General features: G+C 34.5%; 1 protein-coding gene across 2 annotated transcripts; it reads left to right on the top strand.

Moving 5' to 3' along the window:
- The first annotated feature begins 26,330 nt into the window (after positions 1–26,330).
- On the top strand, positions 26,331–127,388 carry IBTK (inhibitor of Bruton tyrosine kinase). Of its 2 annotated transcripts, none has more exons than XM_077162326.1 (30): positions 26,331–26,563; positions 33,851–33,956; positions 34,187–34,555; positions 37,562–37,658; positions 38,932–39,056; positions 44,112–44,222; positions 45,810–45,980; positions 47,330–47,447; positions 47,532–47,712; positions 49,640–49,763; positions 51,462–51,639; positions 54,444–54,618; positions 55,817–56,419; positions 57,261–57,347; positions 59,118–59,200; positions 59,290–59,327; positions 62,475–62,571; positions 67,371–67,472; positions 70,571–70,688; positions 74,023–74,083; positions 74,635–74,756; positions 93,171–93,283; positions 96,425–96,570; positions 101,475–101,638; positions 103,804–103,896; positions 104,479–104,622; positions 113,990–114,139; positions 124,607–124,678; positions 125,097–125,229; positions 126,079–127,388. In XM_077162326.1, the coding sequence occupies exons 3-30, from the start codon at positions 34,235–34,237 to the stop codon at positions 126,208–126,210; spliced, it is 4,059 nt and encodes a 1,352-aa protein (XP_077018441.1). In that variant the 5' UTR covers positions 26,331–26,563; positions 33,851–33,956; positions 34,187–34,234; the 3' UTR covers positions 126,211–127,388. The 2 variants fall into 2 exon arrangements, with proteins under 2 accessions (XP_077018441.1, XP_077018440.1); XM_077162325.1 differs by having other exon boundaries at positions 54,441–54,618.
- The last annotated feature ends 1,640 nt before the right edge of the window (positions 127,389–129,028 follow it).

The raw sequence follows: 129,028 nt of genomic DNA, 5'->3' as shown, positions 1-129,028 counted from the left end.
CACGTTTATCTCCAAATACACTGCTCATGCTGCTTTTTTCCTCTTCATTCATTCATTAATTTAAGCTTTCATTTTTACACTATTTTAATTATTCATGTTCATCTATTCATTCATCAATTAAAACTCTATTGAGAACTTAAGGTGTTTCTTAATGGAGGTGCTATTGGCATTTTGGATGAGATGATTCTTTGAGATGATTATTTGTGCAGGACTATCCAGCACATTGCAAGACATTTATTATTCCTGGACCTCATCCACAAAGCAGTCCCTAATGACTGTGCCACCCAAAATCCCCCCTCTCTCTTTTATTTCCAAATATACCAGAAGAAACCTGGGTAAGATCCACTGCCAGTGGAATCAGGATGAATAAAGACAAAGTCCTGGACCTCAAGAAGTGGCTAGACTCATGGGGAAAACAACTAAATTATAGTACAGTTTAACACATGCTATGATAGAAAGAAATATAAACTAGTGACTCCCAGGGATAATCAGGAAAACTTCACAGAGGAGAAAAATGCTTGAGCCAACTGTGCTGGTTTGAAAGGATTTATGTACCCTAGATAAGCCATGTTTTAATCCTAATCAATCTTACAGAACAACGGTTTCTTCTGATCCCCATTCAGTACTACAGGTTGGACGCTTAATTAGGTTATTGCCACGGAGCTGTGACTCAATCAGTTGTGGGTATTAAACTTGATTAGATGGAGACATGTCTTCACCCATTCTACCTGGGTCTTGATTTAGTTTACTGGACTCCTTTAAAAGAAGAAGTATTTTAGAGAAAGCTTCAGAACGCTGCAGAAACATGACAGCCCACCAGCCAGTGACCTTTGAAGATGAAGAAGGAAAATGCCTCCTGGGGAACTTCATACACAAGAGGGCTGGAGAGAAAGCCGGCAGACACTACCATGTTCACCATGTGCCCTTCCACCTGAGTGAGAAACGCTGAACGTCATAGGCCTTCTTGAACCAAGGTATCTTTCCCTGAATGCCTTAGAGTGGACATTTCTATCGACTTGTTTTAATTTGGACAATTTCACAGACTTAGAACTATAAATTTTACAACTTATTAAATTCCCTTTTTTAAAAGCCATTCCATTTCTGGTATATTGCATTTCAGTAGCTAGCAAGCTACAGCACCAACCCCCTAAGAACAAGTAAGAATTAAATAGAAGAAGAAAATTTCTAGGCATATGAAGAGGTGCAAAGCCATGCGAGAGGACTGAAAAATGCTTGGGAAAAGCTAGCAAATCTATCAAGGATGGTACATATAGATGTGGAGTTCGGAAGATGATGACTGATAAGACAAGAGTTGTGCTCAGCTAAAATAGCTGAATTTCCAAAAGATCAGTCTGACAAGGATTCTGGAATATTGATTAGAAGAAATGACTAAGAGCAAAGAAAACTATTTTGAGGATGTGGTATTAATTTGGAAGGAAATTTTAGGATACTGAAATGGAAATTAAGGGTTGCCAATGACCTCCATGCAAAAACAATCAGTTAACACACCTTTATTTGAACAAGTTGGTATTACACATTTCAGTGGGAGATAACACTCACCACAGGGAACTGAAGGGTTTCTCAATAAGAAGGTGTTGGAAGGAACCTATTTATAGTATTGCAGCTTTGGTTGGGTAATTTTGGGGAGAGCCCAAGGAAACAGGGATTTGATTCTATAAAAAAAGTGAGGGCAATTCTATGATTGAGCATCTTAGTAAATCTTATCCATAGGGAGGGAAGACTACAGTGAGGACTGGTAAGGAAGTAGTAGTCACTGCAATTAGCTGGGAGAGGGCAATGTTATATGTTAATATAACAATGTCAATATTTTGAGGATTGCTTGTTTTTGTCTCAGTTTATTATGGTCTCAAAGGACCTTATCTGATGTTGGTGTTTTTTGTGAGATTGTTTATATCCAACAAGAGAACAATAAGGCCTATCTGTGAGTATCAGCTGTCAGCCTGTAATAACACTGAAGTTTAGCTGTGTGCATCAGACCAATTCTCAGATGTCAAGGGGCTGGTCCCCTCCCCCTCCTTTTTTTCTTTCTCAGGATGGAAATTAGAGAATAAATTCCCAAAAGGTCAAGGAGTAAATGGAACTAGGTGACTGGTTAAACAAAAATCATGAAGAAAGATGAAGTGCAAAGGCTAATCCCCAAGATTCTAGCTTGAGAGAATGGGTGGATGGTGGGGTTATTCACCAACACATGGTGTCCAGATAAGGATAAGATTCAGGGCAACATGTAGATACATAAATTTGTGTTGCCTATAGTATGTTGAAGTGGAATGTTGCTAATTTGTCTGGTGCTAAGAAGAAAGATCTGGGCTAAAGACAAAATTAGAAAATATTAAGCATATATGTGATAGTATTTAAAGATACAGGAATGGATAAATCATTCAGATAGAATGTTAGAATAAAAATAAAGGACCAAGGACAGAACTTAAGCATAGGTTAGAAGAAAGAATAGCCTCAAATAAGGTTGTGGTAAGCATAACAGGAGAGATAAGAGGAAAATCAGTTTGCTGTGGTTTGAAGAGTAGATTGAACATGAACAAGAGAAGACATTGTATGAATACTTAAAGCGCTTGGCTGTGAGGTGAGATAAAAATGCCTTAGTGATTAAGTGGCATTGGGTTGAGTGAGTTTAGTTCATTTGTATGAAGAAAGAGACTTGAACAAATTAATAAACTGAGAAAAAGTAGCAGAAGGTAAAGAGTGACAGGGGTGGGGTGGGTAATTAATGTAACAAGAATCCATGGAAGTTGGAGACCGTAAATTTGCACCAGTGCAGTTCACATAGTTGTCTGATTTGTTCTAATAACACCTATCAGCCAAAATAAAGGAAAGCAGAGGACTATATAATGACTGCCATAGTTTGTAAGTCAGAGTTCTCTAGGGAAAGAGAACCAACAGAAGATAACTGTAATTATGAGATTTTATAAAAGCATCTCACATAACTGTTAGGAAGCACGAGTCCAAATCCCATAGAGCAGGCCATGAGCTGAGAGTTCCAGTGAAGGTCTACCGTGGATCCCCAGGAAAGGCTGACTGGCTGAGGTGGAGAGATTCTCTCTTCTGACTTCTCCTTTAAAGGCTTCAGTTGATTGCATTAAATGTCACTGATTGCAGAAGACACTCTCCTTTGTTGATGATAGATGTAATCTGCCATAGATGCAATCGACATGCTGATGATTTAATAAACTTAACCATAAGACATAGTATCTATGTCCCTCTTTCCAGTAGTTATCTGTTTGGGGATGTGATTCTAGGGAAATTGATTCCATCTCCAACTTGAATGTGGAGCATGTGACTGAATTTAAGCTTACTATTTTACCTCATTTCCATGCTATAGTGATTGGCTCAATGGTGGGCATATAACCTGGGACTTAAGCCATAAATACTGAAGCACATTTTTTCTCTTCTCTGCTGGGTATGAATGAGGAAGGATTTGCTGGCAGTCTTTTGGGGGCTATGAGGACCTGGCCTGATATGAAGCCAAGCCTGAGAAATTCAGAGTGGAAAAACAAAATGAAACTTGGTCTTGCTTACATCATCTGGGCTGTTAGATCAAGCCTTATTGTGAGCTAGTTTTACCTTTAGACTTTTCAGTCACTGAGCCAATGGATACCCTTTATAATTTACACAAAGTGTAAATTAATCTTTCTGTTGCTGCTAACCTATCTCTAACAGAGTAAAGGAGGCTGACTTTAGGTTGAAAAAGGGTTATGGTTGGAGGTGGGCATGTGTAACAAGGAAGAGATGGAATTAAATGTCTTGGAAAATGGCTAATGGCAATGAGACTTGGACTCAATAGATAAGAAATTACCTTACCTACTTCCACTAATATTTTCCTATTCTCTATTTTACCTTCTAAGTGCCAAAATCTGCACTTTCCATATTGACTAATATAACTAAATTCATATAAAAAGTAATTTATTTATAAGTATGAGCCTATGACAAATTTTGTGAGATACAAAATTTAGGTTCTTGCTTCTAATACTTTACTATGTAATTCAAGAGTTAAAATACACATACACACCATTCACCTGTTCACTTATTAAATTCTTAAAAGCAACACAAGTCAAAATTTGAGGAAGAGCTCAAGTGAATTTTACAGATGGCAAGTGCAATGGGATTGAGTGGGGGAAGTCCATCTGTGCTATTCAGCTAATGTAGGGTGATTAGAAAAGATTTCCCAGGGTGCTCTTTCTTAGTTAATTTGTTAGCATCAGAGAGGGCAGCAGGCTTACTCCTTGCTTCTGATGTGGGAGAGCAGGATCTTTTTATCAGCTCTGTGACCTTGAACAAGTCACTCATACTCTTTGAGCTTCATTTAAAAACAAAATTGACAATAATTTAAGTTTCTACTTCTTTCTTAATGTAGAGAATCAAAATCATTGTGGGAAAAAGAGTAAGAACTGAACCACCACCAACACAGAAAAAATCATAATGGGAAACAGTGGATGTTAAAAGTAACTCCCATATAGCTTTCCCAATGTGACTGTGTGATTGTGAAAACCTTGTGTCTGATGCTCCTTTTATCTACCATGTCAACAGACGAGTAGAACATACGGAATAAAAATAAGGAATGGGGGAACAAATGTTAAAATAAATTTAGTTTGAAATGCTAGTGATAAATGAAAGTGAGGGGTAAGGGGTATGGTATGTATAATCTTTTTTTTTTTCTGTTATCATTTTATTTCTTTTTCTGTTGTCTTTTTATTTCTTTTTATGAATTGATGCAAATATTCTAAGAAATGATGACTATGCAACTATGTGATGATACTGAGAATTACTGATTATATATGTAGAACGGAATGATATGTTAATGTTTTTGTTTGTTCTTAATTTTTTAAAATTAATTTAAATTTTAAAAAAGAAAACAAATATGATCTGGGACAACTGGATTTCCAACTGGGTTTGTGCAAAAGTATTGAAATTAGACCCCTGCCTCACACCATTCACAAAAATTAATACAAAATGGAACATAGATCTAAATGTACGAGCTAGGAATATCCAGCTCTTAGAATAAAACAGAAAAGTTAACCTCTGTGACCTTAGATTAGGCAATAGTTTCCTAGCTATGATTCCAAAAAACACAAACAATAAAAGAAAAAATAAATTGGACTTCATCAAAATCAAAGAAGCTTGTGCATCAAAGGATACCATCTAGAAAGAAAAAAAGACAATTCACAAAATGAGAGAAACTATTTGCAAATCATATATCTGGTAAAAGACTTGATCCAGAATATATAAAGAATTCTTACAACTCAACAATTTAAAAGACAAATAGCTCAATTTAAAATAGGAAAAATATTTGAATAATTTAAAATACTTTTAAGATAGAAGATAGACAAATGACAATAAATACCTGAAAAGATAGATATCAGAGAAATTCAAATAAAAACCACAATGAGATGCTACTTCATCCCCACTAGATAGCTAAAATAATATAAATAATAAAAAAGAGACAATAACAAGTGTTGACAAAGATGTGAAGAAGTTGAAACTCTAATATATTCCTGATGGGAATATAAAATGGTGGTAAAATTTTGGAAAACAGATGCTTAAAATGATAAACATCAAGTTTCTATATGACCCAACAACACCACTCCTAGGTGTATGCCAAAGAGAATTGAAAATACATGCCCACCAAAACTTTTACATGAATGATCATAGCAGCATTATTCATAATAGCCAGAATGTGGAAACACCCTAATGTCTATCACTTGAATGGATAAGTATACTAGATTCATAAAGTGGAATATTATTCAGCATAAGAAATAATGAAATATTGATTCATGCTCAACATGGATGAACTTTGAAAACACTATGTTGTGAAAGAAGCCTGTCATGAAAGACCACGTTTTATGATTCCATATATGAATGAAACGTCCACAACTGGCAAATCCATAGAGACAGACTGTAGATTAGTGGCTGCCAAGGGCTAGGGGGAGTGGCAAATGCCTACTAATGGGCCCAGTTTCCTTTTAGAATAATGAAAATGTTTTAGAATTAGTTTGTGGTGATGGTTGCACAACCCTGTGAATATACTCAAAACCACTGAAACATAGACTTTTAATGGGTGCATTTTATGGATTGTGACATATATCTCAATAAAGCTGTAAAGCAAAACAAAAACAAAAACAAACAAACAAAAAAGTAACTCCCAAAACAAAACAAAACAAGCAAACAAAAAACAAAAAAAATAAATAAAAGTAACTCCCAAACTGAGAAATGCCAAAAAAAAAAGTGGGGGAGTAGTAATTAACGATGGCTATTGTCATACCTAGGTCCACCCCCTGCTTGTGTTTATGTTTTTGTTTTTGATCAATAATCTAATATCTAAAGGTGGGAATTTTAGTAGGCATAGGCAGAACAATGATAAAGCTAGGAAGAAGAAACTGTTGCAAGTCACAGCATGTGTACCTCTCATGATTCCCTCGACCATTTCCATTCAGGTGCAGCCCCATTAGGTGATTATGTAAAATATTAGAATAGTGCTTCTTCAGTCACCCTTTACTTACAAACATAAGACTGAGATCAAGAAAACTATGTATAATAAAATTGTACATTTCTGTTTTGGACCAAAGAAAAATTCTATTCAAATGAAATTCTTCATTGTTCTGTTTTTGTAAGTTTTACACCAATTTGAAAAAAATTTGGAGTTACTTCAGAGCTGACACAGAGACATTTGGAAAGGCAGAAAGAAAATGCCCCAGGGGAAGCTGTTTAAAACCAGAAGCCAAATGACCAGCAGATGCCAGCCACAGGCCTTCCCAGACCAGCTTTTCTTGAGTCAAAGTGTCTTTCTCTGGATCCCTCAGTATGGACATTTTTATGGCCTTAGAACTGTAAACTTGTGACTTCTTAAATTCCATTTACAAAAGCCAGCCCATTTATGGTACATTACATTCTTGCAATTTTAACAAACTAAAACCCAAGGGGAATACATTGATTGAACAAAAGCCTGTCTCAAAAGATTGATTCCACTTATATCACATTCTCAAAATGACAAAAGTATGGAGATGAAGAACAGATTAGTGGATTCCAGGAGTTAGGGATGGGAGGAGGTAGGTGTGACTATAAAGGGGTAGCATAAGGGAGAGTTTTGTGGTGATGGATTAGATTCATATCTTGATTATGGTGGAAGTTACATAAATCTATACAAGTGATAAAACTGCATAGAACTATGCACACAGACACACAAAAAAAGAGTGCATGTAAAACAGACTAAATCTGAATAAGGTCTATGGATTTTACCAATAACAATTTCCTTGTTTTGAAGTTGTACTATAGTTAGGTAAGATGTAACTATTGGGGAAAATGGGTGAAGGATACATGGGATTTCCCTGAACTATACTCCAGTGTGCAAGGACATACCCACAACCTGCCATCTCCTATGCACTGACCTCATTGCCACCTACTCCATACCCTGATACCCACGATCCACGTGCTGCACCCAAATCCTACCTTCCTACCAGCACCCATGCTTCCTCTCTGCCTCTCCATCTGCCCCTCCAACATGCTTTACCTCTGTGACCCCATGCTGTACCCTGCTCCTGTACTCCAAAGTCTGACTGAGCTGCACCACATAGCCTCAGCTCCCACACCACACCTCCACAATTCTGTGACCTGTACCCCATGCTCACAAGTACCAGCATAGCCAACTTGTGCTGCAACACATCACTACACTGTTGTGCCCAGCCCTGCACCCTGCACTCTGCTCCATGTCCATCCCACAAACACAGAGTTTTAGGCTACTGAAGGAAATTGACTTCCAAAGTAAATCTATCAAGATACTTACATGCCTCAAAGACAACAGAAGATCACTAAGCACATCATGATGCAGACAGATACAGCCCAGCCTAATGATCAAATTAAAACACCAGAGGAGACACAGGCTTTGGAAAAACTAATCAAAGAGGTTCACATAAGTCTATTAAATAAGATGAATGGATGGATAATAACATAAAAGAGATCAAGAAGACACTAGAAGAGCATAAAGAGGATTTTGAGAGAATAAATAGAAAAAATGTTAGTTCCTTTTTATTGTTGAGTTATGAATGGATCATAGCTTTTTAAACTTATTCACCCTTAAAAGACATTGGGTTGTTTCTAGTTTGGGGCTATTACAAATTAAGTAGCTATGAATATTCATGAATAGGTATTCTGTCTAGCTTTTTTTTTTCACTCTGGTTAGCTTTTTTTAAAAATAAATTTTTAAAATTTATTTATTTATTTATTTGCATGGGCAGGCACTGGGAATTGAACCTGGGTCTCCAGCATGGCAGTCTGGTTAGCTTTTAAATGAGTGTTTTCCTCAGGTGAGTATGCTTGGCTGAGTATAGGCCGTAGCTCAAGTCCAAACCTCCTAATGGAATTTTAACATCCTTAGCTCCTTTACATTACTTTCAGTACAATTTTTAATACATATGAAGTAGACAGAAGAGTATGATGAGCACCCATGTGCCATCACCAGGATTCAACATTATCATCATTTTGCCATGCTTTCATCTCTATCTTCACTCATTCTCCCCACCAGCAGTTGGCTATTTTGAAACAATCCCAGACAGAATAATTTTACCTGTAAATATTCCAGAAGTACCTCTAAAAATTAAGAACTCTGTTTTTTTTTTTAACATAATTAAAATACCCATATTCCATTGACATAGGGTGGATTCCTTCAGAAGCAGATACTGAAACAAAGACTTGATTGCAAATAGTCTATTTAGGGTGGGGTAAGGGTGGGGAGAAATACCAGTAGGGAAATGGGGAAGTAAGACAGAAAAGGAAAGGTCTTTTGTAGGGGGCTGGGGTCCAGGAGAGCATTAATTCCTCAGCACTTGCAGGCAGTCACATAAGCAGGCAAAGAGGACTTCAGCAGGTAAAGAAAGCCCTCAAGCAAAGAAATGCAGATGGTGAATTCTGGCTAGCTTGCATTAAAGTGATAAGAGTGAGGGACTATGTGAAACCAGGGTACTGACAGCATCTGCTACACAGACCTAAAAAAAGTAACCAGTCCAGGTTAAATTTTCCTCTTATGTCTCATAAAGCTTTATTTTTATTTTTTATTGGAGAAATTGTAGGTTTACAGAATAACCGTGTATAAAATATAGAATTCCCAATTATCACCCTATAATTACCACATTGCATTGGTGTGGTACAATTGATGAAAGCACATTTTTATAATTGTAATATTAACTATAGTCCATGGTTTAACTTAGGGTTCACTGTGTAGTGTATTTCCAAAGATTTTTAAAATTTTTAAAATTCTATTATGACATATTCAATTTAACATTTCCCTTTTAACCACATTCAAATATTGTTTTAGTTTGCTAGCTGTCAGAATGCAGTATACCAGAAACAGAATGGTTTTTCAAAAGCAGAATTTAAGAAGTTGATAGTTTACAGTTCTAAGGCCAAGAAAATATCCTCATTAAAGCAAGTCTATAGAAATGTCCCATCAAAGGCAGCCAGGGAAAAATACCTCGGTTCAAGAAGGCCAATGAAGTTCAGTGTCTTTCTCTCTCAAATGAGAAGGCACATGGTGAACACAGTCAGGGTTTCTCTCTCAGCTGGGAAAGGCACATTGTAAACATGGCATCATCTGCTAGTTTTTGCTCCTGACTTCCTGTTTCTTGAAGCTCCCCTGGAAGCACTTCCCTTCTTCATCTCCAAAGGTCGTTGGCTAGTGGACTCTGCTTTGTGTTGTTACAGCATTTTTTGCTCTCCCTGAATCTCTCATTCTCCAAAATGTTTCCTCTTTTATAGGACTTCAGAAACTAATCAAGACCCACCCAAATGGGTGGAAATACACCTCTACCTAATCCAGTTTAACAATCACTCTTGATTAAATCACATCTCTGGGGAGATGATCTAATTATACTTTCAAGCATACAATACTGAATAGGGATTAGAAGAAACGGCTACCTTTACAAAATGGGATTAGGATTAAAACATGCCTTTTCTAGGGTCTTCATTTCAAACCAGCACAGATATATACTTCAGTGCAGTTAATTATGTTCACAATGTTGTGCTACCATCCCCACCATCCATTACCAAAACATTCCCATCATTCCAAATAAGAACCCTGCACATTTTAAGCTTAATTTCCCATTCCCTATCTCTACCCTATCCCCTGATAACCTATATTCTAGATTCGAACTCTATAAATTTGCTTATTCAAATTATTTCAAATCAGTGAGGTCATACAATATTTGTCCTTTCATGCCTAGCTTACTTCATTCAACAGGATGTCTTCAAGGATCATCCATTTTATTGCATTTATCAGGACTTCATTACTTTTTACAGCTGAATAATATTCCATTGTATGAAATACACATTTTGTTTATTTATTCTTTGACTGATGGACACTAGAGGTGCTTCCAACTTTTGGCAATTGTGACTAATGTTGCTATGAATATTGGTGTGCAAATAACAGCTCTCAATTCTTCTGGGTATTCTTTTTTGGTATTGTTGGGTCATATGATAGTTCTGTACTTAGTTTTCTGAGGTATTGCCAAACTGTCTTCCACAGCGGCTGCACCATTTTACATTGCAATCAGCAATTAATGGCTGTTCCTATTTCTCTGCATCCTCTCCAACACTTGCTATTTTCTGTTTTTTAAATAGCAGCCATTCAAATCAATGTGAATTTGTGTCTCATTGTAGTTTTGATTTGCATTTCCCTGATACTTAATGATGTTGAGCACCTTTTCATGTGTTTTTTGGCCATTTATGTATCTTCTTTGGAGAGATGTTTACTCAAGTCTTTTGCCCACTTCAAAATTGGGCTGTTTATATTTCTGTTGTTAAGTTGAAGGATGTACTTAATATTCTTTATATGATGTTTATCTGGAAATGCCTTAATTTCCCCCTCATTTTTGAAGGAAAGCCTCACTGGATATAAAATTCTTCACTAGTAATTGTTTTCTGTCAGCACTTTAAGTATTTCAATCCATCAGCTTCTTGCTTCCATGTTTTTTGATGAGAATTTGGCACTCAATCTATTTGGGACTCCCTTGTATGTAACACATTGCTTTTCTTTTACAGCTTTCAGAATTTTTTCCTTGTCCTCTGCATTTGATAGTGTAATCAATATATGACAGGGTATGTTCTTGCTCAGATTTATTCTGTTTGGTTTTCTCTGAGCTTCTTGGATGTGCACATTCATATCTTTTGCTGAGTTTGGGATGCTCTCTGTCATTATTTCTTTGGCTATTCCTTCTGCCCTTTCTCTCTTTCTTCTCCTTCTGAGAATCCCATAATGTGTATTTTGGTGTGACAGTGTCCCATAGCTGCTTTAGGCTATTTTCACTTTTAATATTTCTTTTTTCTTTCTGCTCTTCAGCCTGACTCAGTTCAAGTGTGTTGTCTTCAGGTTCACTGATTCTTTCTTCTGCCAGCTCCAATCTGCCCTTGAAATCCTCCTGGGCATTTTTCATTTCAGTCACTGTGGTCTTCTACTTGGTTCCTTTTAAAATCTCTATTTTTTATGAAAGGGAGACGTAGGGGGTACAGTATGTACGGATTTTTTTGTTTTCTTTTTATTTCTTTTTCTGAATTGATGCAAATGTTCTAAGAAATGATCATGATGATGAATATACAACTATGTGATGATACTATGAGTTATTGATTATATAACAAGAATGGAATGATCATATGGTAAGAATGTTTGTGTTTATATGTGCTTATGCTTCATAAATAAATAAAAAAAAAGAAACCAACCCTCACATTTATGGCCAACTGATTTGACAAGGTGGCAAAGACTATTCAAGGGGGAAAGAATAGTCTCCTTAGCAAATAGTGCTGGGAAAACTGGATCTCCATTTTCAAAACAAAACAAAGCAAAACAAGGGCTCCTGCTTCATACCATACATAAAATAAACTCAAAATGGATCAAAGACTTAAATATAAGAGACAGAGCTGTCAAACTCCCAGAAGAAAATGTAGGAAAGCATCTTCAGGACCTTGTGTTAGGTAATGGTTTCTTAAAATCCATGGAACTACACTATACAAAAAGTGTTCAAACAATGGACTATAGTTAATAGCACATTTATAAAAATGTGCTTTCATAATTGTAACAAATATTCCTCACTAATACAAGGTGTTAATAATAGGGTGGTAAATAAGAATTTGCCTTTTATTCATGATTGTTCTGTAAACCCACAACTTCTCTAATAAAGAAAAAATATATAAAAAAAAACAAAACAAAAAATATTTCTATTTTTAAAATTTCCTTTTAAAAAATTCTATTTTTTTAACTTAGACTCTCATATTGTTCATTCATTGTTTTTCTGATATCCTTTAGTTCTTTGTTTTTCCTTCATATACTTGAGCATTTTTAAGATCATTTTTTAAAAAGGCTTTGTACTATAAGTACACATTCTAATCTTATTTGTTAGTGTTTTCTGGATTTTTATCCTTTTCGTTTGGATAAGGCCTTCATTTCCTGTTTCTGTGTTTGTCTTGTACTCTTTTGTTGCACACCATAATATTTTAATATTTTAAAATGTTAGTTCTGGAATTTATTCCCTGAGAGACCTGTTTTTTGGTTTTGTAATCAGCTAGTGATAAGACATATTTTCTTGAGCATCAGCTGTCCTATCAGGAAGGTCTGTTTAAGGAAAATGCAGTATGTAGGGTTTACATTGTCTTTTTGAGCCTGTGTCTTGTCCTGGACTCTTGGAGTTCTCCTGTTTACAAAAGTTTGGTTGTTCCCTCTGTTTCCCAGGAGATAGAACTCCCTCTCCCTGGTGTTTGAAGTGGGTGAGTCTTTGACCCAGATTGTCCAGTTCTATAGTAATTTATACTCCTTTCTTTGTCTCAAGTTGCTTTTTACCAGGAGGGCAAATTCTTGGAGGAAGTGTACCCTAAAGAGGACTTTACCAAGTCAGTCTTTCCCAGCCAAAACAGGACCAGGATTCATGAAGTGGCACACATGAGCTCCAAAGTGCTTGGGAAAGGGGGTCAGGAGGGTCACCAAGCATGTCTTCCATGGCTCTCCAAAAAAGTTTCTTGGCACGCTCAGCTGATGAAGCCCTTCAACTAACTGTCCCCCAAAGTGTTAAGGAAGCATAATGTCTTTACATCTCTTCTGTTGTGGCCTTTTTCCAGGTGGGTTGAAAAAACAGCCACAACTGCCTTTGTTCAGTGTGGGTTAAAACAATGGTTACCCTTAGAGTAAGGACCCCAGTGATTTAAAGGCTGTGATCAGTGATCAGCCATGCCCACCTGTGGTCTCAGGGAAGAGGATTTTTATGTCCTTGCCATTAGCAAGTTAGCCAAGGTATGGACCCCACGGCAGCCTGCCATGAGAGTGGGGGATGGGCACTGGTAGCCACCTTGTGGAGAAAGCAATTTACTGTTCTTTACCATAATTTATCAACCTCTTCCTCTTGCTCTTCCTTGGATCCTGTATGGAGTCTTCTGGCCTCTGGAGTTTAAAAATTGTTGTTTCAGACATTTTCTGTCTATTTCATAGTTGGTCTGATAGAAGGGCTGCACTTGGAACTCACTACTCTGCCATTTTACCACAATCCCTTTTCAATATAATGTTTCTTTTTTTTTTTGACAGTTTGCCTTAAAATCAAATAAGGCCCATTCATTGATGAATTTTGCTGCCAACTACTATATATCCACCAAGATTATTCAATTAAAATTTTAATTCATTTGCTTTATCATATATCTACCTATCTATATACCTTTTTATCTATCTTACATTTTTTTGCTGCATTTCATACTAAATCACGTTATCTCTGATCATGTCAGTATGAAAATCACTGCTAAAGTTCAAATTGTTTACAGTTTTTTCTTTTGAGATAAATTTACATACAGATTGTAAGTGTTCATTTGTTGAGTTTTGACAAATGCATACTACTGTGTAACCTACACCCCCATTAAGATATAGAATATTGTCCACCACCCAGATAATTTTGTCATAGACTTCCTTGGTTAATACCATTCCTTCAGTGGCAACTGTTGTTCTGTTTTTTCCTACCATTGATTAATTTTGCTTGTTCTAGAACTTCACACACATTGCATCATGCAGTATGTATTCTTTTGTATCTTTCACTTAGCTGTTTATTTGGGATTCAGCTGTGGTGCTGTGTGTATTAGTGGTTAATTCCTTTTCATTGCTGAGTAGAATTTTATTGTATGAATATGCCACAATGTATTTATCCATTTTTTCACTATTTATCCATTTTTTCACTAACACCCAAATGTCTCCAGGTTGGAGTTATTATGAATATAGCTATAATAAATATTAATGTACACATTTTTTTCATAGACGTATGTTTTTATTTCTCTTGAGTAAATACCTAGAAGTGGTATACGTGGTGAAAATTTTTAAAAATGCTAGAACATTTTACAAAGTTGTTGTATAATTTCTGACCAATCAAGAGTAAAAGACTATATGAAAGTTTCTGCTGTTTTACATCCTTGCTGCCATTCTGCTGGGTATGTAATACTATCTCAATATGGTTTTATTTTGCTTTGTTCAGGGATGAATGTTTTCGAACACTTATTCAGTGCTTATTGGTCACTTGTATACTGTCTTTGTGAAGTATTTGTTCAAATCTTTTGCCTATTTTTAAACTGTTTTTTTCTTTGTATTGCTGAGTTATAGGAGTTTTGTTTCATGTACATTTTACAAATGTTCTCTTCCAATCTGTATCTTAACTATGAATTTTTTAATGATATATTTCGATGAGCAGAAGTTTTTAATTTTGATGAAGTCTAACATCAAATTTTTTCTGATTATTGCTTTCAAGCTTTTGAAGAGAATCAAGTGATAGAATAAGTGTGGGTTAATTCCTCAGCTGTTTAATTTAATCTATTTTCAATCCTTATGGCTGTACCACACATCTTGATTACAGTAGCTTTATGGTAAGTCTTGAAGTCAGATAGTGTAAGTTTTCCATCTTTCTCCTTCTTTATTCATGATTGCTTTAGATATTCTAGGCGTCTGCATTACCATTCACCTTTTATAATCAGTTTGTCATTGCCTCCAGGAAAATCTTGGTGGGATTATGAATGAGATTGTGTAATAGACTTACCAATTAACCAATTGACTCAACAGTATCAAATCTTCCAATTGATGACCATGATATCTCTCCATTTATTTAGATCTTTAAAAATGTTTCTTTAACAATGTTTAGCAGCATTTTGCATAAAGATCTTGTACACCTTTTGTTAAATTTATTTCCTAAGCATTTTAAATTTCTTAATGCTATTAATGACTTTTAAATTTAATTTTCTATTTTTGCTTCTAGTATATAAAAATACAATTGATTTTTTAAAACTTTAAAAATTGCATAGTATAACATATATACACAGCAAATAAATAAAAGAGCAATAGTTTTCAAAGCACTCTTCAACAAGTAGTTACAGGACAGATCCCAGAATTGGTCATGGGCTACATACCATCATCTCAGATTTTTCCTTCTAGCTGCTCCAGAATATAGGAGGCTAGAAGGCTTTTTTTTTTTTTTTATCATTACAATCAACTTTTTTCTTCCTTTTTTGTGAAAAATAACATATACACAAAAAAGTAATGAGTTTCAAAGCACAGCACTGCAATTAGTTGTAGAACATATTTCAGAGTTTGAAATGGGTTACAATTCCACAATTTTAGGTTTTTACTTCTAGCTGCTCTAAGATACTGGAGACTAAAAGAGATATCAATTTAATGATTCAGCAATTATATTCATTTGTTAAATCCTATCTTCTCTGTATAACTCCACCATCACCTTTGATCTTTCTATGGCCATTTTAATTTTTTCATGTTGGAAGGGTCTGTCACTAACATGAGGTAGGGAGATGGAACTATATGATGTTCTGGAGAAGCTGGGCCCTCTAGGTTTCAGGATTTATCTGGTCTGGGGAACCATCTGCGGGTTGTAGGTTGCTGAAAAGTTATACTAGCATACGGAACCCTTGTGGAATTTTATATATTGCCCTAGGTGTTCTTTAGGATTGGTTGGAGTGATCCTGGTTGGGGGTTGGCAGGTTATGATAGGTAGCAAGGTCTAACTGAAGCTTGCATAAAAGCAACCTCCAGAGTAGCCTCGCAACTCTATTTGAACTGTCTCTGCCACTGATACTTTGTTATTTACACTTCTCTTTCCCCCTTTTGGTCAGGATGGAATTGTTGATCCAATGGTGCCAGGGTCAGATTCATCCTAGGGAGACTTTCACCCCTGGATGTCATGTCCCATGTAGGGGGAAGGGCAATGATTTCACTTGCGGAGTTGGGTTAGAGAGACTGAGAGCCCATCTGAGCAAGAAGAGGTCCTCTAGAAGTAACTCTTAGGCATACCCATAGGTACTCTAAGTGTCTCTGCTACCTACCTAAGCTTCACAAGAGTAAAGCCTCATGATCGAGGGCATGGCCTATTGATTTGGGTGCTCCTAAAGATTGACACAGTAGCAGGGGATTTCTTGATGGTAAAGCTTTAATAGTTCCATGTTTTTTCTCCCATTCCTCAAGGGACTTTGCCAATATTTTTTGATTATCTGCTTAATTTACTCTAGGATGTAGTCAAGCATTACTTTAGGCATACAGGATTACAGGCCCTCACTCTTATTCTGGGCTCCCTATGTTTCAGTTGTTCAAGTGAGCTATACAGATAGATTGAGTGAGATCATGTGCTACAGAAAATTTTGGTTCCAGACCAAATAAAACTTTCTTCCTTTAGTCTCAAAGAGTATGGGTTCTAAAATATAGACATTGTCTTCCTTAACCCTGTGTTCTGAATTACTTTAACCCCAACCTGATTGGCTTCATTCTTATCTCTAAATATCAGGATATATATACAACAGCCTCTCGAAATCCAGAAACATTAATTACCACTTTAGACAAAATGTGCCTGCTCTAGAAGCTTACAATCTAGGCCCCTGTTGTAAGCATTTTCTAAAGGAGACCATACCATCGTTGTTGTTTCTGGCTTATTTTGCCTCACCAAATGTCCCATATGTTCATTCGCATCATTGCTTGTCTCATAACTTCGTTCCTTTTTTGTAGCAGCACAATATTCGTTCATAAGTATACACCATCGTTCACCAAGCTACTTCTCAGTCAGTGCATCCTTCAGCCACCTGCATTCATCAGGGATCATGTATAGTGCCCAAAGTTCACAGTCCATCAACACTCTCAAGTTTAGATAATTTCTTTGTTCCCAAGAGAAAGAAACCCAATAAACACACCCTTACCAAACAGGAGCTCTAAACCTCCTCTTAACTCTTGTCCCTCACCCCATTATTTACCTCTGCTGTTGCTGTGGTAGTGCTGATGTTTTCCTTTTAAATATAGCCCACAGCATGCAACAGCAGCTTTCCCCCTGCACTCTGGACTTAAGCACTCTTTGTACATGAATCATACCTTTGAAGTAGTTCTTGCAAGAACTAATTTCTATTTCTGGTGTTAATCAGTGGGACATGTAGGTCTATACAACCCCTTCCAATCTTGTTCATCTACAATATGGCAATATTACTTACAGACCCACTAGGAACCACCTTTACTTCTATCTATTCCCTTACATTGAAATTCAACCTCCCTAGCTAACCATTCACCCATCTCTAGCTTCTATGAATCTCTAAGTACCCTATGTTCTGTATTATAAGCCTCTGATTTTACCTTTTCCATGGTCATAAAAGTGGAATCATCCAGTATCTATCCTTTTGTGTCTGGCTTATTTCACTCAGCATTATGTCCTCAAGGCTCATCCATCTTGTCATGTGCTTCAGGATGTCATTTCATTTTACTGCTGCATAATATCCCATCGTATGTATATACCACATTTTGTTAATCCATTCATCTGTTGATGGACATTTGGTTTGTTTCCATCTTTTAGCTATTGTGAATAATGGTGCTCTGAATATTGGTGTGCAAATGTTTGTCACTGCTTCCAGCTCTTCTGGGTATATACCAAGTAGTGTTATTGCTGAGTCATATGGCAATTCTATATTTAGTTTCATAAGAAACTGCCAAGCAGTCTTCCATAGTGTCTGCACCATGGTCCACACCCACCAGCAGTGCAAAAGGGTCCGAATTTCTCCACATTCTCTCCAATATTTATAGTTTCCTGTTTGTTTAATAGCAGTCATTCTTATAGGTGTGAGGTGGTATCCTATTGTAGTCCTGATCTACATTTCCCTTATAGCCAATGGAAATGAACATCTCTTCATGTGTTTTTGAGCCATAGGCAGAAAAATGCCTATTCATATCTTTAACCCATTTTGTAATTGGGTTGTTTGTTCTTTTGTTGTTGAGTTGATTTCTTTGTGTATACAGGACATCAAACATTTGTCTGATATGTGATTTCCAAATATTTTCTCCCATTGAGTTGGCTGCCTCTTTACCTTTTTTGACAAAGTCTTTTGAGATGAAGAAGCATTTGATTTTGAGTAGTTCCCATTTATCTGCCTCTGTTTTTTTTTTTTTTTTTTTTTTTGGATTCCAGAGTTTGGCTTTATTTTGCAGTACAGAAGTCGTTTGGAGCCATTTTGAGACAGATATCATTGAAGTAGAGGCTTTGTCAAATCAATAATGCATTGAGGTTGGTCCACTGAAGAAGCCACTCCTGGGATAGAAGATACTTCTCATTTTGCCTGCTTTTGATAGTTTTTTTCCCCTTTTCTGTCATCAGTTTCATTAGACTAAAACACCACAAGAAACCATTTGTCCATCCAAATGACTCTCAAATCTGGAGTTTGGTTGGAATTTTATGCCCAAATAAACCAAACTTGTGGCTTAGTGTCAAAGGTTCTTATGTGTAAAGTTCTAAAAGTAATCTTTAGTCTCCAATTGAACTTTATACTTAAGATTTTTTTTAATTTTAACATTTTTTACATAATAAATATAAATTTTAATCACTAAATTCTTCTTCATCACTGATATATGTGCTTTTCTTTATCCTTGTGTGTCCAATCATCTGATGTTGAGGGTCCCTTGAACCGGGCTTCCATCTTTTCTGTTCTTCAATTTTGGCTTGCTGGAAAGCTCCCATTTATCTGCTTTTTCTTTTGTTGCTGTGCTTTGGGTGTAAAGTTTAGGAAGCTACCTCCTATTACTAGGCTTGAAGATGTTTCCCTACATTTTCTTCTGGAAGCTTTATGGTGTTAGATCCACTTTGAGTTAATTTTTGTTATGGGGTGTAAGATAGGGGTCCTCTTTCATTCTTTTGGCTATTGCTATCCAGTTCTTCCATGCCCAATTATTGAAAAGACTATTTTGTCCCAGTTCAGAGGATTTGGGGGTCTTGTCAAAAATCAGTTGACCATAGATTTGGTGGTCTATTTCTGCACTCTCAATTCAATTTACAATCAATTTTTGTACAGTAATCATTACCTTGAGACTTAAAGAAATTCAGATCTAGATGTTTTGCAGAATCTTTAGGATTTTCTATATAAGCAATCATGTTTTCCGTAAATGGAGATAGTTTTACTTCTTACTTTCTGATCTTTTTTGCCTTTTTCTTTTCTTTTTTCCATACTATAACGGCTAAAATCTAAGCTTGAATAGAAATGATATGAATTGATTTTTTTGCTTGTACCTGATCTTAGGGGAAAAGCATCAGTCCTTCACCTTTAGTTACGATGTTAGCAGTAGATATCCTATGGGTGATCATTATCAGAATGAAGACATACTTTTTAAATCCTAGTTATCTCAGCATTTTCATCATGGATGGGTGTTTAATTTTTTCAAATGTTTTTTTGGCATCTATTGAAATAACAATTTTTTTTTCTTTTATTGTTTAATATGGTGAATTACATTCATTTTCAAATGTTGAAACAAGTTTGTATTACTGGGGTAACTGTGCCTGGTTATGATTATCATTGTTATATATTGCTGGATTATCACTGTTATATAGAGCTGAATTCAATAATGACTGCTGCATCTATGATCATGAAAGATTTTGGTCTCTAATTTTCTTTTCCTGCAATGCTTTTGTCAGATTTTGGTATTGGGACTATGCTAAACTCATACAATGAGGTTCTCTTGTCCTCTATTTTCTGAAATATTTGTGTAACATTGCCACCTCCCTCCTCCATTATTTGATAGAATTCACAAATGAAACCAAGTGGGCCAGGAATTTTTTGTGTGTATGTGTGTGGTAAGTTTTTGATAACGAATTTCATTTCTTTAATAAGTTTTTGATAATGAATAGGGTTATTCAGATTTTATCTTGTGTCAATTTTTGTAACTTGTATCATTGAAGGAATTTGTGGATTTAACCCTAGATGTTGAATTTTTTTAACTTAATGTTTTACAATATTCTCTTATTTTTCTTTTTAATGTCTGTCAGATCTACAGTGATAGCCACTGCCAAAGAAAAAACTGTACTGGAAAATGTTAAACAAATAAGAATGCCTTTAGTCAGGGATTGCTACAGTAAGGGAGAGAGATTAGAACTCAATTCCCTCAAAATAAAGGACCACAAGCTTTTTAGGGCTGGGAGTGGGTTGGAGGAAAAGCACTGGAAGATAATAAGGGGGGGTTGATCATTGGGGTGGGTGAGGGATTTACTGAGACTGCTTAGTTCAGAATATTTTTGAGGTAATTAGGCCACCTAGAATCTGTAAAGGATGCGAGAAAGGAGGAGACAGATAAGGAATTATCTATTTGGGAGTCTCTCAGGTATCTGGGTAGTGTAAGAGCTGTAATGATAGAGAAAAGGGGTGGGGAGGTTGTCTGTGAGAGTGGTAGAGTAATTAGGGTCTGAAGTTGTCTTTCTTCCTTTTTTTTTTTTAACTTTTTTATTGTATAGTATAACATATATATAAAGCAAAGAAATAAAAAAACAATAGTTATCACAGCACTCTTCAACACTATGAACTCTTATTTCAACATTTTTTTTCTTGTGAAATATAACATATATACAAAAAAGCAATAAATTTCAAAGTACCTCGTAACAAGTAGTTATAGAACAAATTTCAGAGTTGGGTATGGGTTACAATTCCATAATTTTAGGTTTTTACTTCTAGCTGCTCTAAGGTCCTAGAGATTAAAAGAAATATCGGTATAATGATTCAGCAATCATAGTCATTTAAAAGTTAGGAAAGTTAGGAAAGAAGTCAATCCTAACTTCTCTGATATAACTTTTCCTACTCCTTTGATCTTTCTCCCAATCTTTAGTGGTATTTGGGTTATGCCCATTTTAACTTTGTTCCTGTTGGAAAGGGTTACTGGGCTTATTTTTAAGGAAAAGCAAAACACTAGCAGAGGGCTGTCCCTCTCCCTCACTCGCCTTAACATGACCAGGTAACCCAGTCACTCCTGTTCTCTACCTTCGCTGTTCTCCCAGCCTCCAGGCCAATCTTGGCTCAGGGGGCACAGGCTGGCTCAGGAGCCTCTTTTTTGGGAAAACATGTTATAGTTGAATAATACCTAGAAGTGTTCAGAACCACTGACCCCAGAAAGGTCTTGGGAGACAGCTGACAGTTAAGTCTCTGGGTGTCAGCCGGGCTTGCACTTGAGATCAGAGTACTCCTTGCACTTCCCTCACAATTGACAGGGGCCAGCTGCTGAAACAATAGAGGCCTTGTGTGAGCCCAACCTCACCTCCTGCTCTTGAGATTCAGCTGAAATGACTGAGTGGCACTTACTTTTCCCTCTTGGCATGAGTGAAGTAGCTTCTTCAGAGTCGCCCAATTAAAGGAAAGAGAAAAGTTCTTGCTTTGAGATGCCGCCTGGGGAAAGGGGTAAATTCAAAAAAACAAACAAATACAAAAAGCTACCCTGAGCTACTTACTTAAGATTTTTGCAGAAAGCAACCATATTTTAATGGTTTCTATCCTGATCGTGGAGGTGGTATGATTTAAGGGTTAAGAGCATGGACTCTTGGAACACATTTTTTGACCACCTACTTTCTTTTGCTGAAGATACATACCCTCTTAGCAAGGGAAATTGCGTGAGAGGGATTTAATAAGGAAGACTTTCTTAACAGAGGGAGGGGAGAGTGTTGCTAGTTGCAGCATGACTGAGGAAAGCTCTAGAACTGCCTTTGCTAAGGATATCTAAGGTAATTGCCATCTGTGTGAGAGGTTTCTGCCCTGTGTGAAGATAGGTCTAGTGATGACAGAGCCTCCTACTATCCTTTTCAAGGATAGATTCCCATGATTATGGCCTCTGCTTTCTGTAGTTGAATGTTTTGGGGGAGGTATATTGTTTTTGAGGCTGTCTTCCTTCTTTTTACTGCAGTACCTCAGCTGCAAGATTAGTTTCAAGGTAGTTAGGTTGAGGTGGTGGGGATGTAAGGGTATGGGAGGAGTAAGACTGGTAGTATGATCAAGAGAAAGAAAAACAGTCACCACCCTCTAATTCCTGATATTGGTAACTATTGTTTTTGTTGGTGTTCTAGTTTGCTAGCTGCCAGAATACAATATACCACAAACGGAATGGTTTTTAAAAGGGGAATTAAATAAGTTGCTAGTTTACAGTTCTAAAGCCCAGAATATGTCCCAATTACAAGTCTATAGAAATGTCCAATCAACGGCATCCGGGGAAAGATACCTTGGTTCAAGAAGGCTGATGAAGTTCAGAGTTTCTCTCTCAAGTGAGAAGGCACATGGCAAACACAGTCACAGTTTCTCTCTTGGCTGAAAGGGCAAACAGCAAGCAAGGCAACATTGCTAGCTATCTCTCTTGGCTTCCTGTTTCATGGAGCTCCCTGGGAGGCTTTTTCCTTTTTCATCCCCAAAGTTTGCTGGCTAATGGGTTCTCTGCTTCTCGTGGCTCTGTCATTCTTCTCTGGCTCTCTCTGAATCTCCTTCATTCTCCAAAATGTTTCCTCTTTTAAAGGACTTCAGAAACTAATCAAGACCCACCTGAATGGGTGGAGACATGTTGTTATGTAATCCACTTTAACAACCACTCTCGATTAAATCACATCTCCAGGGAGATGATCTGATTACAGCCTCAAATGTACAGCATTGAATAGGGATTAGGAGAAATGGCTGCCTTTACAAAATGGGATTAGGATTAAAATACGGTTTTCTGGGGTACATAATTTCAAACCAGCACAATTGGGAACATTTTGTTTTGTACATCTTGTTTGCAGAGGCATTGCAGCAGGTTGTTTCGGTTTGCTAAGACTGCTAGAATGCAATATACCAAAAATTGGTTGGCTTTTATAGTGGTGTTCTATTAGTTTTGCAAATTTACACTTCTAAAGCTATGAAAATGTCCAAATTAAGGCATCAAGAGGAAGGCTGCTGGCATTGGGGTTTCTCTGTCACATGGGAAGGCAGATGGCCAGCATCTATTGGTCCTTCACTACTGGGTTTTGTTGCTTTCAGGTCCTGGTTCCAATGGCCTCCTCCCTATGTTTCAGTGGGTTCTCTCTTAGCATTTCTGGGGCATTTCTCTCTAAGCTCTCTCTCTCTCTCACTGTTTCTTTCTCTGAATTCTCTGAGTTCTGTCTTTTATCCTCAGAAAGGAGTCCAGTAAAGGATTAAAACACAACTTGAATTGGGTGAGTTACATTTCAATTGTAACAATCTAATCATAAGGTCCCACCCATAATAGGTCTGCCCTCACAGGAATAGATGAAAAGAAACTGAACTTTTCTGGGGTACATAGCTTCAAATCAGCACATAGGTGAACTATGTACCCCAACAACATGTGTTCTTAATCTTAATCCACTTCCCTGTGGGGGGTCAATCCCTTATAAACAGTATCTTTGAATATATTAGGATGAGTCAGGGTGTGGATTCATTTGTGAAGAGGACCTTTCAAAGTTCTATTCAGGTGTGATCAACTTAATAAAGGTAGACCTGTTACTGGACAAAGGCAGTGGATTCTTTTGTCCCATGTGCTCAAATGACCAATTCCTGAGACACCAGGGTTTCAAAGAGAGAAAAAGTTTATTACTAGGTGCATAGCAGGAGATCAGATGGCCTATTGGCCCAAAAATCTGTCTCTCTCAATTGCAGTAATTCTGACAGTTTCATAGTATTAAAAGATGGGCAGGTTTTAACATAATGAGTAGAATGGCCCAGACGATGTGATTAAAGGTGATTCAATTATTGAGCATGCACAGATTGATTACATGCTTAGTCACAGGGCATATGTAAGAAAATGGTGGCCTTAGTATGATGATGGCCATGATTTTTAGTATTATAATGAGGTATAGGTGGCTTATAGATTTAAAAATTTAAGATTTTAAATGGGCACATGTCAGGTGGGCCCATTTTGGTTAGATCCACTTAAGATAAATTTGGACTTGGAGTGGGTTAGTTCTGAACTGACCCAGGACCCTTCAATAATAATTAGGGGCTGTCTTAGTGGTCAAATGCCTCTAAATTGAAAAACTGGATAAATGGGTATAAGTGAAGATTAGTCACAAGGGTTTTACAATCACAAGGGCACAAGATAAAGGCTATATAGTCATTATCACAGATCAAGGCAGCTGGATTACAGATTACAACTCAAAGATTTCAGGTATTTCCCTCTGTCTACTCTACTACACCAGAAAGCAAAAAGGAACATCTACACAAGAATTCAGTAATCATAACCATCCCTTAAATCCGAATTTCTGAGCTACAGATTTTAATCCAGATCACAATAGTGAAAAAGGAGAGGAGATCGCTGTGTGACTGGAAATTAGATATACAAGCCTAAGGATTTCCAGCAGCCAGTCCCAGAACAGATTACTAGGAGAAAGCAATCCTTGCTGATATTTTGATTTTGAACTTCTGGCCTCAAAACTGAGTCAATAAATCCCTGTTGTTTAAGCCAATTTATTGTGTGGTTTATGTCAGAGCATCCTGGCAAATTAGGACAGGCAATGACAGTACAGAGTAAAAGGCTATGGACTGTATTTTCAAGAATGTCTGTATAGTAAATAAACTTGGTAAATAGTGAAGAAAGAGCAGTGGGCCAGTTTGTTTACTGTCCAGTATAATAAAGATAATTTCTCTCTCAGGAGCAAAGGTCAAGTAGGTTTGTTTGCAGCCCATTATAAAAGATTAAGGTTCTCCAAACTTGGGGTTCCTTAGTTGAGATGCCAATCCACAGTATTTACATCTACCAGGGCCACACTGTGTTATTAAGAAGGCCTTGGGGCCCAAAAGGAACCTACTTAAATTAGTTCATGACGCCATGAGTAATAAAGTTCTTGTAAACCAGGAATCTCATTTTGTTGCCAGCATCCATGAAACTGTGGCTGGCAGGCTAACTCGTTAGCTTTGCAAGCAGGGTACACTTTCAGTCTCTTAAAGCTCTTCTTACTTTTTTTTTCTTGCTAACTTAAGTAAGAAATTTATTAATTTTGTTGATCTTTCCAAAGAACCAACTCTCAGCTTTGCTAACTTTGTCTCTTATTGTGGCTATAGTTGTCAGTTGAATTATATCTACATACATTATAAATCCAGGCAGAAGTTATATTGCATGGGGAAGAGGAAGTAGCAGGAGACCTGGGTTTTAGTTAGTCCCTCCCCTTCACTACCAGACTCACTTACCTTTCCACAAGGGAGACTACAGAAAAAAAGGGAGTAAAGCTGAATGTGCCCTCAGAAGACATCCAGTCCAACTCCTTTATTTTATGACTAAGTAACTTGTCCAACTGACAATGTGGCAGAGCTGTACAGCCAACTCCTGACTTCTAGTGTTGTTTGTTCTGAGTCACACTACTCCTCCTTGAACAAACATTTTCATGTATTAGGCATTGAGTATATTTCCTATTCGGTACCCTAGTATTGATTATTGTCTACTTTCTTTCCATCCCACTTTTTTTTTTTCTGACTATTTTAAAAATGGCCCTAAAAGGTAGGGGCTTAGGGGTTGGGGCTGTGGAAGCCTGGCATCCAGCACCTACTGGCATGACCACAATCAGTAGCTGGTCTCATGGTGACGATATAAGGAAGACAGTATTATGTTCCTTATCCCGGATAATCCGGGTGTATAAGCGAGTCAGCAAGGGGCAAGGCTGAGGTTCCGGAGGAGGAGGCTTTTGTTTTTCCAGTGACCCCACCACCAGGGTAAAGGGAGGAAACTCTTTTCTATGCATGATGCCTACGTAGTCGATTTCTGCTGTGGTGACTTGGCGCCCAGGGCATCCGGCCAAAGTCTTCCTCTGAATTCTCCACTCCAGGCTTTTCCTCCGTCCAACAGAGAGATATTTCTACCTGGATTGACCTCAAAATGGTCCTTCCCACCGCTTCTGAGGGCCTATAACCCCCAGTTACGGTCTTTCCCCGCCCCTGGCTGCGCTGGCAACCCCAAGGCCGGCAGGGTCAAGCTTTTAGGGTACTGCCACGCGAGGCCTCCGGGAAGACATCCAGCCAATCCACATGAAGTATACACGAGCCCCAGCCAATCAAAGTCCGTCTTATTCCTGCCTACCGCCCGCTCTGGCCCTCTTTCCCTGCCTCTCTTCTCGGGGCTTGTTAATCGGCGGCAGTAGTTGCAGCGGCCGTCGGAGCTCAACCGACCTTGGGGACGGGCACTCCTGGCGCCTTTTGGTCTCTTTTGCTGCGGTCACTGAGAATGAGTCCCTGCGCGGCTGTGTGCCGACTCGGCGGAGATCACTGGCGCAGTTTCATCTAGCGACTGGTGAGAGAGAGGTCGGCGCGGCCCGACTGTGCGAACCAGGCTGAGGGGACTAAGCTCCTTCAGCCCGGGGGCGACGGGAGAGAATTCACTTTCTCTAGGGTGTGGGTGACGGCGGACGCCGGTGGCGCGGTGGACTGCGGGAAAGGGACGCAGCGGCGCCGAGCCTGCCGGGCTTGGCGCGGGCGGCGCAGGGCTGGCCAAGTGATCCTCCCTTAGTTAATGAATGGCCTGTTCTGAAGATGTGCTACGTTGCACGCTTGCGGGACACGCCCTCCAAGGATGTTGCGTTCCTAGTGTCTTAGTTGTCAGGTGTCACTTGCCGTTTGAGCCTTGGACTTGAAGGCATTTTTGGAGCTACCGGTGTACCGTATCCAGCCCCCCCCAACCCCTTTCTTGGGGTCACAAAGTTTTAGTCCGTTCTAGGAACTCTGTGTTTGAAAGCAGGTCATGAACTCTAAGCTAAATATGAATTAACTGTGTGAAAAGGGACAGGTCCTTTTGTTGGAGGTGGGGAATGCGGAGGGAGTAGAGACCTTTTGTTCTTGTATCAAGCAGAACTGTCAGATTAAAAAAGTTTTAGTTAAACTTTGAAATTGGTAACCGAAGCCATCCTTGATTCCTGTTTTCCAATGTAGTTCATGAAACCGGACGGATATTTTCCAGAAGCAGAGATTGATGTACCATTCTTTCTTATGTCCCTTGGGAGGGCGTTTGATATTAGAAATTTGTCAGAAATACAGAAAGAATGTGACTTTATGAATGGTAGTGTTTCTGTGCCCATAATTTGGTTGGTGCAAATTCGCGTGCTTACCTTGCCCCTTCTTGAGGATCATTCCACTCCTTTTTCTATTTTGAAATCCTTGATTTTCATTTGTCTTAGAAATAGATTTAAAAAGTTAGGGCAGAAAGGATTGTTTTCTAAAGAGAATTATTATAGATATTTGAAGAAATTTGTCAAGCCAGTTTACTTCAAGAAATAAAAAAAAGAACATACGGTTGTGTTCCATTATTGAAAAAAATTTATTTTCAACTTGTATTAAGAGCTTTCAGTATGTTAAATTAGATATAAGGAACTTAATTATATTTTTAACCCTCATTATTCTTTTGGGCCATACCATAAAGTTCAGTAGACCTTAAATGAATGTACCTGTTTTACTTTCCTAGCAAATACCATTAAATGGGTCTGGTTAAACAATGGAAATTCATTTGCTTATGGTTTTGAGGCTAAATCAAGACATCGTCAGGCTGTGGTCTACATAAAGGAACTTAATATTACTTTGTTAATTATTATAAATGATACAGAAGTTTAGTTTGCTTTCATAAATGGGTCAATAATTCTTTGTCACATGCAGAATCTGCTTGTATCCTAAGAGTTGGCACTTTTGCTATTGTAAAACAGGATACTTGACTGATAAAGTATTGAGACAAAGTTTCTGTCTCCTGTACCCAGAGAGTATCTGAGAACCATTAGAAAAAATATAATATTGATAGAGCTATTTATTAATTTCCTAATGTTGTAGATGCTTGTAGTTTAAAATTATGTAGACTGTTTTTAGGGCTTGTACAGAGAAATTAAAAAATTTTGATTATGAGTTGCTGTAATTGGTAGCATGTCTTAATTTAATATAGATACACATTTATAAGGAATTTTGATGTAAAGAGCTTTTTTTTTAAAAAACTACATATATTTTATGAGAAATATGAAGAATTATGACATTTTTCCCATCTCAAGGAGCTTAAATTTGTAAGCAAGGTACATACTTACAAGGCAGATCATGATTGCCAGTATTTTGCAGGTGAAGAAACTGAGGATCAGGGTGATTAAAGTTGACTAAGGTTTAAGATAGTGTGAACCCATCTTGTGACTACAAATATGGGTAAGATTTTCTATTACATTATTCTACTTCTCATTGAAGAGTTCCTGACATTATATTGAGATAGCAGTTTGGATTCAGAAGAATAGAATCTAGAGTACTTTATGTTGGTGTGATTTTGGATAGGCTACTTAAATTTTCACATCATTTTCCTTGTAAAATGAAGGTAATCATATTTATAGGGACAATAATGAATCTGAAATAAGGATGAAATTAGTTAATTTTTGCAAGGCATTATGCTTATCTATATCAAAGTTCCATTGATGGTAGATATTTTGTTTTTAAGGCTTAGAGAAATGATAGCCTTCTAAAGATCTGGGTGAAAAGCTTCCAAATAGGAAGAACTATAATAAAAGCGTTTTTTTTGACCTTTATACCAGTATGTCCCTTTTCATCCTTTTCTTAACATTTTTTGGATTCTTATCATAATAAATGAATTTTCTCATTTAATTTTCAGAACAACTCAGGAGACAAACAAGTGATACCCCTTTTTTACAAATGAGAGAATTGAAGCTTAGTGAAATTAAGTGTTGGGTCAGGGTCACTTAGCTGGTTAGTGGTCTAGCTAGGTTACTAGCTCAGGTGTTCTCTGAGTTCAGAGCCTGAACTTTATATATCTCCAGGCTTAACTGGAATCTTTTTCCTGAGGTCACTAGGCTATTATTACCTCATGTGATGCAGATATTTTGGTCGTGGATGTATCAGGGAATAGCATGATGATATGAGCATTGAGGAATATAAGTGAGCTCTTAACCAAGGATAAGTAGGATTTTGAGCCATTGTTGTGGGCTTAGATTAAATTGGCTAAAATGTGGCAAAACAGTAACACTTCATATTCATCATGTGTAAAACATAATTTTTCACTTTTTAATCTTTATTTATTTGTGCCTTAATTGGGTTTTTTTTTTGTTTTTATGATTTCTGAAGTAGTCACCTCTTACTCTTCTTCCTGGATACACTGTCAGCTAAATCAGAAACCTGGGAGTTATCAACAACTCTTTGAATACAAGATCCTAAAATATTTCTGAGTTGCCCATTTTCCTTATTTCTAGAGAAAGGCACTTGAGGCTGTCCATAATCTCATCCACCCTTGTCTGTATATTAGGTGTCACTCCTGTCTGTTATCTGAATTACTTGGCCTTTTATTTTTTTGACCTGGGCAGGCACCGGGAATTGAACCCGGGTCCTCTGGCATGGCAGATAAGCATTCTTGCCTGCTGAGCCACCGTGGCCTGCCATACTTAGATTTTTTAGAACGGACCATTATGTTTACTGTTTCCTCTGCTGGAATGCCCTCCCACTCTAAATTTATCAGCTAAACACATGCTTATCTTTTAAATCCTCATTTATACATCTCTAGGAATCTTCCCTGTACCCCTTTCGTCCACCCCCCATTCCTGTATGTTACATGTTTTATCTTGACCGTAGGTTATAATCTTGATAGATTGTCATTAATGCTTTAACGAAATCAATCTCCTCTACCAAACTGTGACGTTTTGATAAGTAGCGACTTTGCTGTAGCTTCTCAATAAATTCTGTTGAATCAATACAGTTGTTAAGCTAGCTATGCATTTGCCCAAGTATTATCCATGAACCTGTATTTTATCTAAATTATTTGAGCCTTACTTATTTTTGTAATCCTAGTGCCTTGTGACCTACTGTGGATGCATCCGAAAGGCAGTGTAGCATAGCAGAAATATCAGGGACTTTACAGATATACAGATCTGTTATTTGAATTTTATCTCTTACTTGTGGTGTGATTTGGGTGCGTTACTTTTCTGTGATGTAAAATATCCGGCAGATAATAATTAGGTGCTTAATAAATATTTATTTCCTTTGCTTTCTTCCCCTTCAGTACGTATTTGTTGAATGCATGGTTGAGATTTACAGTAGGTATTGGAAATATCAGTCTGAAATTTAGAGATGTGTGGGCTCTAAATATCTCTAGGAGATAGATTTGGAGATTATAAGCATGTAGATTAGAGTTAAAAGCATGAAAAGGATTGAAATTACCCAGAGAGAGTATGCAGTAGAGAGGAAAAGAGGACCAAGGATAGAACATTGAGAGAAGCTCGACATTTGAAAGTCTGGAAAGGGATAGTACCCTAAGAAGTGGTGGTGGGGAGAGCACACGATACTTCAGTTAACTCCCTATCTGTTTTAAAGAGAGTAGAGTGTTAAGACTCAAAAAGGGGGAAGTCAGAAACATAAAAACTGACCATATTCACAAGAATTTGGCAATTTGGAGGTCACTCATAACCTTAGTGAGTGTGGTTTCACTGGAAAAAAGGCATAGAAATCAGGTACCAGTGACACTGAAGCTTAAACATGAACTTTGGAATTAAAATTCGGTCTCTTTTTGTTACTGAAGAAATAGTGGTAATAAAGGCTATTCTTCATTGAATGCATATTCAGTATCAGGCTCCATGCTAAGTAGTTTACATGTGTTATCTTATTTATCATTACAGTAACCTTGTGAGATTGGTGGCATTTTATTTTAAGGTAAAGAAATGAGGTCTTGGAGAGATTATGTAATTTTTAGAGTTATATTATATAATGGGTAACAGCTGGCATTGTTGTATTTGAATCCAAATATGTTGGATTCTTAAGAAACCGTAGCTCTGAATCCCTTCCATATTTATGGTCATAGTACTCTGTATGTATATGTATTCTCTATGTATGATAGTAAGGTATGACTTTGATTTTTAACATACTCTTTTTTCTTTAAATATTTATATTTTGTATAATAAATTAAGTAACTTTCTTCTGTTGTATCGTAATTCTTTCAGGTAGAGTTGAAGTGATTCACCAATAAGTTGTCCCTTTCAGGTATTATGCATACACTGGAAATACAAAGATGGCATGATTTTAGAGCCTCAAGATAATGAAATTGCATGTGATTTTTTTGTCATATATTGTATTTTCCCATTCTAACATTTTTAAACTACTTGAGGATTTGGTACCTTTTTCTCTGTATCAGCTATTGAACAAACACTTGTTTGTTTTTGTTTTCTGGTTCAAATCAACACTTTAAGGCAGAATGATTTTTTTAAGGACTATGTCACCTTACACAATGTAGACTAGTAGAAACAGACCTGAAGATAGAAAGGAATTATCTTGTTTTATGCTGTTTTTTTCCCAGGCGGAGGGATCAGAATAATTAAGAACAGAAAACTAGCTAGATTTTGGACTTCTCTTAGTGTAGTTTGAAGTAGAACTAGAAAGTTCAGATTTGAAATGTTTCGTATCTATGTCTGATGTACAGAACTTTTCCTCTCTAAATATAATAAACTTATGTATGTCTCTCTAAATAATCTTCCTGAGAAGTAGAGTTTCTTTTTATGCCACATTCAAAGTATATATTTTAAAAAGAAATAAGAATGAAAAAGTATTTTGGGAAATTTAAGTAGCTTGATATGTTGGAGAAGATAATTTACATAGTGTTTCTACTACAGTACAGTTGGTACTTCTGTACTAGTGAATAGATTGACTAATTTAAAATCCAGACAAAAATACAGAAAGGAGAAGATATATAAATCTGAGATAATAAAATGCACAGAAAAGTGCTAGTGTAAATATAAATAATTTGTAAATGTAAATAAGTGCTAGTGTAGATATAAAATTACTTGATTAGTTCTCTAACAGGAAGTAAAGAAACTGAAGAATAGAGGTTTATCAAATAGTTGACAAATACTTCATTTCTCCAGATCTGATTGGGACAAATCAGACAGGCAGGATATTGGGAGAAAATGGAAGCTAGAGGCTCATATGTGGTAAAAGGTAGATGAGTTTTCTACATTTCTTCTGACCTCTCTAATCAGTACATTAGCATTTATTTTTTTAGAAGTTTACTTACTTTTGAGTAGGTATTACATAGACATGGCATAGCTTTCAAAAGGGTTTTATAGTAAAAATAAATCTACCTTCCAATCTTGTCTCCAAGTACTGGTGCCATTCTCTAGAACTATCACTGTCAACCATATTCTTATGTATTCTTTTTGATATCTTCCATGAATATTCAAGTACTAAAAATGTATATACATATATATTTCGCTCACGAATAGTATGACTATGTATCTCATTAAAAAAAACATTTTACAATATATCTTGTGGATTATTTCTTTTCAGATACTATTTAGCTTTTTCATTTCTTTTTGATGAATAAAATTCCATTGCATTAACAGCATAATTTCTTTAGCTATTTAGATTATTTCTAGGCTTTGCTTTTCAAACAGTGATGCAATGAATATTTTTGTTTTTGTAATTTCACACATGGATAGCTATAGAATAAATTCCTAGGAGTAATATTGTTTGGATTAGAAGACACATGCAATTTATATTTTGATTCATTTTACTAAATGCTCTCCATAGAGATTATATTATTTGCAATTCTTGCCAGCAATGGATGAGAGTTCCTCTTCTCCATAACCTTATCAGTGCATAATAACATCAAACTTTTTAGATCTTTGCCATTCTAATAGATAAAAAAAATGGTATCATTATAGCTTTAATTTGCATTTTTGAGTGAGGTGATCCTTTTTTCTTTTTAAAAATCCATCTGAATTTCTTTTTTTTTTAAATATGGTCATAGTCTTTGACTTTTTTCTATTGGTCTCTTGTTGATTTGTAAAGACAGTATATGTTAAAGAAGGCTTTCCTCTTCACTTTTTTTCATGTAGTATTAAACTGTATCGGATTTATTAATCTTTTATTTATAACTCTTGGATTTCAGGTCATAATTAGACAGCCCTTTTCTACTTTGTAATTATGAAAAAGAATCCCTATATTTGCATCCAGTAGTTTTATAGTTTTTTTTTTCCATGTTTGTCTTTGGGCTATCCGAAATTTATATTGGTGTATTGTATAAAGTAATTGTCTAAAGTTACTTCTTTTCCAGATAGCTACCCAGGTGTTTTAACACCTCTTTTAAAATTATCTCCTTCTGTTGGGAAAAACTTTCCAGGCAAAAAACACAAGGCTAGTATAGTTGGCTATTGTTTTTGTTGTGATGATGATGATGATGATGATGATGATAATGATGATGATGATGTTGTTGATGATATGGCTGTCCTTTTAAGGGATGGAGGTGGGGATGGGATTCTTATCAAGATAGTAGATTTAAGTGTGTTCATAGCTTTTGGGGACATATCTAGTAGAGTGTGAAAATACGGGAGAAGCAGACATGAAGGTTCTGGAAGAAAAGAAGTAGACTCCAGAGTATTGACACAGAAATCTACCTTAAATATGAAACTGGAAAAAAAGGAGATGAGGAGGACTGTTAAACTAATTTAGAAGAAAAATAGAAATTAAGGGCATTTAAATATGGATGTAGTGGTATTGTAAAGGGCTTGAGGAGGCTGAGAGAGTTTTATATTCACTTTCTCTTTTCTTTCCATTTTCTGTTATCTTATAGGGCATCCTTGCAATTATGGATATTTAAAAGGATCACACAGTGTGGAGGGGGAGAACCCCTCTTCACTCCCCCTTGGTGCTTGACTCCAGGAATAATCTATAAACTGGTAAACTGTGTAAAATTTTTTTTTTAATAAAGAATATGCATTTGATATAAATTTTATAGAGCTATTTATACTTTTTGATCCAAGTGCCAACATAAATTGTACAGATACATAGTTTTATACTATTGCCATGAGGATTTAAATTTTAATCCTGAGATGGCCATTTATTCTCTGTAATTCATTCTGAATACATCCTTGTGTTCTGGCTGTTTTTTTTTTTTTTTTTTAATTAGTCTTAACTGATCATTCTGAAGAAATAAGCAGTATAAAAAAAAATTAGGATGAATTCTTCTATCCCTGACTGCACATTAAAGTGTCGATCCCTGCAGCATGCTTTGGATGTTCTTTCTGTGATAACAAAGGGGAGTGAAAGCCAGATTAAGGCCTTTCTCTCTAGTCATTGTTACAATGCTGCAATTATCAAGGACGCCTTTGGCAGGAATGCCCTCCACCTTGTTTCTTCCTGTGGAAAGAAAGGAGTGTTAGATTGGCTTATTGAGAAAGGTGTGGATCCATCTGTGAAAGACAAGGAGTCAGGATGGACAGCGTTGCACAGAAGCATTTTTTATGGACATATTGATTGTGCTTGGTCTCTCTTGAAGGTAAGTATCATTTAAAACTGTATTTGGTCAGGCATATATTTATCTTTTTTATTTTACCCCACTTATTTTCCAAAAGAGATAGGAGTTTGTTCTTGTCACTTACTTGATATCTTTTATTATTGTAACTCACCCTTGAATTAAAATCCCTTTTTAATTTAAAGTTTCCTTTTTATTTAAACTTTTTTATGATGTAAATTTTTAAACATTATCAAAGTTGACAGTATAAAATAAATATAATAAACTATTGGCCAACTTTGTGTTATGTGTACCCCCAGTGACTTTTCTCATCCCACCTTATTTTGAAGCAAATTCCAGACATTTTTTTCCTTACTTTTAAATATCTATATGATTAACTACTTTAAAAGGGTAATTATTAATCAAAACTAAGGGGCTGTGTATTTGACTTATATGCTCATTTCTTGTTTGGTAGGATAAAATATTTTTCTTAAAAAAATTATAATTAGAATCAGCTTAGTATCTTTGAAATTTCCCATGTAGTAAATTAGATCTAGGACTTTGGTACTGAATATCCAAATAATGAAGAAGTGTTTAGTTATACCCCAAAGTAGTTTCATTAATGATTGCAAATTAAAATCTCACCACCAAAAAAAAAAAAAAAATCTCACCACCGGAAGTCATGAGTTTTAAATTAATTATCTTCTTTTATAGGTATTTTGTTATGGTTTGTGGAGGACCCAAAGAACAAAGCACTTGTAATCAAATTAGGGAGCTGACTTTCCGTGTCTTTATCTCTTTTTAACTTAAAAAAAAATTATTTCCATAATGGTCATTCTGTGGTAACATATACCAACAAACAGCCTTTATGTTATGGCAGCTAAACTGCCTAGGTCTGCTGTTTACTAGTCATCTTGGATGAGTTTGAATCTCAGTATCATCTATAAAATAAAGATAATAATAGTACCTTCCTCATTTCTCCCCCAGGGTTTGTCAGTAAAGATAAAGCTTTTCTCAAGCTTTATTTTTCCCAGGGAAATTTTCTGCATGCAGTTCTTTATCTTAGGCTCTGCTTTGGGTAAAGACAGTCAAAGAAACAAAAATAGTCTTCTATATATCCTTACAGACATCTCTAGTGGTGTTACCAGTGCTTTGTAATGGAATAGCTAAAAGTCCTCATTTTAGTTGTAGAACATTAAAATTAGATGCTCACGTTTATAGTCCTGGTATATACTTTGATGCTATATTAGAGTTTTTAAGATGAGCATATTAGAAAGTGTCATAGCCTGCCATTATCTTGGGAGCTCTGAAGGTAGAAAATGTTCCTGGTTCTTTTTGTAGTTGGGGATGCTTAGGATTTATTATACTTAAATTTTTTGAAAGTAATAGGTAAGTTATACTTTTAAACTTAATAAGATCTTAGATGGTTACTAACTTTAACTTGTGTATTTTTGTGAATTGACTTGACAGTGCCTTTCAAAACCAGACATTATAGCCATTTAGACCACAATATAGTTAGAATTGGTTTTAGTTTATTAGTAATACATTATTATAAGATAAGAGAAGATTTAATTTCCCAGGTAACCCAAGACAGAGTATTCCAACATGCCAGCATTAAGGGTTTAAAATATTTCATGGTTTATCTTGGCCCTTGATCACCGAGGTAAACTGTATTTGAATAGACAGTGATCATACACACTATTTAAAATAGAGAAAAGTCCAAATAACTGTTGCAAATTTTTATGAAACAGACAGCAAACACTGAAAGTTATACATCTTGTATTTACACCCCCCTCCCCACGATATTTTAAAACAGAAAGTGTGTGATAGGGCTGGGAATGTTAAATGCCTTAAATAGGTGTGTTTTAGTTTAAGTTGCCAGAATGTACTATACCAGAAACTGAACAGCTTTAAAAAGGTTTTAGTTTTTAAGAAGGGAATTTACTAAGTTGCAAGTTTACAGTTCTAAGGTGATGAAAATGTCTAGACTAAAGCATCCAGAGGCAAAGATCCCTTATCTCCATTGAAAGGGCTAATGAAATTTGGGGTTTCTCTCTCAGCTGGGAATACACATGACTTTCTCTTCTCATTTCATAAGGCTTCCCTGCATCTCTGAAGGTCTCTGGCTGTATAGGCTCTTTCCACACTTCAGTTTTTCTGAAATGGTTCCCTTTTAAAGGGCTCCAATAAGCCACCCCACCTTGAAATGGTGGAGACACATCTCCATGAAAACTACCTAATCAAAAAGTTACCTCCCACAATTGGGTGGGTCATATCTCCATGGGTACAATAGAAAAGATATCCCATCAAGCAATATTGAATGAGGATTAAAGAACATGGCTTTTCTGGGGCAACCACAGTTTCAAACTGGCACAAAGTAGAACATAAAATGCTTCATTTCTTGTTTGGGTTTGAATTATGGAGATATAAGACTGCAGTAAATTCCTCTTAAACACACTTATACATAGATTCCAGATTTTTGTGATTTATAAGAGGTTGCAGTTAATGCCATAAAAAAGATTTACAGTGGAAAGATAGGAAAATATATATCACACAAATAGAAATAAAACAGTTGCCTTAATAGATATAATAGAATTCACAGCAAAAGAAAATGGGTTATAGATGATCATATATTTATAGAGTAAATGTGTGTATCTTTTGTTCTGCCATTACCTTGAAATCCTGACAGCCCTTACTTATAAAGACATGGGATATGGCCCTTGGAAATACAGTAAGCACAAACACACACCCACATGGAGTTTGCCTTACCAAACAGGGCTTGCCTTACCTTGAAAAGCTTTCACATCTAGTTCATTTTTATTTTAAATATTACTTTATTTGTCTTATCATTGCTCATTTTCCCAGGAATTGAATGTTTGATTTCTCTTAGTTGTTTGTGTGTGTCAGAGAAAATGTTAGAATGTGAGAGACAATTCTTATTAAATGTTTTTTCTTTTTACTTTTTATTTATATTCTTGATTATCTGATGTTTTGATATATAAGAATAATAAATTATTGACTATAGGTAAATTGATTTTATTTATTTTTAAGCATGGTGTTAGTCTGTACATTCAAGATAAAGAAGGCTTGTCAGCTTTGGATCTTGTAATGAAGGATAGACCAACTCATGTAGTATTCAAGAACTCTGGTAAGAAAATTCCACAAATATATTCTATTAAGGGGCAGCTTTTAAAATTGTAATGAAATTTTATTCATATAAAAATAATAAGATTTATTTGTGCATGGATATCCACAAAGACCTACTTTGGTATTTGTTGATTACTATTTTTGATTTGATGTTCCGAATACATTGCTTTATTTTGTATTTTTCATTTCCAATCCATACTTATGTCTATAAGAATAAAAATGTAACCTAATGGGATGGAAGTTTGAATTGTAACTGCATAAAGTATCCACAAGGTCACATCAGCATTTGAGATACAGGAAAAAAGGAATGGAAGTAATTCTTCAACCCGCACATTCTAATTTCATTTATCTTTCCAGTTCTGTGAACTTTGGAATTAGAAATTGGGGGTAAAGGAAAAGAGGTTAAAATGGGTCATTTGCATTTAATTAGTTGAGCAAGCTAAGTAAGGACACAATCTGCTTTTTTATTTCTGCTTTGGATACTACAGTGCAGGTAACAGTTATAATTCCATTCTCAAACTCTGTCAGCCTTCCAAATTAATGAAGATTTATGTCATAAACTTAGCAGTGATTAAATTTTATCCCAGTTAAAGGGATACTAGTCACTAGTTTATTTTGCATCATGAAGAACAAACTATTAAGGGAAACAAGGCTGGTTCAGTGGTAGAATTCTTGCCTGCCATGTGGGAGACCTGGGTTCAATTCCTGGCCTGTGCACCTACTCTTCCCTCAAAAAAAAAAAAAAGATTCAACAAATGGTGCTGCAATAATGGGATACTCACATGGAAAAACAATGAGATGTTGAGATGTTACCTCCACCACACAGCACACACAAAAAAGCAAACTATTGGAAGCTAATATTTCTGTAGAAACAGTAAATAATGTGTCATTTACAGTAATTTAGGATCTTTATACATGTGGATTAATAAAGTTTTATATTAAAAAAACCATATTGTTGTTGAAACTAAATAGATGTGTTTTATTTATTAAATTGCTAATGAAACAAAAGAACAAATGCTGATGGCTTATATTGAGAAAGGCCTGTGCTATGATTTGGATTTTTTGATTTCTAGCCTTAGAATTTTATAATATCATATTAATAGTTTTATAATTTAAGAGAGTCTTGGCAGCATCTTTCTAAATATGGTAGTTAAATTAGTTCTTATGAAGAGCCATGTTTTAGCTAAACTGATAGTGGGGTATATCTATAATTGAATCAAACATACAGTTGTTTTAAAATATAAAAGGAGTATAAGTGTTAATTTTCATTTTAGATCCTACAGATGTCTACACTTGGGGAGATAATACAAATTTCACCCTGGGTCATGGAAGCCAGAATAGCAAACATCATCCAGAAATGGTGGATCTATTCTCCAGGAGTGGAGTTTATATCAAGCAGGTATTTTGAAATACAATCTGAGTACTTTTAACCCTTAAAAAATTTTTTACATTTGATAGCTCAGCTTTTCATTTGGATTATATTACCTTTGTTGAAGGCATGATAACAGGTTTTTTTTAAGAAATCAATCAACAGAATTTTACTAATTCTTTTTTAGATTTTGATAATCATAATCATATGTAGATTGTAAAATACCTTACAAGTATGAGATGTTAGTGCAAACAATGTTAAAAATGGATAGGCACCATACAGATATTCATTTAATTTTAAGAAGGTAGAGCTTCTGTTAATTTTCTAGCATTTGTTTCTATTTAACAAAAATTTGGATTCTTGAAGTACTTTTGTAAGTGAATTTGTTATTGAAGGTCAGTGTCATCAGTTTTATGTAAGTGAACCTGAATTTTTAAATATAACCATTTGTAAAATTTTAATGTAATTGTAAAGGATTGGCTTTTGGTCCTATAACCTTATGCTGAATGATATCCTCTACTTTCATGAATTCAACCACTGTTGACAATTCTCTTTTTCTTTAATACTGTATATGTGAGTATATGTGTCTATGTATAATTTATACCTCTAGTCTGTTTTCCTCTTGAACTTCATGTACCCTGGACGTTCTTTTAAGTTATTTAAACTTAACATGTCTGAAGTGTTGTTTTTGCCGCTTCTAAACTTTCTCTATGCAGTGTTTAAAGCTATAAATTTCAGTTTCTGTATCCTCATTATTATATCTCTGAACATGAACATGCCTCATGAACCCAGGTGTCATGCTTTTTTAAGTTCTTATCTTTTTCTTGGACAATGACAACAATATCCTAATTTGATTCCATGGCTCTGGCCTTTCCAACCCCTGTTATTCTCCAGAATTATTGTCTTGAAAAAGAAAGCTCATTATGTCTTTCCCTGTTAGTTCCCTTTTGGATAAAATCCAGACTTATAGCTTGGAATGTGAGGTCTTTTTATTCTTCCTAAACTAACTTTTTAGGTCCTGTTTTGCTACAGTTTCCCATTTGTATTCTTTCTGCATTTTGGACTTGATAAATCTTAGCTTGTATTTTGAGATTGACTCCTCAAACAGTCTTTAGGGATAGTTTGACCATGTATCCCTGGTTTGCCTATGATAGCTCTGGTTTATGGTTTTATTCCTGGTGTAATTGTTAATATCATCCCCTTTTATTATCAAAAGTGAAATAAATAATACAGAGTAAATGGCTACCCTGTTTAGTGTTCCATATAAGACTGTTCATGCTGAAAATCATGAGCTGCCTAATAGATCACAACCACCAATTAAAAAATATGAAATAAAAAAATGAAATAGAAGAGCTAAACTCTAAAATATTAAATTTAGAGGGTTAGAAACAGAAGCCCATATGGAATTAAAGTGTGATCAGAGAATTAGGCAGTAGAATGATGTCATGAAAAGCTAGGATTTTAGATGGTTCATCTGCATAGAACTGGAAGGAATTTAGGATAATGAAAGAACTTGGGATGGATAGGAATCACAGGCCTGGTGTCCAAATCTTTAGTAAAAAAAATAAGTAAAAAAAAAAAAATCTTTGTAAAATGTGAGGAAGATAAAAAGGTGAGCAGTGAAAGCAGGGGTGCTAAATGTGTGTGCTGCTCCCATCCCACTAGTCCACATCCTTTGGCAGATATTGCTAATCAATCACAGCATTATAGTGTTTGTTTGTCTTTTTTGTAGTTGTGTGGCCGGGGTAACATTTAATTCTTTTTCCATGTGAATATTCCTTTATTGCAGCACCATTTGTTGAATTTTTTGTTTGTTTGCTTTTGTTTGTTTGTTTGTTTTGGAAAATGCATGGACCAGGAATCGAACCCTGGTCACTCGCATGGCAGGTGAGAATTCTACCACTGACTACTCTTGCATCCCTGTTTTTTTTTTTTTTTCTCTTCTCCCCTGTTTCTTTTTTAACTGAGCTTGAACAGGTCCTCAGAATATTCTCAAACCAGCATTCCATCCATCAGTAAATGTTGGTTAGAGTTGGGATGCTAGAAAGATACCTGTTTTTTCTTTCCTGTGTTAATACATGGTATAAGAGCTTTTAAGGAGTGGGGATTTTTATGCAAAAATGAGGGACTAATGATAACATTAGGAAATCACAAAGCTATTTGCACCTTCTGATCCTAAGATATACGTGTCATAGAAGAATTGAGCAAATTCCACATGACAAGGTCGTGGGTAAAACAGTACGTTCAGTGAGAAATCCACATCTCTATTAAGGCAAGGAAGTGGGAATATTTTTTGAAGGATATAAGGAATTTTATTTATCATGGAATGCGGGCTGAAGTGGGCACTGTAGAAAAATTTGAGGAGGAAAGCAGTTGTAAAGTTTGGTGAGGGAAGAGAACGCAAGTATGGGAATATTTCCTGAATGTGAATTATATATAAATCCTCATTAATCATTGGAAAAAGGGCTGATTCTGTAGTATATTACCAAATGAGTGAACTATCCTAGATATAGATTATAAATATTTGCATCATATATTCCAGAGAATTAAGATGAAAAGCCATGATCAGTTGTCTCATTTTAAAATTCAGAGGTTTTTAAAGTTGGAGGACTAGTGCCTAAACTGTCTGGTATCATTGATTATTTAGTTGTAGAAGTCAGAAACTGTAGAATGTTATTCTAACATTGAATATAAAATTGAACAAAATGTGCTATTTTTGGTTTCTTCAAATGGTTTCTTCAAAATAAATTCTAACTTTAAAATACAATTTTTGGTTTTGTTTTTAGACTTTCTTTTCAGGTATTTGTGGTAAAGCTAATTGAGATAATGACCTTTTGCATTGCTAATTTGATAGGCACATTGTGTTTACAGAACTCTAAGTGGTTTGAGGATATGTATAAATATTTAGAGTTTGGAATTTAGCTTATAATTTTGTTTTCCGAATGACCTTGTCATCCTGGAAAATGATTCTAGATTTATTTCTTATTTATCTGTTTATGTCCTGATTTTGAAATATTTATAGTTGATATCAACAATAGAAGTACAAATTTTAGAAATAAGAAAAAAAGATTTTCTAAATAGTATTAAGGTAAAGTAAGTGTACTGAATATTAGATGCATTGAAAATAGCAAAGTGTGGCCTGAGAGTTAATTATGTAAGTACATGCATATTTAAAACTACCACTGATCTCCTGTTAGGCCTTTTGCTGATTCAGTTTAACCTTCTTATTACTGTTGTTATATATGATAAGAGTATATCAATGCCTAGGAATGGGGATGTAGTGGGGAGGGGATTGGGGAAAAGGAAATGAGGAAGAGAAAAAACATGAAAATAAACATTATGTTCTTTAAAGCCATGTACTACTATTAAGGGTATAACAGACAAAAACAGAGATATTAAAAAAAAATACCATCCATCTCTCTCCCTTTTCCTAGGTGAAATTATTGTTTTAAAAAAATAATCTTAAGGTATTTTCACTATTTTCTTTAATAACCCATATCATCATTTGATAATCTCTGTGTTTTATGTTGTTTTCTGCTCAATCCTTGCTGTTGGGGATTTACCAAAATTGGAAAACACCTCAACTGCTGTCTGGCTAGCTGCAAATTCCTGCTGCAGAGCTTGGGCAAAGGCCCTACCTTCTATCTCATGGCTCCTATCACAGTGATCTGGGCAGAAAATTGGCCTCAGGGGTGTTGGTACTGCCTTCTGTGTCCTTGTGGCCGAGCTCAAGAGTGGCTGGCTAAGAGTGATGCCTCGATAAATCTCAGAAGGATTTGAACAGTGAATAAAAAAGTGTTTACAAAGTCCGCTTGGGGGAATGGTGAGAAAGGGGGAAAATTCAACTTCCCCAAGTGGAGAATTCTTGATATTCTCACAAGAATATCAAATATCAGCCAAAGCAATAGGCTGAGCCCCCAATTTTGGGGTTTGTTCATATGAAACTTAACCCTGCAAAGGATAGGTCAAGCCTACTTAAAATTAGGCCTAAGAGTGACTCCCAAGAGAACTTCTTTTTTTGCTCAGATGTGGCCTCTCTCTCTCAGCCAACATGACAGACAATTCACTGCCCTTCCCCTCTCTATGTGGGACATGACTCCTAGGGGTGTGGACCTTCCTGGCAACGTGGGACAGAAATCCTAGAATGAGCTGGGACTCAGCACCAAGGGATTGAGAAAACCTTCTTGACCAAAAGGGGAAAGAGTGAAATTAGACAAAATAAAGTGTCAATGGCTGAGAGATTTCAAACAGAGTCAAGAGGTTATCCTGAAGATTATTCTTACACATTAGCTAGGTAACACTTTTTTAGTTAAGGTGTAACAGAGAGGCTGGAGAGAGCTGCCTGAAAATGTAGAGCTGTGTTCCAGTAGCCATCTTTGTTGAAGATAATTGTATAATGATACAGCTTTCACAGTGTGATTGTGTGATTGTGAGAACCTTTGTCTGATGCTTCTTTTATCTACCTTATGGACAGATGAGTAAAACATGGATTAAAAATAAATAAATAATAGGGAAACAAATGTTAAAATACATTTAGTAGATTGAATTGCTAGTGATCAATGAAAGGGGAGGGGTAAAGGATATGGTATGTATGAATTTTTTTTCTGTTTTCTTTTTATTTCTTTTTCTGAATTGATGCAAATGTTCTAAGAAATGATCAATGATGAATATACAAGTATGTGATGAAAAAGAATGTTTATATTGTATGTTGATTGGTTTTATTAATAAATTAAAAATAAAAAAGTGTGACTGGCTGGTCAGAAGTCTGGCTACAATTTTTTATATAACCATTGCACCTATAGTTGAAGACTTAAAAAGTCTACATTTTCCTTTGTTTATTCTCTTCTGTGGGCAACATGTGCTTAATTCCTTCTTTGTTCTTTTTCCATGTGTCAGTGTTTTTAGAAATAACTTAAAAATATAGCATTTTTTTTTACTATGGAAAATGTGAAACATATATAAAGTAGAGAGAATAGTATAATGAACTCCCAGGTACCCATCATTTAGCATAAACAATTAGCAGTATTCTATTCCTGTTTTATAAAATTTAGAGAAGTTTAATAGTGTTTTCTTGTTTTTCCTTAGGTGGTGCTATGTAAATTTCACTCAGTGTTTCTGTCTCAAAAAGGGCAGGTTTATACCTGTGGTCATGGTCCTGGAGGACGTTTAGGCCATGGAGATGAACAGACATGCTTGGTAATTGAAATGTCATTACACAATTTTGATAACTTCAGTAAAGTTTGGTAAATTGGAAGCTTCAGTTTAAAATATAAAAAAAATTTACTAACTATAAGGTGACAATGACACATGAATTGATACCAGTTTTTTTATTAAAAATTTTTTTTTATTAGAGAAGTTGTGGAGTCATAGAACAATCATGCATAAAATACAGGATTCCTATACACCTCCCCACCACCAACAGTTGCATTGGTGAGGAAGATAATCAATTTTTTTTTTCTTTATAAAATTGATTACTTTAATGGCGTGTCATGTTCAAGTTCAGGATTTTGATGCAGTGAGAAATTCTAAAGACTCAAAGAGAAATAATTTTGTACGTATAGGAAGTGTTGAGTTAGGAGGGTATGTAAATAATTAAAAAAATGTTTCCCAAGTTGAAATAAAAAAGCAGACTAATTATAAACCCTTTTCCTGAAGCAATACAAAGCTTTGTTTTTAATGTCTCCTTAAAGGAATTGTGGTCTAAATATTGAGCCACTGTTTTCATTATTCAATCACAAAATCGATTCCTGTGCTACTGAAATTTAGGGCTAATTGGAAAAAACTGGAAAATTGGTTTACTAGATTATTTCTAAAGGTAATTCTTTTTTTTTTTGTGTTGAGAAATCTGATATCTTTATCATCTATTAAAAGCTTCTTTAAAGAAGAGGAAGATATATAGTGATAATAGCTTCCATTTTTTGATAATTTATTATTTTTCAGGCATTGTTAGTGCTCTTTATGCATTACCTTGAATTAAACTTCACAATAGCCCTGTGAGGTATAAGCATTATTTTCTTCATTTTATGTACAATGACAGTAACAATCAAGAAACAGCCAATAAACAATCATTTATTGATTGTTTACTCTGTGCCACAGACTGTCATAAGTGCTTTGTGCTTACCAACTTATTTAGTCCTTACACCAACCCTGTGAAGTCTATTATAGTCTAAAAAATTATTTTTATTTTGTTTTGCAGATGAGGAAAATGAAGTACAGAGAGGTTAAGAAATTTGATTGAGATCAAATAGCTAGTAAGAGACAGAACTAAGATTTGTACCCAGAATGGTTGATTCCAAAGGAATATAAATGTTTGATTATTCAGTGAAGGGATACATAAGATTCCTATATATTTTTCTTTTTAAATACACCATTTAATACTTTGAAGAACTCCATTTTACCTAGGTTAATGCTTAGTGTACAGTAAGGGCTCAAAAATCACTTGTTGAATTGAATTATTTTATTGAAATGTCTTGTTGGGGTTGTATATTTTGGTCATAAACCAGTACCCATATCCTTTTTTTTTTTTTGGGTATGGGCGGACACCGAGAATCGAACCCATGTCTCCCTGTGGCAGGCGAAATTTCCACCCGCTGAGCTACCGTGGCCTACCCCACCGTCCATATCCTTTTAAACTTATCTCCCCCCTTGCTGAAATGTGTAGTTTACCTATGTTAGATACAGCTCCATGTCATGCATGTCGTTTTAGATGTAATATTATCAGATTTTATTTACATTGAATACAAATGGTTGATATATTATACTAAAGTTCATTTTTTCTTGTAGATCCCCAGGCTTGTGGAAGGACTAAGTGGTCATAATTGTTCCCAAGTGGCAGCTGCTAAGGATCATACTGTTGTATTAACTGAAGATGGATGTGTTTATACTTTTGGTCTAAATATTTTTCGTCAGTTAGGAATTATTCCTCCACCTTCCAGTTGTAATGTACCCAGACAGGTAAATTGCTGTTTTAAATAATAAGGTGATTATTTGCTGTAAAGCCTATCTGAACAAAAAGACCTAAGGTATTGGCAGATTAACTCATTCTGCTTATTCTTCTTGAATGGTACATATTTCTTTGTCATATAGGAAGACATTAACCATGATGCACATTTGTTTGGAATAAGAGAGAAAGCACTTGGGAAATTAGGTATTAAAATGCCCTAGATTTCACTTTAAGTGTTTATAAGCAGAGGAGGATCCAGCTTTTTGTGTTTGAAACTTAAACAATTTTGGGGGCTCTTTTTTAAGGAAAATAATCTGAGATTATGAATACAAAATGTACCCATGCACAAGAGGCACCCATAAGCCTAAGTTTTATTGGCTTCATGGTAAATCATGGCCTATCTGCACAAGTCACCCCTGGCAAGTTAATGCAGTCCTCTTTATAAAATCACCACCAGATGGCGCTCATTCCCAAACTTCAGGGACATAATATACAGAACTGGGACTTGTTCTCTAAATCTTACTAGGCTCATAAAATTTTGCATTTATGATGCTAAATTCTTTATTGCTTTAATTCCCTGGATTTGTGTATTAAAAAGTATTTGAATTCAATGCTTTTCCATATTGGGTGATGAATGAATCAATAGAAATTACCCCCAAATAATTTGAGGTCATCTCAAATCTGTGGTACTTTGTTTTGGATCCGTTTTCTTCAGTTACTTGGAATTTGTGGGCATTTATCTGTTTTGTAGACGTCTTCAGGAATAGCCAATAGATTTTACTCCCATTTTAAAATTCTCAATGTGTGGCTACCTTGGTGCTTTGGGCTGATGTTGATCTGTCCAGTGGTTCTCAGCTGGGGGTGATTTGACAATTTCTGGAGGCAGTTTGGTTTTCACAGCTAGAGGGTTGCTACTTAGAACAGCTGAGTAGTGGCCAGGATGGTGCCAGATATCCTGTGATGCACAGCAAAGAATCATCTGGCCTAAAGTGTCAGTAGTGCTAAGATTGAGAGACCCTAGACAAATCAAATTTAAAACTGCATTGCTTTCTCATAAGAATGAGAATACGTGTTTTGTACATTGCTTATTAGGAAAAAATAGCCAGAAGTTTAATGATTGTGTTTTTATACCATGTCAGTTTTCCACATGTGAAAACTGCTGACTGAAAATGGTTACATCAAAATGTCTTGTGCTCTGAGAAGAATTCTGGTATCAGTGTGAGTGCTGTTGATCTATTAGTGCCAACTGCCATTAGCATTTGAGCAACAGGTATTGCATATCTTTGCTATCCTGGTCTATCAACCACAAAATTGTGCAGATCCTATAGTAAACTACATTCTTATTTACCTTTTTGAATAGATGCAGGCAAAATATCTGAAAGGGAAAGCAGTCATTGGAGTAGCAGCAGGCAGGTTTCATACAGTGCTGTGGACTAGAGAAGCTGTGTACACTATGGGACTAAATGGTGGACAACTGGGTAAGAAATTTGTAATGACAATATCTAAAAAATAAATGTAATTTTAAAAACATATTTTGTGATCTGTGTGTGTTGTTTTTTTAGGTTATTTATTAGATCCTAATGGAGAAAAATGTGTAACTGTTCCTCGTCAAGTCTCTGCTCTTCATCATAAAGATATCACTCTGTCTTTGGTTGCTGCAAGTGATGGGGCCACAGTTTGCGTTACCACAAGGGGAGATATTTACTTGCTTGCAGACTATCAGTGCAAAAAGATGGCTTCTAAGTATGTGTATTTCTGGAAATAAATATAACTTTATTAGTTCAACTTCCTTCCAGCAAATCTCTGAGTATAAGCTTTATACTAAATTCTGTAAATGTTAAATGTAGAAAATTGAGTGGGAGAAAAAGGCAGGGTTTTTTTACCTTGGCCAAAAATTATCAGTGTCATCAAAGATCCAGTGAATATGTAGAAAAGTTCTTTGTAATATAAGACAGTATTTCCAAATTGTGTTTAACATATGGTTAAATATGATCTCTCTCTCTTTTTTTATATATTTCAGGTGCGCAGAAGTAGATTTATCATTGTTCTTAGTTTGTGACTGTCATCACTTGTTTGTGTATTGCTCTTTTTTTATTACACATTTCTTCATTTCAAAAAAAATTAAATACCATGAACTCTCTCTCCAGTTTGTGTTTATATCTAGTTGGTATATTTTAAGCCTTTTGTTATTTGAGAGCATGTTAGAGTAGCAAGTAGTAGACTAGTGGTTGGTTAACGAAAAGTTAGTTAAAGCTGGAAATCATAAAGCTAAGGTTTTAGAATAGAAGGGGCCATCAATTGGAGTTCCTTGTCCTTTGTGCATAAATCATATTCCTAAATTGCCACTTATGATTTCATTTTGAATGATTAGAGGAGAAAGTGCTTAAAAACATTTGTGACATAAGTGCAGAATTCTAGATTTTAAAATATGTTTCCGGTATTTTATAATTGTTTCATCCATACCTGATTTGACAACACATTTTTGCCAATCACTTATTGTCATTCTGAGGTGTTCAACTTATTTTTTATAGAAAACATTTCTTTTCAGACCAATTTTTTATTGATTTATAGAATATTTCAATAAATTACATTGCTATTATTATAAATACAACTATGGAAATAGGTCTTTGCACAAATGCATCTAATTCCTAGAAGAGTATAGCTCAGCTAGTGGAAACAGTAGTGTGCAGAAATTCTGAAAAATGGCCATATAATTTTTCAAGCAATTAGAGATTTAAATTAAAATTAAAATTCAACAAAATGTGTTTTGCTAATGCAGATGAGCTGAATACTTCATGAATGGAAATCATCCATGAAGTTAGTTCATGAGCAGAAAATGCCAACCATCAGTTTGTTACAACTTGTCTTATTTGTGTAGCAGTTGGAAAGTTTCTTTTGACATAAACTGTAGGATACATTTCAGATTTAGAAACTGAAAAATGTGAAAAGTATTTCTTAGAACTGATTAAATAGTTTTATTTTTTTTTCTGAGCATGAGGTGATGTTAGGTTGTTTTTTACATTAACATTTATAAAACTTATTCTGATAAAACTAAAACACAGAGTATATGTTATAACCAAATTTTCCCTAAGAATGTTCTTTGGTTACAGAGTGAGTTCTTACATAGTACTTTTGAAAAAAAATTCTTAAAAGAAATCAGACTTGTTCATTGGGGTATTACTCTTTCAGATATGCAGGTATGATGAAATCTGTGGCTAGTACATGAATTATTAAGTTAGCATGCGTTTCATGATAGCTGTATTTATTTACATATAGATACATTTGACCATATTTGAAATTAAGCATTTCTAATTCATTTTGAGTTTAAATTTTTTTCTGTAAAAATACAAATGCACGAAGAGCTTTTTAGACTTACTAATTTTGTAAATCCTAGAATGAATGTGTGTTAATGAGCAGAACCTTAGGTATTTATCTGTGTGGGTAGAGGCATTTGGGAGGGAGAGATTTGTAATAGAAGAAACAGACATTCTGTAGGAGAAAATGTACATAAAGGAGAGATTGGGGATACCAAAGACCAAATTTTCTTACTTCAGCTTTTATAAGACATGACCTCACCCATAGATTATTGTTTGAGTAGTAATTTGTTTAAAATTGAATATGTATATTTTGGAGAACATTAATCTAATTTTCTTTTTTTTTTTAAATTCAGACAACTAAATTTGAAAAAGGTTCTTGTATCTGGGGGGCATATGGAATATAAAGTTGATCCTGAACATTTGAAAGAAAATGGGGGTCAAAAAATTTGCATTCTTGCAATGGATGAAGCTGGAAGGGTGAGTATATATTTATGTAAAAATGTGGTAGTGTCATTTTCAGATGGTAGCTATAGGGGACCTGATAATATGAAAATATAATATTTTGCTAGTGACAATTCTTATAGATTTTGTTTTTGTGTACGCCTCCCCCCATTACTTATTTTTGACAGCCAAGACTAGTTAGCATTGACCTGGTATTTGAAAAAAGATTGATGATATTTAACAGAGCATTGCTTTCTTAAATTGTAATTTATAATTTCATTTATTGTGCTTAAAAATAGTAATAAAAGAGTGATTTTGATTAGTTATTTGATAGGTACATTGAGTACTAATAAATAATATGAATTGCATAGATGGGAGATAGATACTAAACTATTTTTTTTTTAAGTAAAGGCTAACTAGGGAACATTACAAATTGAATTCATAATTGAAATTTCTTCCCCAGAGTTAGTTTCATACAATTACATCCTTAATAAGTGCAGAGATTATAACTATCCATGTTCATATAAGATAAGGCATTTTTCTAGATCACTATATAAAAAATCTCTTTTAAGTAGTTCTACTTTTAGCTACCCATTCGAACATATCAGTAAATTTCTCTAATAAGATTAATTAAAAATATTGTACATTAGTAACACCAGAAAAGTTATTCACTATGGCTAGAAAAACATTAATGGCTTTCTCTTTTTACCTATAAAATAAAAGTACTATATAGTAATAGCTTTATGAAATGTTGACATTTTAGAAATTGAAGAATTAATCAAAAAGCTCCACTACTGGTGCATTATAGGTGTAAATCTATTGATAAATTTAATACAATGAACTACATTTAAGAATCAAAAGTTCTAATTTGTACTAATGGAAGGACAAAGGTATGAGAATGCATAAAAGAGCATTAGAACCTATATTTGGCTTTGGGATGTGTTTTCACTTCTTATGATATGGATAAAGCTTGTATTATGGATATTTACTCTCCACAAAATTGGAGTCTCATTGTAAAAACCAGGCTCTAGGGGAAGTAGTCATTGTAGTCTTTTTTTTTTTCTTTACGTAACTTTTTGGGTATTCTTGGCGAATTTTTTTTTCTGTCTTTTAGTTTTGTTACCTTGATTATAGGGAATTGAACTTTTAAAAATCATTAGAACTAATTTTGCAAATGAAATTTGCTTTGGGTAAAGCTGGATTGGAAATTCCAGCACCCTGTATCTCCTCATCCTCTATATCCTTTAGTCCCTGAGTCGTTTCTAAGGAAACTAAAGTTTTGGTAACCATTGAACTCTATGATGCTTTTATAGGTCTAAGATGTTATTTTAGTTACATAATTGAGTTATTCATAGAGCTCTTTTTTTTTTTTTTAGAGTAGGGTTTGGATTTTCATAGGATGATTTATCTTCCTGTCAATGGGAGGCATTACAACAGTATTAGACATCTAAGTTTTACCTTCAAGATTTTTGCTTTTTTCTTTACCATTGGAGCAGTTTTATTTGCCCCTAACAAGTAATACTTAAAATTGCTTCTTTTTAAGAGGGATGTATTTGAAATAACTTTTAATGTTTCATATTTGCTTAATGTACTTAAACCATTTTGAATTTTGTAATATTTGTCTTTTTTTGTGTAGGAGCGAACATTGATGATATTGTTCCTTAATTTCTGTTTTTAGTTGATCAGATGCTATGTTGCTTTTTTATTCCAATGTAATTTTTGGTTTTATTTTAGGTATTCTGTTGGAGATCAGTCAGTAGCTCTCTGAAGCAGTGTCGATGGGCCTATCCACGCCAAGTCTTCATTTCTGATATTGCTTTAAATAGAAATGAAATTCTGTTTGTCACTCAAGATGGGGAAGGATTTAGAGGGAAATGGTTTGAAGAAAAGAGAAAGAGTTCTGAAAAGAAAGGTCAGTTCATAACCTTCATAAAGGGCAGAATATAAAAGTACCTTTCAATAAGTTTTTAAATTACCAAGTATTACTGGGTTTAATAGACAAGTATTAGGTTTTATTTTTATCTCTCTTCTTTTGATTTTGGTGTGTGTTGGAGTCAATAGAAGGTAACTTGATTTGCTTAAATCTGGAGTTAGTTTTGGTTTTTTCTCTGTCTCAGTGCACCATAAGATCATACTACGTTCCCATCAGTTATAACTGATTACTGCTAATTTTTAGCCAGAGCAGAGAAATGTGTGGTTTTAAAAAAAATTTCCCAGATGATTTTGAACCATCTGCCACCTCCTTTTCCCTTCTTTCTTCCCAAATTGAGAATTGAGTGGCTGATACTGTCTTGTTTTCTTTTCTTTTGTATGTACTTGTGTATATAAAATTCGAACATCTCATGACTTGGAGGAAAATCAAAAGAATGGAGATTTTATATTGATAGACCATTTTCAAAAGTACAAATGATTTTATTAAACAATTGCTGAATAATCAGAGAAAAGGCTTTTTCATTTCTTTATAAATATAAAGGATGGCTTTAATGTGCTCTCATTGTAAATAGAAGTTATTCATACTATAGTTTTTTTTAATTCTCTGATTATAAATTTATAAACCTGTGGTTTATTTACATTTTTTAACTTAACGTAGCAACTCTTTTCTTTTACCTATAATTAGTAATCTATTGAATTTTCTTCCAGAATAACTAGAATTCATTTACCTTTTTATACCTTCTACCTCGCCCTTGCCCATGCCACATAAAGAAGTTCTTTTATTTCCACTCTTGTTCTTTTTGAATTTATTGTCAACCAGTTACTGGATATGCTTTTAAGATCTGATCCTAGGACTTCTGTGTTCAAAACTCTAATGACTTCCTTATTTTCTAAGCATGCCTACAAGCCTCACCTACTATGGCTTTTTTCAGTCTCTGAACTCCTCTTGGGTTCCCTTCCTCTCTCTGGTCACCACTAGCCTTCAGTCACAGTGGCCTTCTTTAATTTTTCAAACATGTAGAGCAATGATTAGTCCCAGGTCCTTCCCTAATTTTTTACATTTCGACTTAGTGTATACCTCATCAGAGAAGTTTCTATTGAACCCTCAATCTTAACTGAGTTATCCAGTTTTACTTTTCATGTTCCCTATTTTCATCTTGAAATTTATTTTTACTGGTGATTAGATGTTTGCCTTTGTGATTAACTTTTTAATGCCTGTCTCCTGCTCGAATGTAAGTTCAGTAATGGCAAGGGCTTTAACTGTTCCACTTATGCTCAGCATTTGGTAGATTTTTGACACAGAGTAGTCCTTATTAAATACTTGTTGAATGAATGAATGAATTATCATATGCTAAAAAAATAAACATTTATAGTTACTCTCAGATAATTATAAACATGCAGTATTCTACAATATCCTAAGGCCACAATGGAATAATTTTTGGATAATTGATTGATTTGGATTGCCTCTTTTATTTCTTTATAGATTATTCAAGTTCACAAACCTTTAAGGTATATTTACTATGTGCTAGATACAGGGGTAGGTTTTAGTGATACAAAAATATATAAGACATGACTGTTATTCCCAGGCACTCATGAGCTTATAGGAGCAGTAGACGTGTGTGTGTGTGTGTGTGTTTGTGTGTGTATATGTATTTATAGATCACTAAGACAAATGCTAATGTGGGCAGATGAGTCTTCTGAGAACATTGAGATAGAAATCACTGAGTGTCTGGGGAAAGATTAATAATGCTCCCTAAGTTGACATGGAGAGTGAATTTAAGAGTTATAAGAATGCAGGTTGGACCTGTAAATGTTGGAAGTCCTTAGAAATGTGACTTAGTCATATTTAGTGGCCTGAACCTGAAATCTTGATCTCATGACCCCACCTCTGCTTTTTGTTATTTTCATTCTAAGTAAATGGTTATTTTTGGCACTTCATATTCCTTCACCCCCTACATTCAGTGAGTTTTGTCACTGGTATTTAAAATATTTCTGAAATGTTGCCACTTTTCCCTGTTTCATTGCTATATCCTCAGTATATATCATATTTTATTCTTTCTCCTGGACTCTTGAAGTAGCTTCCTAAATGGTGTAATTATATCAATTCCTACCCACCTTAAAGAGTCTTCACACTGTAGCCATGAAAATTTCATGTCTATGTGGAAGCACTTTGTTTATCTTTCATACCTTTGATCCGTTTTGTAATGACATAATTATTTAATGTCTGTCTCCCTGTAGATTGTGAATTCTGTGAGAGAAGGGACATGTCTATCTTGTTTTGCTACTGTGCCGCTGTGGATTCACTGGTGATTATTGTATTACAGTAGCACAGTGTCTTCACGCATATATTTGTTGTATGAATGGAAGAAAGGAAGTGAGGAATGAAGGGAGCAAGTAAATAAGCAAGCAGATTATGAAGATACTAAGTTATATATTTTTAATGCAAGTTGAGGTATTGTAAAGGCTAGTATGACACTAGGTTTGCTTTATAGAAAGATGACTTTGGTGTCAGAATGGCAGATGTCTTTGTTACAAGAGAGAAAATCAACAATAGTTGAGAATTGACCCACCCAAAATTCCCCAAAATAATACAACCAGTATATAAGGTGTAAAATGTGAAGACAGAAAGGATATATAGTTCTTCAAAGGAGTTAATACCTACTAAAGAAATTTCTTTAGTAACAACTCTCAGTGGTTTTTCTATTCCATTTACTCCTAAATCATTTTAATAGCATCAATAAATTGATTAATGGATGTTCATTTTTCTTTTTTTCTTTTTAGCAGACATTTTATCAAACCTTCATAATCCTTCACCAGATGTATCTTGTGTCTCTGAAATAAATAGCACATATGAAAGAATTCGACTTGAGAAACTTACTTTTGCCCATAGATCTGTTAGTGTGAGCACAGATCCAAGTGGATGCAACTTTGCAATCTTGCAGTCAGATCCTAAAACAAGGTATACTTGTATGTATTAAATTTCATTTTCATTGTTAGAAGGAATAGTCACTGGATTTTCTTCTGTTTTTAGTAGCTCCTGGATCATATTTAATCAAAAAGCCATTGCCAAGTCTTGTAGAGAAACTTAGGCATATAATCATCTTACCAGGATAACTTGAAGGTGGAATTTGTTATGTAGGGAATGATGAGTTTTTCCCTTATTTTGTAAGGAATATTTATTGAAAATATTTGAAGATATATACAGATGCACAATGTCTTTAGTACTTTATGATGTACTTTAAGTTCTCAGATTCTAAAAAATTATTATAATTATTTTTTGTGTAGTTTACAAAAATTTCTGACCCTTGAATATTATGACAGTTGAAAAGAGGAAGTGGTGTGGAGCCATCTGAGGGCAGTGTGAATCCTAGTTCAAATCCTCTAAGTCACATTAGTTAGAGAGATAACAGTTTAAAATAAATATGAGGATATAGTTGAATAAAAAAGAAGTCCTAGAAATAGAATGGTCACCTACCCTGGTTAGCCTAGGACTGTCCCAGTTTTCACACTGAAAGTCTTTTCTTCCAGGAAACCCCTTAGTCCCAGATGAACATTTCACCTTTCTACCTACAAAGGTGAACTGTAGATTGGGAAGGTGTGATTGCACCCCTACGGTAATGAAAGAACCAGGTTACAGACTGATAATACATCTTTGTGTGCATTTAACTTTATTTTCTTGTGTTTCTGATCTATTCTGGGATTTGGAACCTGAAGTATTTGCTTAGTTTTCTGTATATTTGTTTTTCTTCACTGTAAAAGATATAAAAGAGGAATGGGATGAGAACTGTATTCTCTACTCTTTAAAAAGTGTTTTTAGTTACACTTTTAATCACTTAAAATTTTCTGTGGAACAGTTATTTTAATTTATATTATTTTAAGAGTTTCCTTGTAGAAATAGAGAATATTGCTTTCATTGGAAAGGAATATTTCATTTGCCATTCTAATTTAAGAAAGAAAACAAATATAAAAGGGAATAAAAATTCAGAAATGATATAGTATCTAAGGCTTTGTGCTGTATCTTATATTTTAGGGAGTAACTTATTTAAAATTTTCTAAGTTTAATACAGAAATTGCATTTTAAAAGGAGAATTGGCTAAGTATGCTTTTGTTTTCTTTCATTTTTTTCCAAGTAGAAATGATTTTCATTTTGTTTTCAGTCTCTATGAAATTCCAGTTGTGTCCTCATCATCCTTTTTTGAAGAGTTTGGCAAACTGTTGAAGGAAACAGATGAAACAGACAGCATCCATGATGTGACATTTCAAGTTGGGAATAGAATCTTCCCTGCACATAAATATATTCTGGCACTGCGTTCAGTCTATTTTCAGAAATTGTTTATGTCAAATGGGACTACTTTGGACTTTACAGATGTTTATCGGAAAGATGAAGATTCTGCAGGGTGCCATCTTTTTGTAGTAGAGAAGGTTCATCCTGACTTGTTTGGATACCTTTTACAATTTATATACACAGACACTTGTGACTTTTTAACTCATGGCTACAAACCAAGGTTAAATTTAAACAAAAAAACAGAAGAATATCAGGGCACTCCAAATTCTCATTTGAACAAAATGAGCTGCCATGAACATAATAATCAGAAGTCAGCTTTAGAAGTGTATGAAAGTAATCAAGCACCTCCAATTAATGAAAGGCAAAAAAGCAAATCCAAAGCTTCCAAAAAAGGAAAAAGTATTGGAGAAGATGATCCCATAAGAATGTTGCAAAATGTTGCAAAGAAATTTGGTTTCAGTAATTTGAGTAGTAGGTATGGCTTTTCCTTAATATCTGTTCTTGTGCCTCATTATGTCCTCCTTTTAGAAATTCTTTTTCCTTTTATTTGCTTGTTCTTTTCCTTTTTATTTTCTTTCTTTTCTCTCTTTTGTAGGGAGGAATAAGGATGTCTTATTCCTCTATATTTTGCTAGAGCTATCTCTGTGGGACTCAGTTGATTAAAACATTAAAGGTTGGAAATGCCGTTAGTGGATTTCAGTTCTCTGTGGTATATGTAGAAGGAAACTGGAGTGACAGTGGTTTCTGGAAAGAGTATTACCTTTGGAGTTTAAAAGATCTATATATATCTCTTAGCTCTACTGTTACTGACTGGGGCACATTTCTTATTTTCGTTGAACCTCAGTTTCTCAATTTATAAAATGGGATGGATAATACTGACCTCATATCATTGGTGTAGTTTATTCATATAGTATGTGTAAGTACCTAACATAGTATCTGTCACATTATAAATCTGATTCTTTGAAATTCTCTTTTTTCAAATGATATTTATGTTGCTTGTGGCAATTACACCTTAGTTATGGGATGGGAGCAGGGGAGGAGTATGTTATGGTTTTTACTTAAAAACAGTGAAGAACTTTGTGCCATGGTTTAATTTGATTTTGGTAGTAATAATGATAATTTAATGTATAAATTGAAGGAGAGGGCATGATCTTTCTTTGTTTATAACTGAGTGTGTGTTCATTGAAATACCAGGTAATATGAAGGTTATATAATTATGTTCAGATGTAAGTTAGTTTGCTGGATTTTTCTTTTGTTATGATAGGTGAATAATGGATAACCTCTTTAAATTGTTAATTTTTGTCTGTTCTTGATAGATTAGATGGAGTCAGATTTGAAAATGAAAAAATTAATGTTATTGTCAAGAAAACTGGTAATAAACCAAAACTAAATCGGAAAAAATGGTAAGTTAAGAAATGAAGATAAAACTTTTCATCTTTAGATTTTAGCACCTAAGTGTGGAAATAGAGCTTTTCTTACCCATATATCACATAAAATGTCATAGTTCAATATCCTCTTATGTTTTCTATTCTTCTTCATTTCTGGAAATATTGGGGCGCTGTTGAAGTAAATGGATAAAAAAATTAATGACTCAGTAAGACATTGAAGAAATTCACCCTTTCTGATTACTTTCAAATGAAGAGAGAGATTTTTTTTTGGCTGAATTTTGTATCTTGTTATGAATAGAAATGCTGTTAACTCAAAAAAAAAACAAATTGTTCATCAACCTTATCATTATTTTTCAATAATTTATTAGTATAAATATGGTACACATTTTTCAATAATTATACTATTCTAAAATTTTTTTTCTTTGAGGGTTATCCTTTATCCTTTTTTAATTAATTTTTAAATTTTTTAAAAAATGTAACAACACATTCTTAACATGTGATCATTCCATTCTACTTAAATAATCAGTAATTCACAATATCATCACATAGTTGTGTATTCATCATCATGACCATTTCTTAGAACATTTGCATCAATTCAGAAAAAGAAATAAAAAGAAAACAAATTCATACATACCATACCCCTTTCCCCTCCCCCTCATTGATCACTAGCATTTCAGTCTACTAAATTTATTTTAACATTTGTTCCCCCTATTATTTATTTTTATTTCGTATGTTTTACTCATCTGTCAATAAGGTAGATAAAAGGAGCATCAGATACAAGGTTTTCACAGTCACACGGTCACATTGCAAAAGCTATATCGTTATACAATCATCTTCAAGAAAGGTGGCTACTGGAACACAGCTGTACATTTTCAGACAGTTCCCTCCAGCCCCTCCATTATATCTTAATTAACAAGGTGATGTCTATTTAATGCATAAGAATAACCTGCAGAATAACCTCTCGACTGTTTGGACTCTCTCAGCCATTGACACTTTATTTTGTCTCATTTCTCTCTTCTTCCTTTTGGTCAAGAAGGTTTTCTCAGTCCCTTGATGCTGAGTCCCAGCTCAGTCTAGGATTTCTGTTCCATGTTGCCAGGAAGGTCCACACCCCTAGAAGTCATGTTTCACATAGAAAGGGGGAGGGTGGTGAGTTTGCTTATTGTGTTGGCTGGAGGAGAGAGGCCACATTTGAGCAACAAAAGAGGTTCTCTAGGGAGTGACTCTTTAGGCCTAATTTTAACCTATTCTTTATGGAGTTAAGTTTCATATGAACAAACTCCAAGATTGGGGGCTCAGCCGTTGCTTTGGTTGTCCCCACTGCTTGTGTATCAAGAATTCTGCCCTTGGGGAAGTTGCTATTCTAAAATTTTAAAGAGTTTTTGCTTTTAGGTATTTGTACTTTCTTTGTCGGTGGAAAGCTTTGAAGAAAGAAACTAGAGATAAATAGACTGGCACAGAATAGTTTATGCAGTTATGTGAGTTAAAGAGCTTTGAACATGTCACTTACTGTTATGTTAATTTCTGGCCTGGAACAAAACATGAAAATTAGAAAAAACATTTAACTTTTGTGTTTCCCTTTCAAATATTGTCTTTATTATAAGGACCTATGATTTCCCTAAAGTGGAAGGAAATGAAATATTGTTTTTGTATATATACCTACAAATATTTGTGCTACTTTTAACTAAGAGAAAAATCAGAAGTTAAGTCAAATCCTATAACAAATTTTATTTGTTCAATATATGAAGAAATTACACTTGCTTCAACTGAAAATTTTCCTTGCAGTTCATTTCTCTGTGATGTTACCATGAAATCAGTGGATGGAAAGGAATTTCCTTGTCATAAATGTGTTCTCTGTGCCAGACTTGGTAGGTGCACTTTTTTGTTAGGTACTATTTTTTTTCTTAGAATTATTTCACTAGTCTTATTGAGTCTAACTTTTTTTTTTTTCTTTTAGAATATTTTCATAGTATGCTCAGTAGCTCATGGATAGAGGTAAGACTTAAGTAGAAAGCCCATGATTGGTAACTAAACTTCTTTATAATTTTGGAAATTAATACTAAAATTCAGAATTAGAACTTGATGATGAGATTTGTCAGCATTGTTATATCCAAGTATAGAGTGGTGTTGAAATTGTTCAGACTCTTAAAAGTCATAATAAAATGACATTGCCATGTATTAATATTAATATGCTCAGATATAAAGTGTGTAATTTATTGATGTATTCCATAAAGTCATCTTGAGATTCCATAAAGTCATCATAAGTGTATTGACAGAGCTGTTAAAAAAAGGGGGATCTTATAGGATCAAATAGGATCTTATTTGTTTTTTAATTGAAGAATCTTCACACATCTACAGTCCATACATGGTATACAATCAGTGACTCACAGTATCAACACATATTTGTGTATTCATTATAGTGATCATTTTTTAAAGCATTTGCATCACTCCAGCAAAAGAAATAAAAAGATAAAATTCATACATCCATGCCCCATACACTGCCTCTCATTGACTACTAGTACTTCAATCTACCCATTTTTTTGTCCTTTATTCCCCTTCCCCATTTTTAATTTATTTTTTATACTTATTTTTTTGCTCATCTGTCCATACCCTGGACAAAAGAAGCATAAGACACAAGGTTTTCACAGTCATATAGTCACATTGTATGAGGCATATAGTTATAAGTACTTTTATATATATAGCTTTCTTATAAGATTCTTAGTAAATAAAACATAATCCAAGTGCTATATTTGTGTTTGTGTATAGTAATACAAGCAAAAGGCAATTATGAAATATTTAGTAGAAATTGTATTTACTACTCTTATAGGCCCACAGTTTGAGATTTATCAGTCATATAAATGAACATAGAAATATAATTACTTTGGCCAACAAGGATAAAGGATTTGTAAATAAGGGATTTAGAGAATGCCCTGTACAAAACAATAAAGGTTTGGAGATACAGGTATTCTATTAGCAAGACTGAGAATTTCAGTTTCTGCCATTTGGAGTTCAGTTGACAATCTTTTGTTTTTGGATGGATTGGGTATGTGGCACAGTACATCCTTTAACCAGATTTCAGTAGAAAAATGGCTACTTGGCCCAGGTAGAAGATAAAATGCTTGCTTTTAGGTGTCAGTGACCACCCTAGTTTCCCATGATGCAGTGCCAGGTGGGGGTTGTACTTCTTGCCAAACTCCTTGATATAAGCTGCAATGTCCTTTTTTTTTTCTTTATTAATTAATGGAAAAAAAGAAAAAAAAAGAAATTAACCCAGCATTTAGAAATCATACCATTCTACATATGCAATCAGTAATTCTTAACATCATCACATAGATGCATGATCATTGTTTCTTAGTACATGCAATGTCCTTTTCTATGTTATATTTCTCCAATATCTGAGTAGTGCACTCCACCAAATCCTGTAGCATCTGCTCCAACATGTCTGCATTTTTTAATCACAGCCTTCAGTTGCACATGATTACCAAGGAGCAAGTTTGGCCCATTTCAGCTATCTACTCCTGGAGCGGCTAGTCTGGCTGTGCCAAACTGTGGCACATCTATTATACTTTTGAAATTTGACATTTTACTAATCAGGATGGGATTTTGTCTAGTAAGCATATTTCTTTTATAGCATCTTATCCACTTAAACAGCAAACTGTTTTAACAATGTATTAATGTTCTAAACTCTTAGCCTAAATTTTACTACTGATGCATTAACTAGAAAATTTTCAGCCTTTGTTTTGAACCTGGGTTCCCATTGTTGCCTTTAAGTGCTAAGAAAAGAGTTCCACTAGCTTTGCTTATTCTTTTTACTAGTCTTTGTTCTTTATTTTCTTCCCACTCCATTCCCTCTTCCTACACTCTTCTCACTGAGGTCATGTCTGTTTCCAAAGTAAATCTAAAGCTCCTACTCCCTCCATTACTGCATTTTATTGACTTTTTTTCTGTATAGTTAATATTTAGAGATTACAGAATGATTAGAGTTGTCTTTTCTCAGAAATTCCAGCTATTTTTGTTATTTTTCTTTTTACTTTAAAATTTGTAGTTTATTTGTTCCTGTTCAATTTTTCATTATAAATGTTAGAATATACATTTGTGAATTATCCTCAAGTTATAGTAGTTGCTCATTATATGTTGCTTGTTGAAATAAGAAGTGTTTATACTTAAATTTAATCTGATAGCAAGTTAAAGGCCAGACTTTTTATTGACTACTCAGATATATCAAATTTTTGTTTTAGTAGTTATGACTAGATTTCTTCATTCATTAGGAATGTGATTAATTATTAGACAGGAAATGCTTTTCTAGAAAGGGTTTCAACCTATGTGAGGTTTTTGGATTATACCAGAGTAAATTGTTTATAAATTTGGTTTTATTTATATATATAAATATTTTATATATATATTTTATGAATGGTTTCTTTTCCCATTCTTTTTTCTTCTTTTGGTTTTAAGTGCTTTAAAAAGGTAAAACTCATAGGCTTTGTACATATTTTAAAATCATTTTCATGAGATATATAGAAACACTCTGCTTGGTATAAACTCTCCATACATTCCAGTTTCTTTGGACCACTCTGTTCAGGTGTATTTCTGAAGCAATTTCTTAGCCTTATGCATTTTGGAATTAATCACCTTGAAGCTGAAACTATATCTTTTGATATTCTTGGAAAGTATATGTTTCTTAAAAAAAAAATTTAAACTTTTGAAAATTGTTCCAAAAGATCTGAGTGTCTTAAAAAGTACTTGACATACTGCGTCTTTAATACAGAAACATATGTGTCTTAGTTTTCAGATGTATATTTTAACTCAGTTTTCTTTTGTATTAAACTTTATTTATGCTTAAACATGCTGGAAAATAGCAAGATTTAGAAATTAAAATTATTGCTTGAAAGCTATTTAAATAAAAATTTCTCCTTTATTATTTATAAATGTATTTGGAATACCATTATGCTTTTTTTTCTGAATTTTTCTTTGTTCTTTTTTCATCTTATAGGACATTTTAAAATTAAAGATACCCCATTTTAGCTTTGTGTTTTATAATTGTTTTTTTCACATTTGATGACTCCTGTTCAGTGTTTTTAGTATCAGTAATCTAAATGAGATTTTTAGTGTTCTATTGCTTTAAAATTGCTTTATTTTATTTAGGCTTCCAGTTGTGCAGCTCTGGAAATGCCAGTACATTCTGACATTCTGCAAGTTATTTTGGACTACCTCTATACTGATGAAGCTGTGGTAATAAAAGGTATTTATAAGAGTTAGGAGATTTTTTATATTCCAAATAAAATGGAAAAACAATAAAAACAACGTTTCTCTTCTACTTGTCAATAGAAGTTTAATATAGAATAAAGACTAGAGCTGTTTACATATAGTAAAGGAGCAGAAAAAGGTTTTCATTACCTGTGTGAAAATGAACTAAGAATTATATATAATGATTAAGATGAATTAGATTAGCAGTGCCACATCCAGCCACTTCTATGATTGAGATAAATGAATTGGCAACAGGAAGAAGAATTTTGACGAATACTATACATAAGTTCTTTCTTGTCTCTTTCCCTCTTGATAATACATTTGAAGTGAAATCAAATAGATGAAGAATTGAACTGAAATTTGTAAAGAGAATGCATTTATATACTTTGTTGGTAAAACACCATGGATTAGTCACCAGGCGTCTTTAGTCAGTGGAGTGCTGGGTGTATTCTGCGGTGTTAATTCATTTAACTACTAGTTTTTGAGCCTCAGCTATGATATAGTCACTCTGTTGGGGATAAAGAAAAATAATAAAGTGTAAAGATTGACTCTGTTTTCAAGGAATTTATCTAGCAGAGAAAGCAAAATAATTCAACAGAATAATCCCCTAAAAATGTAAGTACATTGTGAAACAATAGATTCTGAGTCAGCCTAGGGAAATCCAGCTAGTCTTTGCAAAGGAGATAGTGTTTAACTGAGGGCAAGATTTCCAAAGATTCATGTGCTTGGGAGTAAGTCAACTGAAGTGATATTTTTTTCTCTACCTTTCTCTTTTTTCTATTTGAGATATAATTTACATACCATAAAATTCGCTTTTAAAGTATAGAATTTAATAATTTTTAGTGTATTACAAAGTTGTGCAACTGTTGGCACTATTTAATTCCAGAACATTTTCATCACCTATGAATTACACCCTGTAGCAATCACTCTCTGCTCACCCCCACTCCTAGCCACTGGCGATCTGTAATCTTTCTGTCTCTATAGATTTGTTTATTCTGGACCTTTATATGAATGGAATCATACAATATGTGGCCTTTTGTGTCTGGCATTCACTCAGTGTACTGTTTTCAAGATTCATCCATGTCGTATCATGTGTCAATACATCATTATTTTTTATTGCCATTTAATATTCCAGTGTATGAGTATACCACATTTTATTTATTCATTCATCAGTTGATGCTCATTTGAGTTGTTTCCGCTTCTTGGCTATTAAGAATAATGCTTCAATAAACAGTCATATATGTGTTTTTGTGTGGACCTTTGTTTTAATTTCTCTTACGTACTTAGGAATGGATTTTGCTTGGTTATATGGCAACTCCATTTAATTTTGAGGAACTCACAAGCTGTTTTGCAAATTGTACCTTTTTTTGTAGTAGATTTTTTTTTTATCAACACAATCAACTTTTTTTCTTTTTGTGAAAAATAACATATATACAAAAAAGCAATAAATTTCAAAGTACATTGCAGCAGTTAGTTGTAGAACAGATTTCAGAGTTTGGTATGAGTTATAATTTCACATTTTTAGATTTTTACTACTAGCTGCTCCCAGACACTGGACATTAAAATAAATATCAGTGTAATGATTCAGCAGTCATACTTATTTGTTAAACCATTATTTCTCTATCTCCACCATTACCATCTTTGTCTCAGTCTTTAGGGGTGTATGGGCTGTGCCCATCTAACTTTTTCATGCTGGAAGGGCCTGTCGATAATATGGGATAGGAGAATGCAAGTAGTTGATGTTCTGGAGAGGCTGGCCTTTCTGCATTTCAAGACATATCTGGAGATTGTGGGTTTCTTTTAAGTTACCCTAGTGCATGGAACCTTTGTAGAATCTTATATAATGCCATAGGTTTTCTTTTTTTTTTTATTACATGGGCAGGCACCGGGAATCAAACCCAGGTCCTCTGGCATGGAAGGCAAGCATTCTTGCCTGCTGAGCCACTGTGGCCTGCCCAACCATAGGTTTTCTTTAGGATTGGCAGGAATGGTTTTGGTTGGGGTTTGGCAAACTATGATAGGTAGCAATATCTAACTGAAGCTTTTGTAAAAGTGACCTCCAGAGTAGTCTCTTGACTATATTTGAGCCACTGATACTTATTTGTTACACCTGTTTTCCCCCTTTTGGTCAGGATGGCATTGTTGATTCCACAATGCCAGGGCCAGGCTCATCACTGGGAGTCATCTCCCATGCCCCCAGGGTTGGTTATATACCATTTTATATTCCCACTTACAGTGTATTAGGGTTCTAATTTCTTCACATCTTTGCCAGTACTTTTTAATCATAGCCATCCTAGTGGGTGTGACGTTGTATAACATTGTGGTTTTGATTTGTATTTCCCTAATTGCTAATGGTATTGAACACCTCTTCTTATGCTTTTGATTATGTGTTTATCTTCTTTGGAAAGATATCTATTCAGATCCTTTGGACATTTTATTTGGATTATTTGCCTTTTATTATGTTGTAAGGGTTCTTTCTATATTTTGATACTAATTCCTTATCAGAGATATGATTTGCAGTTATTTTCTCCCATTCTCTGGGTTATCTTTTCATTTTCTTAATGGTATTCTTTGAAGGGTTAAAGTTTTTAATTTAGATGGAGTTGTATCTGCACCATTTGTTGAAAAGACAATTCTTTTACCATCAAATGATCATGGCATCCTTGTTGAAAATCAGTTTGGCTGTATGATGTGTAGGTTTATTTCTGTACCTTCAACTCTATCCTGTTGATCTGTATTCTATTCTTATGCCAGTACCATACTCTCTTGATTACTTTTGCTTTGTAATAAGTTTTGAAATTGGGAAATGTAGTCCTACTTTGTTCTTTTTTTTTCAAGATTATTTTGGCAGCTTTGTGCCCTTTGCATTTCCTTGTGAATTCATTAGGAGGCTTGCCAATATCGTCAATAAAAGGCAGTTGGGAATTTAGTAGAGATTTGTGTTGAATCTGTAAATCAATTTGGGAAATATTACTATCTTAATATTGTCTTCCTGTCTGTCAACACAAAATGTTTTTTGTTAACTTTGGGAGGATTTTTAAAAAAATATATATTTGTTTAATTATAGAAGTGAGTTACAGAACAATCATGCATAAAAGGGGAAAGCATTCATTCTTTCGTCTTTAAGTAGGATTTTAGCTGTGGGGTTTTTTTTAGTTACCCTTTATCAGGCTAAGATCCCTTTTATTCCTAATTTGTTGAGTGTTTTTAATCATAAAACGATATTGGGTTTTGTCAAATGTTTTTCTGTAACACTTGAGGTGATCCTATGTTTTTGTTCTTTATTCTATTATTGTATATTACATTGATTTTCATAGATTGAACCAACCTTTCATTCCTGGGGTAAGTCTCACATAGTCATGATGGATTATGGCTTTTTATATGCTGCTAGGCTTGGTTTGCTAGTATTTTGTTGAGTATTTTACATCTATATTCATAAGGGAAATTGGTCTTAGTTTTCTTGTGGTGTATTTTTCTGTCTTTGGTATCATGTTACTTCTGCCCTTATTGAATTAGTTGGAAAGTGTTCCTTCCCTCAGTATCAGCCAGAGGTGGGGTGTTAAGCTTTCTCAAGTCTTTTCTGGGGATGTCGACCAACGAAGATGGCATGTAGCTTTCTGTGTTCACAGGAATGTATCAGAGGTTTTAAAAATTCTCCATGGGCTTCTCATACCCCAAGTTTTTTTTTTTTTAAAGCTTTTTCTTAAGTTTGTTTTTTGCTTCAACTGTTATTGTCTCAATTAGCTTTGATTTTAAACAATTGCTGCTGATTGTTTTCAGCATATATCCCAGGGAAAATGCTGTTCCGCTTGAGTAAGCTCTGAGTCAGGCCTACAAGTAGAGTTTCCCAGGGAACTGCCAGACAGGTCAGGTAATGATAGTTTTCTGTTGATGTTGCTCTCGGGTAGCTCCAGAATGTTTGCTTCTTATGGTTGCTCCTGGTTTTCAGTATGGTTGTGGTTTTCACTGTGAGTATGGGCTGTTGGTTTTCAAGACTGCCTTGGAGCTAGAGAGAGGATGGGAATAGGAAAAGCTGTAATGTCACAAACTCCTTGTTCTTACCAATATTCAGTGATTTTTCTTGAAGAGACACTCCTGGATTGTTGCAAGCCTTATGTTAATATCCAGAGTTCTGTAAAAGTTGATTTTGGCAGTTTTTGCCAGTGTTCTCATTGTTTTTATGAGGAGAGGATTTTTGGACTTTAGCATTTCCCATGACTTTACCCCTCATATTTTAACTTCACTGTTTTTCTTTTATTCTTTACCCTTTCTTTCCTTTCCCACCTCATTATTGTTGATTTTTTTCTATATGCTATTATTTAGGCTCAGGTACATTGCTGAAGGCAATTAATAGTATTCAGTACTAAGAAGATTATTTTTAAATTGAGGAACCCTTAAAGTTTAAAAAAATAAAGTACTCCTAGATGACCAATTTTATTTTAAATGAGAAAACCCAAGAGTATTATGATGTATCTTTCTTTTCTGTGTTTTTGTTTGAGAAAAGTATGAGAAACTATAAACTGGTCAAACATTCTGGCAGCCCTCTGGACTAAAAAGATTAATTCGAGTTGGTCATTTTATGGTCCTAGTGTGAGCCAGAGCATTTTGGTGCGTTGTGCCTAAAAAGTAGAAATATTTTGGTGTTATTACCAATTATTACCATAGTTGCCATTTCTATGAATTTAGAAAATAATCATTGTAATTCTTTCTCTACTATTATCATAGTTATTTAAACTTTTCTTCTGTATAATGCTTATAAAGTAATAATGATGCTTGTTTCTTTTTTTTTTTTAGAATCTCAAAATATGGATTTTATTTGTAGTGTACTTGTGGTGGCTGATCAGTTTCTCATAACTCGATTGAAAGAGATTTGTGAAGTAGCTTTAACTGAAAAACGTAAGTACTTTTGAATTATAGAATATTAGTACATTTTTAGGTTCATCCAGGGTTACTGTATTTTATTGACTTCAAGAAGCCATTTATGTTAAGGCGCCATTATTTTTTTGGTGCCACAAACTATTATGCCATCATTTATATGCACATCTTCATATGTGCGATTTAATATGCAAAAGTACATGTATCTCTTAGAATTGAAATGTGATGTGATGTTTTACTGAAGTGTCATAAAATCTTGAATAATGAAGATGGTGTCAAATTTATTTGAGAATTTGAAAGGTAAGAGTTTGAAGGCAAAAAATGTTTTACCCTTGCCCCTTTGCGTTGGCTAAAACTACCCATTTCCAAATGTTGACTTGAAGTTTTATCCAACTGTCACACTAGTATATCTGAACAAGGCACATCTCTCAAAACAGTAATGTCTTTTTCTGATCATCATTTTAGTTATCCCAGTTGTCCTGAACATTCAGCTTTGAAAACCAAGTTTACTTTTTACTTGCTGTTTTCTTTTACATCCTAATTCATTTAGCTTTCAAAAATTTTTTATTTTTAACTATGTTGTTTAAACCCCCCATTTAGATATTTTAAATTTCTTACTCTAGAAAAAAAGGTTAAATTTCCTTAGCTTTACATGCATATTCCTTGGCTTTCGTTTCTTATCTTTGTTCTGCTTCATTACTACTTCATAAAGTCAGGGGTTCTTATCACATTTTTCTAATTTATACTCGTTCACAGTTTGAGTTTTAGCTATCGTTCATGTCTTATTTATTCACTTTTCTTGAACTCTGTGGACGGTCTTTGGTTATCCAATCTTTTTTTTTTTTCCCAGTCAGGCACTGGGAAACGAACCTGGTTCTCTGGCATGGCAGGCGAGAATTCTGCCACCATTGCCCACCCTTAGTCTTTTTTTTTAAGTAAGCAAAAGGAAGTATATTAAAGTAAAGGACCAAACATACAACAGGAATAAAATATATAGGGAGATGATATTGTTAGTTGTTCATTTGACTTCCCTGGCATCCCTTGAATATTCTTCCTTGGCCCCTGCTGCACAGTTATCTTTGTTTATGAATTCCTTGATTTTCCTAGAACCTAGCAAGAGAATTCCCTAGCAGTTTGGTCTCTGTTGGGCAGTATATTTTCTTTTACCAATTGAGCACCTCCAAGGAAGTTTTTGTATGGTCTAATTTTATCATTTCTGTGAGACGTGGCACTTTGGGTTCATTGTTAACTAAAACTTAAGAGTAGTTAGAAGTGAGGCATAATCCATTGACTGCAGTTGCAAATTGTCACAATTACAAGGGAGAAATAAAAAACAAATGGAGGAAACCCAGGTGTAGAAAGCTGTTGTGTTCCTCTCTCATCCAGGATTTGGTATAATTAAGAAAAAGATTGGAGGAGTTATATGCTAGGTAGACATAATATTCTGAGAGGGTCATTAGAAAAACAGGATTCTTTTTATGTAAGACTACCTACTAGAGTTGTAATTAAATTGAAGATGTTTTGCATGGAATGGTAGATTCTGCACTGGCATGAATAATATTAAGGTAAGATTTAGATACAGTTATTTTCCAAATATATGTATATAGTATGTATTTATAAACAAATGCAACCAAATGAATTCTGATATATTCCTCAGCATAAATGTATTTTATAGAAATATTTTATCATTTACTTTTAGGAAACTGGGAACATCCTTTAGTTTTATAGCTAAGGGAATAATTATTCTATGCTGCATAAATGAAAGGAAAGTTTATCAATGAAAGTTAAAAATATTTAGAAAACATTAAGTGAAAGTTTGTCAGTTCTTATGTGCCTGCTCTTAGGTGATAAGACTTTAAAATGACTGTTTTTATTGCTTAGAATTTGTGTGTGTGTGTCTATTTTAGTTTTCCTTATAACCAATCATCTAAGAATTTTTTTGGCTTTTTGGTATGGAAATTGAGTTCTTTATTTGCCCCAGTACAAGTTATTTTTGACAAGAAACTACAGTTTGTTTTCCTTATTCTAAATGTTCAAACCTGACAACTTCAGAAATAAGTGTGTTCTAGTTTGCTAGCTGCCTGAATGTAGTATATCAGAAATGGAACAGCTTTTAAAAGGTAGAATTTATTAAGTTGCTAGTTTACAGTTCTAAGGCCATGAAAATGTCCCAATTAAAGCAAGTCTATAAAATGTCCAAATTAAGGCACCACCAAGAGGTGACCTTCACTCAAAAGCCGATGAAGTTCAGAGCATCTCTCTCAACTGGAAAGGCACATGGAGAACATGGCGATGTCTACTATCTTTCTTTCCAGGTTTCTTGTTTTATGAAGCTCCTCTGGGGGGGTTTTCCTCCTTCATCTCCAAAAGTCTTTGACTGCAAGGGCTCTGGTAGTTCTCATGGCTGTCTCATCATTCTGAAGCTTTTTCCAGTATGCATCCTCTTTTAAGAGAGTCTGGTAAACTAATAAAGACCCACCTGGAATGGGTGGAGTCACATCTCCCTCTAATCCAAGGTTACTACTCATAATTGGAGGTGCCACATCTCCATGGCGACAATCTAAAGATTCCAATCTACATTATTGACTAGGAATTAAAAGAAATGGTTGCTGCAACAAAATTGGATCAGGATTAAAACATGGCTTTTCTAGGTACATAATCTTTTCAAACCAGCACATTCCACTCTCTGGACCCTAAAAAAGACATGTTTTTCCCCGTATTCAAAATATATTCATTCTATCACAATATCAGAAGTCCATAAACCATTTCAATATAAAACCAATACAAATACAATACAGGGTTAAAACCAGTACAAAGTCTCATCAAAGTCAGCTATAGGCCTGGACAGTCCTAAGGCAGAATTTTCCTCTGGCTCTAGACCTGTAAAACTCTGAGCAAGTTATTTGCTGCCAACATACAAAGGAGAACAGTCATAGAATACATAGATCCATTTCCATAGGGTGGAATTGGAATGAACACAGGAGTCACCGGAACCACACGTTTGAAGACCTGCAGGGCAAACTGCGTTAGATTTCAAAGTCTGAATACACAAAGTATATCTCATTTTCTGTAGCAATATGCCTTTCATCTTATTTTGTAAATCTTTTCTTCCTTTATAGTTACCCTTAAGAATGCTGCTATGCTACTGGAATTTGCAGCAATGTATAATGCTGAACAGTTGAAACTGTCTTGTTTACAATTTATAGGACTGAATATGGCAGCTTTACTTGAAGCAAGGTAAGTTGAATGTATATATTGACTTGCAAAAGCAGATATTTATATATAATAGTAGATATATTAACAATTTAAAAGTGAATATTAATAAATTCCAGCTTTGTAGAAAATGAAGAAGGATTCAATCATTCCACAAATTTATGAGTGCCTGATATATGCCAGAAACTGTTCCCAGTGCTAAGATAGAGCAGTGAACAAAATCCTTGCCTTCAGTGGAGCTTACATCCTCATTGGAACATTATGGAACAATATTATCACATACTGTATATGGATGTATCTCTCTTTGCTTGTTTAGACTGATGTATAACTATGTGATTGTTAGCTTGATCTTTGGAAACGATCTTTAATACTAATTAAGTTTCATCTATAAAAATTTGTTAATGGATGATTTCTATTTTTTGTTTGTTTTCTTTTAGGATGTTTCTTATTATTTGTTAATACTTTGATCAAAATTAGGCAGTACAAAAAAAGAAATTAGGCAGCAGATGGCCTAAAATTTAGTTCATCTAATTTATTGTAAGCTGATATATACATTGAAACCTTTACATAGATAGCAATAAGTGATGTATGTACCTTTTGAAAAATGACCTATTTTGTAAAAATCAACTGAATATGTGTACTCTGTTTTATAAATTAATGCTTTTTATTACATTGATATTTACCTGGATGGAAAGAATTTGATAAATACTAATGATTTAGGAGTCATAAACATCTTAGAATTAGAGGGACCTTTGGAAATTTATTCTCATTGTTTTCAAACACTTTTTGCAGTGGATTTTTTTAAATGAAATAAATTTAAAAATATTTTTTAATATATGGTCAAATATTTATTATATTTACTCACTATTGAGTGTATGGTGAGAAAAATGTTTTGGTGAACACAAATTTGAAATTAGAGTTCTTGGTGTCAGTTTGCATTTAAGGCCTCAGCATCCAGTTTATTTCTGTCTTTTATTTCAATAATAATAACAGCAACTACTGATATTTAGTACACACTGTATATGCCAGGCAGTGTTCTAAAAGTGTTACATAGATTAATTCAGTTAATTCTTACAAAAATCTTATGAAGTAGATTTTGCTGATATCCTCATTTTACAGATAAGGAAACCAGGAAATACATTTTTTTGTTTTAATGTGGCGAAGAGGTGAGAAAATCTCAGTCCATAAATTTGTTATAAATGGCATCAGTTTTTTGATAACCTATTTTCAACATCAGGAATATCTTTAATGACAGTTCCAAAACATGATTGAGGAAAATGTGTTCTGGTTTTTGGAGGTGAATCACTAGCAGATGCTTAATAATTGACAGTTAGGATTCAGTTTGGAGAGAATTATTTTGGCAATTGAAGACTTTATTTTGTGAAGAATGCTTTTTAAATGTAAATTAATGTTATGAGGTGTCATTGTCATTTAAAAATACTTTTGATATCTTTGTCAGAACCTAGCTAGAGTTTGAAAATAAATTTAATTTCATTGCTGACATTTTTTTGTAATTCTATTCTTAGTATTTTATTACCCTACTTCCCAAAGTATGACAATCCCATTTAGTTTGTCAGATGAGAATGAACAGAAACATAAAACTAGCACCAAATCTGTCTAAAATACAGTATTGGGAAATAATGCATCTACACTATTATTGTTTAATATGTAGTGACTGATATTTCACAGTGCCTTTTAATTGCAGACGGCACATGTACTGTGATTATGTGTCTAGTTGTACAAAATTTTACATCAGTAGACATGTACAACTTGGATTTAAACAAAGATTTATACGAATTTAGCCATCACTAATCAAATATATGATTGCTAGAAGAGTTAAATAAATGCACAGAGATGTTTGGAAAAGGAGAGCTGCATCAAAATTTACTTAGCATCACAACAATGCATCAGTCATCCCCCAAATGTTAAAAAGTGGTGTTTTATAGATGTGAATGTACAAGTTGTTTTGTGCTAGATGTAAAAGTAGTTTACAATATATTTTAGAATGTGAACCTTAGATTTTCAGTGATGTCTGAAAGTACCTCTTTGCAACCTGAGAGTTCATTGAAAATTTAGCTTGAACACAGCTGATTTTGTCCAAACGTCAGTTTACACGTGAAGATGCAAAACCCAGAGAGGTAAAATAAGTTACTCAGGCTCATGTAGGTACTTGATAGCATTGCTAATCCTAGATAGAATCTTGATATTATATTTAGGCCATCATTCTGTCACTATGACATTTTTCTGTTAAAAAAAAAAGAGAAAGTAGAAAATGAAGATAGAAAAACAAATACTTGATATTACTCTAAAATAGGAAATATTCTTATATACTTATTAGTAAGAGTTGCCTGTGTTTTTTTTTCCCCACAATCACACAGTCACATTGCAAAAGTTATATCATTATACAATAATCTTCAAGAAACATGGCTACTGAAACACAGCTCTACATTTCCAGACAGTTCCCTCCAGCCTCTCCGTTACACCTTAACTAAAAAGGTGGTATCTATTTAATGCATAAGAATAACCTTCAGGATAACCTCTTGACTGTTTGGAATCTCTCAGCCATTGACACTTTATTTTGTCTCATTTCTCTCTACCGCCTTTTGGTCGAGAAGGTTTTTTCAATCCCTTGATGTTGAGTCCCAGCTCATTCTAGGATATCTTTCTCATGTTGCCAGGAAGGTCCACACCCATGGGAGTCATGTCCCACTTAGCAGGGAGGGGGTAGGCAGTGGGTTTGCTTGTCGTGTGGGTGAGAGAGAGAGGCCACATCTGAGCAACAAAAGAGGTTCTCTGGGGGTGACTCTTATGCCTAATTTTAAGTAGGGTTAGCCTGTCCTTTGCGGGGATAAGTTTCATATGAACAAACCCCAAGATTGAGGGCTCAGCCTATTGCTTTGGTTGTCCCCACTGCTTGTGAGAATATCAGAAATTCTCCACTTAGGGAAGTTGAATTTTCCCCCTTTTTCGCCATTCCCCCAAGGGGGCTTTGCAAATATTTTTTATTCACTTGTTCAAATCACTCTGGGATTTATCGGGATATCACTCTGGACAAACCTACAAAATCTCATGCCCTGCTCAAGGTTCCATGTACTTATGATGTTCAATTAAGCTGTCCACATAAGTTATGTTAGGAAATAAGTTTTATTCAAGATATTTGTCTTTATTTGTTTGCTGTTTATTTGTTGTATAATAATATAACTGTACCTACTTTCAAAATGAATTTGATGAAGCCATTGTATATAATGGTTAAAATAGCTTTACTTATTTAGTAGTATGAAATATGAAATATTTAAAAATCCTGAGAGGCATTAAGTCACTTGAGTATTAAGATAGAATTTTGTATCCTATTTTTTAGGTCTCTTGATGTTTTAAGTGATGATGTATTGAAAGATCTTTCTGTGTTTTACCGAAAAATGGTAAGGCTTATGTTTTTTCAGTGAAGCCTGACTATGATATTACCAACTAAAGCAGTATAGTAGTCAGACTTCCCAGTAAATTAATTTCCTAATGAATTCTAATACGTTAGGATCTTTTTAAAATGAGGACATAAAATTTCTTTATAGTTCCAAAAACAAATATGGTAATAGAACTTGAAGCTACTTAATGATAAAATTAATATTATTTTAATTTCTTTATAAACGAAAATATTGAAAGTTCAGAGTCTTTCTTCATTTACCAGTGGTCAGGAGAATACAAAAACTCGAATTCAAATAATCGCTAAGATGTGGGCTAATCTGTAACAGTAAAATAGAGTTTGTTTTCAAGTTTTGCTTTTTATGGTCTTTCCAAATGTTTAATGATTTTAATAACAGTTTTTTCACCAAGTTGTAAATTTAGGAAGCTATTAAGCATTCTAGACTTTCTCTAGTTAATTTCACTAAATATCAAAACAAATGGAATGTTATATCTATTTTAAAAAAATCTTTGTAAATTTTTATTTAAAAAAGTGATGTCTTTTCTTTTGTAGATTCCAGCAATGGATAGAAGAGTCATTACACCATATCAAGACGGACCAGATATTAGCTATTTGGAAGTGGAAGATGGAGATATTTTTTTGAAAGAAGAAATAAATATGGAGCAGAATTTTATGTGAGTTCTATTTTCTTTTTTTGCTCTTCCTCCTTTCCTTCTTTTCTCCCCGCCCCCTCCCCAATCTTGGATGCTATTGACTAGGATTTAAAAATTGAAAGACTTGACATAACTATGTGTTTGTGTTCATTTTTCACCTTGTTATAATACAAAGTAAATGCTTAATTAATAATTACAGGTCCAGCAAATTTAAAATATAAATGTTATTAAACATGTTGGGTTCATTAACATGAACATCAGCATTTATGTTAGCTACCTCCCCAAATCCCTCTGAGATTATAGTGAAGAAATAAAAAAGGCACACTGCACTAGAGTAGAGAGAACAAGAAGAGAGAGATCAGAAATCAAAAGAGGTTATCAGTTTTGGAAGTTGGAAAGTAGTTGCCAAGTGGTGACTGACTTCGAACAGAAAAGCTAAAACAGAATACTGGTAAGACTTAAGAATTAGTGTTACCAGGTTTATGAAGAACAGGGTGAGTGGTCTGACTTAGAACATTTTTAAAATTCTTTTAAGAAGCTTTGGATCCCTGATCCCTTTTTGAACACATTCAACCAAGTGACTGCCCTTCCTCCATCCTGGCAGAAGATTAGAGATTCACTCTCTGGAGAATTTGAACTAGAGAGGCTCCAGGCATGCCAGCTACAGTTGAAGTCCTGTTCTGAAAAGATTGTTTTCTAGAGAAATTGACTGGTTCAAGAGCTATAACATACACTGATTGAAATTTGGGGGGATCCTCCTACAAAATTTCTCAAGTTCTACATAATTCCCCTTTAGTAGGGCCGGCCTTTGATAAGCACTGCGTAGAATTTCCTTTCAGTTTTTTAGGCTCATTTACTAAGTGGTTACAGAATTACTTTCCTTATGTTTGGTATTAAGTGAAATCTTTAGTTTTAAGTCATTTACTCTATATAACCAACTGTAATTCACTCAAAAACTGCTTCTTGGGTTACAGAGGTGTTCTTTTTTTTTTTTTAACCCTTTTTCTAGAGTTTGGTAGCATTGGGATACTTGAAGTTTATAGAATCTTACTTAGGTATATGACATGTAATTGTATTAAAATTACAGAAATTATTATATTAACATTGATAAATCTCATTATCCTTCACAAAATCTTCACAGCTGATCTGTATAACTGTGAATGAAATATATTATAAAATCTACAATTTTAAAAGAAGTGCAATACAGTTGTAGCCCTCATGTATATTTTATTTTCCCTTTCCTGATCAGTAAAACCCATCCGTTCTCTGAAATTATTTTAAAAATTATCACTGTTTCTAGGGTGCACGAGTGGTTCTGTGGTAGAATACTTGCCTTTCATGTGGGAGACCTGGGTTTGATTTCCAGATCATACACCCCCCCCAAAAAAAATTATCACTATTTCTGTTCAAGATCATAATTTGTAGTAGCTTGTGTATATGTGCCTTATTTAATTTTTCAAGGTATTTTCCCGTGTACATTTTGTTTTGAACTTTCACAGAGAATGCTAGGGTTAGAACAAGTAGTGGTATCACACCGAGGCCAGGGAAATTAGGGTAAATTGCTCAGTGCTTCATAGGTAATTGTGACCAGAGAATGTATATCCCTATGTATTTTCTCTTTGACCAAAAGACTGTTTGTTTGGGTTGTAAAAATGAGAAGTTTGCTGTTTCTTCTCCATCTTATTGTTGTTATTGCTTTTAAACACAATTGTATTGAGATATAGTCATACATCATACAGTCCATCCAGAGTATACTATCAGTGGCTCACAGTGTCATCACATAGATGTGCATTCATTACCATAATCAATTTCAGAAAATTTTCATTACTCTAGAAAAAGAAATAAAAATAAAAGAGAAAAGCCAAAGCATCCCAAACCCTCTATCCATCCATTATTGACCCCTAGTATTGGTGTGGTACATTTGTTACGTTGACAAAAGAATATTAAGATATTACTGTTCATTATAGCCCATGGCTTGCTACAGGTACTCTTTTCTGTACACACCTCTATTATTATTATTTTAAATATTTCTATTGACAAGTCTTCACACGTGGTGAATAATCAGTGGCTCACAAGATCATCGCATAGTTGTGTATTCATCACCATGATCATTTTTAGAACATTTGCATCACTTCAGAAAAAGAAATAAAAAGAAAAACTCATGCATACCATATTCCTGACCCCTCTCTCTCATTGACCACTAGTATTTCAATCTATCCAATTTATTTTACCCCTTAATGCTCCTATTATTTATTTATTTTTTATCTATATATTATTACTCATCTCTCCATACCCTGGATAAAAGGAGCATCAAACACAAGGTTTTCACAGTCACACAGTCACGTTGTAAAAGCTATATCTTTATACATTTGTCTTCAAGAATCAAGGCTCCTAGAATACAGCTCAGCAGTTTCAGGTACTTCCCTCCAGCCATTCCAGTACACTGTAAACTAGAAAGGGATATCCATGTGATGTATAAGAATAACTTCCAGGATAACCTCCTGACTCTGTTTGAAATCTGAGCCACTGAAACTGTGTTTTGTCTCATTTCTGTCTTTCCGCTTTAAGTCAGAAAGGCTTTCTCAATCCCATGATGCCAGGTCCTGGCTCATCTGGGAAGTTCTGTCCCATGTTGGCAGGGAGATTTACACCTCTGGGAGTCATGTCCCGTGTAGGGGGCAGGGCAATGAGTTCACCTGCTGACTTGGCTTAGAGAGAGTGTCCACATCTCAGCAACAAAAAAGGTTCTCTGGGGGGGACTCTTAGGCACAATTATAAATAGGCTTAGCCTAGTCTTTGCAGGTAAATTGGGCATAGTTATAATTAGGCTTAGCCTATTCTTTTCAAGAATAAGCTTCATAGAGGCGAACCCCAAGATTGAGGGCTCAGCCTATTGATTTAATTCTTCCCAGTGCTTGTGAGAATATGAGGTATTCTCCAAATGGGGAAGTTGAATATTTCCTCCTTTTTCCCCAGTCCCCCAAGGGTACTTTGCAAATACTTCTTTATTCACTGCCAGATTACTCTGCGATACATCGGGGCATCACACTAACCTGGGGAAACTAATAAGACCTTATGCTCTATTCAAGATTTCATGTAATTATGGTGTTCAACTAAACCTGACCATACAAATTAAGTTAGGCAGTGTGCTACCCAAAATCTTAATTTTGCATCAAATAAACATCTCTTGTTTTGGTCTCACAGAGATGTTGAAGTTTTAAAATATGGATGATACTGTCCTTTACCCTGTATTCTGATATACCCCAGTCCTATCCAGATCAGCTTCATATCGTCAAAATCTGATCCCTTTTTCAACTTTTTAAGGACTTCCTGTATGGGGTACTACTGACTTTTATAGCTTCAGAGCGTTAACTCTGAGTCTCAGGTGTCACATTTTAAATACCTTAAGTTTCTGGGAATGACCAGGTTATATACGAACAGTTCAGTATCTCAGAACTTAGAAATAAGAATTTATAGCACCTGAATATGTGACTGCTGTAAGAGCTTACAATATAGGACCCTTTATAATAGGCTCCAACCTGATAACCCATGCTCTTGACTTCAGTTTACTGAATTTTTATATTGTAATTAGTCCATATGAATGAGATGATACTATTTGTCTTTCTGTTTCTGCCATTTCATTTAACATACAGTCCTTAAGTTTCATTCACATAGTTGCATGCATGACCCCATCTGTTATTAACTCCTTATAATACTTTCATACATTTGTTCAAGTTCATTAAAGAACTTTTTAATATTTGTACAGTTAATCCCAATCATCATCCACTGCAAAATTTATTGTGTTATACATTCCTATGTTTTATTCTCCAGCTTTCCTTTTGGTGACATACGTGACCCTAACCTTCCTCTTTCCACAATATTTACCCACAATTCAGCACTGTTAATCGCAATAATGTGATACCATTACTTGTATCCATTTCCACATGCTTAAATTCGACCTAGTTAAATATTCTGCGCATATGAAGCAACTGCTCCCCATTCTCTAACCTCAGTGAATAGCCTATATTCTAGATTTTTTGTCTGTTATGAGTTTATATAGTATCATTCATATTAGTGAGATCATACAGTATTTGTGCTTTTGTATCTGACTTATTTCATGTATAATAATATCTTCAAGGTTCATCCATGTTATTATGTGCTTCAGTACTTCATTCCTTGTTACAGCTGAGTAATATTCCATCGTATGTATATACCACATTTTGTTTATCCATTCCTCTGTTGATGGACACTTGAGTTGTTTCCATCTTTTGGCAATTGTGAATAATGCTGCAATGAACATTGATGTGCAGGTGTCTGTTTGCGTCCTGTTTTAGTTTGCTAAAGCTGCCAGAATGAAAACAGCAGAGATAGATTGGCTTTTAATAAGGGGGTTTATTTAGTCACAAATTTAACTGCAGAGGAAAGACAGCTAGATTTCATATGATTTTCTCTGTCACATGGGAAGGCACAACTGATGACTACTGACCTTCTCTCCTGGCTTCTGGATTCCAAAAGCTTTCCCCAGGGTGATTTCTTTCTGCATCTCCAAATATCTGGGCTGAGCTGAGGTATGCTGAGCTCTGAGCTCTCTTCTGATCTCTTTCTCTTTTAAGCCTCCAGCTAATTAAATTAAATGTTATTCATTGCAGAAGGTACTCCCCTTAGCTGACTGCAGATGTAATCAGCTATAGATAAATTTCACGTGTGATGATTTAAGTCCACAGCAGTAGAACAATGGGGCGTGGTCAAGTTCACACCTGAGCATAATCATCACATGTCCCTTCTTTCAGATCTTCTAGGTATATACAGAGAGTGGTGAGGTCACGGGGTGTTTTTTTTTTATTTTATTTTATTTTTTTAAATACCAAAAAACACAAAGCAAGTACAAACATTCCTATTTTGATCATTCCGTTCTATATATATAACCAGTAATTCACAATATCATCACATAGTTGCATATTCATCTTCATAATCATTTCTTGGAACATTTGCATCTATTCAGAAAAAGAAATAAAATGTAAACAGAAAAAACATTTATACATACCATACCCCTTAATCCTCCCTTTCTTTGATCACTAGCATTTCAAACTAATTTTATTTTAACATTTCTTCCCCCTATTACTTATTTTTATTCCATATGGTCTACTTGTCTGTTGACCAGGTAGCTAAAAGGAGCATCAGACACAAGGTTTTCACAATAACACAGTCACATTGTGAAAACTGTATCATTATTCAATCAACATCAAGAAACATGGCTACTGGAAAACAGCACTGCATTTTCAGGCAGTTTCCTCCAGCCTTTCCATTACATCTTTTTTTTTTTTTAATTTTTTTATTAATTAAAAAAAAACAGACAAAACATTAAGATATCATTCCATTCTACATATACAATCAGTAATTCTTAATATCATCACATAGTTGCATATTCATCATTTCTAGAACAATTGCATCAATTTAGAAAAAAATAAAAAAGACAACAGAAAAAGAAATAAAACGATAGCAGAAATAAAAAGATTATACATGCCATACCCCTTACCCCTCGCTTTCATTTACCACTAGCACTTCAAACTAAATTTATTTTTAGCATCTGTTCCCCTATTATTTATTTATTTATTTATTTTTAATTAATTAAAAAAAATTAACACAACATTTAGAAATCATTCCATTCTACATATGCAATCAGTAATTCTTAATATCATCACATAGATGTATGATCATCATTTCTTAGTACATTTGCATCGATTTAGGAAAAGAACTAGCAAAACAACAGAAAAAGATATAGAATGATAATACAGAGAAAAAATGAAAATAATAATAATAAAAATATATATATATATAAACAAACACACAAAAAAACTATAGCTCAGATGCAGCTTCATTCAGTGTTTTAACAAAATTACATTGCAATTAGGTAGTATTGTGCTGTCCATTTTTGAGTTTTTGTATCTAGTCCTGTTGAACAGTCTGTATCCCTTCAGCTCCAATTACCCATTATCTTACCCTGTTTCTAACTCCTGCTGGTCTCTGTTACCAATGACATATTCCAAGTTTGTTCTCGAATGTCGGTTCACATCAGTGGGACCATACAGTATTTGTCCTTTAGTTTTTGGCTAGACTCACTCAGCGTAATGTTCTCTAGGTCCATCCATGTTATTACATAGCTTCATAAGTTTATTCTGTCTTAAAGCTGCATAATATTCCATCGTATGTATATACCACAGTTTGTTTAGCCACTCATCTGTTGATGGACATTTTGGCTGTTTCCATCTCTTTGCAATTGTAAATAATGCTGCTATAAACATTGGTGTGCAAAGGTCCATTTGTGTCTTTGCCCTTAAGTGCTTTGAGTAGATACCTAGCAATGGTATTGCCAGGTCACATGGCAATTCTATATTCAGTTTTTTGAGGAACCGCCAAACTGCCTTCCACAGTGGTTGCACCATTTGACATTCCCACCAACAGTGGATAAGTGTGCCTCTTTCTCCGCATCCTCTCCAGCACTTGTCATTTTCTGTTTTGTTGATAATGGCCATTCTGGTGGGCATGAGATGATATCTCATTGTGGTTTTGATTTGCATTTCTCTAATGGCCAGAGAAGTTGAGCATGTCTTCATGTGACTTTTGACCATTTGTATTTCCTCTTCTGATAAGTGTCTGTTCAAGTCTTTTTCCCATTTTGTAATTGGGTTGGCTGTCTTTTTGTTGTTGAGTTGAACAATCTCTTTATAAATTCTGGATACTAGACCTTTATCTGATATGTTGTTTCCAAATATTGTCTCCCATTGTGTAGGCTGTCTTTCTACTTTCTTGATGAAGTTCTTTGATGCACAAAAGTGTTTAATTTTGAGGAGCTCCCATTTATTTCTTTCTTTCTTCAGTGCTCTTGCTTTAGGTTTAAGGTCCATAAAACCGCCTCCAATTGTAAGTTTCATAAGATATCTCCCTACATTTTCCTCTAACTGTTTTGTGGTCTTAGACCTAATGTTTAGATCTTTGATCCATTTTGAGTTAACTTTTGTATAGGGTGTGAGATACGGGTCCTCTTTCATTCTTTTGCATATGGATATCCAATTCTCTAGGCACCATTTATTGAAGAGACTGTTCTGTCCCAGGTGAGTTGGCTTGACTGCCTTATCAAAGATCAAATGTCCATAGATGAGAGGGTCTATATCTGAGTACTCTATTCAATTCCATTGGTCGATATATCTATCTTTATGCCAGTACCATGCTGTTTTGACCACTGTGGCTTCATAATATGCCTAAAGTCAAGCAGCGTGAGACCTCCAGCTTCATTTTTTTTCCTCAAGATACTTTTAGCAATTCGGGGCACCCTGCCCTTCCAGATAAATTTGCTTATTGGTTTTTCTATTTCTGAAAAATAAGTTGTTGGGATTTTGATTGGTATTGCATTGAATCTGTAAATCAATTTAGGTAGGATTGACATCTTAACTATATTTAGTCTTCCAATCCATGAGCACGGTGTGCCCTTCCATCTATTTAGGTCTTCTGTGATTTCTTTTAACAGCTTTTTGTAGTTTTCTTTGTATAGGTTTTTTGTCTCTTTAGTTAAATTTATTCCTAGGTTGCAATTGTAAATGGAATTCGTTTTAGTTGCAATTGTAAATGGAATTCGTTTCTTGATTTCCCCCTCAGCTTGTTCATTGCTGGTGTATAGAAATGCTACAGATTTTTGAATGTTGATCTTGTAACCTGCTACTTTGCTGTACTCATTTATTAGCTCTAGTAGTTTTGTTGTGAATTTTTCCAGGTTTTCGACGTATAGTATCATTCGTCTGCAAACAGTGATAGTTTTACTTCTTCCTTTCCAATTTTGATGCCTTGTATTTCTTTTTCTTGTCTAATTGCTCTGGCTAGAACCTCCAACACGATGTTGAATAATAGTGGTGATAATGGACATCCTTGTCTTGTTCCTGATCTTAGGGGGAAAGTTTTCAATTTTTCCCCATTGAGGATGATATTAGCTGTGGGTTTTTCATGTGTTCCCTCTATCATTTTAAGGAAGTTCCCTTGTATTCCTATCCTTTGAAGTGTTTTCAACAGGAAGGGATGTTGAATCTTGTCAAATGCCTTCTCTGCATCAATTGAGATGATCATGTGATTTTTCTGCTTTGATTTGTTGGTATGGTGTATTATATTGATTGATTTTCTTATGTTCAGCCATCCTTGCATACCTGGGATGAATCCTACTTGGTCATGATGTATAATTCTTTTAATGTGTTGTTGGATTCAATTTGCTAGAATTTTGTTGAGGATTTTTGCATCTATATTCATTAGAGAGATTGTTCTATAGTTTTCTTTTTTTGTAATGTCTTTGCCTGGTTTTGGTATGAGGGTGATGTTGGTTTCATGGAATGAATTAGGTAGCTTTCCCTCCACTTCGATTTTTTTGAAGAGTTTGAGGAGAGATGGCACTAATTCTTTCTGGAATGTTTGGTAGAATTCACATGTGAAGCCGTCCGGTCCTGGACTTTTCTTTTTAGGAAGGTTTTGAATGACTGATTCAATTTCTTTACCTGTGTTTGGTTTGTTGAGGTCATCCATTTCTTCTTGAGTCAAAGTTGGTTGTTCATGCCTTTCCAGGAACCCATCCATTTCATCTAAATTGTTGTATTTATTAGCGTAAAGTTGTTCATAGTATCCTGTTATTACCTCCTTTCTTTCTGTGAGGTCAGTGGTTATGTCTCCTCTTCCATTTCTGGTCTTATTTATTTGCATCCTCTCTCTTCTTCTTTTTGTCAATCTTGCTAAGGGCCCATCAATCTTATTGATTTTCTCATAGAACCAACTTCTGGTCTTATTGATTTTCTCTATTGTTTTCATGTTTTCAATTTCATTTATTTCTGCTCTAATCTTTGTTATTTCTTTCCGTTTGCTTGCTTTGGGGTTAGTTTGCTGTTCTTTCTCCAGTTCTTCCAAGTGGACAGTTAATTCTTGAATTTTTGCCTTTTCTTCTTTTCTGATATAGGCATTTAGGGCAATAAATTTCCCTCTTAGCACTGCCTTTGCTGTGTCCCATAGGTTTTGATATGTTGTGTTTTCATTTTCATTCGCCTCGAGATATTTACTAATTTCTCTTGCAATTTCTTCCTTGACCCACTCGTTGTTTAAGAGTGTGTTGTTGAGCCTCCACGTATTTGTGAATTTTCTGGCACTCCGCCTATTATTGATTTCCAACTTCATTCCTTTATGATCCGAGAAAGTGTTGTGTATGATTTCAATCTTTTTAAATTTGTTAAGACTTGCTTTGTGACCCAGCATATGGTCTATCTTTGAGAATGATCCATGAGCACTTGAGAAAAAGGTGTATCCTGCTGTTGTGGGATGTAATGTCCTATAAATGTCTGTTAAGTCTAGCTCATTTATTGTAATATTCAAATGCTCTATTTCTTTATTGATCCTTTGTCTAGATGTTCTGTCCATTGATGAGAGTGGTGAATTGAAGTCTCCAACTATTATGGTAGATGTGTCTATTTCCCTTTTCAGTGTTTGCGGTGTATTCCTCACGTATTTTGGGGCATTCTGGTTCGGTGCATAAATATTTATGATTGTTATGTCTTCTTGTTTAATTGTTCCTTTTATTAGTAGATAGTGTCCTTCTTTGTCTCTTTTAACTGTTTTACATTTGAAGTCTAATTTGTTGGATATTAGTATAGCTACTCCTGCTCTTTTCTGGTTGTTATTTGCATGAAATATCTTTTCCCAACCTTTCACTTTCAACCTATGTTTATCTTTGGGTCTAAGATGTGTTTCCTGTAGACAGCATATAGAAGGATCCTGTTTTTTAATCCATTCTGCCAGTCTATGTCTTTTGATTGTAGAATTCAGTTCATTAACATTTAGTGTTATTACTGTTTAGATAATATTTTCCTCTACCATTTTACCTTTTTTATTATATATATCATATCTGATTTTCCTTCTTTCTACACTCTTCTCCATACCTCTCTCTTCTGTCTTTTCATATCTGACCCTAGTGCTCCCTTTAATATTTCTTGCAGAGCTGGTCTCTTGGTCACAAATTCTCTCTGTGACTTTTTGTCTGAAAATGTTTTAATTTCTCCCTCATTTTTGAAGAACAATTTTGCTGGATATAGAAGTCTTGGCAGTTTTTCTCTTTTAGTAATTTAAATATTTCATCCCACTGTCTTCTAGCTTCCATGGTTTCTGTTGAGAAATCTACACATAGTCTTATTGGGTTTCCCTTGTATGTGATGGATTGTTTTTCTCTTGCTGCTTTCAAGATCCTCTCTTTCTCTGACCTCTGACATTCTAACTAGTAAGTGTCTTGGAGAACACCTATTTGGATCTATTCTCTTTGGGGTGCGCTGTACTTCTTGGATCTGTAATTTTAGGTCTTTCATAAGAGTTGGGAAATTTTCAGTGATCATTTCTTCCATTAGTTTTTCTCCTCCTTTTCCCTTCTCTTCTTCTGGGACACCCACAACATGTATATTTGTGTGCTTCATATTATCATTCAGTTCCCTGATCCCCTGCTCAAATTTTTCCATTATTTTCCCGATAGTTTCTGTTTCTTTTTGGAATTCAGATGTTCCATCCTCCAGTTCACTAATTCTATCTTATGTCTCTTTAAATCTATCATTGTAGGTATCCATTGTTTTTTTCCATCTTTTCTACTTTGTCCTTCAATCCCATAAGTTCTGTGATTTGTTTTTTCAGACTTTCTATTTCTTCTTTTTGTTCAGCCCATGTCTTCTTCATGTCCTCCCTCAATTTATTGATTTGGTTTTTGAAAAGGTTTTCCATTTCTGTTCGTATATTCAGAATTAGTTGTCTCAGCTCCTGTATTTCATTTGAACTATTGGTTTGTTTCTTTGATTGGGCCATATCTTCAATTTTCCTAGCGTGATCCGTTATTTTCTGCTGGCGTCTGGGCATTTAATCATATTTCCCTGGGTGTGGGACCCAGCAGGTTGAAAGATTTTCCTGTGAAATCTCTGGGGTCTGTTTTTCTTATCCTGCCCAGTATGTGGCACTCGTGGCACTCATCTGTCTGCGGGTCCCACCAGTAAAAGGTGCTGTGGCTCCTTTAACTTTGGAAAACTCTCACTCTGAGGGAGGGTCGCCAGCCCACGCAGCTTGAGTGAGTTCCGATTCAAATCTCCCAGCCGGCCCGGGAGTCTGCGCGTGGGGGGGGGGCGCCGGCCTACGCGGCTTCGGGGAGTACTGGTCCAAATCTCTCAGCTGGCCCGGGAAGCCAAGCGTGGCGTGCGGCGCCGGCCGCCGTGGCTTGGGGGAGTGCCGGTCCAACGTTCTCAGCTGGACCGGGAAGCCACGTGTGTGGAAGGGAGCCCGGTCGCTGGCCTCCATGGCTTGGGGGACCTCCTATCCAATTCTCCCAGCTGTCCTGGGTGGCCGCTCGTGGGGGGGCATGCCGGCCACCGTGGCTTGAGGGGACCACCTGTCCAATTCTCCCAACTGGCCCGGGAAGGAGGGAGGAAGGGACTCCGGCCGCCAGCCGCCCCGGCCCGGGGAAGCGCGCGCTCCTCGGGTATCTCACCGCAGCGGATTCTCCCTGCCGTTTCAGACTTTCCAGAATGGGGTACGCTGTTTTTTTGGTCTCTGTCGTGGCTCCGGGAGCTGTTCTGTACCGTTTCTATTTCTTTAGTAGCTGTTCTGGAGGAGGAACTAAGACCCGCGTGTCTTACTAAGCCGCCATCTTCTCCCTTTCCATTACATCTTGAATAACAAAGTGATATCTACTTAATGTGTAAGAATAACCTCCAAGCTAACCTCTTGACTCTGAAATTTCTCAGCCATTGCCACTTTGTCTCATTTCACTCTTCCCCCTTTTGGTCTAGAAGGTTTTCTCAATCCCTTGATGCTGAATCTCAGCTCATTCTAGGGTTTTTCTTAATCCCTTGATGCTGAGCCTCAGCTCATTCTAGGATTTCTTTCCCACATTGCAAGGAAGGTCTGCACCCCTGGGAGTCATGTCCCACATAGACAGGGGAGGGTGGTGAGTTTGCTTATTGTATTCACTGGAGAGAGGCCACATCTGAGCAACAAAAGAGGCTCTCTTGGGGGTGCCTCTTAGGCTTAATTTTAGGTAGGCTTGACCTATCATTCAGTGTTTTAACATAATTGTATTACAGTTAGGTAGTATGGTGCTGTCCATTTCTGAGTTAGATCACAGGGTCTTAAGGCAACTTTATACTTAACTTTCTGAAGAACCACCAAACCATCCTCCACAGTGGCTGTACTATTTTGCATTACCATACAGCAGTGAATGAGTGTTCCAATTTTTCCACTTCTCTCCAACACTTGTAGTTTCCTGTTTGTATAGTAGTAGCTATTCTAGTACGTGTGAGATGATTTCTCATTGTGCTTTTGATTTGCATTTCCCTGATAGCTAGTGAAGATGAGCATCTTTTCATGTGCTTTTTAGTCATCTATATTTCCTCTTTGGGAAAATGTCTATTCATGTCTTTTGCCTAGTATGTTTTTTTGGTCTTTTTTTGGTTGAGTTGCAGTTCTTTATATATTCTGGATATCAAACCCCTATCAGATATATGGTTTCCAAATATTTTCTCCCATTGAGTTGGCTGCCTTTTTTTTTTTTTTTTTTTGCCCTTTTGATGAAGTCCTTTGAAGCATAGAAATACTCAGTTTTGAGGAAATCCCATTTATCTATTTTTTTTTCTTTTGTTCTTGTGCATTGGGTGTAAGGTTTAAAATTACTTCCCACTCGATCTTGAAGATGCTTCCTTACTTTTTCTTCTAGGCGTTTTGTGGTATTGGTTCTTATGTTTAGGTCTTTAATCCATATTGAGTGAATTTTTATATAGGGTGAGATAGGGGTTCTCTTTCTTTGTTTTTTTTGGATATGGATATCCATCTCCCAACACAATTCAATGTGTTGAGTAGACTTGGAATCCTTGTCAAAGGTCATTTGACCATGGAAGTGAGGGTCTATATCTGAGCTCTCTGTTTAATGCCATTGATCGATAATGTCAGTCTTTATGCCAATGCCATGAAGCTTTGATCACTGTGGCTATATTATATGCTTTAAAGTCAGGAAATGTGAGTCTCCCCACTTCATTCTTCTTTTCAAGATGTTTTTGGCTATTCGAGGCCCATTATGCTTCCAAATAAATTTGATGATTAGCTTTTCTATTTCCACAAAGTAGGTTGTTAGAATTTTTATTGCTTTTACATTGAATCTGTAGATCAAGTTGGATAGAATTGACATCTTAATGACATTTAGCCTTCTAATCCATAAAGATGGAATGCCTTTCCATTTATTTAGGTCTTCCTTGATTTCTTTTAGCAGTATTTTATAGTTTTCTGTGTTCAGGTGCTTTACATCCTTGGTTAAGTTTATTCCTAGATATTTGATTATTTTAGTTGCTATTGTAAATGAAATTTTTTTCCTGATAACCTCCTCAGATAGGTCATTATTAGTGTATAGAAACATCACTGGTTTTTGTGCATTAATCTTGTATACTGCCACTTTGCTGGACTTGTTTATTTGCTCAGGTAGCTTTGTCGTGTTTTTTTGGTGGATTTTCCAAATATAGGATCATGTTGTCTACAAATAGTAAAAGTTTTACTTCTTCCTTTCCAATTTGAATGCCTTTTCCTTCTTTGTCTTGCCTAACTGCTCTAGCTAGAACTTCTAGCACAGTGTTGAATAACAATGGTGACAGTGGGCATCCTTGTTTTGTTCCTGATCTTAGAGGGAATGCTTTCAGATTCTCACCGTTGACTATGATTTTAGCGATGGTGTTTTTTTGCAATGGGTTTTTCATATATGCCCTTGATCATGCTGAAGAAGTTGCCTTCTATTCGTATCTTTCAAAGTGTTTTCATCAAGAAAGGAGGCTGGATTTTGTCAAATGCCTTTTCTGTGTCAGTTGAGATGATCATGTGGTTCTTTTCCTTTGATTTGTTTATGTAATGCTTTACATTGTTTCTCTTGTGTTAAATCACCCTGAAATCTCACTTGGTCATAGTGTATAATTCTTTTCATATGCTGATGGATTCCTGTTCTAGTTTGCTAGCTGCTGGAATGCAACACACCAGAGACAGATTGGCTTTTAATAAAAGGGGATTTGTTTTGTTAGTTCTTCAGAGGAAAGGCAGCTAACTTTCCACTGAGGTTCTTTCTTATGTGGAAGGCACAGAATGGTCTCTGCTGGTCTTCTCTCTAGGCCCCTGGGTTCCAACAACTTTCCCCTGGGTGACTTCTTTCTGCACCTCCAAAGGCCTGGGCTTAGCTGCAAGTGCTGAGATGAGGAATGCTGAGCTGCTTAGACTGTGCTACATTGCACTCTCTCATTTAAGCACCAGCCAATTAAGTCAAACGTCCTTCATTGCAGCAGGCACACCTCCTAGCCGACTGCAGATGTAAATCAGCAACAGATGAGGTTCACGTACCATTGGCAGCAACAAAACTAGGTATGCTCACCTGGCCAAGTTGACAACTGAATCTAACTACCACAATTCGATTTACAAGTTTTTTTTTTTTTTGAGCATTTTACATCTATATTTATTAGGGAGATTGGTCTGTAGTTTTCTTGTAGTATCTTTGTATTAGTATTAGGGTGACATTGGCTTTGTAGACTGAGTGAGGCATTGTTCCCTCTTACTCAATTATTTGGAAGAGTTTAAGCAGGAATGGTATTAATTCTTGAACTCTTGGTAAAATTCACCTGTTAAGGTGAGGTCTTCTATTTCTTCTTAAGTTGGTATAGTTTGATTATGTGTTTCTAAGAAATTGTCAGTTTCATCTAAGTTGTCTAGTTGTCATAAAGTTGTCCATAGTATCCTCTTAGACTCTGTTATTTCTTCGAGATACGTGGTCATGACACCCTCTCTCATTTTTTTATTTTATTTATTTTCATTGTCTCTCTTTTTGGTCTTTGTCAGTCTAGCTAAAGGTTTATTGATTTCACTGATTGTCTCAAAGAACTGACTTTTGGTTTTATTGATTCTTTTTTTTATTGTCAATTTCACTTTTTTCTGCTCTTTTTTCTTTCCTTCTGCTTGCTTTGAGATTCATTTGCTCTTCTTTAGTTTCTCTAGTTGTTCAGTTAGGTCATTGCTTTTAGTTTTTTCTTTTTAAGGTATGCGTTTAGGAATAACAAATTTCCCTCTCAACAGTGCCTTTGCTGCATCCCGTAAGTTTTGATATGTTGCCTTCTTGTTTTCATTCATCTCAAGATATTTATTGAGTTCTCTTGCAATTACTTACTGGACCCTCTCATTGTTTAAGAGCATTTTTTAAAACTCTCTATATTTGAATTTTTTGGTTCTCTAGTTGTTATTGATTTCCAGTTTCTTTCTGTTAAGATCAGAGAAAGTGCTGTTTATAATTTCATTCTTTTTAAGTTTATTAAGACCTGTTTTGTGTCCCAACATATGGCCTATCCTGGTGAATGTTCCATGAGCACTTGAGACGAATGTATGTCCTGCTCTATCTATATATTTTTGTTAGATTTAGACCATTTATCATAACATTTTAGATTCTCTGTTTCTTTATGGTTCCTCTGTTTAGATGTTCAGTCTTTGAAAAGAGTTGTGTGTTTAAGTTTCTCACTATTATTTTAGAGATGTCTGTTACTCCCTTCAGTTTTGCTGGTGTTTGCCTCATGTACTTTGGGCACTTTGATTAAATGTATGCATGTTTATGATTGTTATTTCTTCTTGGTGTATTGCCCCTTTTATTAATGTAATTTCCTACATTGTTTCTTATAATGTTTTTGCATTTAAAATCTGATGTTTGCCCAGATTTTTTTTTAACTGCTTGCATAGAATATCTTTTTCCATACTTTGACTTTCAGCCTATTTGTATCTTTAGGTCTAAAATGAGTCACTTGCAAACAGCATGTCAGTTCTGCTAATCCATATCTTTTGAATGAAGCGTTTAATCCATTAACGGTCAATGTTAATAATTACTGTAAAGACAATACTTCAGCCATTTTATACTTTGGTTTTTAATTGTCGGATCTCTTTTTTCTATATTTTTATCATTTTACTTATCCTTACTCATCCTCTTCGTTTCTCTGGTCTCCTGTTGTGGTTTGCTAGCTGCTGGAATGCGATACACCAGAGATGGATTGGCTTTTAATAAAAGGGGATTTATTTCATTAGTTCTTCAGAGGAAAGGTAGTTAACTTTCCATTGAGGTTCTTTCTTACTTGGGAAGGCACAGGGTGATCTCTGCTGGCCTTCTCTCCAGGCCTCAGGGTTCCAACAACTTTCCCTAGGGTGATTTCTTTTTGCACCTCCAAAGGCCTGGGCTGTGAATTGCGGGTGCTGAGATGAGGTATGCTGAGTTGCTTGGGCTGTGCTACGTTAAGTCTCTCATTTAAGCACCAGCCAATTAAGTCAAACATCATTCTTTGCAGCATGCCTCCTCGCTGACTGCAGATGTAATTAGCAACAGATGAGGTTCACATGCCATCAGCTCTTGTCCACAGCGATAAACTAGGCACTTTCACCTGGCCAAATTGACAACTGACTCTAACTACCACACCTCCAGACCTCTCCTGTCTTTTCTTTTCACCTGGTAGAACTGCTTTTAGTATTCTTGTAGGACAGGTCTCTTGTTAACAGGCTCTCTCAGCTTGTGTTTCTCACTAGGTATTTTAAACTTTCTCTCATTTTTGAAGGTCAGCTTTGCTGGATTGAGAATTCTTGTTTTGCAATTTTTCTTGTTCAGTATCTTAAATATATTGTATACTGCCTCTGTGTATCTGATGAGTAATCAGCATTTAGTCTTAACATCACTTTTTTCTTGCTTCTTTCAGAATTTTCTCCTTCTCTTTGGCATGTGACAGTCTAATTAATATGTGTTTTGGAGTGGGTCTGTTTCTATTTGGAGTTTGGTGGGCTTCTTGGCTTTGCATATTTATGTCTTTTATAAAAGAGTTAGGAAATTTTCTGCTGTTCCTTCCTTAAATATTCTTGACTCTTTTCCCTTCTCTTCTGGGATATCCATGATGCATATGTTTGTGCATTTTGTGTTGTCAATCTGAGACTGTACTTAAATTTTTCCATTTTTTCTCCATTTCTTCTTTTTCTGTTTGGATTCAGTTACTCTCTCTTCAAGCTTGTTGATCCTTCTGCCTCTTCAAATCTGTTGTATGTCTCTAGTATATTTTAAATTTCATCTTCTGTCTCTTTCATTTCAGTAGTGTTTGTTATTTTTCTGTGTATTCTTTCTAATTCTTCTTTATGCTTTCTTAGTGTCTTCTTAATATCCTTTACCTCTTTACGCATATTTTCCTTCATCTCTTTGAATTGGTTTAGGAGATTTGTTTGGGCCATCATTCATTAGTTTGAATTTCTTTGTCTCTAGCTTTCTATTTGTTCTTTTAACTGGGTCATATCTTCCTGTTTTGGTATGCCTTGTAATTTTTGTTGATACTTGGTCATCTCATATTCTTGATGGGTCTATTTGAAGCTTGGTTTCTCTCTCTTGTCTAAGATTTCGTTGTTGACTGGGTTTGTATTAGGGCACTGCCTTGACAGTTGTATTGTCAGTATTTCTCAGCAAAAACAGGACTAGATATCCATGCAGGGCATGTAGAACAGCTCTGATGGGCTTAGGATAGGGTCTGTAGAAGCTCTGAAAAGCCCTACTTTTATCCCCTGTACTTTGTGTCCTGCCCCACAGTTGGCAAGCTTCATGAAGCCATTTAATTCATAAAGCCTAGTAGTGGCTAACCGAGTGGGGCTGAAACTGCAGGTTTCCTCTCACTTTCACTTTGCTGGCTAGTATCTGGCTCAGTGTTGGGATGTGTCCTCCTCTATATTTGGGCCAGAAGATTCCTGCAGTCGACCTAGTCCACAGTCATCCATCCTCTGAGCATGGATCAGGCCTCTTACTTCCGCTTTCCTCAAACGTAGGCCTCTTACTTCCGCTTCCAGGATGGCAGTTATTGCCCACATTTTCTCAGTCCCTTTGCCGTGGACCTTGAGATATACTCCACTGTTGCCTGAGTCCCCAGATAGTTGAATCTGACAGTTTCTACCTGGCTACTTGCTGTATTTGGGAAAGCAGGTTCAGTTGTTTCCTCTTTAATCCTCCATTTTGGAGTATTCCTCACTTCCCGGTGGCTTGGGTCTATATTACTTGTGGGAGGTGGGTTAGATCCTGGCCACTGCCTCTGGGTACTTTCCCAAGGTGCATGGAATCAAATAACAGGGAGCGAAACTTCTCGGATAGAAGTTTCCTATCTGATATTTTTCTCCTTCTTTAATTCAGTGTTTGTGATATCCTTCTCCAGTTTTTACCTTCCTCCAGAGTTCTGAGCTGGTGAGATTTGTACCTTTTTTTTTTTTTTGCTGACTCTTAGGAGAGGTTTTCAGTAGATGTCTCCTGTTGCCACGTTGATGATGCCACCTAACTTATGAATGTTTTTTTAATGACTTTTGTTTGTTTTTTCCTAGGGAAACTATGTTTAAGAAGGCCAAAACAAAAACAAAAAAGAAACCGCGTAGGCGTTCAGATAGTTCTGGAGGTTATAACCTTTCGGATATTATTCAGAGTCCACCATCTGCAGGTTAGTGGAGAGTGTTTTAGCATATATTCCCACTTCTATTCTTTGATATCTCTATTCATTGCCTATTTTTTCGTTTACATGTGTTAAATCTTATTATATGCAGTCTCTTGGGGCTAGTGAGATAGGAAGTAGTCCTTCTCTTTGGGAGGACAGAAAATTAAAATGTGATGTAGTAACCTATTCTGATTGAAGTTCACTAAACACAAAACAAGCATGGCACCCCAACTAGTCTGAGATCAGGGTAGACGTCTTGGAGGACAGTGACATTTGCGTTGAATCCTGAAAAATGAAGGGAAGTTAACCAAGTAAAGAAGGCAGATAGATATATTAAACAAAGGAGGGAATATATTCCTAACCTTGGAGGTAATAGGAAGAGCTGCACATTTATTTTGCATGTAGTTCAGCATTGCTCATATGTGTTAGGATGTGTACAGATAGGAGATAGGTTGTAGAACATCAGATTTTGGAGGGTCTTGTTTATCAAAGCAAGTAATTTAGATTTTATTCTGAAGGTTACGGGTGGCTGTTGATGGATTTTTAAAGCAGAATGTGACTGGATAACATTTATCTTTAGAAAGAGTACCCTGTCCAGTAGCATAGAGGGTTAGAGGTGGACAAAATGTGACAAAGTTACTATTATCAAGTATATTTAATTCAAATATATCAGTTCTTTAAGTATGATGCCAAATGAGATGTCATTCTATGAGTAAGGAGTAAGGAGGTTGTAAAATATACAGCACACTTTATATTTAGATTGTATGTGAACCTATCTGAAAGTAAAGGTTATATAGTTCTTCTGAAAGTTTTTATTTTGAAAATCTAACTTACTGAAAAACTGAAAGAAAATTTCCATGAACACCTATATATCCTTTCCTCCTAGATTTATTGAATATTAATCTCTTAACCACATTTGCTTTTTCTTCTAAGTTCTCTCTTACATGTTCTTCCCAACTACACGTATTATATAAGCACACACATAGGCACACACATTATATATATGCCTGTATATTTATCTATGTAGAGTTTTTTTTTGTTGATCCATTTAGAGGTAAATTGTAGCCATAATGACTTCTCTCCAAAATGCTTGAATATGACTCTCCCAAGAATAAGAATATTCTTCTATATTATCACAATACAGGCAGTAACACCTAAGACAATGAACATTAATTCGTTAGTATTGTCTAGTATTACATTTCATATCTAGATTTCTCTATTTTTCAAAAATGTTTTTATAATCATCTTTATAATAACCTTAAAAAAAAACTATGACGTTAAGATTCACATTGCCTTTGGTTATTAATGTTTCTTTAGTCTGTGTAACTAGAACAGCACACCCCCACACATGCATACCCCACTGCCATCATCCCCTCTTCATGAAGTTCAGGTCAAAATCTCCTGCATTCTAGATTTGTCTGATTAGATTTGGGTTAAACTATCTAAAATTTTAAGTTTGTTAGATGAAACGTAACGGTTGACTATAAAACAATGAAATTGAAATATGGCTCTCAGAAATGGGAGGTATGTCTGTAACAGTTAAGACAACCTGGTTAGAATCAACAAATGGCTTTGAAAAACAGAAGTGCACATTGTTTTGCTTCCATTTGAAAAAAATACTTGTTAGTCATGGTAAAGAAAGAGTATCTTTTTAGATTTTATAAATGAAGTACTTTACATGTTAGATAAATGTTTTTTTTTTGTAGATAGTACAAAAGATAAACGAAAAAGGTAGTATACCTACTTTGATTTATGAAACACTGTAGATCTGAATCAGGAGACCTAGAAAATGAGCCTTTTGAAATTAAAGTTTCTGTGATTTTGTGTTATTTGAGTTAGAATCTCAGACCTGGAAGAGACATTAGTTAGGAACTAATTTAAGTCCCTTATTTTAAACATGAAGAAACAAGCTTAGAAAATTTAACTTATTTCTGTAATGACAGATATAGAATTTATTCCCTTGATTTCAGTTCCTTATTTTTTTGCTATTTCATTCATTCTGTTGGCAAAGCAGATAATGATTAAAAAGTTAACTTGATTGGGGGGCAAAAAGACTGATTCCGGAAGGAAATTTAAATATGAGGGAAATTTCATCACAGGTAGTCCTGTGAAAGCTTAACATTTATATAAGTAAAGTTAGACAAAAGATATTCTGTGAAACTGTTTTTTATCAGAAATAATCGTTGTTGATATCATACTTCATTTTTATTCACAAATTCTATTTCTAATCGACTTTTGGGAGCATTCCAGTGTTCAGTAAACTTTCTCAGATGAAAATTTGCTACTTTTAAAAATATTCAGAAGATTGTGAGAAAAAATTTAAAAACAGCTTGAGTTATTTCCAAACTGTACCTTAGCAGTGATAAAAGCAAAAGAAGCATAGTTTTGTCAAGATGATTTAGTTTAAAGGGAACAACACTTATTTGAATAAGAGATGCTATGCTTTACTTATTTTTAAGTCAGTTGTACGACTTTTAATTACAACTCATATAATGTGTTCATTTTACAGTTTTCTAATTTTGGTACTTCATTTAGAACCTAATAAACGTGTAAAAATGAAAACCTGAACCTAGGCAAAAGTTTACTGTTTACTCTGTATGTATTTGAAATGACTTTCCGATGTCATTGACCTGGATACTGGAGGTAGCAGGGCAGGTATTCAGCCTGTGTAAGAGAAGAAAAATTGTATACACGTTTCATTGCAACCCTCTTGTTTCAGGTGATAAGTTAATTAAAAACTGCTCTGAATCAGCAGAAAGAGATTTTATGCAGAAGGAAAAACCCTTAAACAGGCCACACTTGGCTTCTCCAGAGCCTCTGCTGTTGGGCCAGTGTACTGGCGAAATGAGAAGCAGAAAGCGGCACTGTGTTTCTTCCTAAACAATGGAGCCAGCTCCTGTGTGCATGGGCTGTATAGACCTCTCTATAGTTAAAATTAATAAAACTGTTTTAAAATCCCACCCATTTCAGTTGTTCACTTAAGCTGATTTATTCTTTCAGTTGGCTTGAATTATGATTTTGGTACAGAGAGTATAACTTAATATTGTTAAATCTGAATAAATGGAAGCTCTTAGTTTTCTGTTTGATTTATTGACTATAATACATGTGTGTTAATTTATTTTTTTATTTTTTTATTTCACACTTTAGGATTAAAGTCTGGTAAGACCAATTCTGTGGAATCTTTGCCAGAACTATTGACATCAGACTCTGAAGGAAGCTACACAGGAGTGGGTAGTCCTAGAGATTTACAATCCCCTGATTTTACAACAGGATTTCATTCCGATAAGATTGAGGTTTGTTTATTATTTGCTAATTAACGTACTGTTTACTTAACTTCATATTTTAATTTGATAGAAATTCTACCTTTAGGTTTTCATTATTATTTTATTTTGAAAAATAATATATATATAAAAAACAATAAATTTCATTATGTATACTCTAACTTAAAATACTCTTCTGGCTGGTTTAGAAGAAGTTATGATTAATGGTACAATATATGTAGAATTAATTTTCTGAAATTTGTGTAACATTTCCAGTTTTTAAGAGTTTATGGAAGTTTTACACCCTTTATGACTGTATTTCTAGTCTTTAGATACTAAAATGTAATATTGATATAAAATATAGCAGCAAAATATAGGCATTGACAAAATCTGTTTACAGCTAAATTTAATTGAATCTTATATTGTGAAATGTCAGTTAATACCAGCTAAAATTTGTCAAGGAAAATTATTTTAAAAATAAGCCTAAAAAAATAAAAATAAGCCTAATTCCAAATTCTGCATAGTCTCTTTTGTCCATGGTGTGAACTGTAGCAAACAATCTGTAGTGGCTGAGTTCTTTTCCTAATCTAGCATAATTGACATTAAGCTGCAGAATTTTAGCTTTGTCAGCTCTCAAGAAACCATTTGTTAGACATCTCTTAGCATTTGTATTACATGATTATTAATCTACAGGGAAGGAATGTCTAACTTCTTAAGGATAGGTCATTTCTCTCTAGCTCCTACACATCTGCAAAATATATTGGAGCTTAGAGAAATTTCAGAGACAATGAAAATTTATCTGTCATGCTTGAGTCTTCTAAGTCTCAGGGTATTAATGTATGGTAGATTTGGGGCAATGCATATTAAACTAAAGTTGGTCAGAAAGACAACTGAAGTTTAAAAGACAATTGAGGGCATATCACAATTGCCTTGCAATAATAGAACATATATCCTAGCAATGATAGTACCCTTTAATAACTCCCTTGACCTATTGTTGTAGCAATATTTATAAGGTGCCGCCCTTTTTAAGAAAATTATGGTAGCATACATGTATGTTTAACTAAAATTTTTCTATTTTAACCATTTGTAAATGTACAATTCAATGGCATTAATTACTTTTACATTGTTGTGCTACCTTCCTTTACTAATTCCAATACAATACCATCTTCCTTTACTAAAATGTTTTCATCATCTAAGACAAACTTTTTTTCCCCGTTAAGTAATAATTCTCCTTTCCCCATCCCTTCTTCTGTACCCCTGGTAATCTCTAATCCAATTTCTGTCTCCATGAATTTGCTTATTCTGGATATTTCATAGAAGGGGAATCATATAATATCTGTCCTTTTGTGTCTGGATTATTTTATTGAGCATGATGTTTTCAAGGTTTATCCATGTTGTAGCATGTATCATTTCTTTTTATGGCTGAATAGTATTTCGTTGTATGGATATATGTCAGTTGTGTCTCCCTTTTGGCTTTTGTGAATACTTCTGCTATGAATTTTGGTTTATAAATATTTATTTGAGTCTCTGGCTTCATTTCTTTGGATATTTACCTAGAAGTGGAATTGTTGGGTCATATGGTGATTCTTTGTTTAATTTCTTGAGGGACTGCCAAACTATTTTCCACAATGGCTGCACCTTTTATGTTCCCACCAACAGTGCTGAAGAGTTCTGATTTCTCTACACCTTTTCTAACACTTGTATTTTCCATTTAAAAAAAATTTTAAAAGCCATCCTAGTGGATGTGTCGTGGTATTTAGTTGTGGCTTTGAATGATTACTGATTGTTGAGTGTCTTTTCATCTGCTCACTGTCCATTTACATATCTTCTTTGTAGAAGTCCTTTGCCCAATTTTTTCTATTTATTAAACATACCTGCAAACAAACATTCTTACCATATGATCATTCCATTCTATGTATGTAATCAGTAACTCACAGTATCATCATGTAGTTATATATTCATCATCATGATCATTTCTTAGAACATTTGCATCAATTCAGAAAAAGAAATAAAAAGAAAATAGAAAACAATTCATACAAATCATACCTCTTACTTCTCCCTTTCAGTGATCACTAGCATTTCAATCTACTAAATTTATTTTAACATTTGTTCCCTTATTTATTTATTTTTAATCTTTATGTTTTACTCGTCTGTCGATACAATAGATGAAAGGAACATCAGACACAAGGTTTTCACAATCACACGGTCACATTACAAAAGCTCTATCATTATATAATCATCTTCAAGAAATATGACTACTGGAACACAGCTCTACATTTTCAGGCAGTTTCCTCCAGCCTCTCCATTACACCTTAACTAAAAGGGGGATATCTGTATTATGCATAAGAATAACCTCCAGGATAACCTTTCAACTCTGTTTGGAATCTCTCAGCCATCGATACTTTATTTTGACTCATTTCTCTCTTCCCCTTTTTGGTTGAGAAGATTTTCTCAACCCCTTGATGCTGAGTCCCAGCTCATTCTAGGATTTCTGTCCCACGTTGCCAGGTAGGTCCATACCCCTGGGAGTCATGTCAGATGTGAAGGGTAGAGGGCAGTGAATTTGCTTGTCGTGTTGCTGAGAGAGAGAGAGGCCACATCTGAACAACAAAAGAGGTTCTCTTGGGGGTGACTCTTAGGCCTAATGTTAAGTAGGCTTAGCCTGTTTGCGGGGTTGAGTTTCATATGAACAAACCCTAAGATTGGGGGCTCAGCCTGTTGCTTTGGTTGTCCCCATTGCTTGTGAGAATATTAAGAATTCTCCACTTGGAAGTTAAAATTTCCCCCTTTCTTACCATTCCCCCAAGGGGACTTTCCTTTGCCCAATTTTTAATTGCTTTGATTGTCTTTTTGATGTTAAGTTGTATTAACTCCCTGCAACCCTTTTCTTTAAACTTTATTTTGAAATAATTTCATACTTACAGGACAGTTATAAAAATAGTACAGACCCCATATGGAGAGCTTCAGTGTACACCCTACCCAAATACCTAGATCCACAAACTTTTAATGTTTTGCCATATCATTTTTTCTTTCTTCTTCCTCCCTCCCTCCATCAGTTTTTAGACATTGGAGGGTAGGTTATATATTTACGCTTCTTGAATATTTAATAATTCCATTTATATTTTCTAAGAGCAAGAATATTCACTTATGCAACCATCTTAAGTATAGTTGAAGATATTGTTGATGTGAAACTCTATATTCTAAGTATGTCGAAGTGTTTCATATGTCCCAATAATGTCCTTTTGGGCATTTGTCCTCCATTTTTAGATCCAGTCTGGGATTATGCATTGCATTTAAATATGGAAACATATACAACATGGATTTTCCTATTTCAACCACTCCCAATCATACAATTCAGTGGGATTAATCATACTCACAATGTATGCTGCTCTTATCACTATCTGTTACCAGAACTTTCCCATCATCACCAAGTAGAAATCTTGCACGCATTACACATTGCCTCCTCATTCTTCCTTCTTCCTCCCCCAACTCCGACCCCTGGTAACCTGTTTCTGTCTCTGAATTTGCATATTCAGGTAAGTGGAATCATAAATATCTGCCCCTTTGTGTTTGACTTATTTCACACAGCATGATGTTTTCAAGATCCATCATGTAGTGCATGTATCAGAACTTCATTCATTTGTAGGGTTAAATAATATTTCATTGATGGACATATCATATATGTAAGCCGAATGTTGACGGACTCTGGTTACCTCTTACTTTTGGCTATTATGAATAATGCTGCTATCCTGTTTTTCAGTTTTTTTTTTTTTAATATATACCTAAAAATGGGATTCGTAGGTTATATGGTTAGTTCTGTATTTGATTTTTTTGAGGAACAGCCAAACTGCTTTCTACAGTTGTTACACCATTTTATGTGCCTACCCGCAAGATTAAGTTTCCCATTTCCCCACATACTCACCAGCAGTTGTTATTCCCCTCACCTCACTTTTTTTTTTTTTTTTTTTTTAAGTAATAGCCGTTCTAGCAATGTGAGGCTGTATCTCATTGTGGTTTAGATTTGCATTTCTGTAATGGTGGGTGATATTGAGCATCTATTCATATGCTTGTTGGTCATTTGTATATCTTCTCTAGAGAAATGTCTATTCCATCCTTTGCCTATTTTGGTGCTGAACTCTGATGAATTCTTTCTGTGCATATTTTCCCTGTATTTTCTTTGTGATTACCATGAGGCTTAACTATAACATCCTAAATCTGTAATAACTCATTTTGCTTGATACCAATTTAATTGCAGTAGCATTTTACATGCTTTGTTTCTATATGTCTCTGTCCTCCCCACCTTTATGTAGTTCTTACCATAAATTACATATTTGTACATTAAGTCCTAAACCATTGATTTATCATTGCTTTGATACATTTGCATTTTAGATCCTCTAGCAAGTGAAAACGAGGGATTACAAACGAAGAATACAATAGTTATGACACTTCTATTAGGGCTGCTTTTGAAGGGTCAGTATTATTTGAGAATTTGATTACTTAACTATATTCAGAGTGAGTAATAGTATGACATACCAAACTTTCTTTTTTTTTTTGTATGGGCAGGCACTGGGAATCGAACCCAAATCTCTGGTATACAGGCGAGAACTTTGCCTGCTGAGCCCCGTGGCCTGTCCTCATTTTGTTTTGTACTAAAATCATGGGCATAATTTTTAAGTTACCATTTCAAATCTTAATCAAACAGCTTTTATTAACATTGTTCCTAAAGCCCACAATAATCTGCTCATAGTAACTAATGTGTTTCGAGACTTGGTTAAGGCACTAAATTATAGAGGAATATGAATTGAAAATGTTAGATGATCATTGTCATAAAATTTTACTCTTACGTGATATAACCAATATTTATTAAGAACAAATTATGTATTATTGCAATGCTAGATGCCTGCTATAATTAATTAAAAAATTTTTTTTTTTCCTAGGGGAAAGGTAAACCATATGTTAATAGTACACCTTCTACGTATTCTAGGGAAGATTTAAAACCATGGGAGAAATCACCAATACTTAAAATAGCTGCTCCACAGCCCATTCCCAATAGTAGAATTGATAATACCACCTCTTCCAGTTGGGTTGCAGGCTCTTTCAGGTGGGGTTTTCATTTTTTTCTGTACTTACTAGTCAAATGAAAAATTTTAATGATAAACATTTTTAAAGTAGCAATATAAATTTCTGATAAAGTAAATACAAGGGATGAATTTTTAAGGCAAAATTTGGTTGCCTTTATATTGTCATCAGTGACTATTACCAAATATTATTTAAAGTATATGTATTGTGACTTGGCATTAACTATTTTTTTTTCTTTAATAGTGTATATATTAGTTAAAACTGCTGCTCAGGACCATTTTGCCATTCATATACTTTATCTTTTTCAGCACACTAAGATCTCACGGGATGTATTGTTATTCAGAGTTAATTTTCAGAGTATATTCATTTAATGTTGTTATACTAACCTTATAACTTGCCTGTATTTGTATACATATTTTTCTTATATTTAGAAAGGTCACTTTTAAAATTGAAGGAATAGATGTAATTAGAATGTAACATTTGTTCTTTTAAAGCGCTTATTAAGCCTGTACTCCATCTTATGCCTCCATCATATGCCTACTATGATTGAAATTGTTAATTGACTTAACAATTTTATTATAATCTGGCCAAGGTATTTTTCATTCTTATATTGAAATAAAAAATTCAATATGCAGAGATCAGGCTAATAATTTCTCCTCCTTTCCCTTCTCTTTCCTTTCCCCTTGTATTTAGTAAATGCTAGTATATATTTATTTAGGATAAGATTTTCAGAACTTTTAAGAGGTTAATATTCTCATTGTTCATTTACATTTGTATAATTATTTTGAAATATGCTTTATGTTGCACAGTTGAAACAGTGATTATAATATTCGATTGTATCTAGCTTTGTGGTCTAAAGATATTTCAGAAATTAGTCTCAAATTGTATGAATTTCTTAGTTAACATAGTACACATAAAATGTGGGTAACACCTAGGAAAGTATCTTCTAATTGTTGGTGTTAGAATTTTTTTTAGATGCGTTTTCAGAATAGTTTGGAATAAAATCAACATATAGATTGACTATCTGTTTTAGGATACCTGCCTGTCAACATGTAGTAAGCATTTCTACATTCATTCTGAAGTATTACCTAGCTGGAATAGTAAATAGAATTTCTTTGTAATGGAAGAAAAGAAAGGAAGCAGGTTATCCTTTAATATGTAATGATATGTGTTAAAAATGTTTGTGTATCACATAAGAAATTGTCTGTTTCTAAAGATTGATGATTTTTTTTTCATTAAGCTACAGGTCCCTGTTGGACCACTAATATTGTGGTATCTCCCAGCTTTCTAATAAATGTCTGTGTTCATTAATGTTGAGCAGGATTAAGAATTTTGTTTAAAAAAATAGAAAGGAAAGAACATAATTTTAAAGCTCCATTTATCCTAATGGATAGGAATTTAATTTGAACTTTGATGAGTTTTTCTGCCTGAGTTAGATAAGAATTTTTCTATTGCTTAGTTTTTGGTTTTGTTTTTTACATATACTTATTGATCATTTTTATTTCTTTTTTTGGGGTAGTGTTTTTTTTTTAATTAATTAAAGAAAAAAAAGAAATTAACCCAACATTTAGAAATCATTCCATTCTACATGTGCAATCAGTAATTCTTAACATCATCACATAGATGCATGATCATCATTTCTTAGAACATTTGCATCGATTTAGGAAAAGAACTAGCAAAACAACAGAAAAAGATATAGAATGTTAATATAGAGAAAAAATAATAATAATAGTAAAAAAAAGAAAAGGAAAAAGAAAAAAAAAAACGAACAAACAGACAAAAAAAAAACAAAAAAAAAACCTGTAGCTCAGATGCAGCTTCATTCAGTGTGTTAACATGATTACTTTACAATTAGGTATTATTGTGCTGTCCATTTTTGAGTTTTTGTATCTAGTCCTGTTGCACAGTCTGTATCCCTTCAGCTCCAATTGTTTTTAATTAAGAGTTTAATTAAGAGTTTCACTTAACATTATGACTTTGGATGTACTTTAGTTGTTAGTTATGTTGTACATATAAAAGTAACTTTTGTTCAGAACATGACTTTTGAGGTTGGCCACAGCTAATGAAATAGATCTAAATTCTACTCTTGTCAATCTTATATATGATTTTCAGTTTTAGTGAAGTTTGGGGATTGGACTTTATGGGTAAATGAATGCTTTGTAAGATAACTTTTATATATCTTTTTAGTCCTACCAGCCCTCCTGTCATGGATCTGAGAACTATCATGGAAATTGAAGAAAGTAGACAAAAATGTGGAGCTACACCAAAGACAAATTTGGGGTTGGTTAAAGAAATCATAAAAAGTGAAAGACTTTGTTGCATTACATTTCTCCCATAAAGAATTGGATCTTCACATGACCTTTCCCATTATTTTTATGTTTTTGATGTTAGAGTTATTTATAAGGCTTTTTCTAGGTAACTTAGCCTCCATAATATTATTTCTTAAATATGTGCTAGAGATTGATAGTCTAGATCCTTGTATTACATTTCAGAAATCTGCCTCTAAAATTATCATTGTGGACTGTTTCTGAGAAAAAGCCAAAGATTTAAGACTTGTGTTAGAAGTCTTTGTCACTTCAAAAGTTTGATACAGGGGGTGGTGCAACAGTAGCTTAGTGGCAGAATTCTCGTCTGCCATGCTGGAGACCTGGGTTCAATTCCCAGAGCCTGCCCATGCCAAAAAAAAAAGCTTATGTGTAATATTACTTGATCATTGATGGTATACTGATATTGTCACTACTGAAACTTGTGGCCATTTTTATTCAATATTAATAGTCACACCAAATAAATGGAAAGCAATATAATTATCTTTAATCATCATTTAGCAGAAATTAATGCTAATTTGTCTAATTTAATTTCTAGTAAAATTCTTTCTCATGGAATTAAACTTTCTCAGAAGCAACGGAAAATGATAGCAATGACTACCAAAGAAAGCTATTCAGGAATGAGTAACACGGAAGCAGTGTTAACTGCACCTTCAAAAACCCCTAAGCCAGTGAATGCATGGTAGGCTTTTACTTTTATTAAAATAAGCATGGTTCTTTTAGTTTTTAAGGTAGTACTTAGCTTCTTCCTCCCCACCCCACCCCCCATTTGTAATATGTTTAAAATAATAGTTTATTCGACTCTTTGTTTAATTTTAAATTAAAAATTAGAACTTGGGACGCAGTGTTTTCATTTATTTGTTTGCTTTTGTTTTTAATACTGGATGTTTTGACATTGTGGTTTTCAAATGTAGACGTAGTTTCTTCTTGATAGTCTAAGTAGCTTCCATTGCTTAAGTGATTTAAAGAAACAGTATAATTTTTTCATTTTTTGGGAAGTGATATCAGAACAATTTGGTAAAAACCAAAAGTTTATTTTTACTACCCTAGTATCTTTGGACTTCTGCATGCATCATGAATATCTTTATCTGGTTAAAACATAGATACACTGTCACTTTTTAAAATAGAGATGTTTATTTAACATTGTATTATCTAAGCTTTCTCTATTAGAATTCACCCATAGTGGCAGCATTAGAAAAACAGTCTCCACAGAGACAGTTTAGAGATATGTAAAATAGGTTGTGCTTCCTGCTCACCTGCCATTATCCGTTTTTTTTTTTTTTTTGTAACTTAGATATCTGGAAACGATTCTAGAGAAGTGCATACATAGAGTGAAGGACAAAGAAACACATCAGAGAACTCTGTTTTTCTCAAAGATTTGGGAAGGATCTTAGAGTCCACCATAGTTTCAGGGAATCCCTTCAATGCTTCTAATGCCACCTTTTTTTTTATTTTGTAAGAGGGAATATTTTTCCCAATTAAAAAATAAAATATTTTGAGGAAACTGGCAACTCATATTATTTTGAGTGCCACCAATGGAACTAAAGCGATACCACCCAGAGCTCATGGTCAAAGAAGAAAAGAGAGTAACAAGAGGTGGGAAACTTAAGAAAATGAGAAAAGAGGGTAAAACATGAGAATATGTTTAGTAATATTTGTTGACCACGTTTTACATGCAAGGCGTTTCTAATTTCTGGTAATAAGGTAATGAGACAGATTTGATCAGTTTATAGTCTAGCTGTTGCAACAGAGTTGTTTTTTCTAAACAAAAGTATATAAGAGACAAAGAGAAAAAGTAAGTTCTTGGATCAGTACTCACAATACTAAATATATTGCAGCGTGAGAGAATTAAAGCACATGAGGAAGCTTTGGATTTAGTAATATAATTTTGGCCAAACCGTCAAACTATTTCCTTATTTATAAAAGCGAAATGTAAATGAACAAAAGAAGATACAAAACTTGATTATTCAACTTAGGGAAACAAACTAAGGAGCAAATTTACTGGATTTCTTTGTTTAGAATCTAATTTGTAAATAGTAGTTTTACCATCTCCAATTAAAAAAAAATTAAAATCAAATTGAAACACGAACATAGTTTAAAAAGTTCAAATGTCATAGGCATACTCCAAGGAAAAGATAGCAGTCTCCTGTCCCAGACCTTTCTGTTTATGTCTGTTTTCTTTTATATTTTTTTTCCTAGAATGACTAATTTCCTCAATTTGTCCCTTGCTGTTTGTACATTCATCACTGTTTTCCCCCCTCAAATTCTCCAGTACAGCTATGAAACGTTCCAAAATAATGAAATATTTTAGGCTTCCATTCTAAGAATTTCCTTTGTTTCCCTCAAGTGTTTGATCCTCACTCTTCTAGATCCCCAATTTTTCTATTTCTTGGTTTACTCCTTGTTTTATTGTAGCACAACCTTCAATATTTTTTTCTGATAAAGGATGTTGTATTAAGGTTCTCCAGAGAAACAAAAGCAAAAGGATGTATGTGTGTATACATATAGAGGAGATTTAGTTTAAGAAATTGGCTTTTGCAGTTGTGGGGTTGGCAAGTCTGAAATATGTAGGGTAGGCTGATAGAGTTAATGTTGAAACCTTCAGTCTAAAATCTCATAGGGAGGCCAGCAGGCTATAAACTAAGAGGAGAGTGGATAGTGTGGTCTTGACGCGGAATTTTGGAAATCTCAATTCTTAGCCCTTAAAGTCTCTAATTAATTGGCTGATGCTTACTACGTTATCAAAGATAATCCCCTTTACTTAAAGTCAACTTGCTGTAGATGCTAATCACATCTACAAAATACCTCTAGAGCAATATCTAGGCAAGTATTTGACCTAACAACTGGATGCCATAACTTATAGCCATGTTGACTCATACCTAGATGCCATAACTTAGCCATGCTGACAGAAAATACCTCTAGAGAAATATCTAGGCCAGTGTTTGACCTAACAACTAGGTACCATAACTTTAATTATAAGTTATGGTTCTATTATGGTACATACCATAGGTCAGTCTTTCCATGTCTTTTCTTCTTGGTTTCCTTGGTTTGTCAGCTTCTCTAAAAAGGAACCTTTTAATTTTTTGCTGGTGTGATAGTTTGGGTGCCAGCATTCTGGAAGCAAATCAGGACAGGGAGATTAGAGCTGGGGGACTGAGGTTCTTAACCTTTGGTATAGATTTTCACATACTTCATCATTTAGTTTACATACTTTCTACACAGTAGTTCACTCCTGCCTTCCTCTATTATTAGTGATTTTGAGTCCAGTTTGCCTTCTGCCAAGGTAAAGGAAGTTTAGTTTAGTCATCTGACTAAACGGAGATAGGGGGGACATCTATTATTCTCAATTACTCCACACATAAACTTTGAACCAGTTTTCACCTTTTCATCCTCATGCCTAATTTGGGATCTGTTACATAAGATACTTCCAGTGTATGAGCCTTTCAAGAGTTGTTTTTGTTTGTTTGTTTGTTTAACTTCATTCCTTCTTATAGCCACTCAGTAGTCCATTGTGTGTATATATTTATGTGTGTATATGTATATATATGTATACCATATACACAACAGTTCCCCTTCCATTCCTCAGTCTCTACTCTTGCCACCTCCATCCATTACACATCGTGAGCATGAACAGCAGTGTGCAAATGTCCATTCCTGTCCCCACTTTCAGTTCTTCCATGTATATACCTAGCAGTGGAGTTGTAGGATCATATGGCAGTCCCACCCCTGGCCTCCTCTGGAACCACCACACTGCCCTCGAGAGGGGCTATACCTCTCAGCTTCCCTACCAGCTGTGAATAGGTACATCTCTTTTTCCACATTTTCTTTATCGCTCTGTTCATTTTTAAACAGTTTTATTTGGACATCATACAATCCAACTTAAATTAAAAAATCAGTGGTTTCTGATCTAATTACATAGCCATGCCTTTGCCACCACAATCTATATGAGAACATTTCCTTTTATTCCACAAAGAATCCCATACCTCTCTCTCACATCCTCCCCTCTTTACTGACTTTTAGTTTTGGCATGTTGCCTTTGTTACATTCAAGGGATGCATATTGCAAAGTTCCTGTTAACTGTAGACCCTATTTTGCATTGATTGTATTTTTTCCTGATCATTTTTAGAACGTTCGCATCATTTCCAAAAATGTGTGTCCTTTTAATGGCATCTTGAAAACTGTATCAAGAGTTGATATTTTCAACTTAAAGAACTTTTAAAATTTATTTCTACTGAATTCTTTTGAATTTGTGCATCCTTTTTTCCCCCCAACATTTGTTCCCCAATTATTTATTTATTTTTAATCAATATTTTTTACTCATTTGTCCATACCGTAGATAAAAGGAACATCAGACACAAGGTTTTCACAATCACACAGTCACATTGCTTTTTCTTTTTTTTTTTTTTTTTAAGTAACTGGGAAAACTACCTTTTGTGCAGGCTTTTATTTGTACTCATTTAAAAAGTGGGATGAGCTAACTTTGTAAAACATACATATATAAATATATGTAAAAGTGTATATAAATGTGCCTGTTTATATAAATAAATATGTAAAATATTTACATATGATTTGTTTGGTTATGGAAATTTTATGCTAAATTGAGAACATCAGAAACTGTTAGAAATTCAAAGGACACATTTACATAAAATAGTTTGGTATTTAGGAATTTTGATGTATGTTTGGTATAAATTGATATAACCATTATTGGATTGTTGAGTAATTTTTTCTTGAATCCTTTGAGGGCTATAAAGTATTTTAAATTATCTCAAGACATTAATTATCGAGTGAATATAAAGTAATACACTGCTGTGTATGATTTTAAAATTATAGAGAAGTAACCATGTACTGTAAGATCTCACTTGGTTTTTAATCAGATACACCTAGAGTATAAGTACATGTAGTATATGCTTGGAGAGGGTAAAAATGGAATAGATAGAGCTCTCTGTTAATAAAACTGCATCATAAATTCTCCAAAAACAAAAACAAACAAACAAAAATATGGAATAGATTTGTTTTCCAAAGAACATTCTTTTTAAATGTTGGTTTAAAAAAAAAAGTTGGAAGAATTAGTTACAGCTTTGAAAAAATACAGAAGTTAATCTTCAACTAGCATTTTAATCTAATTTGCGATATATAGCTTTGACTGGAGTAATTTATCTAGAAGTTGTTAAAAATGCTCTCAAAGATGTATCTTTATCATCCTGAAGAGTCATCTAATGATATTTTATTTCTTTATAACATAATTTTTATACTGTGTTCTTTTCACAGTAACGGTTAGTGTACATTTCATTAGCAAATCAGAGTTTAGTCCTCTGAGTCTGTTTATGGTTTTTTACTAAAAAAAATCCTTACTGGATTTTCACTAGTCTGTGCATACATTTATTCACCTAGTCTTATGACTCCTAGTATGTAGTCATATTCCTGTTGCCTGCAGTTTATGGCAATGGAACATATTGAAGATAATTAGTTATCCCATTAGAATGAAGTTCTAACCAGTTGAATTTGAAAGCTGACATAAAAACACCAGTTGTATGTGGGAATTGGCCACTTGTAATTATCAAATGTTTTACTTGGAGGAATAATACATTTTCATCAGTCATCTTGAGTGTAAGAAGGCACAATTTTTGTGGCCTGGCTTGATGCATGAATATAAACTCTTCTAAATTCCATTTAGAGCTAGCCATCTGTATATATATAACTTTTTTACTTTCAACTTTTTTTTTATTGTATAATATAACATACCAAGCAAAGAAATAAAAAAGCCATAGTTTTCAAAGCACTCTTCAACAGGTGTTAACAGGACAGATCCCAGAGTTTTATCAAGGGCTACCATACGATCCTTTCCTAATTTTCCTTCTCGCTGCTCCAGAATATAGGAGGCTAGAGTGCTTAAATACTTTTTTATCATCACAATTGACTTTTTTTCCTTCTTTTTTTTGTGAAAAATAACATATATACAAAACTATAAATTTTAAAGCACAGCACCACAATTAGTTGTAGAACATATTTCAGAGTTTGACATGGATTACAATTTCATAATTACCGTGTTTTATTTCTAGCTGCTCTAAAGTACTGGAGACAAAAAGAGATATCACTTTAATGATTCAGCATTCATATTCATTTGTTAAATCCTATCTTCTCTACCACCATGACCTTTAATCTTTCCATCCCTCTCTTTAGGGGTGTTTTGGCTATGGCAGTTTTACGTTTTTGATATTGCAAGTGTCTGTCACTAATATAATATGATAGGGAGATGGAACTATCTGATGTTCTGGAGAGGGTGGGCTAGGTTTCAGGACTTATCTGAATCTGGGACCCATCTGGAGGTTGAAAGTTTCTGGAAAGTTACTCTGGTGCATGGAACCCTTGTGGAATCTTATATATTGCCTAGGTGTTCTTTAGGATTGGCTGGAATGGTCCTGGTTGGGGGTTCACAGGTTATGATAGGTGTCAGGGTCTACCTGAAGCTTGCATAAGAGCAACCTCCACAGTAGCCTCTCGACTCCATTTGAACTCTCTCTGCCACTGATACTTTATTAATTACACTTTTTTCCCCCTTTTGGTCAGGATAAAATTGTTGATCCCCTGTACCAGGTTTGGATTCATCCCTATAGAGTCATTTCCCATGTTGCCAGGAAGACTTTCACCCCTGATGTCATGTTCCATGTAGGGGGAAGGGCAATGATTTCACTTGCAGAGTTGGGCTTAGAGAGACTGAGGCCACATCTGAGCAACAATAGAGGTCCTCCAGAAGTAACTCTTAGGCATGCCTATAGGTAGTCTAAGCTTCTCCGCTACCTACATAAGCTTCACAAGAGTAAGCCTCATGATTGAAGGCATGGCCTATTGATTTGGGTGTCCCTAAAGTTTGACACAGTATCAGGGGACTCCCTGGTGGTAACGTTTAATAGTTTCATATTCTTTCTCTCCTCCCTCAGGGGACTTTGCCAGTACTTTTTGATTTTCTGCTTAATATAGTCTAGGATGTTTCCAGGCATTGCAGTAATCTATACAGGATTAAAGGACCTCTTTCTTATTCTGTTCTCCCTGTGTTTCAGTTGTTCAAATGAGCTATACAGATAGGTTGAATTAGATTATGCACTACAGAAAATTTCAGTTCCAGATCAAATAAACCTTTCTTTCATTGGTCTCAAAGAGTATGTGTGGTTCTAAAATATAGACACTGTCTTCCTTACCCCTATGCTCTGAATTACTTTAACCCCAACCTGTTCAGCTTTGTTTTTATCTCTAAATATCAGATAGCATTAATAAAACAGCAGTGTTGAATCTCTACATCAGTTTGGGTAGTATCACATCTTAACTATATTGAGCCTTCTTATGCATGAGCAGGGAATGTCTTTCCATCTATTTAGATCTTCTTTGATTTCTTTAGCAATGTTATGTAGTTTTCTGTGTATGAATCCTTTACATCCCTTGTTAAGTTCACTCCTAAGTACTTGATTCTTTTCATTGCTATTTTGAATGGAGTTTTTTCATTAACTGACTCTTCAGTTAGGTCATTGCTTGTGTATAGAAATGTTACTGATTTTTACACATTAATTTTATACCCCACCACCTTGCTGAATTTGTTTATTAGCTCAACTAATTTTGCGGTAGATTTCTCAGGATCTTCCATATATAGTATTATGTCATCTGTAAATAATGCAAGTTTTACTTCTTCCTTTTCAATTTGGATGCTTTTTATTTCTTTGTCCTGCCTGATTGCTCTAGCTAGAACTTCTAGCACAATGTTGAATAATAGTGGTGACAGTGGCATCCTTGTCTTGTTCCTGATCTTAGGGAGAAGTCTTTCATTCTCTCTCCATTGAGTATGATGCTGGCTATTGGATTTTTATATATTCGCTTTGTCATATTGAGGTAGCTACCCGCTCTAATTTGCTAGCTGCTGGAATGCAACGCACCAGAGACGGATTGCTTTCAATAAAAGGGGATTTATTTAGTTGACATATAGTTCTTCAGAGGAATGGCAGCTAACTTTCAACTGAGGTTCTTTCTTATGTGGGAATGCACAGGGTGATCTCTGTTGGACTTCTCTCCAGGCCTCTGGGTTCCAGCAGCTTTCCCTGGGGTGATTCCTTACTGCATCTCCAAAGGCCTGGGCTGAGCTGCAAGTGCTGAGATGAGGTATGCTGAGTTGCTTGGGCTGTGCCACATTGAGTCTCTCATTTTAAGCACCAGCCAATTAAATCAAACATCATTCATTGCCTCAGGCACGCCTCCTATCCGACTGCAGATGTAATCAACAACAGATGAGGTTCATTCGCCATTGGCTCATGTCCATAGCAATAGAACTAAGCACCTTCACCTAGCCAAGATGACACCTGAATCTAACTAACACATTAGCTTTGATTCCTATCTTTTCAAGTGTTTTTATCAAAAAGAGATGTTAAATTTTGTCGATTGCTTTTCAGCATCCATCAAGTTATGTGATTTTTCCCTTTCAGTTTGTTAATGTCCTGTATTACATTTATTGATTTTCTTGCATTGAATCATCCTTGCATTCCTGGTATAAACCCCACGTGGTATATAATTCTTTTAATGTGTTGTTGGATTCAGTTTGCTAATATTTTATTGAAAAATTTTGCATCTGTGTTCATTAGGGAGAGTGGCCTGTAGTTTGCCTTTCTTAAAGCATCTTTACCTGATTTTGGTATTAAAATGATATTAGCTTCATAAAATTAGTTAGGTAGAGTTTCTTTCCTCAATTTTTTGGTAAAGTTTGAACAGGATTGGTGTTAGCTCTTTTTGGAATAATTAATAAAATTCCCCTGTGAGGCCATCTGGCCCTGGGCTTTTCTTTGTAGGAAGATTTTTGATGACTGATTGAATCTCTTTACTTGTAATTGGTTTGTTGAGACCTTTATTTCTTCTTGAGTCAGTGTAGCTTGTTTGTGTGTTTCCAGAAATTTGTCCATTTAATCTAAGTTGTCTAGTTTGTTGGTGTATAGTTGTTCGTACTATTCTCTTGTGATTTCTTTTATTTCTTTAGGGTCTTTGGTAACGAATGCCTTCTCATTTCTGATTTTGTTTTTTTGCCTCCTCTCTCTTTTTTTTCTTTGTCAGTCTTGCTAGTGGCCCATCAATTTTATTGATTTTCTCAAAGAACCAACTTTTGGTTTTATTGATTCTTTCTGTTGTTCTTTTGTTGTCCCAGTCAGTTAACTTTGCTTTAATCTTTGTTATTTCTCTTATTCTATTTGCTTTGGCATTAGTTTGCTGTTTTTCCTCAAGTTCCTCCAGATGAGCAGTTAATTCCTCGATTTTTGCTCTTTCTTGTTTTTGTCTTGTTTTGTTTGTTTGCATGGGCAGACACGAGGAATCAAACCCAGGTCTCTAGCATGGCAGGTGAGAACTCTGCCTGCTGAGCCATTGTGGTGGTCCACCCTCTTGTTTTTTTTTTTTTTCTCTTGTTTTTTAATACAGGCATTTAGGGCAATAAATTTCCATCAGCAGAGCCTTTGCCACATCTCATAAATTTCCCATAAGTTTTGGTAAGTTGTATGATAGACCTTTTGATATCCCATAAATCCCTTTGTCTTTCCAAAATGTTTTTCAGTCTTTTATTTTCTTCTGATTTGTTAATTTGTATTGATCTGTCTTCAACTTGACTCTTCTCTAATGTGCTGTTAAATCTGTTCAGTGAATTTTGATTTTCAAATATTGTATTAAAATTTCTTGAATATCTGTTTTGTTCTTTTTTTTATTTGTTTCTTTTCTTCTACTGAGTTTATCTAATTCATTCTGAACATACTTTTCTTTATTACCTGAAGCATAGCTGCATTAGCTAGCTTAGTATCATTGTCTGCTAATTTCGACATCTTAGGTCCTCTCTAGTGTTAGTCTATTTATTGCCTTTTCTTTAAACAGTTTTGATTAGTTCACAAGGATCCAACATTATATTGAAAAACCTAATTATGTAATATCATAAAATTTTTGGTGTACATTTCCCCCACCGTCCCCTTATGATTTCCAACAATAACCTTTTTAACAAATGGATATTATAATATGATCTCTGCCTTCTTTTGCAGGACATCATCTCTATTTTCCGTTTCATCCAAGTCATTTCGAGATTTCTTATTGGAAGAAAAAAACCCAATTACTGGCCATAGTTCAGGAGCTCATGTAAAAAAAGTTTGTTTTAAAGAAATTGAAAATCTGCATGCTCCAGAAGTTGTGAGGTAATAAAATAAACAAACATTTTCAGTTTTAACATAGTCTGTGGAGGTTTATGTTCTAAAATAATCTCAAAAAATTTGTTAAAGATTTTTATGCATTCTTCTGCACTCAGAATTGACGTGGGTTTTTTTTTTGCTTGTTTGTTTTGAAGTAGTTATTGAAGTATAATTGACTTGTAATGAACTATACATATTTAAAGTATACGCTTTGGAGTTTTGGCACATATATAACTCATGAAACAATCACCACATTCAAGATAGTGAACATATCATCATTCTAAAAAGTTTCGTCATGCTCCGTTGTAATCCCTGACTCCCTCTTTTTCATCCAACCTCCCAAACAACCACTTATCTGCTTTCTATTGGTATAGATTAGCTTGTGTATTCTAGAGTTTTATAAACAGAATCATATAGTATCTATTTTTGTCTTCATTTACTCAGCCTAATACTTTGAGATCCATCCAGTAGTTCATTCTTCTTTATTGTTGAGAAGTATTCCATTGTATGGACATGCTATAATCTGCTTACCCATACATCTGCTGATAGTCCTTTTGGTATTTCCAGGTTTTTCTCTTAACGATTTCTGATATTGGTTTTTAAAGTTTAATGTATTTTCCTGTATGGTCTCACTGATAGGAACTACCATTAGTAAATGAACTTGGAGAATTTCAGATAAGAACAGAGACCATCAGGAGATAGAAATAGGGTAGATATTGGGTAATTGGAGCTGAAGGGATACAGATTGTACAGCAGGACTGATTGTAAAAATTCAGAAATGGATAGCACAATACTACCTAGCTGTAATACAATAATGTTAGATCACTGAATGAAACTGATTGTGAAAATGATAGAGGGAGGAGGACTGGGGGCACAAATAAATTAGAAAGAAAGATAGGCAATAAAGACTGAGATGGTATAACCTAGGAATGCCTAGAGTGTATAACGATAGTGACTAAATGTGCAAATATAAAATTGTTTCTGCATAAGGAAGAGCAAAGGGATGTCGGTAACACAGGGTGTTGAAAATAGATGGTAATTAATATTTTAAAACTTTAACTTATGTTGGAGACTAAAGCAAAAAATGTTTATTTTTGGTACAAAAAGGTTTAATGTATTTTTAAAAGATATTTCATTTTTGTATGCCTGTATGAAACATAGAAATATATTCATAATATAGGAACAATGTAATAAAAACAGCCTCCCCACCATGGTATGTAAATTTTCTTAATAACTGTTCTAAAAGGAACATTCTTGAATGTTCTTGAATGTTGGAAGAGGAAAAAAAAGTGTTTTAAATTGGTTGGTTAAGTGGAAATTTTGTTTCTTATTCCCATTGATATGTCATCTAAAGATATTAATCCTTAGAGTGTTTTAGACAAAATAAAAACTAATTAAAAATATCATTTGTGACCAGGGTAGTAAACTCTATTTCACTGAACGTCCAACCTTTTTTCTTTACTTTCCCTTCTAACCCCTCTTAAAAAATGAAATCTTATGTCCAATTCTGATATACCAAACAGAGAATATAAATTTCTCTGATTGAAGCAGTGGGTGGGAGGAGCAGCTTGTAGCCATACTAGTTTTACCTTATCTTTGCAGCCCTGCAAGTACCTCCTGAGGAACTGCCAAAGTCTTCTGTCAGCTTGGTTTGGAAGCTTTTGTTTTCAATGAAATTTTTAGACATATTTTACTTGCTGATTTTGAGAGTAGTTTCCATATTACAGATCTGTACACTTGAGAATGAAGTTCTTGAGCCATTTTCTCATAGTACAAAGAATTAGGTATCAAAAAAGGATTTCAAGAGGTCATCTGATCTGTTTCTAAGTTTTTCAAACACTCGTAGAAATGGAATGCTATTTTAGAATAAAAATCTTAAATGGAACCCCAACATATAAAATGGATAAGATGTATAAATTTATAGTGTTCTAGTTTGCTAGTTGCTGGAATGCAATATACCAGAAACAGAATGGCTTTTAAAAGGAATAATTTAATAAGTTGCTACTTTACACTTCTAAGGCCGAGAAAATGTCCCAGTTAAAGCAAGACTAGAGCAATGTCCAATCTAAGGCATCCAGGGAAAGATACCTTGATTCAAGAAGGCCGATGAAGTTCAGGGTTTCTCTCTCAAGTGGAAAAGGGCACATGGCAAACACAGTCAGAGTTTCTCTCTCATCTGGAAAGGCACATGATGAACACAGTCAGGGTTCCTCTCTCATCTGGATGGCACATGGCGAGCACAGGTCATCTGCTAGCTTCTTCTCCTTGCTTCCTGTTTCATGAAGCTCCCCGGGAGGCATGTTCTTTCTTCATCTCCAAAGGTCATTGGTTGGTGGATTCTGCTTCTCATGGCTATGTCATTTTCTGCTCTCTCAGAAGTCTCCCTCATTCTCCAAAATGTCTCCTTTTTTATAGGACTTCAGAATCTAATTAAGACCCACCCGAATGGGTGGAGACATATCGTCACCTAATCCAGTTTAACAACTGCTCTTGATTGAATCACATCTCCAGGGCGATGATCTAATTACAGATTCAAGCATACAGTATTGAATAGGGATTATTGTGCCTTTACAAAATGAGATTTTGATTAAAACATGGCTTTTCTAGGGGATATACATCCTTTCAAACCAGCACGTATAGGGTAAAATTTTAATGTTTATTTATGATAAAGTGAAAATATTAAGCCTCTTTTGATAAACTCATAAATGATGGGGAAGATATTTGTAATCTTAAAATTCTCAGATATTTATTATATGCTCTGTGTCAGACATTATGATTATGATAGGTAGTAGAGTTACAGTAGTGACTAGAATTAACACAGTTCCTGCCCATATCAGGTTTATAGTCCAGTATAGAAGAAAACCTTAAACACAAAATGAAAAGTATATGAAGTATATTAGCTTCAACATGTAATTTATTTTTATATTTTACTTTGTCTGCTATTAAAATCTTGGTTGAATAAATAAGTATTTATAAATATATTTTCTTGTATTTCTCTAAGCACACCTTCATTTGATATGAGATGGGAGAGGTAGCTTTATTCTTAAATTTATATAAAAATAGCTTAAACTGGCAACAGAAGTTAATATGCAATGATCTTCAATGTATTAAAAACATTTGAATGTCTATTTTTAATAGTTTCAAAAATATATTACAAAAAAAACAGAATATCAAGCAAAGATTGTTAAACATTTTATGATTCAATGAAAACTTACTGGACCTAAACAATATAAAACTATCTAGTGTCTTGTAGGTTGTTGTTCTAGTTTGCTAGCTGCTGGAATGTGATATACCAAAAATAGAGTGGCTTTTAAAAAGGTGGAATTTATTGCAACTTTACTGTTCTAAGGCTGTGCAAGTCTATAAAAATGTCCAAATTAAGGCAAAAACAAGAGGGTGCTTTCACTCAAGAAAGGCCAGTGAAGTTCAGGGTTTCTCTCTCAACTGGAAAGGCACATGGCGAACATGGCCATGTCTGCTAGCTTTTCTCTTCCTGTTTCATGAAGCTGCCGCAGGAGCTTATTCCTTTTTCATCTCCAAAGGTCTCTGGCTGTGGGGGCTGTGTGGTTCTCATGGCTCTGTCATGGTTCTGTTGCTCTCTCCAGAACGCTTCCTGTTGTAAAGGATTCCAGTAAACTAATCAAGACCCACCAGGAATGGGTGGAGTCACATCTCCCTCATATCAAAGATTAATACCCGTAATTGATTGTGTCACATCTCCTTGGAGATTATCTAATCGAGTTTCCAAACTACAGTACTGAATAGAAATTGAAAGAAAGGGCTGCCTCCACAAGTGGATCAGGATTAAAACATGGCTTTTCTAGGTAGGGCACATAATCCTCTCAAATCCGCACAGTTTTTTTTTTCTTAAAAATGTTGAGGGAAGGGCATTTTATTCATTCCTAAGTGACAGGTAGTTTCTTTTTTTTTTTTTTGACAGGTACTTTCTTAATGTTAAATTCTTAAAAATTATTATATCCAACTACATTTGAGTACCATTTATATACTTGAACTCATATATGGTTTATATATAATATACTTTTATACATATATACATTTTATATGTATATACATAATATGTATAATTATAATAAATAAAAGCAAGTATTTAAAAATAATTATGTACATATCTTTCATAAGTAGCTTTTTCTGTCCCAAATAAAATTTTCCGTTATTTCCTTGCAGATTGTTTTTAATTGGGGTTATCCTCTAGAATAAACCATTCTCATTTTCAATATCTGTTAAATTGCTTAAAAAACTGAATATCATGTCTTTTTTAATGTAAGGTAAACATAATGCCATTGTTTCTGTAAGTTGTATGATAAGTGATGCTCTGGAGACCAGGCTTTTAAATGGAAGATATGTAACTTCTTTATTTTCCTACTGAAAGATACACAAATCTGCCTCTATTTATATTCATTTTGTTCTTCTTTCTTGTTTTACAATAGAATGATCCTCCTATCCAAATCTAGTATTTATATCTGTGCTGAATCTTATGCCTTCCAACTTCAGAGGCCTTACACTATTACTTACCCTCTCCTTCCTTGTGTATGTTCAACCTTTTACAATTCTTACCATCTGGTTTTGAAAAGGCTCAGCTTTCTCTCATTTGGTCCAGGTGGTATAATATCTCAATCAACCCCCACACTTTATTTCTTAATCCCTTCTGGCTTCCAGCCCCATTACTAAACTACAACAGTTCAGGCTAAGTTCAGTAGTGTCCTCCATATTGCCAACACCATGGGCTTTTTTACATGACTCATCTTACTTGATTCCTTAGCAACATTTGTATCAACCCCTCCTTTTTTACTGAAATAGTTTCTTCTTGACCTCTGTGAAAAGTGTCCTAACTTTCCTTCAAGTTTTTCTGCCCAATCTTTTTCTTGCTTTCATAAGCTCGTGTTCTTCGAGCCCATTAAATATTGAAGTTCAATTACAGGTCTTCTCATTTCACTTTATGTTCTTTCTGCACCATTCTAGAGCATATCTTCCATTATTAGCTTTACACTAGACTCAAAAGATCTCATGCTCACATTTCTCATCTTGAGTTTCAGATTTACTGATCCAGTTATCCTATGTGAATGTTCAAAAGCACCTCAAGCTTATGTCCAAAACCAAGCAGTATTTTCCTCATATCTCTTGTACAAAAACAGAATTAAACGAGCATGTAGATAAAATAGAACATAGTCCATTCTTCCTGATTTTTCTTCCTCAGTAAATGGCATTTGCATGTCTGCCTGTAAGAGTCATCTTTGACACTTCTTTCTTCATCACCAAAATCCAGTCTCTCACTAGGATGTCTGCTAAATATTTCTCAAATCCATATACTTCTTTATCTACACTCTCATCACTATCATCCACCCAACTGTGCATTTCAGTTGGGCCACCTGAGTTGCCTCCTAACTGATCTTGCGCTTTCCTGTCTTCCTTTCCTCCAGTGTATTTAGTCTGTGCGTTCTTAAAATACCTACCTTGCTACTTTTAGGATTAAAGTTAGAATTCTTAATATTGCTTTTAATGCCTGTTTAGACTGGCTCCTGTCAACCTTTTTAGTTTTATCTTGCAATGTAATCTCTGTATTGTAACCTTCGTGGTCTTTTATTTTCTGAAATGCCCTTTGCTTCTCCTTCTCTGCGTTCTCTTTGATTAGTTGACTAATTTTTCTTTCATTCTCTATTCACTCATATTCTTTGGAGAAGTCTCACTTCCCTTATTGGGTCAGTTTCCTGTTATATGCTTTCATAACACTTCTCCTTTATTTCACTTTACAAAGTTACAATTTTTTATTAGTATGACTCTTTGTTTAATGTTTGTCTGCTACAAATAGTGTGTCTATTTGACAGTATGCTTTGTAAAAGTAAGTAAAAATGTCTCTTTGCTCATCGTATTACCAATGCTTAGAATTGTTCCTAGCATGGAATGGGTGTTCAGTATACAGTTGGTTAATGACTCAATGAAGAAATGAATTAAATTGTTGCTCTGTTTCAAGTAATGTTTGTTTCTAATGTAATAAGTCATATTGAATGCCTTAGATATATAGATTTTAAGGTATTAAAATTAAGTTCATTTTTGTAATGATTTTAAGTTTCAAATATTAACACTGTATATTGAAATTTTCTCTTTTTTAGAATAAATTTGACAGGGAGCACTTAAAATATTAAAGTTCTGTGTTTCATAGTGTCACTAGAGTGTGCTGTAACATCAAAACTTTTAATTGTGAAAAGATGTGTGCTGTTTTGGAAGTTTGAATAAGAGTGTATGATAGTGCTATGCAAGCATAGCTTAGGTGTGTGCTGGTAGGAGTTAATGTTTTAAATGGTTATTTATTATCAGTTATAGTGATTCTGAGAAAGAAAATGCATAGCTTCAGTGTTTTTTTAAACATAGAAAATATGTAATCATAAGTGCTTTTTAAAAAAGAAATAATAAAATATAACATATAAGATAAAGAATGTATTAATCATTAAATTATGGAGCATCTAATGTAGTCACAACATTCTAGTGGCCTCTGAGGTTATGTAAAAATATGATACACAAGCCTAGCCTTAATGTATTTGAAATCTAATTGGTAAGTCTAAATATGTACACATGGAAGTTAAATGATAGAACAAGAATGAAATTACAGTACAATATAACATTAAAGATCTCAGAAGCAGTATATGATTAAATTCCAGATGAGTGTGTAGAGATGGAAAAATGACTGAGCTAGAGTTAGTTATCAAGAAAGACTTCATTGAGTGAGAAGGGCTTGAGCTGTATTAGTTCATAAACTTTTTATATTCAGTCCCAAATATCTGATCATTATATTTATGAGCACATGAGTAATATTATAAAAGCAGGATCTCTTAATTATTGACCTATTTTCATTGCCGCAGCTATTGAACATAGGATAGGACTTTTTAAAAAAATGAAAGACAAGAGGAGGGGCAGGATATAAGCAGAATAAATGGTGTCAAAGCAAGAAGACATGGTAATGCTATATTCCTTTAGGAAGTTTGTATGACAGGGGTGGAGAGACTCATCTCAGGTAGTTCTACAAATCTTACATTCTTGTTTTAGTTACAGAAAATGTAACTTTTCCAAGGCTAGGGAAATCCAAGATGGCAATGTTGTTTGGGGAATACTAAATGTGAAAGAGAGGTATTTGTGCAGTTTTTTGTTCATCTATTATTACTTATATATTATTGTTCACTTTTGTATGTTTTCTTTCTTTTTCCTTTCACTTAAATATCCCCTTATAAAATTTCTGGATAGAAAATGTGATCTTGTGTTTCTTCTTAGTAAGGAAAACTGCTTGTGAGACAAAATCATTCTATGATAATATCAGTTCTAATCTTATATAAAAATCTTTGTAATTAAGCTAGTATAATTTTTTAAAATTAACAAGCCAATTATGAGACTAAAAACTAATTTATTTCTCTTTAGGTCTAAACTTGGCAATATTAAGGTCCTCCTTTTGAACAAAAATATTTTAGAGAACATTTTAACTAACCTTTTTTATGTTGTTTTTATTTCCAGAAGGCTAGATGTAGATTATCTAATGGCATCTCTATTTGTATGTTGCTAAAATGAAAGCTTAATAATGTATATTATCTGAAAGCTTAGAATATTTTTGAAATCTTTTAGTTTAATCGTGGCTCTATTTTATTAACAATTTTGTTTTAAGATATTTTAATGAATTCCAGTCTGTTTGGAAAAATTTAAAATTATTGAGATAATTGTTTAGTAGAGAAAGTCTTGGGATTATATCGTTAAGAAACAGATTTTAGTTCCAGTATAGCGCTTAGCCCTTTCTGACCTCAGTTTCATTATATGTAAAATGAGAATAGTAATGCCTGTCATGCAGGTTTATTATGAGGCTTATATGGATAATGTATTTAAAAGTATTTATGCATTATAAAATTTATTTAATAGAATTATAAAATATAGATATTACACTTAAGTTCTATTTGCTTAACTTTAATTTGTGAAGTCCTAATATATAAGGCATTTTAATTATAATCAGTTTTGTTAATGTATGACAGTATTTTTTAAAACAGAGAGGTTATAGTTAGCTGCTGCTTCTTAGTTAGCAATTAAATAATAATCAGTTCTACAGTATTTTTTCACCTGTTTGAAAATGTTAAAACACTTTAGCTGATCCCCAGAACACAGGATGATTTCTGAGTACCACTTAAATCATTATCTGTGCTGTTTTTGTGTTATGCTTTAATGCTCTAGAAGGTCTCTAATCTCTAACTTTAAGATCTCCCAGGGAATTTAGCTTGAGAGGATTTGCATTTAGTCTCTGTGTAAAATGGAAGGTAGAATTTTTTTCACTTACTTTTCTACCATCCTTGTCTGCATTCTCATCATCTCATACCAGGTTTATTCTTAATACCTTCTAATTCTCTCTTTGATTTCATTTTTCTCCTGGTACGAAGTCTTAACACTTCATCCTGGGAACTTTGCGTATTTTAGATGTTATAGGTCTAGTGGATTTCAAGACATAGAACTTCATTAAAAAACTATTTTACCCTTACTAAAAAGAAGCCTTTGGATTTCTACTTCAATTATTTGCTCTCTAGTTAATTTATTCATAAGCTACTATGTTCCAGGTGTTCTGGTGGACATTGAAGATACAAAGATGAATGAGACATAGTCTTGTAACTTGAGAGACTAGTCATTAAGGAAGATATATAAACAATCATAATGCAGTGTGAAGTTCAAAATAGAGATTTGGTTGAAGTGCTGTAGCAGCAAAGAGATGATATTAGAGTCATCTCTTAAAGAATGAGAAGACATTTGATGTGGAATGTATTCCAAACAGGGGAGTAATAAAAATAAAGGCAACTGTGTGGTAATGGAAAATACACTGTACTTTAAGTGAAGAAGATTTGAATTTGAGTTCTACCTCTGCCACTTACTAATTTGTGAACTGGGCAAATTACATAATACTTCTTGAGTCTTAGTTCCTAATCTGTATAATGGAACTAATAACAAGCTTTTTTCATAAGAGTGTTGCAAAGATTAAATGAGATAATGTGTATGAAAGAATTCAGGCTTTTGGAAAATAAATTTGCCTATTCTTCAGAATCTAACAGGTCTAAACATTTTAGCTTTTTCATTTTATACTGTGGTCGTGCTATTTCTTTTTAACTGTATTTTCCTTTTATTTCCTTCCTTAACCTCAGTCCATGTCATTCTCTCTTTATTAAAGAATACAGCCTACCTTTCCTTAAGCATCTCTCATTTATCATATATACCTACTATAAAAAGCAAGGAAGGGAAGAGAGGAGGGACAAGAGTGAGAGAAAGAAAAAGAAAAGACTTACTAATCTTACTTAAACTGCCAACATATTTTCCATTCCATGTATTTGTACAGCCAAATCCTATCTCATTGCAACTTTCTTCAGCTTTAATGCCATTTCCTCCATGAAGCCATCAGCTGTCTTCCAGATTATGTTAATTTCTTTTTGTGAATCCATAGTACTTTGTATGTATTAATATAGATATCAGTTATAGGACTTTCACATTGTGTTAGCATTGTTTGAGTATATTTTTTTGATATCTCCCTACCACAGTTGTTTGATGAGAGGATTCTGAAATTTTTCCTCTAATTAGAATGTTTCCTGCCCTCCTGCTACACTCCTTATTGTCTTCTTCTCTGTGAGGCCCTCTAGTTGACTACAACTTTTTGAATTTTGTAGTCCTTATTAGTAGTACTCAGTTTATTAGATACTGTCTTAAATCATTTTATGTTGTTTTATATGTTTTCCTCTTCTAGCTTGTGAACCTTTAAAAGGTAGAGATCATGTCTTATATCTCTCTCCTATCTGTAATCCTTAGTTTATTGAAGTATTTAGAATGTTAGTTGCTCACAGGATTTGGCTGCTAACTAACTAGTTTCTGTGTATTTTTAAATTCGTTGTTATTTGCATTTCTGTTTCTAAAATATTATTAATGTGAAACAGGTGTTCTTTATGAAGTTCTGATTTTCCTAATGTATGTTTGATCACTAAAATGCCTGTATGTGGGGGTGCAAGGGTAGTTCCGTGGTAGAATTCTTGTCTGCCATGCAGGGAGACCCAGCTTCAATTCCTGGTCTGTACACTTCCCCCAAAAAACGTACAAACAAAATACAAGCAAAAATTCAACACATGGTATTGTAATAATGGGATAATCACTTGGAAAAATAATGAAATGTGACCCCACCATACAGCATACAAAAGAAAAAAAATGCCTATATGAATACTATTAGAAAAAAATAGATTGTTTCCTGTGAGACGTTCCTCTATTGTGTTTTACATAAAATATTTTATAAATAACTACAGGTTATTGTTTCCTTATGATTTTAAAGTTAAATTTGACTATACATTTTATTGATTTGTCTCGTCAGGTGCTTGCAATTTCGCTTCCTTATTTCTGTTAATAAATGGTTTTACTAATGTTAACAGAAGCTTTTAATCTCCAAATTTTGCATTTGTTTTGCAGATGCTCTACACATAGTACCACAGGACCAGAAAGCAGCCATATTTCAGATTTACCACTTCTAGACAGTCCTAAGTAAGTTTAATTAATTAAACTTTAGGATCTCCAATGCTAAGCTGCTGCTTAACATTGAAAGAGAATTTTAAGACATTGGGAATAGTATGGTAGTTGAATAGAATTTATTAACTGAACACTTTCTGCTCCATGTAATGAAATACCTTTCTCTAGTTATATTGCTTCTGCTTTATCCCCACTTTTTAATAGCATTTTCCAGAGTTTTATGTATAGTAGTGATCCAGATAAAGTATTAGTTCTCCTTTTTTCTGTCTCCCATTTTATTATCCTATAATCTCAGCAAATGCTTTCAGATCCCCTTACATTGCAGGTCATTAGAAAAAAAAATTGTAGCATTGCTAGTAACTTTTTCAGGGGGGTTTTGCTTGTGAAAATGTGGGAGGATGAAGAAAGCTTATTATTATTATTATTCTTTCAGTCCCTGGCTTTCATCTTCATTGACTGCCCCTCCCACGGTAGCCCCAGTCACTTTTGCATCTATTGTAGAAGAAGAACTACAGCAAGAAGCAGCTCTCATCAGAAGTCGAGAAAAACCCTTGGCTCTGATTCAGGTAAAGAACATGATTATAAAAGTTTAATTTAGTGAAGAACTACCACACATTTCATCCTTTGATCTTAAGAAAATTTCATTTATTTGCTTTGCACAGGTGCATATGTCTTTCAAAATGTAAATGTCATGTACAACTAAACTGAAGCATCTTACAATTTAAGTATTAATTGAAGAGATTCAGGATAATTAAAGTAACACCAGTAAATTGTGATAAAGCTAATATTTTTCACTTTGGTACTGATTTGGACTAATGCTTTTTAAAAGCGACCAGTATAGAACTTGGCAATATCTAGCTTTATACTTGGCTCCTTATCCGTAAGAGTTCTAAGGTGATAAGCAACAGACAGTTGCTGTTGCAGTTCTGGCTAATGTAAGAAAAAAGGAATTTATTTACAGAATATTAAAATTCCACAAACTCAATTGGAAGACCGGAGAGCCAGGCTTGAAAACAGACTGACCCCAGAATTGCCATGGACAACTTGAAACAAGAGTTAGAGTTCTACAGTAACAGAAAGTAAATGACAAGATGAACCTATTAAAATGAGTGGATTCCAGCAATCATTTTCATTTATTTTTCCTTCAATTCAAGATTCATATCAAATTCTGGAGAGGTTGAGTATCTTGATTATCCTAGCTCAGACTTCAAGCCTTCTTCTTGCCTAGGAGATAGCAGGATACCTGATTTATTTATTTATTTATTTATTTAGAATACCTGATTTAATTCCACTATATGCTGTCCATATGAAATGATAGTTTTAAAAAAATGTATTAGAAAGTTAATATAATCCTCCTGTGGTTTATAATTGAAAGAATTAAAACAAGTTATCTTTTTTTTCTCTATCCTTTTCAGACTGAGGAATGTGCTATACAAGATTTATTGGTCTTCTATGAGGCATTTGGCAACCCTGATGAGTTTGTCATTGTTGAAAGGACACCACAAGGACCACTGGCAGTACCTATGTGGAATAAGCATGGATGCTAGTCCACTGTGAAGTTGAGATTCATTTTTCATAACTGTGATTGTTATGATAATATTTAAAAAAAGCTGTGGAAAGGGTTCTTACAAATTTGGTAATGGCTCATTCTAGATAGAATGAGAAAGGATCTAGTTTCTTTACTGCAGTTTAAGCATATAATGTTTATACAGTTAAAAAGAAATTCCTTGATGTGATTTTAGTAATTTTTTATGTAAAAATGATGTGAGTAAATACTTATTAGAGTAAGCTTAAATAGAATTATTCTGAATAATCTTAAAAAGTAAAATGTGACTGAAGTGTAAAATGTAAGAGTGATGCATTAAAAAATAAATTTTCCATTTGAATTTGGGATAATTTAGAAGATTTTGCCAAATGTGTTAACACTCTTCTTTTTTAATATGATTGATGTGCTTAAAGTAGGAGCATCAGTTATTACTTCTGCTCCATTAATGCCCAGAATTTTGTGTTTGCTATAATAGCTATTATGTCTCCATTCTTTTGTCTCTTTTTTTTTAAATCAGGCTGTTAATGTTCTGGGGCTATTTAAAGCTTGAACTACTCAAACGCCTTATTATTGCAGTTTGAACAGGCATTCTCCGTTTTGCATTAAGCTATCGACTATAATGGAAAGGAAATATGAATATTTTATTCTGCACAGTTTAGGCAAAGATAATAGTTTCTTTATAGGATTTGGAGGTATTGTGGGTTGTTTTTTGTGTAGGGAGAGAGGGACCTTTTTATAGCCTAATTGTGAGAAAATCGGTTTTTCAAAGTTAAAATTTTCTAAAATAAATGCTGAGCTATTCATAAATGAATTGAGTGGTTTGGATGAGAATTGATTTATAGTGACATTTTCAATATTGTCAAAAATTCTCTGAACCTGGGATAAATGAATAGACTTATTAAATTGCTTGTTTTCTTTATAGTATGCTGTTTGTTTTTGAGTTGTTAAAATTAAAAAAAAAAAAAATTAAATCTGTGCTCCAGCATGTAGACAGATTGGGAAGGCTAATGTTCTAGATTCTGGAAGATAAGTCTACAAGAATAGACATGCAGATTCATGGTTGTAATTTAGTTTATGGAAATAAGGCAGCAGCTAACTCAGCGTTTCAGGTTTAGCTCCGCCTAAAAGCAGCAAACTTGTAAGCAAATTTGCAATAAAAAATAATCTTGATCCATTTCAGTGCTAATGTGTATTTCATGTATTTTACTTTATTGACATCTATTGAAAGAGGAAATACTAATTATTATTCTTGATATATAATAGCCAGAGTATGTTTTAAGTTGCTTTTTATCCATTCCTAAATTGCTTTAAAGGGCAATTTTCTAAATATGCATTTGTGAAAGTTTTATATTATGTGTTTGAGTAAATTAAGAAGAAATGAATTTTATATGTTTTATTTATATAATTGATTTATTTCACTTGAAGCTTTGATTCTTCCAAGCATATTGGTATTTTTACTATTTATAGATATTATATACAGTGATGGCTTTTGTGAGGATGGGATATGAAAGAGGGGGTAAGCTCCCCCAAATTTGTGGGGTTTTGGACATTTACAGACCACAATCAGAGCAGTTGCACTTTATGATCCATTTATATAGTGAGGTTTTATATAAAATTTCATTTGGGGGGAAAAAGGAGTTCTTTGCTAATTAAATGAAAGAAAAACATTGCTATAAGATGTAAGTCTTCATGAATGATTTCTTGAAGATAGCAACCTGATACATTGCCACCCAAAAGCCCAGGAAAGTGGTGGTGGCTTTTTTTTCCTAACAATATTTTTCTGCCTACAGTAATTCATTCATCTCTAATCCCATGACATCAAGAAAGACCTAATAGAATTGAAGAAAATCCATAAATGGCCAATTCATTTGATCAGTGGAATGGAGATGTTTTTAAGATTGACCAAAACAGTCACAGAACTCTTCATCCTGGAAAGGTCATTGTTGACAAAATGCAAGGATTCAGTGATTCTTAACAATCTAAAGAGATGACTTTTAAAATAAATTTAAGACAATCCTACTTTATATAGGAATAACAACAAATGCAGTCAGTTAAGGAAAGTATGGCTAGCTAATATCAGGGTTGGTTGTAGGAGTTTTGGAGGCTGGGATATATGTGCTTATTCTTATAACCTTATATATAGTATTTTCATTTTATAAATAGAAGAAAATGAAATCCAGAGAAAGTGATTAATGAGAATGTAGTCTGTGTTTCAGTCTGGTTTCACTACCACTACACCAGGCTGCCTCTTTGAAATTACTAATTATAACAGTTTAGCAAAGATTAAGAAATGTAAGAACCTAATAAAAATAAGTATAACCAAAAAGCTTCCAGAATTGGCAGTTAAGAGATGTTTTCAAAAGAAACTGTATTAAACTTAAGTTCAAAGAATTAGAGACAAGTGATCTGAGATAGTCAGGTTAGTTGACTTTGTACTTTGGATGATTCTCAACTATGCAGGGGTACCAAAGACCTGTCCTTTCCTATATGCACAGTCATAAAGCTCTATCTCAGCCCTCATCTATCTATACTTGGATACTTGGCTGGCATTTCATTTGTATCAAAACTGAATTCTTACTACCCCCAAACACACTCATCTTTTTTACTTTCCTATCTCTTAATTAGTCTGTCATTCTCCCAAGACACATAGGCTAACTTCTGAATTATTCTTTGTCTCTTTCCCCATTTTCCTCCTACAGTTATTGGTTATCTAACTCCTATCAATTCTGTCTCCGCAGTCTCTTTTATTTTTCTTTTCCTTTTCATTCTCATTACTACTATGCTGTTGTATGTCCTTATTCTTTTCTTAGATTATTATC

This window comes from Tamandua tetradactyla, chromosome 5 (genome assembly GCF_023851605.1).
Source record: "Tamandua tetradactyla isolate mTamTet1 chromosome 5, mTamTet1.pri, whole genome shotgun sequence".
NCBI classification, from domain to species: Eukaryota; Metazoa; Chordata; class Mammalia; order Pilosa; family Myrmecophagidae; genus Tamandua; species Tamandua tetradactyla.
This window is presented reverse-complemented; position numbering and strand designations above follow the sequence as displayed.

Coding starts and splice junctions, on each gene's coding strand:
- IBTK (XM_077162325.1), top strand. CDS start 34,235: ATGAATTCTTCTATCCCTGACTGCACATTAAAGTGTCGATCCCTGCAG. Junction 45,981..47,329: donor GTTGTAATGTACCCAGACAG/GTAAATTGCTGT, acceptor CTTTTTGAATAG/ATGCAGGCAAAATATCTGAA. Junction 101,639..103,803: donor TGGGTTGCAGGCTCTTTCAG/GTGGGGTTTTCA, acceptor ATATCTTTTTAG/TCCTACCAGCCCTCCTGTCA.